General features: G+C 42.0%; 3 protein-coding genes and 1 non-coding gene across 6 annotated transcripts in view; all 4 read left to right on the top strand.

Moving 5' to 3' along the window:
- Positions 1-3668: 3668 nt before the first annotated feature.
- LOC143279650 (transportin-1-like) lies at positions 3669-27037 on the top strand. Of its 2 annotated transcripts, XM_076583672.1 has the most exons (22): positions 3669-3790; positions 5301-5376; positions 5669-5925; positions 6271-6404; positions 6943-7024; positions 7320-7442; positions 7705-7884; positions 8855-8962; positions 9199-9259; positions 9519-9844; positions 12916-13065; positions 13277-13351; positions 14019-14105; positions 14614-14721; positions 15511-15669; positions 16312-16399; positions 16888-16986; positions 18413-18508; positions 21036-21111; positions 22327-22501; positions 23199-23320; positions 23822-27037. In XM_076583672.1, exons 1-21 carry the CDS (start codon positions 3692-3694, stop codon positions 23304-23306), a joined length of 2667 nt encoding a protein of 888 aa, XP_076439787.1. In that variant the 5' UTR covers positions 3669-3691; the 3' UTR covers positions 23307-23320; positions 23822-27037. The 2 variants fall into 2 exon arrangements, 1 of the variants encoding a protein (XP_076439787.1); XR_013054919.1 differs by lacking the exons at positions 21036-21111; positions 23822-27037.
- LOC143280704 (small nucleolar RNA SNORD41) lies at positions 18145-18217 on the top strand. The gene has a single exon (XR_013055052.1). It is a non-coding gene; the product is annotated as a small nucleolar RNA SNORD41 (small nucleolar RNA).
- Positions 27038-32464: 5427 nt separating the features above from the next.
- Positions 32465-90588, top strand: LOC143280410 (patched domain-containing protein 3-like). Of its 2 annotated transcripts, XM_076585045.1 has the most exons (20): positions 32465-32933; positions 34428-34677; positions 35351-35421; positions 35981-36097; positions 38246-38363; positions 38731-38819; positions 40461-40581; positions 41424-41547; positions 43978-44150; positions 47271-47522; positions 48716-48893; positions 50805-50936; positions 52184-52305; positions 59726-59908; positions 61911-62036; positions 73252-73396; positions 75400-75521; positions 77239-77457; positions 81133-81159; positions 90087-90588. In XM_076585045.1, exons 1-19 carry the CDS (start codon positions 32842-32844, stop codon positions 81148-81150), a joined length of 2652 nt encoding a protein of 883 aa, XP_076441160.1. In that variant the 5' UTR covers positions 32465-32841; the 3' UTR covers positions 81151-81159; positions 90087-90588. The 2 variants fall into 2 exon arrangements, with proteins under 2 accessions (XP_076441160.1, XP_076441159.1); XM_076585044.1 differs by lacking the exons at positions 81133-81159; positions 90087-90588 and adding an exon at positions 79462-79817.
- A 29827-nt stretch (positions 90589-120415) lies between these two features.
- The window catches only part of LOC143279648 (putative peptidase C1-like protein F26E4.3), a 119905-nt gene continuing 116409 nt past the window's right edge, over positions 120416-123911 (top strand). The window contains exon 1 of the mRNA XM_076583671.1: positions 120416-120573. The gene's annotated coding sequence lies outside the window, so the exon portion shown is untranslated. The remainder of the gene's footprint in view (positions 120574-123911) is intronic.

The following is a 123911-nucleotide window of genomic DNA, read 5'->3' as shown; positions in this document are numbered from 1 at the left end:
GCTCCCTGACAATGGTATGCCTGTCTTTGTCTGCCCCAACTGTCAGCGAACATTTCGTGCGCAGATTGGACTATTCAGCCATCTGCGCATTCACAGATAGATTCATGAGCATCCTCCCCCCCACCCCACCACCACCCTCCCCCCATCCCCCAGCTGGATGACAACGATGGTCATCATCGATCTCGATGGACACACACCACGAATTCACTGTGGCGAGTCCGAGACCAGGCTGGACTTTGTTCATTGTTGTTGTTGTTGTTGTTTAATTGCCGAGTGGCGTACGTCTTCTTCTTCTTGGTTCGTGGGCTGTAACCCCCACAACGTTCATGAAGACAGACTGTGCGCCGCGTCTTCTTCTTCAGTCAAACATTCATCGTTCCAACGAACTGAAAAGAAACAAGGTGTGCTCGATTTGGTTCACTGACTGCCTTGTTTATTGTTCATTTTCGTTCACATTTTCTCCGCCTCCAGCGCGGCGTGGATGTGTTGAGAGTGACCCAGGCCCTCACAGCAACAAGCCGGGAAAATCATCGCTTTGCTGGCACTCGGTCCGGTTTCTGGACACAAAGAGATCACCTTCTCCGCAAACATGTGCACTTGGATGCTGGCACTAATCAAAGCGTTAACGCAGCCCCGTGGAAAGGAGAGGGAGAGGCCTTGCTGTACATTAGACACGAGGACTGGTCCCGGGCACACAACGATGGTTTCATCTTTGGTCGTGTTCACCTCAGTGCTGGCACAAATAGAAATGGTAATGAATACACCTGCACGGCAATATCCACATTTCCCCCCCTCCTCCACTCTTCTGTGTGACTGGCGAAGTGAACGTCGCGCTTTGTTGTGAACACTACTCATTCCGTCTTGAGGGGAAATTTGTTCCCCATATCCATAACTCTCTGATGGTATTTCAACATCATTCCACAAGTTTTTCAGCTGTTTGCAGTAACGTTTTCTGGAGACACAAACAGGCGCGTGGATGAATGAAGATATGATACCCGGTGCAGTTCAGCTCTGTTACTGATGTGCGGACATGGTGCCATTCTCTACACACAGAGAACAATGAAGATATGATACCCAGTGCAGTCAAGCTCTGTTGCTGATGTGCGGACATGGTGCCATTCTCTACACACAGAGAACAATGAAGATATGATACCCAGTGCAGTCAAGCTCTGTTGCTGATGTGCGGACATGGTGCCATTCTCTACACACAGAGAACAATGAAGATATGATACCCGGTGCAGTCAAGCTCTGTTGCTGATGTGCGGACATGGTGCCATTCTCTACACACAGAGAACAATGAAGATATGATACCCGGTGCAGTCAAGCTCTGTTGCTGATGTGCGGACATGGTGCCATTCTCTACACACAGAGAACAATGAAGATATGATACCCGGTGCAGTCAAGCTCTGTTGCTGATGTGCGGACATGGTGCCATTCTCTACACACAGAGAACACAATGATGAACTGAAAGAAAACCAACATCTGCCACATGAGACAGATTCCGACAAATGACAGAAAACGTCATCGTCTCCTACGACTGGTACAAATCACTGGCACTGCAAAATGGAAACGACGGAATGAAGGCAAAATGTGTAATCCATGTCAGCGTTCGGTGGGTTAGGGAAACAAGAACATCAGTATCCAGCATGCACACCCCCGCCCTAAAACGGAGTATGGCTGCCTAATGGCGGGGTGAAAACAGTCATACAGGTAAAAGCTCACTCGTGACCAGTGAAAACCGGCGATGGGAGTTGCAGCCCACGAACGGAGAAGAAGTTGTTAAACATGGAACACTCAATGGAATTCACTATTTACACTGTAAGCAAGCCATCCCAGTTAAGGTCGTGCTACACAGACGGATAATACAGTATGATTTAAAACCTTTGGCATGCAGTGTGAGTGAACATTGTTTTCTTTTGTTTGATTTTCGTCCGTTACTTCACGTTCCCCGAGGCTCAGTTCACTTAGCATGGCCCCGGCAGTTCAGTAAACTAATAATGTTCTTGTCTTGTTTTGTCTTCAGTGTCTTGCCTTCTCTCTCTCTCTCTCTCTCTCTCTCTCTCTCTCTCTCTCTCTCTCTCTCTGTGTGTGTGTGTGTGTGTGTGTGTGTGTGTGTGTGTGTGTGTGTGTGTGTCCCAGGGCGAGGTGGAAAAAAGCACATGTTTTGCTTATCTCATAGTTACCCTGGTAAAATAAAACTGATTTGTTTCGTTTCCTTCCTCTCTCTGTCTGTCTGTCTGTCTGTCTCTCTCCCTCACTGACACACACACACACACACACACACACACACACACACACACACACACACACACACACACACACACACACACACGGCACGGCACCGCGGGCTGAAACTGACACACACTACACGGGCGACCCGGACAGTGAGACACCGATCGAGGCAGAAACACTGGCACACTGACGCACACACACACACACCGTGACACCGGCACACAGTGACACACATACAGACACATACACACATTACTACCACCACCACCGAGACACACTGAGACACACAGACACACGCTGACACACACACTGCAGACGCACACCACACACACACACACACACACACACACACACACAGACACACGCCACGCGCGGCCGGCGGCGGCTAGTTAGTTAACAAGAGACTGAAAGAACAGAACAAACCATATTTTACAAGGACTGATTCCAAAATTTAGACCAAGGCGTAGTCTTCTTACAAGTCATTACTACTCTACACACGAAAAGCCGAGAAAGAGGACTCCGAGGGCGTCGGCGAAAACTGAAAGTAGGATATGTCTTCAGTTATAGAATATGTCTTTATTACCAAGTGTACCGGGGTTAATGAAAAGCCGAGAAAAGAGGAAGAATTAAGGTGAAAAAAAGAAGAAAAAAAAAGAAGAACGAAAACGAATAATGATCAGTATCAACAACACTGAACAACAATTCACGAAAAAAGAACTAGAAAAGTGCATTTGCAAAAACGACGGACTTACGAAATGATAATAAATGGTTTTGTTTGTTTGTTTTTGTTTGTTTTGTTGTTGTTGTTGTTGTTATATTCGTTGATACATAATAATCACTGGACCGAGCTGGCATTGTTTGGAGAGAAAAAAAGAACAGAAAAAAAAAGAAAAGCTGGAAAAAAAAGAGAACGCTGGCCATTAGGTGAACATAGGATCTTCTTCTTCTCCTCCATTAATTCTCCCAGATACCATCATACAAGTGACTGGGAAAGGTAAAAAGAGAGCGACTGAGGGCTGCAGTCTTCCAGTATCAATCATTTACAGAATCTTCTATTTTACTTTTTCAAAAATCTTCTGTTTCGTTGATGCTTATGGCCCCTTGTCCAGGTGGCGCGAACTACAGGCCCTTCAACTTAGACATTACGTAATATGACCTTGCTTTTGCACACGGTCCCAAGGAATGGGTTCCTGCGAGCAAGGGAAATAATGCATGAAAATGTATTCAATGGCCGAAGCACAACCTTGCCAAAGATAGTTCTGTACTGATGTCCCATATAGAAAGCACACACTGAATAGAAAATATAATCATTTTAATGTACCTGCGCTTATATCAAAACTCAAATATATCGAGAATTCTAACACAGCGCTATCAATTCGGTTACTTTTTCTGACTCATTCGCAATGACTTCATACCAGATATTACTGCGCAATTGGAGGAGAAACCATTTCAATCCAAGATGGCGTGGGCTCCAGAGGAGAGCGGGTTGCACCAAATTTTGCAATTACTCAAAGAATCTCAGTCACCTGACACAGCTACACAAAGAGCTGTTCAGCAGGTATGTTTGGTTGTCATAATTCGCCAAGTATTATACTTTGATCGGTGTTGGAATTTTGAAAAAGCGTGCGGAACAATAGTTGAAATTGTAACCGTAAAACGGCACACATTAACACGTGCCAAAACGATTTCAGTTGAATCTCGTATCTTCCGACATTATAATACATTCTGTTTGTGATAACTAACTTTGATAATTGATAAATACGTATGTTTTCAATTACTCACTACCAGTTTTCAGTCAGATTTAAAAGTAAATCCGTTGGTGATTGAAAGACTGTTGGTGTTACTGTTAACAATCTGACATGTCTGCCAGACGACCGGTTGCACGTTCTGAATTTAAACGAAGACCCAAGTTTTTGCGAATGCTGTTTCCGGATTTTTTGAAATAAGAATGTTGCAGTGGACATATTACATTTTATTTTTGAAGGGGCAAGAAAGTGAAATGCTTGACTGCTCAGATAATAAATTTTATGATTCATTGATCAACTTTATAATGATGCGGGCAATACCCACATTTCTTCCCCAGTGTTCTTGCATTTATTGATTTAGCTCAGTCAAAATTAAGTTACATTTTTAACAGGACCCACAAGAGATAATAGAACACAAGGGTGCATCCACACAGGGATAAGAATGTAATTTAGGTGATTGGTTGAAATGCGTCAAAATTACATAAAGAAGCAAAGCATTATGGCTGAAAGTAGATCTGCAGTATCACTGTTTCTTACAAGTTAGTGTAAGATAGATGCATGGGGCAAGCAGCTTTCACTGCTTTGTGGAAATCCAAATCTTTACATTTGCTGTAGCATTACTATCTTTGTCCCCTGTCAAAAAAAAATATACCTATGTGTGCCTTTATTGATTATCTTCATATGTTGAATACATGTATGTAATTTTTGAGGGCCAACTTCACGCTAAAGGTTTTGTTATTGTGTCAACCATTGTTATTGTTAGTTAGGTTGTGGAAACAAAATTAATGTACCTGAGATTGTGAGAAAATATTGTATGGCTGCCCTGAGAAAGTGGAAACCATTACGCACATACAGTGCACAAGTTTGCAATAACATCTTGTTCAGATGTTGATTTCAGTCACAAAGGCTACACTGTGGCAAAACTTTCACACTGTAATTGTGGAATTTGGCTGATAACGCTGAACAAGCCTCTCAGATTCAGGTTGTCAGAATGGTGGAAATTGCAGCAGTTTCAAAGTCATATGGTCGTCTTTGATATTAGGCAGCAGTTCTAGACATGTGGCCCATGATAATCATTTTCCTAAGTTAATCTTATTATATTTTTTTTGGTTCAGATTAAAAATGTTTGTTGAAACAAAATTGGCGGGAAAGTAAAAGTTTGAAGTAGTGCTGCATTCAGCTGCAATTCACATCACAATATAAAAAAAATATTGATTCACAGAATGATAAATTTCATTATTACAGTGCTTTTTGGCTTTTAAATATCCTTTGTACTTGTGTTTATTGTATTTTGAATATGACTTGCCCTGTTTTTTTTTCCAGCGTCTTGAAGAACTCAACAGATACCCAGACTTCAACAACTACCTGATCTTTGTGTTGACCAAGCTGAAAACTGAAGGTCAGATTTTACAGATTTTGAAAATTGAAATGTGTTCTCTATACTTTTATTTTTAAAGTATCGTTTTTGTTTCCTGTTTGCCTATCTTTTGTACAATATTATTAATAATGTAATTGTGTGCATGATATACTACATAAATTGCTCTAGGCATAGAAACACTTGGGCATAATTTATATTTGCCCATGAGCTCCTGTATTAATTCCTTGGGGGAAAAACTGTATATGAAATATGAAATAAAAAGTTAAGTGTCTGTGATGGGAATCTTTTATGTGGATTTGCCTTATTCTTACAGATGACCCAACCCGTTCACTGAGTGGGCTGATATTGAAGAACAATGTTCGAGCACACTTTGAGAAATTCCCACCAGAGGTAACCAACTTCATCAAACAAGAATGCCTGAACAGCATTGGAGATTCATCGCCCTTAATCCGAGCAACCATAGGAATCCTTGTCACCACAATTGTGGCCAAAGGAGAACTGAGAAATTGGCCAGAGTTGCTGCCACATCTGTGTCAGTGTTTGGATTCTGAGGACTACAATGTCTGTGAGGTGTGTACAGATCTTGGTTATGGTATTCCTTTGAATGTTTTGAAAAGATGTGAAGGAAACAAGTTACTGAATTAGCTAAGTATAACCCTACGGCTGAATCAGCTCCAATACAAATGTCAACAGAGACTGGAGTTGAAGTTTAGTTCTGAAAATGCTACTGGCTCACACATTGAACCTGAAAGTTATCACAGTATTGACAGGATAGTTTTGATAATTGATCTATTTTAAAGAATAAATGTTGTACAAGACCAACTCATTTTGTTTTGCCTCTGGCAGACCAGTGCTGGCATAAACTTTCTCATGGAGCAGTTAACAGGGAAAGATTTAAAATCTGTCCTTTAACAGGGAGCGTTTGGAGCACTGCAGAAGATCTGTGAAGACAATGCAGAGACCTTGGACAGTGATGCTGTCAACAGACCTCTCAACATCTTGATCCCCAAATTCTTACAGTTCTTCAGACATCAGAGCCCGAAAATCAGGTGAGCAGAAACTGAACGGATGCCTGTCAAAAGCTTTTTTTCTACTGGATATGCAAGCCAGCAAGGGTACAGGTCAGTTGTAAAACATAGATATACTTTAATGAAGAGAAAACCAGTCGCCTTCACAACAACAACAAAATGTCAGTGATGGAGAAATATCTTTGCAGTGTCTGTTTAACGGTCATTAATTAAACTGTAGGTGATTTTCCCAGTACATACACAAAATGGTTTCCTTTCTTTCTTTTTTCTTCTCCTGATTATACCAACTGTCAACATCAGTTCATTACATTCCTCATCAGTGTTAAGTGTATGAGAATACTGAAAATGCCCCAATTAGCTCTTTACCTCTGGAAGCATGGACCTTTTTGATTTCTTTGATTAATTTCTTGATCTCACATGAATGTAGGTGTTAACTTGTTTTGAAACGTAAAACAAACTGATGGTACTAACTGACCCTGTTCAGCTTTTTAGCATAGTTCATGACAACCAGCATTGTGTGAATGTCATGCATATGGTGATGTTCTCTTTTTGCGTTCAGGTCACATGCTATTGCCTGTGTGAACCAGTTCATCATCAGTCGCACACAGGCCTTGATGGTGCACATCGATACGTTTATCCAGGTAAAGCAAATTGTTTTCATGCTAATGATAAAGTGCAGTGTTTAGTATGTGGAGATAAAAGCAGAGGAATATACTTAAAAACAAGATAATTGATGTCCTTTGTTTCTTTCACAAATCACATATCCCTCCAGCAGCCCCTATTTTTAAAGAAAAAGGAGTAGGTGTTTGTGAAATTTTTACATGTAGGGCTTTATTGATAAAACAATTATATGAATAAGGCCATGTGTGTTTTGAGATGAAGAAATGTTTTTCAGCAGCTGAAGACAGGATTCTCATGATATATTTGGTGTTGCAGAACTTGTTTTTCCTTGCCAAAGACGAAGACACTGAAGTGCGGAAGAATGTGTGCCGTGCCCTGGTCATGCTGGTGGAAGTGCGCATGGACCGCCTGGTACCTCACATCAACCAGATCATTGAGGTGAGGCTCTTTTTTACTTTTTATGTCAAAATACAATGCAGTTTTTGTGTTGTTAGAATTTTGATGAAATACCCATATCAATAAGGTGAAACAGAGAATGTCTTTCATAGGATACATTGTTTTGAAGCATGGGCAGCTGTATTTGTTTTTGTTTTTTTTTCCTTTATGAAATTGAAGAATGCATCCTGATTTGATTTTATATTCTTTTCATCAGAAACCAGTTGGGCGATACAAGTAAATTGTAATGACTTTGTTTTTGCAGTACATGATGGAGCGCACACAGGACAGTGATGATGGTGTTGCCCTTGAGTCCTGCGAGTTCTGGCTGTCTGTGGCGGAGCAGCCTGTGTGCCGTGAGGTGTTGGCACCGTACATTGAGCGTCTCCTGCCCATCCTGGTCAAGGGCATGAAGTACTCGGAGATAGACATCATTCTGCTCAAGGTAGGCAAAACAATGCTCCAAGTTTATTTTATGTTGTTATGCACAAATGTAAAAAATAGATTTAACTACACATACTTAACCGTGACCCACTAGTGCAGACTCCGGCAGGGGTCTGATTCCTGTCCTGTTCAAACTACTACCCGCCTTTGCGGAGAAAACAAAAGTAGCTACGGCCGATAACCTCCCAAAATAGGTTACCTCACCTTTGCATCTCTGACTAGTGCCCTCTTTTTCTGGCAGCCATCTTGACTCCTGCTTCTGTGCTTTGCGTACGGCCAAGTTTGTATTTTCTGTCTATCGATTCTTTGGCGCTCTCATTTTGTGTCCGATGAGGAGTCACAACAGGTCACAAAACTACTTGGCCCGATTGGGCGATCAAGCTCATATTAAGGCGCGATCACAATCGACCGGCGGACACAGTGAATACTTATAAAAATCGTGTGGTTGCCGTCAAAAGAGGGCGCTAGCTAGCGGGATAAAGGGGAGGTTACCTACTTCCGTAAGGTTATCAGCCGTAGTTGCTTTCATTTTCTCCGCATAGGCGGATAGTAGTTTGCACAGAACAGGAATGTCCGACCCCTGCCAGAGTCTGCACTAGTTGGGTCATGGTAAGTATGTTACTTAAACGTAATTTTAGATAGAAAATTTCCTCTGACACTTACTTTCAAAAATTAAATACACTTCTCATTTCATTACTCTTTAGTAAGCCTTGCGCACTATTAGATTATAAAAATCTCTCTGTACAGTTATGGGGGCTCTCACTTTCCCCCATTTCATGCAGGCAAAAGGCCTTCAATGCAAATATAAAAGATTTCTTTGAAATTTAAGATTTTGTTAACTGTACATCAGTTTTGTTGTATGGAGCAGGTTTAGTTAGAAACTTTTGAAGTGTGCAGAGCTGTTATTGAAAGATAAAGTGAATTATCACAAATGTCAGACTGGCTGGAAATCGCAAAACTTGTGTCGCCAGGGTGATGTTGAAGAAGACGAGATGGTACCAGACAAGGATTCTGACATCAAGCCTCGTTTCCACAAGAGCCGCACACACAGTCAGAAGTACCAGGAAGGTGCTGAAGAGGTAAGCATTAAACCTGTATGTCTGTCCCATTTTTCTGATGTTGGAAGTGTAATGGAAATCAGTTGTATGAAATTGTCTGAAAAAATTTTGGTTCTATTTTTCTTCTTTCCTTGTTTTTTTATTTGTATTCTGTAACTATTATTATATTTGTACAAAAGAAATGGCTAACACAAGTAAATGATTATTTTGAACAATGTATAAACAGGAAGTGATATAGAGGTCATTGATGTTTTCAGGAAGGTGAAGGATCAGAGGATGGGTTTGATGATGACGACAGCCTTTCAGACTGGAATCTCAGTAAGTACTCTTCTCTTGTGAAATGTTGTATCAACCACAGTGCAGCATATAGCTCTTCAGTGCATTGTTCAGTGATCTAAATTTTCTTTTAACATTCATTTACTGATGAATGATTTACATATGCAGCATGAGTAGTTCTAAAAAAATGAATAGATAAAAACGAACAGGTGACAGAAATGGATTGCTTTGGCATGCAACAGCCTAATCTTTACTGCTGCACTTCAGTACTTGTTGTTCATTGCCTATGGTATGATTACAGGAAAGTGTTCTGCAGCTGCTCTGGATGTTCTGGCGAACGTGTTCCACGAAGATGTTCTTCCCATCTTGCTTCCCATCCTGAAAGAGACCCTGTTCCACGCGGAGTGGGAGATCAAGGAGTCTGGGATTCTGGTGCTGGGGGCTATTGCGGAGGGCTGCATGAACGGCATGGTGCCTCACTTGCCGGAGCTGGTCCCCTACCTGATCAGTTGCCTGTCTGACCGCAAGGCTCTGGTGCGCTCTATCACCTGCTGGACCCTGTCGCGCTACGCCCACTGGGTGGTGGGCCAGCCCCACGACCTCTACCTCAAGCCTCTCATGACTGAGGTGAGTGAGTGCCAGTGGCTTACAGCTCAGAAAAGATGGGGGGGAAATGAGGTTTGTTAATTTGTGTGTATGCTGACTAGAAATGTGACGGAAAAGTTGTGGCCAAAAATGAAAAGAAAGCGTAATTGTTTAAGGTGGACCACTGCGTCATTTTTAGCTAATTTTTGTTTCTCAGGAACTACTAAAGATATCTGCATGAAATTTGGTACACATACTCAGGATGTTAATATAGACATCTGTGCTAAGTTTGAAGATTATAAGTCAAACAGATATGAAGATATGATAATTTTATCATAAAAATACACACGGTTATTTGGCCCATTTGCAGCACTGAACACATGCATTACATAATGATTCTCATCATTTCCACAGTTTGTTTTGACATCATTTAGTGCAATGATCACAAAAGCAGATGCCCATTGTCCACAAGCATTGTTCTCTGTCTTGTCAAAAACGCATAAAATTATGCATTCACGTTTGTATGCTTTAGTCACTTGCTATGAAAAAAACTACTGAAGGTAGAGAGTTCTAACTATGTTCATTGCACTCAGCACACATTTTTACATCAGTGTGCCTAATTTTATGATAATATGTTCACTGTATCAATTGTTACACGTGGGCCACTGACGCACCTGCAGCAGAAATTCAACTTTTGAGAAAAACGCCTTCAAAGATTGTGTTGAGAACTCACAAACTGCAACCCATAGTTACACACTAAAAAAATAATACACAGGAAAATAGCACTTGGCCAATATCACTAAGTGGTGAGAGAGAGTTTTTTACAGTTACTTGATTGTTCAAAATGCTCCTGGGGCGTATACTTCTCCCTCATCTGCCCGTCGATGTTCACATTCCTGACGTCTCACAGTTTCAATTTTTTTTCCTCTTTTGTTTTGCTGCATCATCTGATGGCTGACCTAGACCCATCTCTGCATAGGCTTCCCGCACATGGTGAGCTGCATCCTGCAGGTGTGTGCTGGCTGCTCTGCTTGCACCCTCACTATATTTTTTTTGGTAGTGAAGCCATGTTTTTTGGTGCATGGGTCGTGGCATATTCACCATACCAAAAAAACGGCATAGCTGGGTGTAGCCAATCCCAGTTGCAGAAGCAGCAACAACAAGGCGACGGTTGATGTCAAAACCTGTGAAGACAGTCCCCGTCTTCAGCGATGTCATGGTCTGTGTCCCTGGAATCACAGCGCCACAGGAAACACACCTCACCTCCAGACTGCATGCTGACCCCATCCTCTTTGTCTCATCTTCAAATACAGAGACCTGAAAAAAAAATCAAATGTGTGAGAACTGAAGGTACAAGAGAAAGAATGAGAGAGAGAGAGAAAGAGAGAGAATAAAGAGACTCAGACTGACAGTTTTTTTTACACACACACACATACACACACACTGACAGTATGTCAGACTCAGTAAAAATCCACAGAAATATTACTTGGAAAAGTATTTCAATACTTGAGTAAAAAAAATAAAAACTGCCTCTGAAAACAAAAATCAAAGAACTTGAAAAAAAAATGAAAAAAAAGAAAAGAAGTAAATCAATGGACTCACAAAAAAAGAAGAAAGGTATTCAGATGGCTTTTTTTTTTTTTTTTTTTTTTTTTTTTTTTTTTTGCTATGAAACAAAACAAAAACTCATGAAATAAAATAGAATACTATATTATATTTATTAAATATTATATATCTGTAGACTATTATATTATTTTCCACAAACCTTTGATATGCATTTTCCACAATGAACTGACGACACCAAGCAGTCCAATGTTGACACATCAACGATGATGTTCTGTGAGGACTGTGGCTGTCCCGAGCGAAGTTGTACTTCGGGAACTGATGCACTTTTTTTTTGACGGTGGTTCTTCGTCTGAACTGGAGTCACTGTCCTTTTTTTTTTTTTTTTTTTTTTTTTTTTTTTTTTTTTTTACCCGGACTTTCTTGGGTCGACCATCGTTTTATTTATATAAAGAAAAAGAAAAGGAAAGGAACAAAATAACAGCAACAAAAAGGAGTAACTGTCACCCGTACACACATGTTTTCTGGTGAAAATGTCCAATTTTCTCTTCGAACTGAGAAGCGGCGTGCTTTCACTGACGCCGGTCGATGTCGAAGGCACCGCTAAGTCGGTCGCTGTTTCGGCAGACTTTTTTTCAGCTTGTGTTGTAATCTTTCGCTTTCTCTTCTTTTTGCCGAATGCAAAGACAGTCCTAAACTTCTTTCCAGCGTGTCTTGGCATTGTCCGTGACTTTTAGTAGAAAATTTCGATCAAAATCTTAGGCAACTGGTGTGTCGATTGAAACCGTGATGAAAACAGACGCCATCTTGGAAAAAGTCACATGACCGATTGGGCCAATGGGCTATTTTTTTTATCCGACAAGCCAATCAGAAACCTCGACTCAGCCACAACCCCTAAAAAATGCCTCTCGGGTTCCTTCGGATTTGCTCTTCGTGTGTTTCCGTGAGTGGAATTTTCCACAGGAAATTGCAATGAGAAGACAGACCGGTGAATGACCTTCACACTGATACCAAACAAGATGGGGTTTCCAAACCAGATCGCGAGCACCAGGCTGTCCAAATCGATGCAAACTTCGAGTTTTTTGTCACATTCGCTCAAACTTCACACACACCCAGGTCAGAAAATGATTTTATTTGCAATGAAATCGGTCAAATTGAGCAAAATGGTTGACAGAAATGCAAAGAAGAGACATTGTTTGACCAAATACAAGTATAATCCCAAAACACGTTTTTTAATGATTTTTGGTGAAAAACCTATGCCGTGGTCCACCTTAAACTTTGTTTTAAAAATTAGATATCTAAATTGTTTTGTTCCTCATCTGTTCTTGGGTTTTAGGTATTTCTTTTATATATATATTATTTACTCCGAAATAGTTTGTTGGGTTTTTTTATTTTATTTTATTTTTTTTATTATCTAAAAGTGCTTTACATTGGGAGTCCTGATAAATTTTCTGTGAGGGTTTTGTGCATGTTGTATGTATAAGACGTTATACTGTCCCTGTCATCAACACATAGCTTGGATTCTGATGTATTCTGCTACATTGTTTCAGTTACTGAAGCGTGTTTTGGACGGCAACAAACGTGTTCAGGAAGCTGCCTGCTCAGCGTTTGCTACCTTAGAGGAGGAAGCCTGCACAGAGCTGGTTCCTTACCTTGGATTCATCCTTGAGACGCTTGTGTTTGCTTTCTCTAAGTATCAGGTGAGGTTGCTTGGTTTTCTTACACATTTTGGGTATAATTTGGGTATCTGTGTTATGAGTAAGAATTAGGAATGAAAGCAAACGGTGCATGTGTGTGTATGTGTGTAATTTTGTAAAATGTGCGCGAGGTGTGTGTGTGATTTTGTAAGATGTGTGCATGAGCATTGTGTTGATTGATAGATGATAAAGTGGGTGTATGTTTCTTTTACAGCACAAGAACTTGTTGATCCTCTATGATGCCATTGGAACACTTGCCGATTCAGTTGGACATCACCTGAACAAGACAGTAAGTTAACTAGTTGTTTGGTTATGAAAATTCCTTTTTCACTTTTAAACTGCATTGATGTAATTGAATTGTAAATCTTGGCATTCCTTCATCTTCCTTCCCCACCCTACCCCACCCTAACCCCCCAAGTGTATAAATGCTGAGGATTTATGGAATGCAGGAATGGTACTGTTAATTTTCATTGTTTTGGATGTAACCTTTAGATTGATAATTATTGGTTAAAACTTGGTGAGTTAATACCAGTCGTGTGAGGGTACAAGTGATGTTATTAATTATAACCATATGTGCGTAGAGCTTCAAGAATATTTGCCATAGTAAGACACCTAATAGATAATATATATGCACAGTGATGATGAAAATCTGAACTCTCTCTTTCCAACATCCTTGAATGAGGACAGTATACTTTCTGATACTGTGCATTTTCCTAACGATTACAGTGAACATTGTGTCCAAGTTGCTGATTGCATAATTTTGACAGATTATTGATTCATTGATATTTTGAAGTTTGAAAAATGTTTTTTTCTCGGTGTTGCTCAAAGCTAGTAGATGGGAGAGTAGTGGGAGGCAAATGAATGAGAAATATTACCTGCAGGTTTTCTGTTGCAAGGGGAGGGATTGAGCAAGGAGTGTGTCCTTAGCAGTGAAAAACATTATTTCTGCTTTACAGGAGTACGTGAACCTGCTGATGCCACCATTGATACAGAAGTGGAATCAGCTGAAAGACGAAGACAAGGATCTCTTCCCTCTTCTTGAGGTAACCTGAACCAAAATATCAAACATTTGAATTAATCAGTGAATTTGCTTTTTAAAAATAATTGCATGTTTTCCAAGAGTTTCCAACTGTTGCTTTTTCATTGTAATTTATGCAGAGGTACAAACCTGCGTGGAACTCCCTGATCCAGTATTAGATTACTATGTTGGGTGTTGTTTTCATATATACATGTGTGATTAGACGCTTTACACTAAAGAAGGAAAGAAAATTATCTTCATTGAGGGGTGGGCGATGTACTGTATTACACTGAAGTGTGGTTGAGAGTTGATCTGTTTTCATGTGAAAAAGAGAATACTGGTTTAATTCTTCCCTGGGTCACAACTATCACTGAAGTGGAACACCTTTTATGCCTGCCCCAAAGACAGAGACTGACTTAGCTTTTCAGAAGTTGGCAGCAGTGTGCATCTTTATCTTGTTTGGATGGCTAAATGTCACATGCTGGAGCATGTGTTGTCAAATGGACTTAAATGTGTGTGTGTGTGTGTTGCAGTGTCTGTCCAGTGTTGCCACAGCTCTGCAGTCTGGCTTCTTGCCTTACTGTGAACCAGTCTACCGTCGCTGTGTACATCTTGTGGAACAGACTCTCAACCAGAACTATGTATGTTTTAAAAAAAGTTTTCCTTAATTTGCAGATATGTTTGATAGTTAAAAACAAAAAGCTGAGACAAATTGATATATTATTTTAACTACACATACTTTACCGTGACCCACCAGTGTAGACTCTGGCAGGGATGTGAATACTGTCCTGTGCAAAGCACTACCCGTCCATACGGAGAAAACGAAAGTAGCTACAGTTGATAACCTCCCAGAACTAGGTTACCTCCCCTCTATATCCCTGACTAGTTTCCTTTTTTTCTGGCAGCCATCTTGACTCCTGATCCTGTGCTCTTCATACGGCTAAGTTTTTTTCTCTCGTATTTTCTGTCTGTCTATCAATTCTTTGACACTAATGCTTTGTGTTTGACGAGGACTTCTAACAGGACACAAACTTACTTAGCTTGTTTGGGCAAACGAGCTGAAATTACGGTGCAATCGCAATCGTTTGGGCCCTCTACCTCGGGCTCTCTCAACAACAGGGATTATATATAGATTGTGTGTTTGAGTGTATATGAGGAAGCCAGGAGTGATGACACATTCTCCACCTTTACTCTCTGTGACAGTTGTGGTTGTATTCGTACTGTCTGACCTGGCTTGTAGAGAGTATACAAGTTTTGGATCTTTCTTTCTCTCTTTGTTTTTATTTGGGAATAGTGTTTCTTGTGACAGTTCAGCACTTGGCTGATAAAAAATGACATGACCTCATCTCCCTGCTTGAAAAGATAAAAGATGTATAAAGTTCATACATATGTATCCCTGTCACAAGATTGTTGAAATGCTGTGGGTGCAGGCCAACCTTTCACAGCCAGACCAGTACGACCCTCCAGACAAAGACTTCATGATTGTGGCTCTGGACCTGTTGAGTGGGTTGGCTGAAGGGCTGGAGCAGCACATTGACAGCCTGGTCAGCAACTCCACCATCCTCAAGCTCCTGTACCAGTGTATGCAGGTCAGTTCATTCGGGCCTTTTCTCTGCTTTTTTTCAACAGTTCACAGTGTTAATAATCAATTTAACTACACATACTTTACCGTGACCCACTAGTGCAGACTCCAGCAGGGAGTCCGATTCCTGTCCTGTGCAAACTACTATGCGTCTATGTAGAGAAAATGAAATTAGCTACGGCGGATAACCTCCTGGAAGTAGGTTACCTCCCCTCTGTATCCCTGACTAGCTTCCTTTTTCTGGCAGCCATCTTGACTCCTGATCCTGTGCTCTTCATAAGGCTAAGTTTTTTTCCGTATTTCTTTCTGTCTATTGATTCTTTGACACTCGCGTTTTGTGTCTGACAATCAATATTTAATCATGCATGTGGGTCTGCTTGATGGAATCACGCTTTTCTATTACAATAGCTCAAATAAAACTCTGGCAAATATTTGGGTCTTATGCACATACCCCACAAAGTGTGACTGCAGAAGGTTTTTTTGCAACTTGAGTATAAAGTGATTAACGCATTATTTAACAGCTGTGTAATTGAGGAGAGAAGCCTTTCTTTAAAGAGTTGGATGATGAAAGGCAGCTTACAGAACTGCATTTCATGTACTGCTGGATCTTTTCCATGTGATGGTTTCCTGATTTTTTCTTCATTTTCAGGATCCAATGCCAGAGGTGAGACAGAGTTCCTTTGCATTGCTGGGAGACCTTACCAAAGCCTGTTTCCAGCATGTTCGTCCCTGTATTGGTGAGAAAGACTACTTTCTATATCCATTGTATGTTGTTTGAATGTGATCATGTCAGCATGCATGAACTTTGATCATGATTAAACTTTTTATTGCACATAATTTACCTTGACCCACTGGCACACTCCAGCAGAGGTATTTTCATGATACGTAGAGTCCTTGGAAAAGTGAGATTTATAAGTAAAGTCTGGCATGGTTAACTGTATAAATTGATGTTGAAAAACTAAGAACACAAGCTGTTAAATTTTGTGTAATGAGGGCAAGGGAAAAAAGTGACGACTTGCTCTCCATCTTGACACCCTGTTGCAGTTGTGGCTGTGTTAATTTTTTTCTTTCACTTTTTCCCCCTCTTATATGTATGGTTTTTAGGAGAGAGAAAACAACAACAAAAAACAAAAACAAACATGGACAATAGAATGTTGGTTGATTTGTGTTTGATTGTGGAAAAGGTTGTTTGTGACAGTTGGTTCAAACAGATTTGTATGTGCAGGTGATTTCATGCCTATCTTGGCAGCCAATCTCAATCCAGAGTTCATCTCTGTGTGCAATAATGCCACCTGGGCCATAGGAGAAATCTCCATCAAAATGGGTATGTTTTTTAAAATTTTCAAAACTGGTCTATTTTGTAACTTGGCTTTGAGAGTTGAGCCCAGCATAGCATTTTTACCTAGGTTAAACAAACAGGCTGAAATGAAAGAGAATCACATCCAGTTACATTTACTGTAAAGTTCCATCTATTGAGTGCACTGGTACATAAGCCGCACTGACTAAAGTTTTAAGAAAATTGAACTTCATACACACATAAGCCGCACTGGCTTATATGCCGCGCTTATTACCGGTACTGGAACACATACTGATACTACGGAAAAGCTGTCAGTATTGTAGGTTATGAAATAAACACAAGCAGAAACAACACAAAGAAAAGCAAGTGAAAATACTGCTAGTGCCACACAAAAAAAATAAACAACGAAAATAAGATCCATAATTTAGGGATAGTCACATTTATTCAACGTTGCCCTGCTCACTGAATCCACTGAAATTTTCTGAGTCTGAGTTGAAGAGAACCAGCACAGCTTCTTCCGCCATCTTGTCACTGACTTCAGCCTGGCTTTCACTTGATGAACATGAATGTAAGGTGGAGGTTGATGCTGATTTGTCGCTTGCACTGTCGTCTGCTGCAGCACACAGTCCAGCCTTACGAAATCCATTGATAATAGTGGACTGCTTTACTTTTCTCCATGCTGTCAGGATCCAATGACAGACTTCAGCAAAGCTTGCTCTTGTCGTAAACAGCCAGTTTTGGTGAAGAGCTTTTCACCACTTGTCATCCAGGTTTCCCACTTGACATGTTAAAATGCTCAAATAAGCCGCATCATTGTATAAGCTGCAGGGGTTGAAGCTGGAAGAAAAAGTCGTGGCTTATGGACCAAACTTTACGGTATGCTTGGTGTATTTATAGAAGATGGATATATGGTTGTCTTTCCCTAACTAGTATATATGGTTGTCTTTCCCTAACTAGTAAGTAGACGCATTTCTCATACCCATGTTAGATTTCAGAATGGCAGTCTGGAACCTTCTTTCAGAGGGTTGATTAAACTGAGGTCCCAAGTTCAGCATGCACTGAACCCAGCACAAAGAGTTGGTGGTGGCATAAGTATGTGGAATAATTCACTTTGATAGACAGGTGCCAGAGCCCCTAAAATATGTCTGAAAAGAGAAGTTCGATCCGGGGTTGTGGAAGAAGGATCCAGGTATGATGACAAATTCTCCACCTTGATATTTAGTGATGGCTGTGGTTGTATTCGTACTGTCTGACCTGGCATCTTTTGGCTGTTCTTAAACAATACTTTGCACATGCTTAGGTTCCAAGGATTGTATGATGCAAAATATATGCAGGTGTCACTGACCCATGATTCAGGAAGCATTGAAGATGATATCTTTTTCTGATTGAATATTTGGTGGATGGCACTGAAGTGAAAGCGAGGATAGTGGATACATAAGATAAATGTTTTCAGGGGCTGACATGCAGTCCTCAGTGAGTATGGTGTTGGGGCCACTGGTGGAAATCATCAATCGCCAGAACACTCCCAAGACACTCCTGGAGAACACGGGTAAGTATAGTAGTGGCCACCCCAGCCCCATTTCTGGCCTCGCGTCTAGGAAGACTTCACATGGTCCGTGTCACCTTTCAGCAGGGGGTTAAACAGCAAAAAGTAAGCTTGACCTTGTTCAGTGGCTGAAATAAAAATCAAAGTTTTCACAAATTTGAAATCTCAAAAAATGGGTAGGACAAGGGAATGTTTAAAAAAACAACAACAAAAAAACAACCAAAAAACCCCAAGAAAAATAGGTTCCAGTTGTAATAAGTGTAATAGACCAACAACCAAGACCCAGGAAAATAAAATGTACATATAAGTAGATAGTAAATAAACCACCAGGGATAAGGTTGATGAAATCATTCGACAACAAACTCCGTTTGCACAAAAAATAAGGTTTAATTACATATGCTTTTCTGTGACGGTATGATGCAGACAGAAATGCAGGATTCGCAGCAGCATAACCCAAAAGACAGACACTGTAGATCTATTAATGAAGACAATTCAAAGGTTTGAAAGCGCTTTCCCTGGCTACATTTTGATCATATGTATTGTGTACAGATATTCAGATTTGTAAAAGTTGTGGTTCCTTACAGCTTTTGAAAAAAAAAGTAAAAAAAAAAAGTGTGTCATTCATTATATTTATTTGTTGATTTTTATCAAGTTGTCTCACCCTTATTCTGTGCCAAGAGCCATAATGTCACTTGTCATTTTGTTTGTTTTGTGACATGTTTAAAAAGTCCAAGTGTTAACAAACACACCACATCTTTTCTGTGTCAGACTTCAAGTGTGCTGTAATGCCTTGAATCACCCTTTCATTTACCTAGTGATTTGAACCTCTTTGGATTAGAAGGAAAGCTGTGTTCTGAAAATTAAGATGGAAATTGGGAAAGTAAATTCTAAGGGTGAATTTGTGCCTCAAAAAAGGGTGATGTACAAATAAAATTTAAAGAAGAAAACTTGAAAGTGGACTGTCAGATGTATGTGTGTATGTTGCACTTGGTGTTTGTATTATGGCATATTGCTGTTGGGTGGTATTGGGGGAGAGGGGATCGTGCAAGTTGAAGGAGAGATTTAGGTCATGTCATTTGGGATTTGTGGATGCACGACTATATCATTTGCTTTGAGGAATCTTTTATAGCCTTGTTGTATTGTTTTTTGTATGTAGTTGGGGAAAGTGCCGTGAAACATATGAGCCATATGAAGTCTTCAAAATTGTAATTGGGGGTTGGAGTTATTTGGATGTTGTGTATCCATGAATGCATCACTTGGTAGAACAGGATTACAGAGGATTACAGAAGGGTTACAGATATACAATCCATTTTGTGATATGTAAGCTAATAAGAATAGGTGAACTTGTTTTGCATGGCATAAAGTGCATACTGTTGGAATTTGGGTGGGGTTTTTTTTCCTTCTAAAATTGGTTGATTTTCATGGTTGTTGGTGGGATGAAACAAAGGTGAGTTCGAGAATTCAATTTCGTTAAATGGATTTTGTTTGAACTTACGATTGATTTTCACTATTAATTTAGGGAATAAAAAGAGGGCGGTGGAGGCAAAATTTGTGGGGAAAGGTCGAGAGTGAGGGGATGGGGCTTGCTTTAATTTCTTGATGTCAGTTTTCAGTTCATTCAGTCCATACACAGAATTTATTATTGTTTTCAGATAAGTCTTTGTTGGTCTTTATTCCACAAAAGATTTCTGGAGATAAGATGAATCGAAATCCTTCAACTCGCAGTTATTTTTAAAATAGTTCCTCCAACTGACAAAAGTGAAGACAACTTCAGATGAAGACGCCAGGATGTCAAGGACAATTACTTCAAGTCGCTTGAACTTCATTATCATTCTTCCATATTATTTATTTCTGCACAGAGATTACATTTTACACCTTTTATGACATGCATTATGTCTCTTACAGTTTTAAACTTGCAAGCTTGTTCTTTTTGGGAATTAGACATGATGGGGATTTTTCGTTGTTTAGAAATGAGATAGGGGTATGTAAATGAATCTAAGTGGGGAAGGGATGGGAGTTAATTAGAATATATTATTCTTTGTGATGCATTCATGAGACGGATTGATTGGAAGCGGTTTTCCTTGTTTTTTAATGCATTTCTGATGTTTTTATGTTATGATGTTACTGAATGGCCACTTTTAAGTTTGAACTTGAAGGGCTGCTCTGGGGGAAAAGATAGGATGTGAGAAGTTGCTTTGTAAGTAGTTCTTTTTGATGTTGTGTTTCGTGTTGTGATTGTTGTTTCTTTTTTGAGTCTGCTGCAGATGACAAAAGCCACCATGGAAAGGGGTGGGGTATGGGCTGAACACAGTAGACAAAAGAACACTTTTGTGTATAACAGCATCTTACAGAAGTTGTCTCTTGATTTTTTTTCTTTCCTTTTCTTTTCTTTTTAACCACCATTCACTTTTTTTATTCCAGAAATGTGATTGATTTTTATGTATGTTTTGTTGATTGGATGTCTTTCTCTGTTTCTTCCCTTTATATTTGCTCCCCGTCTACGTCTTGTCAACTCGTCGTCGTATCATAGCCATTACAATTGGTCGCCTCGGTTTAGTATGTCCACAAGATGTTGCTCCTCATTTACACCAGTTTATCAGGCAGTGGTGTGTAACTTTTTTCTTTTCATTATTATTATTATTATTATTATTAAATGTTGAATGTTTTATTGATATTTTTCTGTTAAATGTAAGGAAAAAAGATTTTAATAAGAAATGAATGTGAATTCTTGTGTTTGTTTTCATTTATTTTTAAAGACAGGTTTTTTTAAACAATTTGGTCACATTTAATTTACTGCTGTTAGATGCACGAATAGTGAGTTCTTTGTTTTTTTGCTTACATGCAGCATGTTAACTGTAAAATTATAATAGCTTAAAGATTTATTATTATCTGTCTCAAGGTGGAATGTATCAGAATTCCCTTGTCAGAGTAACAGCTTCAGATTTGAAAATCAGTTCATGGTGAAGAAATCTGTATAAAATGATGCTTGTATAAATGTTGTTTTACTGTTTGCCATCTCTTAAAGTATAGTTAATTTCAGTTTTGGTGGTCATTGTATTTTATGTTTAAAGACCTAAATGTTTACAGTGTATATATTGTGAGCTTCTATTGTACAAGCAGTACCCTTTCAGTTTAAAGTTACTGTGGATTTTCTGGAATGAATTCTGTCTGCGTTTGCTTTAATGTGTTACCTATGGTAGGGCTTTAGGTGGATGTGTTTCATTGATAAATGTCATGTTTTTAATGAAAGTGAATTTTTCCTTCTTTTTTAAGTTTCTGTATTGTCACAATGCACATGGTTAAAGATATTGTTTTTTCTATTATTGAAAAAAAGCAATGAACAGTATGGTTATTGTTTTAAGGTGAAAATATAATGAAGTTTAAAATTTAGAATAGTGCTCAGTATATCCAGCATAAAGTGTTGCAATTATGTTGATTTTTAATATATTGCTGCTTTTTTCTTTTTTTTTTTTTTTTTTTTTTGCAAGACTTTAAATGCTGTGCTGGTTTTTCTGCCCTTGAGGTAACCAAGCTTGAAAATAAAGGGTGTATTTTTTTTGTCCATTTTTTGTCTCCTTTTAAGAGAAATTCAAGGGGAGTGGGTGGGAAGGAGACCAAAACAGTTTGCATTTAATTATAATTCTGTTCAATATGAAGACTGGTGTGTTAGTCTTTTCAAGTGCATATTTAACAAAGCTCAATTCTCAGGGGTTTTTTTCTGTCAAATGCTGTATTTTTTCCTTTCATCCTGAAGAAACCAGCACGGCATTTATATTCAGTACATGTGTTACCATAAAACTCATCCCCATGCTCCCCTGCAGGTGCACATCATTGCGCAACATTCGTGACAACGAAGAGAAGGACTCCGCCTTTCGGGGTGTGTGTCTGATGATCGGGGTCAATCCTGGTGGAGTTGTCCAGGATTTCATCTTCTTCTGTGATGCAATTGCATCCTGGATGCACCCCAAACCAGACCTGAAGGAGATGTTCTACAAGGTGATTTATCTCTTGCTTTGGTTGTTGGTGGTAGTTGATCTTTGTGTTAATGTGAGAGATGGAGTGAGAGCATAGCTCGAGTGCTGGGGTTTTCATGACTTCAGGCACTGTTTTACAGAGTTCTCCCTTTTTTTTTAGTGAACTAGAATTTGTCAGTGTTTGGAAAGGAGCTTTAACATTTTTTAGGTTTTTATCATGCATTCAGTTACAATAACTACCTTTGGTGCCAGCTGAGCTGGAAACACAATTTGGATTTGTGCAAAATGAATCTCTCGGGCTTACTTTAACCAGATCAACTTTTGCAAATTGCATGAAATAAACATCTGCACTAGTGGGTCAGGATAAGTATGTTACAAAAATGTAATTTTAGGAAGAAAATTTCCTTTTCTTCTATGATCGTGGGCTGCAACTCCCATGTTCATTTGTATGAACACGAGGGGGCATTTACATGTATGACCCTTTTTTATCCAGCCATGTAGGCTGCCATACTTCATTTTCAGGGGTACCAGAAAAAAACAATTTGATGCTTTGGGCATGGTTTACAGACATAGCTTTATGCTTTATTCACAGGTGAAGTAATTCTTGAAGTTTTGTTGTTTTCCACTGATTTGATCATGCCTACTTTTTACTATTATTTTCCAAATATTCTCAGGTTGTTAAAGTGTGTACATAATAGATAATTGTGGTTCCTGTGCAGATCCTTCATGGTTTCAAGACCCAAGTGGGAGAAGAAAACTGGGCCAAGTTCTCAGATCAGTTTCCACTGCCACTTCGGGAAAGACTGACCGTGAATTACGGCGTGTGAGCTCATCGCTTCATGTAAGTTCCACTTCCCCAGATCTTCTTACCCACAAGTTTCAAACTATGACACTTGGTGTTTTTGGCAGGTGTATAGGTTATAGTTTTGTTTTTGAATCATGAATCTTAATATTACTGTATGTGATGTTGGTTTGGGGTGGGTTGCAGAAATGGATGCTATTTACCAAAACATCATCTGTTCCGTTCTGCTTGCCTTGCCAGGTTGTTCATACATAATAATGTAGATGTTCAGATCTGCATAAGCATTGATGCCAAAGAGCTATTGCTTGCCTGTACCTTAAAAGAAGACTTTTATGCATGCATTTTTTTTTTTACCCCCACAGCCCGTGATGAGGCTTATTGAACAACACAAGATACATTTCAAATGTATAGTCAGTTGGTTTTTTTTTGTTTTTGTTTTTTTAATTGTTAAAAATTAGAACACTGTTGGAACAGAAAATGGATGTTGGTTTTCTTTTCCTTTCAAATATATGACGGAGCAGTGCTGTGTTGTGTTGACAGGACGAGGAGTGATGGCACTGGTGTCTGTTGTTGCCTTGAGGACCATGGGCAGAGCAGGGCCAGCAACCAATCACGCTGGGGCCGGGAAAAAGGGAAATGGGCCGGGTTGGGCCACATTAGGCGGGTGGGCAATGCGGCAAGCACAGCTGAGAGACTGGCACTGCGGGCTGAAGGAACCCCAAGGTGTGGTGGTACCCACTGGAGGGGGGAATACCTTTGCTGTTTGTGACTGGCCGGCTGGAGCTATGCTGCTCAACTAAATACCACGAGGGGCAGAGGGGTCACTGTGGAAGGTGTGGTGGGCAGAAAAGCTCGGTGATTTAGTTCATGACTGTTCGTTTCATCATCAGACAGATGCTGGTTCAGATGTTGAGTTATTCACACTTGAGGAAGGGCAGGGGGTGTTCCAAATAACGTGACATATAGGCCTGCTCAGTTCACAGTGACTCTTCTGGTCCTCTACTCGGGTGGGACGTGTCTTGGGTTGGGATGGATTTGTCCATGTACCCTGTTTTTGTGTTTAGGTTTAAGGAATTGGGATACCCAAATAAAATATGTGCACAGGGGAGGGGTGTTTGAGGAGCAGTTTGAACCATCCTCGTAAAGTATCATCTTTCCCCCTCCCTGGTTGCCTGTCACTTGTTGTCACTGTAAGCAGTCATGGTTGGCTAGGATTGTTGACGTCACCTAGAAATCATTTTTGCCAGATCCATTCTGTATGATTTTAGTTGAAACATTGACATAAAAACACACACAGGCATTCACACACAACTAGCTTGTCTTTCCTGTTTTCTGCTCTGCTCCTCTTGCTATACCTTTCCTCCTTTTTCTGTTCACTGTTGTCTTATGTCTGTACAGATTTGTACAGATTTCTCTGATGGCACTTTTTAACAAATTCGGGCAGGTTTGGCCTCATGACATTCAGTACAAAATATTTTTGTTTCTGTGCATGAACGTAGCTTGATCTTGTGCCTGTTTTAAGTTTTATCTAGGAAGGCAAATCTTGGACAGTTTACTGGAGGGTAAACAAAGCTATGAGAAATATTTGGTCCTTTTTTTTTTTTTTTCATAAGGCACAAAAGTTCACAGCATTGTTTTGTGTCTTCTAAAGAAAGAAGGCTAAATTACAAAAATTTTTTCTCTCCTAGGATTGGTTTGAGGACAGATCTTTTAGATATGAAAATTGCATTTTAATATGATTTTTGCAAAAAAAGATCCAGTTAGTCAGTCGCAAATTCTTGCCTGCATTATGAAATTGTACATTGAAACTTAAACCTTTGAAGAAAAGATCAACTATTCACTTATTTTAGCACTACTTCAAAGTACATTTTGAATCACAAAGTTCAATTTTTTTTTGTCCCCGCTTGCAGGTATGTACCACTGAATCAATAGTTTTGCATGCACATAACATGAATGTATGTTGGTTTCCAGGGGGATCTTCCATAAATGACTTAATTTACCTCTAGGGATTGTCACCATGTGTATTAAGATTACCAAGACTAACATCCATGGGATTGCTGTATTAATCTTAACGATGCCAGCTTTGCCTCCCACCCATAAGACTGAGACCACTATGGTCAGTGTCATATTTTTACAGGAGCTATCTTGACAAATGAGACCAAGGAAGACACGGTAAAATGGATTTTCCCACCACGTCGGTCAGTGGTTTTTGCCTATTTTTTCACGGTTACCATTCACCACCACAGCGGTGACCTATGTTTTTAACTTATGAATGCTGCAGCCGCCAGAGTGTGTGTGATGCTATCAGGCAGGATCTGTCACCGGTGACAGATGCTCTCTCTGCTGTCCAGACAACAGAGGGTGCTCTCAGGCCCATCATGATACTCGCACGCCCTGGCAAGTAATGGGGCTCAGCTTGTATTTGTATATTTTATGTATTTGCTTTTTGTATCCACGATGAGTGTAACGGGTGCTTCGGCAGGTTGCCTTTGGGAGTCGTTGGCTGGCCAAAGGCTTCTCTTTGGCATGATACGAAGCATTCCAGTTTACATGTGTTCCATCAGTGCCCTTGGGGCAGCTCTAGCTCAGCTGGTTGAATGTGGCAGTGCAGTTGAGAGTGAATGGAACTGTGATGGATTCATATTGATTGTTGTTTATTTACCAGTGATAGTGGCAATGTTAGAAAAGACTGTGACTTCATGACTCGACTATCATCTGTTAATAAATTGAAACAAGTTACACAATCAGTTGACTGGTTGCTATTTATAGATTGAAACAATTAGTTTCTAAATCAGTTGACTTGTTACCATTATTTAAAAAAGAAAAGAAAAAAAAAGTGAAGATAATAATGAGCCACTTGTTAGAAATCCAAACATTTTGGTTTTCAGTGATATTCATCTTTTTGAAATTACATTGTATTTCTGCTTAAAAATTTTTTTTTTTATATACATTTTTCAAAAGTATGTCATCTTCAAAGATGATAATGTTCTGACTGGTCAGCATTACTTTATAAACATTGAAGTTTTCATTTGGAAATAAAGAAGCAGTTTTAAACTTGTCTTCAACAGATCAATCATAAATGGACCATCAGGCACTAAATTGTGTGATAGTTAAAGATCTGCTAGATTTGACAGTAGATGTTTAGCATGGCTGAAGTCTACAGTTGTTCAGTGAAGTCATGACTATTTTAATTGATAATGATAAATGAAGGATGGCAGCTAGTGGATGGTGAACCTGAAGTGAAAATGGCTATTGAATGCTGGTTGAGCTGGGCTAGACTACTGACCGTGGAATATTATTGATCCAGTATATTTTTATTTGTGGTTTAATATCATGGTCTCTGAAATGCTATTTATTTGTGATGATATTTAATACTGATTTTTAATATTTGCCTCTTTTTTTTTTTCACTCTTGAGGATTGGGTGTGATGGTGGCTGCTAGTGGGTCTCTAGGATCATGTCACTTAATTGCAATTCATTGTAAGTTAGGTTTTTTATGTTGAATGGGAAATGTTCCTTGTCTGTGTTTGAATTTGATGTTTGTGTGTTACTGGTGTGGGGTTAGAATGGAATATGAGTTCATGTTCGTAGGGAACTTCTGTCTCCTTTGTTGGTTATGTTGTAATGTGTGTTTGAATTTACATGAGTGTGTGACTGAAATCATCATCATCATTTTGTTATAGGGTCTGGAATTATCCTTGGTTGCATGCATTATATGCTTTTGTTTTGTCCTTCAATAAAGGGGTAAACACAGAAATCCACCATGTGTTCGGTTCTTTCTTTTTTGTCATTTATTTGTTCATGTGCTGCAGCCGTTGTTCATTTATGTGAGAGTGGGCCATATGGCAGCATTTGATTTTGCAAACATACCCAGCATACACAACCCCTTCTGAAAATGGATTATGTTTGCATTTATGGCAAGGTAATAAAGCCATTTATGTAAAAGCCCATTCCTACATGAATGGACTAAATTAACACATGGGCTGGTTTCCACTCCTTTATACATGAGGCACTGCTAACAAGATCACACACGGGACCCTTCACAACTTGCTCATTCACTGTCACATGCGTACACAACAAAGCTGTCAAGCAAAGACAAAATCAGGCTTTCTAAGAGCTCAGGGTGCTTTCCATGAAAGAAAACAACAAATTACTTGAACCAGAAATGACCGCTCTCTCCTCCCCCTTTTCCCCTCTCTCATTCCTCGTGCATGTGTGCAAAGTGAGTTGTAGGCATGAGGTGGTGTTGGAGAAGGAAACAAAGTGCTTACAGACAGGTTCTGAAAAGACAAGTTTTTAGTGAAAATAAGTTTTCAGTGATCATGAGGAGCGATAGTCGTAGTCAGATGAACGGGTATGTGGAAGGTGTTCCAGGCATGAGGGATAGCAGAGAGGAACGTTCACCATAGGTTCTTGTACTGTATGTTCTTACCTAAAGGTAACGGGGAAGAGCTTAAACATCTGGAGGGAGTGTGAGTACTGATGAGGTAAAAAGATCAAAGGTCCAGTGGAGCAGAAAGGAGACATGCAACTATGTATTTAATTCTCAACAGGAGCTAGTGCAGAGTACAGAGACAGGGAAAAATGTGGGGCTCTGATAGGAATCAGATGGGCTGCATTGTTCTGGTTTTGCTGCAAAAGATAACCGGCACAACCTGTGAGAAACGAATTACAGAAGTCAATCTGTCAAAGCACAGAGCCTGAAATAGAGTTCTGTAGTTTCAACGGAAGGGTACCGTTGAATAGAGTTTATGAAGCTTTGGTCAAGAATGACTGAGGTCCTTATTCTGATTTTGAAAACTGAACTGAGACGACACAACCACAAAAATTGGAAAGAGGCCGATGTGGACATTCTTAAAGAGGAAATGATCACAGCTTCAGTCTTGTCATCATTAAGCTTGAGTTTGTTGAATGTCATCTATGACTTAATATAAATGCAGTCAATTTTTTCGGTCATTTTGGTCACAAAAGCATGGTTGGGTACAGGATAAAGACGTTTGAAGTGATTGTGATCCAGAGTGGCATTCTTTAGCAGGAGTTGTTACGTATGGATCAGGGAAGACACCAGAGTCATGATTTATTTTATAGTGAAGGCAGAACAACATCTGAACACTCCAAACAAGAATGGTGTGGGAAGGGGTCAAGGTCACATGTTATGGAGCAGACTTTTTCAACACACAGTACATCTTTCTCTGACACAGGTGCGAAAGGAGCACCCCGAGATTCTTTTCACATAGGATTGACACAACTGATAGTTATATCTAGTTCTTTCCTAAGATTAACAATCTTTGAGCAGAAAAAAAGAAGACACCAGGCAATACTGAAGATGGAAAGACAGTAGGAAATGCAGATCTTCCTACCACAAAGCTTATAAAAATTTTAATTGAATAAAGTTCTGTCCTTCATTTAGCTTTTGAGATCTGTGTGTTGAAAAAAGTCTTTAAGTGTAACTGAGAAACCGTCTTGAGGAATTGCTGGAACAAGAATATACAATTTTGTCCACGAACCCCTTTTCGGAGATGGAGGATATGAAGTAACAAGAGAGGCAAGGCCTTCAAGACTCACTTGTGATACACTTAAAAAAAAATCTAATCGTTAAAATGTGTTCTGAAAGTAAAACACACAAGCTTTTTATGTATTGAGTATAATTTCAAAATGTAATGTTTAAGATGAGAAAGATCAGTTTAAAGCAAATTAAGTCCCCTAGCATTAATTAGAGTAATTTCCCTTCTTTACTATCTGCACCAAAACGTTTGCAAAATAAATAAAACTTCCATGCTTAGCAAAAGAAGTTCCTGTTTTAACAAAAAATGATAATAATGACTGCTCTTGTTGTTGTGTCAGAATATCAGATCAAAGTGCCAAGTTTTGAGAATACAAAAAAAAAAAAAAAAAAAAAAAAATTACAGTAAATGCAGTTTGCATATAATTAGGCTTCATTTTTTATTTTTTTGTGTCCATCCCAGAGGTGCAATATTGTTTTAAACAAGATGACTGGAAAGAACTGAATTTTTCCTATTTTTACGCCTAATTTGGTGTCAACTGACAAAGTATTTGCAGAGAAAATGTCAATGTTAAAGTTTACCACGGACACAAGACATACACACACACACACACACACACACACAGACAACCGAACACCGGGTTAAAACATAGACTCACTTTGTTTACACAAGTGAGTCAAAAATCATTGGTATTTTACATCAAAATTAAAACGGCTAATAAAACATGAAACAGGTCATAAAAAAATAAAACGTTCATTTTAACTACACATTTTATACTGTGACCCACTTGTGAAGACTTGCATGGCTCCGATTCCAACAGTGTGCAATACTGCCCCACATCTTGTAACCTTAACCATTCTGGTGGTTTCAGTTTCTCAATGACGCGTCACTGCATTTAGACAAATCTATACACCATACACTACACCACATCTGCTAGGCAGATGCCTGAAAGCAGCATTACCCAACATGCCAGTCAGGACATATGTTTGTGTACCTTTCAGAGTGGATTTTCACTTTAATTGTTTTGGGTTCTTTTTCAATGCACCAAGTGCATGCTGCACACAGGACCTCGTTTTATTGTCTCATGCAAATAACAAGACGCTCAGTTTGATCTTCCAGTCAAAACTGGGAGAAAGGGTGAGAGTGGGAACCGAACCCAGGTCCTCACGGACACTGTATTGTCAGATAAGTGTCCATTCTGCCACCTTCTACCTTACATATCAGTTTTGATAAAATTTCCCCACTTTCCCAGATTTCAATAATGTGGAAAAAATTGCATAATACCAGAACTTCATCAAGAGATGAAACTTCCATGCTGTCATTTGTGAAGAACTGTAGTACACACAGCAACAACAGCAGAAGAAATGTAAAACACAGCATTTGGACATTGCCTTTTGGTTTTGAACATGCCACACAGTACAGACTGGATGAGACAGAAATACATTGTACCTTTTGGTATGACAGAACTGACAAAGATAACAAAACCAGTACTTTTCAGTCTTTGTTGTGAGACAGAAGTGCACAACCACAAATCATTGCAGTTTCCCCATCAGTGTGTGTAAATAAGAAGCACAGAGAAATTAACCCATGACCTCCCTCATAAAAAGGAAACCCCATGTCAGTTCATTATACCTTTCACTTGATTTTTACACATACCAAGAACTTTTTATTTTCCCATACTTGTCATAGCACTTTGATGTTCAGTAACATTTTCTTCATCTCATAGGTCCCTCAAAGAGCAAAAAAGACCGGTTCAATATTTAGTTAACAAAGCACAGTGCCAAAAGGAAGTGATGCAGACCTATTTAAATGCAAAAAAAAATTAGCCCCGCCATACACGGCCACACCCAGCCTTGTTCAGTCGCAATTTGTAATGTACCACTTTTTATCACAACAGATTTCTTTGTGTGAAATGCAGGCTCTTCAAGCCAGGGAGGGCATGTGTAGTTGACACAGTGCAGTGTCACCTTTTTCTGAGGATCCTTTTTCTCTCTGCAAGTGTACATATTCATTTTACTATCAAAGTGTATTTTTCTACAGAATTTTGCAAGGGACAACTCTTGTTGCTGTGGGTTCTGTTGCATGCACTAAGTGCATGCAGCACACATGACCTTAGTTTATCATCTCATCTAAAAGACAAGAACCCAGTCCACAACAGGTAACCCAGTGGTTTGCAGGAGGGGAATATACCAATGTCAGGTTACAAAGCCAACAAAGAAAAACTTGTGCTCAGCATCTCTTCAGTGGTGATCCTGTGGAACATGGTACACAACCTTCTTTGACTTAGGCCACATGAGCCCCCCTTTGAGTCTTGGACCCAGACTAAATGAACTGCCATGGAATGGTAACACCATTATATGCCTTGACAGGGTTGATACAGGCTTTAAAAGTTTTAAAGAATTCCTATTAAAATTCTATAAAAATTGCATATATTTTTAAGTCATTAAAAGTCTATAAAATGTATTGTATCACTCTTTGGATTTTCGTACAGAGATCTGTTGTGACCAAAAAAAGTTATACAACACAATAAAAGCACAGTTACAATGCATGCATGTGTATGCTTTTCAGTTATTTCAATTTTCATATATACATATATCATGTTGGGCTATGTATTTCCATGGGGACCTTATGTCACATGCAGATTCTCATAGAACGAGTCTATGCTGCTCCAGTGCTTGCAACGACATCCCAATGAGGAAACAATCTAGCAGTGAATCACTTAGTCCAAAAATGGCCATGGCCTTGTGGTCAAAGCACTCATCCGATAAGCTAGAAGTTTCCTGTTTTCCTGTCCCTGTTTTCAAGTCATGGCTCAGGATTGCAGTTCCATTCTCATCAGACCATGTGTGGGTGTATGGGTGCCAGTCTTTCATTGGTTGAGGCCATAAACTGAGATCATCAGTGCAGGAAACCACTTCAAGGGCATGTTAAAGAAACACACTTAAATCTACACTCACTAAAAGGTAGAAGAGTAAGCGGAGATTTGATTGAAACTTTTATGATATTAAATAACATAAATAATGTAAATGCAAGACATATCTTTAGAATGTCGGATTATGATAGTACAAGGAACTGAGGAAAGAAAATTTGTTGAGAACACTGCAGCACCAACCTTAGAAAAAATTCATTGGCTAACCGAAATGCACAAACATGGAATGCACTACCAACCGAAGACGTGCACAAAATACTTACACGTTCAAAAACCTCCTTGACACCATCTTAAAAGAAAACAAAACAACAACAACAAAAAAAAAAAAAACGATTATGAAGAATGAAAACAAAGTTTTTTTTTGCAGAAGTGTACTTGCGTACCCCGCCCAACAACAACAAACAAAACAAGAAAATAAATAAATAAAATGGAAGAAGCGAAGACGAAGATTCGATGGGGACATAAAAAGGCCGAGATGTCTAGGCAAATGACTTGCCAGTCCCTGGATACTACTACAACTACTACTACAGCGGAAGTCTGACGGTGAAAGGCAAGAATCCTTGCACTCAAAGTTGTGGAGTGGGGTGACAGAGTAAAGCAAGCTAATATGTTTATCCGGAATTGCTAGAACGGTATAAGCTTTGTATTGCACAGTAAAGAATACTAGTATTCTGTGGTAAAGACAAAGTCTCAATTTGGCATTATTCCCAGTTGGTTTGCTCTTTACCTTTAGATTTTCATGAGCCGAAAGGGTAAGGGGTTAAGCTCAGTGTGTTGGAGGGACATTGATCAGCTGTAATCGACACATATAGCATACTTTAAAATTGTATGGGAAAAATCGATATAATGAATATATCGAACGCGTAGGCCAACGGCTGATTTCAAGATGAGATTAAAGATCAGAAGTAGAAAAACAGACTGGACACGCATTGGAAGAGCCTGCCTACACTGTACGACCCAGCCTGTCACCATTAATATGCCACGCATGCTGCATAACAAGTGAGAGATATTTCTGGATCGGTGAACAGGCCGGTTAGGCCTTCAACACCGCAATATACAAGTACAAGTAAGTAAGTACAAGTAAGTAGAAGAAGAATGTAGTTGCGGTCATGGTGGCAGCAGACGAAAATGGAGCAGACGACAAGAACCGAAAGCAAGCCGCACTGCCTCAGACGTATCAGCTATGCCATCTCCGAGGGACTGGAAGTTGCTTTCTTCTAGTGAGTGTCGTTTAGGAAATTGAATCAATTCTTCCCCTTCCCTCCTTTACCAGGCATACAATAATTCGAACTTTTCAGTCACATTATCTTGAAATTTAAGTACCAAACAAGGAATAAACTAAGGTTACTTTATAATTTTTTTAGGTCATTTTTACTGCTCAAAGTTCTTGCATTACCCACATCGCCCATCAAACAAGCATTCAGATAAATATGGGGTTCGGAGAAATAAACCCTGAGACTTTCCACAAAAGTAAGTTCAAAGTACATTCATCCCTTCATTTGACGTGTAGGCTAGTACACAGCAAGAATGGTGGAGAAAAAAAGGCTACACGCAGATAACATTTATTCATTCAAGAGTGGTTTGAGCGTCACATAGGCTACCACAAAGAATGATAAACGCACGAAAGAAATACATGTTGATTTGGTGGGGGGAAAAAGTCAGGACTTCTTGTTCTACCACTTCCGTTTGCTTATCGTTTTAAAACATTTTCAGCACATTGATTTGTTTCTTGTACAGATTGACAAATCAGTGAGAAAATTCTGCACAGGCTGTTGCAAAGATATTCAGTGCTGCTGAATTTATATTAAACAGTTATACAACGGCAGTTGCAAAGATAGTCAGTGCTGCTGAATTTATATTAAACAGTTATACAACACTACTACATGATTATGTGTAGCATTTTAAAATGTTTATACATTATACAAATCTTTTGTGGGGTACACACCTTACCACTTGTTTAGTTCTTGTTTTTTACTTTTCATTTGGTCTAATAGTAAGCTGTTCTGTTTAAATTTGTATGTGTAATTAATTATCTTCCACAACTTTGTTGCTCTTTATATATATCATTAACTTATGTTATTGTAACATGTTTTACCATACTTTGCTCATTTAATATGTCAATTACCCCTGAAATCAGAGTGTGGCTGATAAATAGTAGGGTAAAGACGGTCATACTCATACATAAAAGCCCACTCATACATACACAAGTGAACACAGATATTGCAGACCATGAATGCAGAAGAAGAAGAAGCTTTTATTGTAAATATAAGTTTTTAGCTTTCTAGTTGTCAGGGAAAAGCACAATGTAAATAAGATTCATGACGATTATAGTATATTCACTTGTTTAAGTCATAATGATGGTAACACCTCTTCCATCATTGATAAGTTTACAGAGTCACACACACACACACACACACACACACACACACACACACACACACACACACACAATATAACATAATATATACATATATGTATATATATATAAATTTTTTAATTTAATTTTTTTTCTTTTTCCAAATTTCCTCCCCCCTTCATTGCTTTTTTTCCCCCCCATTTACTTCCCAACTACTTTGGCCTTTACTTCCCTCTCATACTACACCTTTTCATGAACTTTCATTTCCCCTTTTAATCATGTTTCCTGTGTCACTTCCTTCCCTCTTTTTGCACTACCCCTTGTTCACACTCAGCATAATAATATCATTTGGTTACAGTGTGGGACATTTTGTGGGGGAGTATCCCATCCTGACCATTATTCTGAGCCTTGTCATCTGTGGACTGTGCGGCACTGGGCTGAAGACATTCAGCGAGACCACCAGTCAGGAGAAACTATGGGTGCCTCAGTCGTCACGACTCATCAACGAAAAGGCATGGGTGGACCAAGCCTTCCCGGACAACACACGCTTTGTGTCTGTGATTCTGGAGTCGGAGAGGAGTGTACTGACGCCCCCGTTTCTCAGTGCAGTGAGTTTTTATTTAAGAAATTTGTCAATTTCTTTCAATGATTTAATTTTACTTATTTTATTTTCACCCGTATTAATTTGATGTCATACAGTGTTTTTTTTGTTTGTTTTTGTGTGTGTGTGTGTGTGTGTGTGTGTGTGTGTGTGTGTGTGTGTGTGTGTGTGTGTATGTGCTTTAAAAAATTATGATTTCATTTTTGAAGATATATAGTTTCATTCATTTTATTTTCACACAACTTATGCCTGTTTAATTCTTTAAAAAAATCATTTTGAAAAGACTCTTGATCAAAATCTTAAATTGTTTTGGTTAGAGGATTTTGATTCATATCATCAGCATAAAAATGAAAATCAACAACAATTAAACAAACAAATTTTCATCAGTAGAACTGATGGTGATGATCACGCTTGCATTTGCAAATTTGAAATTAAACTTTCAGCTTTGTCTCAATAACTTCATCAGGCAAATGAGGGTGGTTCTTGTTCACATCCAGGAACATCACTAGATGAGGAAGCTTGTGATGTTTATTATTATCATCAGTAATTCATATGAAACATTTTTTTTCTTATTTTGATTGACAGAATTGGAAATAATATCTTGGTAAGAGATTTTTCCAAAAAGTTTTAACAGTTGTGGAACATTTTTGTAAAGCTTTTGAATTTGTATCACATGACAGATGATGGACTACTATTCTAGATCTGTGGGGATATCTGTGTCGGGCCTGAAATTCGGTGACTTTTGTTTCAAGTAAGTATTTGTGTGTGTGGGGCCACATAATGTAAAGATGCAGCATGATACTTTTTGTTTTGTTTTTTTGTATATGTATGGATTTGTGAGAAGATACTTGATCTATTGGTTTCTCATGGGCATGTGCTGTGATATGTCCAAACATATATACAATGAACACATGAATGCACACACAAGCTCACAAGCATTTGTGTTAAAGACAAGTTTCCTTGATTTTTTTTTTTTTTTTCATTTTTGCCTACATTTTCATTTAATGATTGAGAGGTCAATATGGGATAGAGGATGCTAGAAAGCTGTTGATTATTGGCAAGAGAGAGAGAGTGAAAAAGAACAGGTTTTTTGTTGTTGTTGATAGTTTTGGTAAGATGTGCTTGAGAAACGATTATCGTGATAATGTTATTGAAGATGGACTTGGATGATATTGACAAAGTTAATGGTGGTTACATGAATTAAATGACTATTCACTGATGGTTATAAGCATGAGGACAATAGCATTGAATTGTTGCACATTTTACTGTAGAATAATGAATGTTGATGTGCATGTTTGGTGTTTTATCAGGGTAGGATCACAGTGTCGAGTGAGCAGTTTACTGGAACTGTGGGATTATAATACCACTGCTATCCGTGGACTTTCTCGCTCGGAAATCATCAGCACCATGAACCATGTGTCTGTCAGGTAATTGTGCTTTGTCTTTGATGATTGCTTCCTATTTGTTGTGTTTGATATGTTATAGCTTTGTGTTTAGTGTGCATCTGTGTATACTGTGTGTGTGTGTGTGTGTGTGTGTGTGTGTGTGTGTGTGTGTATCTGTCTATATCTATCAGTCAATCTATCAGTCAATCTATCTGTCTATCTATTTATATAGATATATATATGTGTGTGTGTGTGTTTGCTTAATCTATCAGTCAATCTATCTATCTATCTATTTATATAGATATATATGTGTGTGTGTGTGTTTGCTTAATCTATCAGTCAATCTATCTATCTATCTATTTATATAGATATATATGTGTGTGTGTGTGTTTGCTTAATCTATCAGTCAATCTATCTATCTATCTATTTATATAGATATATGTGTGTGTGTGTTTGCTGATTTGTGCGAATAGGTAATTTGTGTATGTGTGTATTTTTGTGTTTTTATATTTGTGTGCAGTTGTTTGTGTATGCAAGTGTGTGTGTGTGTGTGTGTGTGTGTGTGTGTATGTGTGTGTGTGTGTGTGTGTGTGTGTGTGTGTGTGTGTGTGTGCTTATATTCATAGCCATTTAGTGTGTTACTGTGTACGTCTATTCTTGTTTGCATATATACACATGAATATGTTTGTTTTACTCAATGAGCAAATGTGTGTGTTTATAATAATATAAATTCAGATTCCAGTGTATTTTGATGTTTGATCTAGATTTCCTTTGAATCTTACAAACTTCTTTTCATGCATGCACACACAAGCTGTCTGAAAAATCCAGAAGATAAACCTAGCCTGTTTACTTCACACACACTGTTAACAGAGCAGCCATTATTACTCGTGAGTCATAGATGGCTGTACTAATCTGAAAGAGTGCACCAAGATTATCGGGTCTGACCTACCATCTCTGGATTAAGTGGCCACTCAGAAAAGCAGAATCATTTTGCAAGAATGAATCACATTCAGCTTTTAGGATCTTTGAGATGATCCCCTCGAGTCATTGGTACAGAAGCATTAGGACCAAAAGCAATCACATCACTGATAGTTTCTTTCCAAAGGCTGCATTCACACTAAGCCCAGCCAGTTGCTGACAGCAGCTGACAACTGGTCGTGAATTGTGTGCATGTCATTTTGTCCTTTCCCTCCATGGATGCAGAATGTAAGTGTTCACACTGGCCACCAGCCAGCAACAGCCAGCTTTTTGACTTGTCTTGTGTTCACAGATCAGATGGCTGGCTGATCCCAAGTCGTAAGTGATACCAGCAGTGTGAATCCCACAAATATTTGTTTCTTACGTCTGGAGAATGCTGTATTGTTTCTTGGTGACCTCAACTGGCTGTGTGTCTGACTGAAGTGTGTTGCTGTGTCAGGCTGACAGCAACTGACTGAAGCAACTCGCAGGGCTTTCTGTGAATGTAGCCTTAAGCTGTCAATGCCCAGTCTCTAGAACCAACCCAAAATTTATAAAAGAGATTTGTGCAATCAGCAACCATATATCTGTAGATCTAGTCATCAGCCCCGTCCCTATGTTATTTGTTATGTGCAGTATTATATTATGTTCAAGAGATCACACGTGTAGATATGCTTTGAGTGTGTGTGTATGTGTGTGTGTGTGTGTGTGTGTGTGTGTGTGTGTGTGTGTGTGTGTGTGTGTGTGTGTGTGTGTGTGTGTGCAGTCTGTGAGTGCACATGCACAAATTCTTGTATTTGTATTTCTCTTTTTTGTCACAACAGATTTCTCTGTGTGAAATTCAGGCTGCTTCCCCAGGGAGAGTGCGTTGCTACACTGAGAGCGCCACCCATTTTTTAAAATTTTTTCCTGTGTACAATTTTATTTGTTTTTCCTATCGAAGGGGATTTTTCTACAGAATTTTGCCAGGGAAAACCCTTTCTTTTGGTGGGTTCTTTAACGTGTGCTAAGTGCATGCTGCACACGGAACCTCGGTTTATTGTCTCATCTGAATGGCTAGCGTCTAGATCACCACTGACGGACAAGTGGAGGGGGAGAAAATACCGGCAATTGAGCTGTGTATCGAACCAGCATGCTCAGATTCTCTTGCTTCCTAGGCAGACACGTTACCTCTAGGCCATCACTCCACTATCACTTCTCATATCACTGTATGCATATGTTGCGTTCTCTCAGCCCCTCCTTCGGCTACGAGATCTCCACCCTGCTGGGAGGCAAAGGCAAAAGATCCACTGGTCGCATTATGTCGGCCTCCGCTACCCAGATGACTTGGGTCACCACAGGGCATGAAGCAGTAAGATATGCTTTTGTTCTGTCTCAGTCTCCTGTGTTTGTGTTCGTATGTATGTGCATGTATGTGTGTTTGTACTGCATGTGTGTTTGTACTGCATGTGTGTGTGTGTGTGTGTGTGTGTGTACTGCATGTGTGTTTATATACTGCATGTGTGTTTATATACATGTGTTTATTTATATATGTGTCATTTGTGTGTATGCACTGTGCTGTCACCATTTTTATTTTCTGCATACTCAGCTGACTGTAGGGCCTATCCTGATGACTGATGTAAGTTGTTAGATGATTTTATAATAGACAGAAGGTCAAGACTTTAAAGTATGTAGTCAGGATCAGATTTGTGTTAATTGTGTGAGTGACATGGCTGCAGGTGGTGAAGGAGTGGGAGAGGGAAATGATCAACATCGCCAGGACAGGGCACCCCCACATCACTGCAACCTTTGTGTACGCTTCACGCAGGTAAACAGAAGTGGAATGTGCCTCATTGCTTTTTCTTGAGGATTCTTTTTTTGTGTGTTTGTGTCTTCTTCGTTTGTGGACTGCGACTCCCATGTTAATGTGTATACATGATTTGGCTGTTTATGTGTATGACTGTTTTTTACCCCTGCCCTATATGCAGTCAGACTCCGTATTTGGAGGGATGCATGCCAGGTTCGTTCTTGTTTTCCATAAACTAATGAACGCTGACATGGATTATGGGATCTTTGTGTGTTTTTGTAAAATATACCTTAATGTAAACTTCAAGCAAGTCAACAGAGAAATGTACACCCTCTTTTTTTTCTACAGAGATTTTTCTTTTGTTGTCAAAAATATGTCTTTGAAATATGCACTATTTTAAGGATGATATGTGTGTGAGGATGGGTTGTTCTGCATGTGTATGCAAACTGTGGTGGGACAATGGGGGAAGAGGTGGCTTTGTGGGTTGTGTGTGACTGGTGCTGTATATATGTGTATGCATAATTTTAAATGTTCACCTTGAGTATTTTGTGAACATTGTTTTGAGCATGCATAGAATGTATGTGATAGAAAAAGGGCTCATTAGTTTGTTACACCTCTGCTTATAGGTATCATATCTCCCAAACTGTAAACTCACAAAACTTAAGTTGCTTCCTACCTTCTTAACATGTGGGCTGAAATGAAATTTGTATTTTTTATCTTTGAGAATAAACACAGAAAGCACTGACATTCTTTCAATCAGATATTCTTACAATTAAAGAATTGCACAGTTGTGATGTATATTGCCTTGGAAATGTTTGTCCTGATAACAAACATATCCAGTGTTATATGTATATATCACCTTAGAAAAATTGGTCCTGATAACATATATAGGTTCAGTGTTTTATGTATATTACCACTGAAGAATTAGTCCTGATAACAAACACATTCAGTGTAATGTGCATATCACCTTTGAAAAGTTAGTCCTTATAACATACACATTCAGTGTAATTTTTGTTTTTACCTTGTGGTTTGTTTATCATGAATGCCTTTGACTTTGAAGTTGGGGGAGGTGGTGGGGGTGGGATGGGGGAATGGTGAGAGAATGTATAACCCTGAAAGTGGTTTTTATGTGTGTTGATATTATCAAACTATTTGTTTCTTATTGTACACCATGTCAGTGAATGCACAAGGTACTTTTTAAGATTAAAAAAATTGTTAATCTTTTACTACACTCAGGTTTACAGTCTTGTGTATATGAGTAAGATGTATTTGCAATAAGGGTTCATCTCTCTATGATCAAATATATAATGTATATATTGTGTGTGCTTGTGTGGATAAGTGTGTGTGTACTTACATGCAATTGTGTGCACATGCATGGGTGCATGCATATCTCTAGATATCTGTATCTCTATATGCTTGCTTGTATCTGGCGTACACACACTTGCTTGTGTTTGGTCAAATTGGATTGATTTTGTGGTATATCATATTGTTTTAGGGCTTGCGTTTGTCTATGTTTTGGTTGAGTTTTGTGGTGTGGTATGTTAATTTAGGGTTTTGGCTATGTTTAATTGAGTTTGTGGTGTGTTATATTGATTAAGGATCTGTGAATGGCTAGCTTGTGACGTGTTTCAAATTGATTGATTTGTGGTGAATGTTGTCCAGTTTTGACGATGAAGGGTACGGTGCAGTGGACAGGGACATAACTCTGCTGACTGCTGGGTTTAGCATCGTTTTCGTCTTCGTCATGCTGTCCCTGGGAAAGTTCAACCTGCTTGAACAGAAGGTTATTATATATACATTTTTAATGTAATTTAATGAAAAATGTTTGTGTATATCTTTGTGTGTGTGTGTGTGTGTGTGTGTGTGTGTGTGTGCCTTGTGTGCGTGTGTGTATGTGTGTGTACATGTATGTGTGTGTGTTTGTGTGTGTGCATATTTGTGTCTGTGTCTGTGTGTGCACCTGTTTATGTCTTTATATTGTTCTGTTTATTTGTTTATTTTTCCTGTTTTTGCATGGGCATAAGTATGACTGTATTTATTGTTGTTGTCAGTGGGGGGCGGCGGGGGAGATTAATCTTGTTAAAAAGAAAAAAAGCAACAAAAAACTCATGTGTAATACTTGTGTATATGAGTGGGAACAAATATGAGTGGACAAAAGAATTAAAATCAAAACCAAAACGAATAAGTTTATATGAAATCACCAAAGGAGCCATCTGCACAGCCGAAGAAAGTGGAACAACATTCTGATGCTCTTTCAGAAGCATGTACACACAGGCAGACAGACATGGATATGAACACACACACACACACACACACACACACAAACACACACACACACACACACACACACACACACACACACACACACACACACATTCACAAGCACACACTTATTCTGTCACAAACAATTTTGGGAAAACAATCCCAATAACAAACATTCAAAAAACAAAGAAAGCAGCTTTACAGACTTCAGCATGTCCGATTTTTTAAAGTTGTATATTTTACCCTTCTTCATAACTAAAACCAGTGTGATTATGTACAGGCTGGAATATATCAAATTCCTTTGATTTCTTTTTTACCCTATTTCATGACTGAAACTATAATAGCAGTGTCATTATGTTTCAGATTTATGTGTCGCTGGCAGGGATGATGTGTGTGGGTCTGTCTCTGCTGTTTGCATACGGACTAGCTACAGCCATGGATCTCATTTACAGCCCCATCCAGTCCATTATGCCATTTTTGCTCCTAGGTACGTGGGCTTGGTCACTGCTGCACAATCCTCTAGGCTGATCCATAGTTCACCAATGATCAGACCATGTTTTAGTATGGTGTTTTGTCTGTGGGAAAAGCACTTTATTCCATTCCATTTTCCTCACTCCACCCAGGTGTGAATGGGTACCTGACTTCAGTCAGGGAAGTTCAAAACGGTGGAAGGATGGGCCCCACTTTCCTATGCTGAGCTGAGCCCTACACATGGTAGAGACGAATTCACAGACATTAAAGGCATAGGGACTCTTTTTCATTATGATGTGCATATGTGGGACCCTTTTCCATGTTGATTTACATATATATGTCTTTGAGGGAGAAGGTTTCAACAGTTCTGTAGTCTTCTGTTCTAAAAACAGATAAGAAAACTAATGACAGCATTTTAAAGTTAAGAGCTTGTGGTTTGCTGATAAAAACACTGTGACCGATGACTGCATCAGCAAGAGCAAAGCAGTTTTAATGAAGTTGTATTTCTACTTGGATGTTGTTATCATTACTTTTGAGATTACAAGGTGGTTTCACAATTGTCACAAGTATTCTATTTTTTCTTTTCTTCTTTTCTTATACATATATTTTTTTTGTAAGTGCTGACTTGCACCTGTATATGTGGAATTTAAAAAAGTTATTGAACAGTTTGGATCAGTTTGACCATGTATACTTTATAAGGTCAGATAAACAGTTGTAACAAACATAATAACCTCGTGTTCTGGTGCCACCTGTCCCTCCCTGGGAGTTAACAAAAGCAAATGTCAACATATGTGCTTCTGACACAACAAATATATAGTAGCAGCATCTGTCAGAATTCAATTAGAAGAAAATTTTGATTATCATTTAAAAGTTTACACTGATGGCTTAGTCCTGGATGATAGCAGTGCAGGATCTGCTTTTGTCATTCCTGACCTAAAAACAGAAAAATCATATTATTTAGGTAGGGGACATTCAGTTTTTACAGCTGAATTGGTGGCCATCCTTATGGCTTTAAATCATCTTGTTGATATACCAATCATAGTAAGTAATATCCTCTTTTGTGTTGATTCTCAATCTGTCTTAAAAGGTTTGCTCCTTTTTGAGAATAATCAAAGAGAAGATTTATTGCTTGAAATTAGGTATTTATTGCACTCCCTATTTGTGAAGGGTACAAATTTTGATTTTTGTTGGATACCATCCCACACTGGATTCTGTTATAACGACCAAGCAGACAGGGGAGCAAAAAATCATATAGATAGTGTAAAAGTATATTGCCCATTGTCATACAAGGAAATAAGCAATATACTAGAAAGAGACTTTTATAGGTGCTTGAATTCAAGTCTAAAACCTCGTCAGTTGACTCTCTCAGACTTTGGTCCGATTCACAGACCAATTCTGAGTTTAGCACTCAGACTATTATCAAACTCATTACGGACCAAGTATTGTTCTAATGTCAAGTGCATATGCTTTAGTAACCTGACAATTGAGCATATAATTTTTCACTGTAGCTTGATGAAGCCTTTTGTACACGAAAGTGTGTCTTCACAAGTGACTGAGAACGTTGATGTTTTTGACTTTTTGCATTCATTATCAGTTGTTTCGCTTGTCAGTTTAACGACTTCTCTTTTACGAAGTCCTTTAAGTAATTTCCTGTAACTGTATTTAGAGGGTGTTTTTTTTTTTCTTCCAAATTTCACCCACATTTTTACCCTCATTTGCCCAGTTTCCCCCAACCCTCCATTCATCCACATCTCCCTCCCCTTCTAACCGATAATAATCAGATGTATTCATAAATACTTTAACAAAATGTCTTCGATCTCCGATATGTGTGACGGGACATTAAACAAAAAAATTCCTCCTCCATAATTGTTTCCCTGATTTGACTGATGTGTGGATGAAACTTTACATACAGGTACACCGATAGAAATAAGCCAATATAATTCAAAGAATCTGTTATTTGATATTTAACTTTGTGAATGAATCAGTTCTGAGATTTGAATTATAAATAATCAGTAACATTCTTATGTGTGACCTTACCATGTAAACTTGTATTAAGGTCAAGTTTATTGGAATTAGAAAGGTATGAAGTGGAATATGACATGGGTCAAGCTTATTGGAATTAGAAAGGTATGAAATGGAATATGACATGGGTCAAGCTTATTGGAATTAGAAAGGCATGAAATGGAATATGACATGGGTCAAGCTTATTGGAATTAGAAAGGTATGAAATGGAATATGACATGGGTCAAGCTTATTGGAATTAGAAAGGTATGAAATGGAATATGACATGGGTCAAGCTTATTGGAATTAGAAAGGTATGAAATGGAATATGACATGGACTGGGGGAAAAAGCCATCCGCATTGTTTCACGTTGTTTTGTTTTCAGCTTATTTTTGTCTTTAGTCTTACAGTTTAATCTTTTCTTTTTCTTTTTATGACTTTTCAGGTATAGGTGTGGATGACATGTTTGTCGTGGTCGAGGCGTGGAAAAACCTCAGCCCAGAAGAGACAGAACTGTCGGTGCCGAAAAAGATTGCCACAGCTCTCAAGAAAGCTGGTGTCTCTATCACTGTCACGTCTATCACAGATGCTGTGGCGTTTGGTGTTGGAGCCTCAACTGTGAGTTAACCCCTTTGTATCTGGAAGGCATATTTACATGTATGTCTTTGAGGGAGAAGGTTTCAACAGTGCTGTAGTCTTCTGTTCTAAAAACAGATAAGAAAACAAATGACATGTTCAGTGGGGCTGCATGAACTGCAGGGTAAAAACCAGTCATACAGGCAAAAGCCAACTCTTGTAGGAACTTGTAGTTTAATAGTACCTACAGGGTTTGGTTTTTGCTTGTATGACTGTTGTTAATGCCTTTCTTTAATATTACTTGTCTATATTTTGTTGGTACTCTGTACCCTTTACTCTGATGTACTCAGCTTTAGCATCAGCACTTACCTCAGGTGACAAGGCCAGCGAGTTAAACTGTCTCAGATAGTGGGGTGGGAGGATAGGGACCATCTCATGCCACACTGACACCACCAGAATATCACCTTGAAGTGGGCAATGAGGAAGGAAGATTATATTTTGGGCACCTGGGATTTGAACTCACAATGTTTTTGTGCGAGCCCACTGAGCCCACTGAGTTATGCAGACTCATTTTTGGTTTTTATTTGGATTATGTGTGCCCTGCAACCGGCCTGTAAGCATCAAACATGTTCTGCTTGTTGCTGAGATCTGCATGATATCAGACAAAAAACATTTCATGAAGCTCTTGTTCCAGGATATCCCCCCAGACACACTTTTTAAGTTCACAGAGGTAATCATTGGTTTTATAATGATTTAGATTTTACATGGACTGAAACATACATTGGTGAAATGGTCTTCTTTTTACACTGGTTTTTGGTATTTCTAACTTGATTTTCATGTGGATTGAGTGAGACTTGAGAATGAATCAAGCTTGTGTTCTCTTCAACTAGTTTCAAGAACTGATGGGACCCTTTTGCGGCTGGCTTGGCTGAAAGCAGCATGATTAAAATTTGATATGATTTAATTGTATGTTGTGGTTGTCTGTCATCAGGTGATACCTGCCCTGAGTGTATGTTGTGGTTGTCTGTCATCAGGTGATACCTGCCATATGTTGTGGTTGTCTGTCATCAGGTGATACCTGCCATATGTTGTGGTTGTCTGTCATCAGGTGATACCTGCCATATGTTGTGGTTGTCTGTCATCAGGTGATACCTGCCATATGTTGTGGTTGTTTGTCATCAGGTGATACCTGCCCTGATTGTATGTTGTGGCTGTCTGTCATCAGGTGATACCTGCCCTGATTGTATGTTGTGGCTGTCTGTCATCAGGTGATACCTGCCATATGTTGTGGTTGTTTGTCATCAGGTGATACCTGCCCTGATTGTATGTTGTGGCTGTCTGTCATCAGGTGATACCTGCCATATGTTGTGGCTGTCTGTCATCAGGTGATACCTGCCCTGAGTGTATGTTGTGGTTGCTTGTCATCAGTTGATACCTGCCCTGATCGTATGTTGTGGTTGTTTGTCATCAGGTGATACCTGCCCTGATTGTATGTTGTGGTTGTTTGTCATCAGGTGATACCTGCCATATGTTGTGGCTGTCTGTCATCAGGTGATACCTGCCCTGATTGTATGTTGTGGTTGTCTGTCATCAGGTGATACCTGCCATATGTTGTGGTTGTTTGTCATCAGGTGATACCTGCCCTGAGTGTATGTTGTGGTTGTTTGTCATCAGGTGATACCTGCCATATGTTGTGGTTGTTTGTCATCAGGTGATACCTGCCCTGAGTGTATGTTGTGGTTGTTTGTCATCAGGTGATACCTGCCATATGTTGTGGTTGTTTGTCATCAGGTGATACCTGCCCTGAGTGTATGTTGTGGTTGTTTGTCATCAGGTGATACCTGCCATATGTTGTGGTTGTTTGTCATCAGGTGATACCTGCCCTGAGTGTATGTTGTGGTTGTTTGTCATCAGGTGATACCTGCCATATGTTGTGGCTGTCTGTCATCAGGTGATACGTGCCCTGAGTGTATGTTGTGGTTGCTTGTCATCAGGTGATACCTGCCCTGATTGTATGTAGTGGCTGTCTGTCATCAGGTGATACCTGCCCTGATTGTATGTAGTGGCTGTCTATCATCAGGTGATACCTGCCCTGATTGTATGTAGTGGCTGTCTGTCATCAGGTGATACCTGCCATATGTTGTGGTTGTCTGTCATCAGGTGATACCTGCCCTGATTGTATGTAGTGGCTGTCTGTCATCAGGTGATACCTGCCATATGTTGTGGTTGTCTGTCATCAGGTGATACCTGCCATATGTTGTGGTTGTCTGTCATCAGGTGATACCTGCCCTGAGTGTATGTTGTGGTTGTCTATCATCAGGTGATACCTGCCCTGATTGTATGTTGTGGTTGTTTGTCATCAGGTGATACCTGCCCTGATTGTATGTTGTGGTTGTCTGTCATCAGGTGATACCTGCCCTGATTGTATGTTGTGGTTGTTTGTCATCAGGTGATACCTGCCCTGATTGTATGTTGTGGCTGTCTGTCATCAGGTGATACCTGCCCTGAGTGTATGTTGTGGTTGTCTGTCATCAGGTGATACCTGCCCTGATTGTATGTTGTGGCTGTCTGTCATCAGGTGATACCTGCCCTGATTGTATGTTGTGGTTGTCTGTCATCAGGTGATACCTGCCCTGAGTGTATGTTGTGGTTGTCTATCATCAGGTGATACCTGCCCTGATTGTATGTTGTGGCTGTCTGTCATCAGGTGATACCTGCCATATGTTGTGGCTGTCTGTCATCAGGTGATACCTGACCTGATTGTATGTTGTGGTTGTTTGTCATCAGGTGATACCTGCCATATGTTGTGGCTGTCTGTCATCAGGTGATACCTGCCCTGATTGTATGTAGTGGCTGTCTGTCATCAGGTGATACCTGCCCTGATTGTATGTAGTGGCTGTCTGTCATCAGGTGATACCTGCCCTGATTGTATGTTGTGGTTGTCTGTCATCAGGTGATACCTGCCCTGATTGTATGTAGTGGCTGTCTGTCATCAGGTGATACCTGCCCTGATTGTATGTTGTGGTTGTCTGTCATCAGGTGATACCTGCCCTGAGTGTATGTTGTGGTTGTCTATCATCAGGTGATACCTGCCCTGATTGTATGTTGTGGTTGTTTGTCATCAGGTGATACCTGCCATATGTTGTGGCTGTCTGTCATCAGGTGATACCTGCCCTGAGTGCCTTCTGTGTCTACGCTGTGCTGGGCATCTTTGCTCTGTACGTTCTGGTGGCCACCTTTTTCTCTGCCTGCCTTTGTCTGGATGAGCGACGGCGAAGACGCAACCTGGATGCCTGTGTTTTGTGCTATCGTCACAAGGACTACACGCCCAGTGCATGCAGTAAAGGTTCCTCCCTGTTACAGGTGTTTTTCAGCAGGTTTTATGGACCCTTCTTGATGAAGTTACCTGTGAAGGTGAGTTGGTGTACACATTTTGATGTCATGTCTTTCAGTGCTTGAGTGTGTTTGTGTGTGTGTATGTGTTTGTTTGTACATGTGTGTGTGTCTTTTCGTGTTTGCTTATGAGTGTTTTTGGTTTGTGTGTGTGTGTGTGTGTGTGTGTGTGTGTGTGTGTGTGTGTGTGTGTAAATTAGAAAACTTTATCATAATAGCCACAGCTTGTGTGTGTGTGCATGTGTGTGTGTTTGTGTTTGTGTGTAAATTAGAAAACTTTATCATAATAGCCACAGCTTTTGTGTGTGTGTGTGTGTGTGTGTGTGTGTGTGTGTGTGTGTGTGTGTGTAAATTAGAAAACTTTATCATAATAGCCACAGCTTGTTTGTGTGTGTGTGTGTGTGTGTGTGTGTGCACAGAGATAGGTTTGTCTGTTCTTTGTTGTATTTGTCTTGTTTATTTTTTTTTTAAAAACAGATGTAACATTGAAAAGAATTAGAGAATAACACACCACTATTTCATTATCATTTTTAATTCAATTTGAAAACACAGAGAATTGCATGTCATCCAGAATAACTAAATATGCTTTCCATGGAAGAAAAATGACAACACAGATTTAATTTAATCACATCTCTTCTTTTATTTCTTGAGAGGTTGGACTTGTGCAGAAGTTTGTGAGTTGAGATTGCACTGAGAAATAGTGGGTCTTTTATTCATGTTTTCATTATAACATTTACTTTTTCACTGCACTGACAGGAAAATTCATATATGTAGTTTTAGGCTTAAGGTTCTGCAGTAAAGCGAGAAAATAAAACAAAACACGAGAAGGACAGACTGATTATTTGTATTTAATATTCAGAATCATTATCGCATTTCAGTCTTGCCCCAATTTAAACTGAAAAACTGCCAGTGCAAGCTTACTGTTCTGTAAGGTAATTTATATTGCTGTGGTTTAAAATCGATATATTGTTTTCAATTGTTACAGAAAAATCCAGCATATATTGCTCAAATTTAAAACAAATATCATTTCCTTTGCTGTAGAAAGAAAAATCAGCGTATATTGCTCTAATCAAAAACAAATACATTGTTCCTTTTACTATAGAAAAAAAATCAGCATATTTGGCTGACAACACAGTACAGCTGTGTACTGATCCATCAGGAATTTTGTGTTGATTTGGAAACAGGACCATGATAAAGATTGTTGTTTTTTGCAGGTTGGTGTCATTGTCATCACCATGGTGGTGTTTGCTGTCAACGTGTGGAGCTTTACCCTGCTGAAACAAGAGTTTAAGCTGGCTACCTACATTCCAAGTGACTCATATGCATATCAGTTTTTCAGTTCAAAGGAGAGACTCTTTGACACAGAAGGAGTGGATGTTTCCGTGTATTGTGGTGAGTTTACTGTGCGTTGACATTTGTTTCATGCTGTCTTAGGTGCTGAGAGGTGCTGACGTCAGGATTGTGTTGGATAAGTTTGTCACTGAAGATGAGTTTGACCAGATGAAAGGAAGATATTCTCCTTACTGTTTATGACCGCCCTTTATATGAATAATCTGTGTCAGGACTGACGGGATAGTTGTTTTCTGGTAAACAGCCAACCTTTGCTCTTGTTTTGTCCCATCAAATATCACATAATGTATAATGTATCACATAACATACTGAAAAATTCTTTTTGGCATATCAGTAGAGTGACACAATGGTGACTGTCTGTCTTTGTGGTTGGTTAACCTTTATTTTCCTTCAGTCTTTGAAAGTGTGAGTGCAAAGATCAAGAATTTGTATTTCATCTTTCAACCCTTGTGGGTCATTGGTGGTTTAATGTAAATCATTGATGGTTTAATGTAAATCATTGGTGGTTTAATGTAAATCATTGGTGGTTTAATGTAAATCATTGGTGGTTTAATGTAAATCATTGATGGTTCAATGTAAATCATTGATAGTTTAATGTAAATCATTGATTGGTATTTTGCACCAAATTTAGAAGAGCAATTAAAGGATATGAAACTGGTAATTAAAACAGATAAATAAACAATTAACCATCTTGTCACCTTTCCAGTTTTGATAAATTTACCCAAACACATTTACCTCCCTGCTTTCAACAAATTCCTCCCTGCTTTCAACAAATTCCTGCTTGCTTTCAACAAATACCTCCCTGCTTTCAATAAATCTAAAACAAACAAATGAAAAAAATAAACAAACCAAAAAACCAAAACAAAAACAGAACCTCTACCCCCCCCCCACCCCGCCCCACTCCACTACCCCACCCCGCCAAAAAAACCACCCAATTGAGTTTGATTCAGATTTTTCTTTGGAATGAACTGATTTCAAAGATGTGCATACTTAATTTTAAAAAAAGTTATTTATTCTGTAAATGTATCTTGTGTTTACACTGCTTGACATATATAACACTTTGTCAAAGTACAAGCATGAAACTAACAGAGTGTGTGAGGTAACTGCCGTGGAAGAGATCACTGTTGAACCTAGTTAACTGGGTGACATAAAACAAATGCATGCACACATTCATGCACACACAAAACCCCGGTACCTGTTTCCTCATTTTTCATTCTGCTTTAACACCTGAACACGTACACACACTTTCCTGTGCTTGGTTACTCACACAAACCCAGCCACACACAGCACACACCAGTAAACACAATGTTTATGAACCAGTGCTAATTTAAAACACACAAACACACACACACACACACACAGACCATTAACTTGTACAATGTATATGTGTTGGCTTACATGTGCCTGCATCACCTATGCATTCATATATATATTTGTATTTGTATTTCTTTTTATCACAACAGATTTCTCTGTGTGAAATTCGGGCTGCTCTCCCCAGGGAGAGCGCGTCGCTACACTACAGTGCCACCCATTTTTTTTGTATTTTTTCCTGCGTGCAGTTTTATTTGTTTTTCCTATCGAAGTGGATTTTTCTAGAAGAATTTTGCCTGGAACAACCCTTTTGTTGCCGTGGGTTCTTTTACGTGCGCTAAGTGCATGCTGCACACAGGACCTCGGTTTATCGTCTCATCCGAATGACTAGCGTCCAGACCACCACTCAAGGTCTAGTGGAGGGGGAGAAAATATCGGCGGCTGAGCCGTGATTCGAACCAGCGCGCTCAGATTCTCTCTCGCTTCCTAGGCGGACGCGTTACCTCAAGGCCATCACTCCATATATATATATATGTATGTATGTATGTATGTGTGTGTGTATATATATATATATATATATATATATATATATATATATATATATATATATATATATATAAACACATGTATTTTTCATTTCAGGAAATTTCAGCTATCTGTCATATCGATCTCAGCTGGAGGCCATGTACTTAGACATCTCCACAAACAAGTTTATTCAGAATGGAACCGTCACCGCTTGGTTCATGAACTACCATACCTGGTTGAACCTAACAGGTATTTACTGCTGTCATTTTATTGATTTTCAGTGTGTGTGTAATAAGATCCACTCTTTTATACGTGTGTGTCTCTTTGTTTTTGTGTGTGTGTGTGTGTGTGTGTGTGTGAGTGTGTGTGTGTGTGTGTGTGTGTGTGTGTGTGTGCGAGAGAGAGAGAGAGAGAGAGAGAGAGAGAGAGAGAGAGTTTGTCTGTTTGCATGTGTGAGCTTGTATGATGATCAGATCAAAATGTTGCCAATCGAACTTCTGAACACATTTATCATATACCAACATGCATAGAACCTATGTAGATAACAGTTTGTGCCAAAGGCATATTTGTTGCCATTGCTTGGTAAAGCTGTGTATAAGAGAGGCATTGTACACAACAATTTGAGTGAATTTTTTTGTTTAAATCCTCATAAAATGCATATACATGCAGGTACAGTTTCTGTGGCAGACTTTTTTTTCGGTTTGTTATTTTTAATAATACATATAAATTTATTTCATTTTTAAACACAGCATATTACTTTTGCATTGATGAGTATAAAGGTGTACATGAGGAGAAGAAAAAACAATACCCAGGCTCTACTTTACATGATAATGATTAGCGCTTGGGCATGGTCATGTTTATGTAATAGAGAAATGTTGTGTGTGTTATGTGGAATCCATGCATCAGATAATCTTGTATTCCATGGAGCAACATGTCAATGAGTTTTCATCAACAGTTCTTTTCAAACACTGTTAATTATATTTTGTAGGATTTAAAAGTGCTGGCCAGTTTTCATCAACAGTTCTTTTCAAACACTGTTAATTATATTTTGTAGGATTTAAAAGTGCTGGCCAGTTTTCATCAACAGTTCTTTTCAAACACTGTTAATTATATTTTGTAGGATTTAAAAGTGCTGGCCAGTTTTCATCAACAGTTCTTTTCAAACACTGTTAATTATATTTTGTAGGATTTAAAAGTGCTGGCCAGTTTCCTTCTGTAAGTGTCTCCAATAAGTTTGCTGGATTTAAGCAGTTAAAAATCGGCTGGATTCCAGAATTTCTTGAATATACATTTTAATTTGTTAGATGTAACACAGTGATGCATGCAAGTGGCAGTGTGCTAACTTAGTTAATCAGTCCTTTCAATCTGTTAAATTTCAGGTTGTTTGAATAAACATGGAAGAAAAATGAGTAATCACAAAAAACGACAAAAAGACAAAAGAAAACCCAGGCTGTAAAATGTTGGGGTCAATAATGGCAGGACTTGTGTGGCCACAGGTGTGAACGTGACGACAGAACAGCAGTATATCAACAACCTGCAGACGTTTCTGACCTCAGTGGGACCAAGCCTGGGCCACTTTGTCTCCTTTGATGATGAAGACAACCCCTCTGCTATCATTGTAAGTCACTGGTGTTTTTTGGATGTGTACAAAATGATGTTTTGTTTTAAGGGGACGTTCACTTAGCCTTGCTCTGTGACTGAGTGATTATTGTCATCAGGAGAAGTTTCAGTTTTCAGTGTCAGTTTCTCAAGAGGTGTCACTGTGTTAGGACAAACTGATAATCGCTACACCCCATCAGCTAGACAGGTCCCTGACAACAGCATAACCCAACGCACTAGTCATCAGCTAGACAGGTCCCTGACAACAGCATAACCCAACGCACTAGTCATCAGCTAGACAGGTCCCTGACAACAGCATAACCCAACGCACTAGTCATCAGCTAGACAGGTCCCTGACAACAGCATAACCCAACGCACTAGTCATCAGCTAGACAGGTGCCTGACAACAGCATAACCCAACGCACTAGTCATCAGCTAGACAGGTCCCTGACAACAGCATAACCCAACGCACTAGTCATCAGCTAGACAGGTCCCTGACAACAGCATAACCCAACGCACTAGTCATCAGCTAGACAGGTGCCTGACAACAGCATAACCCAACGCACTAGTCATCAGCTAGACAGGTCCCTGACAACAGCATAACCCAACGCACTAGTTGTCTGCTAGGCAGGTGCCTGACAACAGCATAACCCAACGCACTAGTCATCAGCTAGACAGGTCCCTGACAACAGCATAACCCAACGCACTAGTCATCAGCTAGACAGGTGCCTGACAACAGCATAACCCAACGCACTAGTCATCAGCTAGACAGGTCCCTGACAACAGCATAACCCAACGCACTAGTCATCAGCTAGACAGGTCCCTGACAACAGCATAACCCAACGCACTAGTCATCAGCTAGGCAGGTGCCTGACAACAGCATAACCCAACGCACTAGTTGTCTGCTAGGCAGGTGCCTGACAACAGCATAACCCAACGCACTAGTTGTCTGCTAGGCAGGTGCCTGACAACAGCATAACCCAACGCACTAGTCATCTGCTAGACAGGTGCCTGACAACAGCATAACCCAACGCACTAGTCATCAGCTAGGCAGGTGCCTGACAACAGCATAACCCAACGCACTAGTCATCAGCTAGGCAGGTGCCTGACAACAGCATAACCCAACGCACTAGTCATCAGCTAGACAGGCCCCTGACAACAGCATAACCCAACGCACTAGTCATCAGCTAGGCAGGTGCCTGACAACAGCATAACCCAACGCACTAGTTGTCTGCTAGGCAGGTGCCTGACAACAGTATAACCCAACGCACTAGTTGTCGGCTAGGCAGGTGCCTGACAACAGCATAACCCAACGCACTAGTTGTCTGCTAGGCAGGTGCCTGACAACAGCATAACCCAACGCACTAGTTGTCTGCTAGGCAGGTGCCTGACAACAGCATAACCCATCGCACTAGTCAGTCATATGTACATGTGTGCATGAGTGCACACTTATACATTTGTGTGCCTATCAGAGTGGATTTGGATTTCTTCTACAGAATTTTGCCAGAGGACAACACTTGGGTTGCCATGGGTTTTTTTCAGTGCGCCATGTGCATGCTGCACATGGGACCTCGGTTTATTGTCTCATCTGAATGATTAGATGCTCAGATTGATTTTCCAGTCAAAGTTGGGAGAAAGGATGAGAGATGAATCAAGCCCAGACCTTCACAGACAGTGTGTGGCAATCAGCAACTTGACCATTCTGCCACCTTTGTCTTGGGAGGAGACTCACTTCAAATGGTGTCCCGCACATGTTAAATTACGCCTCACCTCTCACGCTCTCGCCCTTTCTCCCAAGTTTGACCAGAAAATCAAACTGAGTCATTCGGATGAGACCAAAACTCAGGTCCTTTGTGCAGCACACATTTGGTGCAGTGAAAAAGAAGCCATGGCAAAATAGGTGTTGTCCTGTGGCCAACATTGTGTGAAAAGAAATCCACTCTGACAGGTACACAAACATACATGCATGCACTCCAGGCCTGACAAAGTGCGTTGGGTTATGCTGCTGGTTGGGCAACTGCCTAACAGTTGCGGTGTGGCGTGTATGGATTTGTCTGAATGCGGTGACACCTTTTTGAGAAACTGACACCTCTCCTATGTGTGTTGCCCTGCCTTGGACACCAGCCAGCATGCGCTGTCCAGCCATCCTGGTCCTGTGCCAGTCTGCAGCTGTCCCTTGTTGAATTACAACAGACACTACTGCACACCACCCTAGTGACTCAGCAGCTGTGCAAGGTCTCCTCTGGTGTGTAGCCTCCTGATGACCTGACATAGTTGCCTGTTGAATGCTAAAGCTGAGACTTGGGCAGGCAAACCTGAGTGTGGCTGTGTACGGGGGATTAGAATGAGTGGTGTGGGAGTAATGCCACTAAAACAGTGCTGGTGGTGTGGGAGTAATGCCACTAAAACAGTGCTGGTGGTGTGGGAGTAATGCCACTAAAACAGTGCTGGTGGTGTGGGAGTAATGCCACTAAAACAGTGCTGGTGGTGTGGGAAAAAAAAATTGTGTTTGCCAAAATGTATATTGAGTTCATTGATGTGACTTTCAGTGTTAAAATGTTAAAAAAACAAAATGATCATGCAAAGAAATGGTGGTGATTTTAGTTTTTAGTTGAAGATGCACATTGTTTACACTGCCTTTCCTGCGTAAGAACTTTTTTTCTTTTTCTTTTTTTTTTGAGAAATCAGTGGATGCGTAAAATTTCTGCAAATGAGCAGGATAGTCTCAGCATCCTTGGAAGGCTCTTTCCTGCTTTTTTTTTTTTTTGTTCTCTTGCTCTCTTTCTCTCTTTTTTTAGTTTTGTTTTTGTTTCTTTTTGTTCCTTCCATCATCATTTTTCTCCTTTCTGTTGTCTTTTCTTTCTCTTTCTTTTTTTTTTTCCTCTCTCATCTCTCTGTTCTGTTTTCTCTCTCTCTCTCTCTTTCTTCCCCCTGTAATCTGTCTTCTTACCATTGTCATGTTCAAACATTGTCAAGGCCATGCAACTTATAAAATTACATACAGGGTAGTTTCATGCACAATGTCTGAAAGAGGTGAGGTAGACACGATCTCATTCTCTCTCTTTCTCTCTCTCTTTCTCTCTCTCTCTGGAGGCATTAGTTTTACGGAACGTCTTTAAATGTACACATTTAAATTGACCACTTGAGTTTTTTTTATGGATCCGTATAAGTGCTCGGGTATCTTGGTAGACATAGATCACATCTTGCGTAATTTGAGCTCGGTTTCAAAGATAAGATATTGTCACGACCCCCCTAGGGAAGAGGTCGAGAACTATTTTAAAACCTAACACCCAACCCAGTTCACCTGACAACACAAACACAGAATACAGATATTTCTCTTCCACACAAAATTTATTCTCTTCCGCTCTGTCTATCCCACTCACGCAAATGTAATCAAAAGCAATTTTCCACACACACACTCAAGGAGAAGACAAATCACCCCAAAACCAGGACTGGTACACAGATGCTTTAGTCTTTGGCGGGTTCAGGAAGTTTTTCCACTTAAAAGAAAAAAAACACAACAAAAACAAAAAACTGACACACGGCCCAGACAAACTTTGGCGGGTTCAACCCAGGGCACAAGCCCCCACTCAAAAGGCCTAGGTGCCAGGACTCGGCATACAATGCCAAACAATGGACCAGGCTGCAAGTCAAAAGGCCTGGAACACAGGACAGCAGTCACAGGGCAGGAAGGGGCGAAGACCCAGGACAGCAGTCACAGGGCAGGAGGGGCGAAGACCCAGGACAGCAGTCACAGGGCAGGAAGGGGCGAAGACCCAGGACAGCAGTCACAGGGCAGGAGGGGCGAAGACCCAGGACAGCAGTCACAGGGCAGGAAGGAGTGAAGACCCAGGACAGCAGTCACAGGGCAGGAAGGGGCGAAGACCCAGGACAGCAGTCACAGGGCAGGAGGGGCGAAGACCCAGGACAGCAGTCACAGGGCAGGAAGGAGTGAAGACCCAGGACAGCAGTCACAGGGCAGGAAGGGGCGAAGACCCAGGACAGCAGTCACAGGGCAGGAGGGGCGAAGACCCAGGACAGCAGTCACAGGGCAGGAAGGGGCGAAGACCCAGGACAGCAGTCACAGGGCAGGAGGGGACGAACACCCAGGACAGCAGTCACAGGGCAGGAGGGGACGAACACCCAGGACAGCAGTCACAGGGCAGGAGGGGCGAAGACCCAGGACAGCAGTCACAGGGCAGGAAGGGGCGAAGACCCAGGACAGCAGTCACAGGGCAGGAAGGGGCGAAGACCCAGGACAGCAGTCACAGGGCAGGAGGGGCGAAGATCTGGGTCACCAGACGAAAGGCCCGGGACACACAGCACACAGCGAGAGCTGGAACATTACGGAATGTTCCCCCCTATACTGAGCAATATTAATTCTAACGATAATTAACAAAACCCATAAATGTACCGCACATTCAAAATACAAAGCTGGAATATAACTTTGACAAGATGAATTACAGAACTCATATACGGCACTCGCACTCTCTACACCTAACATACAGAGCCAACGACCAGCTTTACACAACAATGAACTAAGGTAAAATTGTATCATTATTTTAAAACTCAATAACAAAACTAGCGAAAATATTAACCGACACAAGAAAAAGTACATATTCACGCACTGGTAGCACAAAAGTGATTAACGAAATAAGATTATTGTGTCAAAACCTAACGTACGCCTTTCTTGTCGAACCTCTACCTCTTTACACACCTACATCCCTGACAGAAGTACAACTAAGCTAAGTAGACAAGCGGCTTCTTACCTGCCACAGGTGGCGTACACTAACGACCACCACAAAGACACGACGACGACGAAGACAGACGAAGAAACACAGAAGTGGCTCCCATGGAGGACAGCCGGTCCTCACTTCGTATGGTGCCTAGATGTCGGGGTAGCTACCCCACCAACAACAGGAACGACCCGTACACTACGGCAGTCGGGCTGCAAAAGCCCCATTTTTGCAAGCTGAATATTCGTTGGGTAAATGTTATGGATAAATTTGAAGTGGAGTATTCTCAGACGGGATTCATTTGTGCATTCATAAGCTAGGTTGAAATAGTCTTTGATATTGATATCTAGTTTGCGCTTCCAAAATTGTGTTGCACATATTTCATGGTTTTGTTTGAGGGCAAAGTGTTTTCGGATTTGTTTGTTAGATAACGTAGTGAGGTATCCCTCTGTTGTTGCAATGTCTTTGGGGGTATCCTCTTTGTGGGCATCGTTGGATAGATGCTGTTTCCATTGTTCTGGTATTGCGTTTATGATGGCATTGTATCCAGGTCTAGAGAAGATAATATTTCCATGAGAGCTTCATTTTCTCATGGTGAGTGTGGTTTGCCTGCGATGTTATCTAGATGGCTTATTGTTGTGTTGAAATCATCCAGTACCCACAAATGGTCGTAGTCTTGCTAATTTATCTACGGTTGAGTTTGGTGCATAGCAATTAGCGATGATGGTTATTTTGTTGTCATGCATGACTCGAATTAGTAGTATTCTCTCTGCTGCATGAATTAATTCTGCCTGCATCTGCTTAAGTTTGGAAATGAGGATAATGAGTCCATTGCTTCTGTTAGTTCCTGCACTATAGAATATGCTTCCCGACCATTGTCTATCGATTTCGTGCATCACATCATCTGTAACGTGTCTCCTGCAAACATGCTATGTCTAACTTTTGTTTTCTGAGGAAGTCAAATACAACTTTTCTTTTTAGCTTATTTCTCAGACCTCGCACATTTAAAGTACCAATACATATATCATGGTTCATAACTGGTATGGGGATAACATTTCTTCAGATTTCTGTAGCAGATAACCAAAATCATTAATCATAAATCACAAGTCCATAAAACGAAGCCAAAGGTCGTGAGGGAGAGGTCAGACCGGTGGGGAGAGAACACGTGCTAGGTGTCGGCCCCTTCCTGCATGCTGTCTGCTGTCTCTTCCTCTCCTCTTGCTTTGTCCGGGGCCACTACAGTCGGCCGTTTGCTGTCCGGCACTGGCGTTGTGGGAGATTCACTCCTCTCCCTTTTTTCCTTCCTTCCAGCAAGGCTCATTGTTACGGTGTGTGTGTGCGCCGGCTTCACGGGACTGGCTGCTTTCTGGCCCTGCATGTTACTCGCATCACCTCTTCCGCACACTGGCGCTTCTGGTTGACTGCTGCCCTGTGGCTTGCATGCTGCTGGTGTTTCTGCTTCTTCCCTAACTTCTTCTTCCTCGGCATTGAGGGGCACCGAAGAGGGGCAGTCCATTATTTTATGCCCCTGCTGCAGGCAACCTTTGCAGACCACCTCCCCTTCACAGTTAGCTGCCACATGTCCTTCCTGCAGGCATTTGTTACACTTTTTTGGTTTTTGTTTTTGTTCTTTGTGATAAATGTCTGCACTGAATACACTAATTTTCATGACTGGCCTCAGTGGTGTGTTTGGTACCGTGATGTAAACAAAACGGCGGCCAGTTTCAAACTGGGTCAGTCGCCTGTCGGGGTTCCTTGCCAGCTCATTTCTGAGAGATGACCGTAGCTCTACCCCTATCTTTTTCAGAGCTGCTTCAATTAGTTCGTTACTGATACTAAGCGGGATGTTATTCACCCACAGCTTTGTGGTGGGTTCTTCATCCCCCTGGTCCTTGTTAACAAAAGGATTCCTATCCAGGAGAGACACTCGTGCTCCCCTAAACAGTAACAACTGGTCTCTTCTTCATTATGCGGATATATCCGCCACAGACCGCGAATCCGCTGCGCCCCCTGAATTGTTCCTCGACCGCACGCAGCCTCCGCGGCAACACAAATGTCATACACTGTAGGCAGCGTCTTGTATGTAGGGAGTGCCCTGGCAGTAACGTATACTGGTTCCACAGCCGGCGGGGCTGGCGTGGCTGCTGCCATGGTGACTCCCACACTGGAAACTGCTTTCTCCTGGTCTTTTTCTCTTGTTCTGCACACAGGTGTTGGCGAAAGGAGCACAGTACAAACACACAGTATACTAACTCACTTCTCACTTACAAACCTGGAGCTAACTCCTTCAACATATCGAAGCCACTATATTTTTGCAAAAAAAAGCACAGAGCACAGAAGAACGTGGACTGCTGACATCGGAGGCCAAACCGGAAGCATTATCAGCGTTAGAACATTTATGTGGACACAAACTGAAGGGAGAAGGGCCAGATGTTTGACAGGGGGGCACAGTCTTAACTCATTGAGCCCTGCATGCTCTAGCGTCAGAATTTGTCTCATTAAAACAGTTTTCATATTCATACGTATACATAAACCACAAACAGAGGGAACTAACTTCTACAGTATTTCTGTATGTATCCACAAGTGATTAGGAGGAAAAACAGTGTATTTTCTGCATTTTTCCCGTATCAGTGTGGCATGGAAGTCTGCCGAGGATGTAAACTGCCCAGGGCTGAATGGGTTAAACCATACATTTTGTTGCAGGGCTCATACATCACTCTGCGTCACACGCGACAGCCCAACTCTGCCAGTGACATTGATGCAATGGAAAGTTTGAGGGCCATTGTGGATGGGTCAGGTCTGCCTTTGTACGGGGACAGAGAGGGTCTCCCTCAACACAAGTGTTTCGCTTACTCCCCAGAATATATGACTTATGAGACCAACAAGGTGGGAACACGGATCTGGAGAGATGTGTATGAAATTTTGTTTTGTTTCTTTTTACATGTTTGTTGTACTGTCCTCAGACATGTCATTATTTATTTGGAAATATACTTCACATGAACATTATTTCCTTTTGAAGTGTATATTCCCAGATCCTACCACCGAAAAACATATTTTTTTTAAGTGTGTATTTGCTTTTCATAGTTTTTCATTTTATTTTTAGATATCTTCCACAGATGTATATTTTATTTGAGTCATCCACATGCACATTGTTTCATTTTAAGAGGGCTTTCCCCACACTCTTTATGTCTATACATACACTTACACGCACATGCACACACACACGCTCACACTCACTCACACTCTCCCTAACTCACTCTTGGAAGACCTCATTTAAACAGAAAGATTTTTTCTTTTAAGTTGTGCAATCAGTATTTCATTCAACAAAAAGAAAAGACAACGTTAAAGAAAAGAAGGAAAAAAAAGAAGACAATGTTAAACAAAGAAGGGCATGGTGCATATTGTTTTGGAGATTTACAAGAATAGACCTGTAACTGTTCTGCATTTTATCTCAGAGACAGCAGAAAATCAAATATGTAAATATTGTGCATTTTATCTCTGAGACCTTAGAAAAATAAGCATGTAACAATTGTACAACTTGTATCAGAGACAGTAGAAAATATTATGAATATCGTAAATGTCATGCATTTTGTCTCAGAGAGTTGAAAATGAAACAAGTAACTGTAGTTTTTTCCCCATGTTTTATCAGTGGAGTTATCGGAAGAGACAAGATCCAAAGATAAAAATATCTCTAAAAGACAGATTATTCACAAAGTTTGCTGATAAAAAGGGAACACATAAAAGAGCACAAGCATTGCAGAGACCCAGGCTTTGACACACAGCTGAAAGACCTGGGGTAATCTGGTGAACAGTTCAGTGACGCCCCAATGACTCTTCACAGAGTAAAGAGAGAAGAAAGAGAGGAAAGAAGACGTGTCCACAGAACAAAGCCAAGTTTGACCATGTTTCATCACAAACACCGATTCAAAATTATTGCATGCTGAAAGACTGTTTAAACTGCAATTTATACTCAGTGATGTAGATTGTATCAAAACTAAATTAAAGATTTAACTCTCTCACCACCAAGTTTCTGTGTGAAAAAACTCCCCAGCACCAAATATTTTAGAAACAGTGCTGTCAGTCACAGGCTTCAGTTCATGTCACAACAACACAATAGACTTGTTCACTTCAAACTGGGTCAGGGGTCAAATGTTAGTCATTGTTCTGTTGGCAGGAAACTGGCTGCAGCTGTCCAGCTTTGTTACGATGTGAAAAATGGTCTGTCAGCATGACCCCTCCATGTGGACAAAACTTGCCTATGGCGGTGCACTGTCTGGTCAACTTAAGTTGCCTATGGTGGTGCACTGTCTAGTCAACTTCAGTTGCCTATGGTGGTGCACTGTCTAGTCAACTTAAGTTGCCTATGGTGGTGCACTGTCTAGTCAACTTCAGTTGCCTATGGTGGTGCACTGTCTAGTCAACTTAAGTTGCCCATGGTGGTGCACTGTCTAGTCAACTTCAGTTGCCTATGGCGGTGCACTGTCTGGTCAACTTAAGTTGCCTATGGTGGTGCACTGTCTAGTCAACTTCAGTTGCCTATGGTGGTGCACTGTCTAGTCAACTTCAGTTGCCTATGGTGGTGCACTGTCTAGTCAACTTCAGTTGCCCATGGTGGTGCACTGTCTAGTCAACTTCAGTTGCCTATGGCGGTGCACTGTCTAGTCAACTTAAGTTGCCAATGGCGGTGCACTGTCTAGTCAACTTAAGTTGCCAATGGCGGTGCACTGTCTAGTCAACTTAAGTTGCCAATGGCGGTGCACTGTCTAGTCAACTTAAGTTGCCAATGGCGGTGCACTGTCTAGTCAACTTAAGTTGCCAATGGTGGTGAAAGAGTCAAATGAATAAATGAAACAAAACCAGAACCTGAGTTGACGTCAACCTGTGACAGGTACTGCTGGAAGAGCTGTACCGTAACCTGGCCCTGGCCGGGGTCTCTGTCCTGCTGGTGACCTGTGTGCTCATCGCCAACCTGTGGACCAGCATCCTCGTCTTCCTCTGTGTCATCTTCACCGTGGTGAGAGGCTTTCACTCGCCTGTTCCTTGTAGTGTCAGTATGTTGGAAAGTTTTCCTCTGTGTCATTTTCACCGTGGTGAGAGGCTTGTTTCACTCACCTGTTCCTTGTAGTGTCAACATGTTGGAAAGTTTTCCTCTGTGTCATTTTCACCGTGGTGAGAGGCTTTCACTCGCCTGTTCCTTGTAGTGTCAGTATGGTGGAAAGTCTTCCTCTGTGTCATTTTCACCGTGGTGAGAGGCTTTCACTCGCCTGTTCCTTGTAGTGTCAACATGTTGGAAAGTTTTCCTCTGTGTCATTTTCACCGTGGTGAGAGGCTTGTAGTGTCAACATGTTGGAAAGTTTTCCTCTGTGTCATTTTCACCGTGGTGAGAGGCTTGTTTCACTCGCCTGTTCCTTGTAGTGTCAACATGTTGGAAAGTTTCAGTTTCAGTTTCAGTGTGTCAGAGTGTTCAGATTGATCCATGTACACTGCCCTTGAAAAGAAAGTTTATCAGTTATGTCATGTATATTGTCTTATGTATGTATGTGATGAACATTGCGATTTGTAGGGTTTGACTGTGTTAATGAATTGTGTACAGATATTTTGTTGCTACTCTGACCAGTTGTTGTGTGTTGTGTATTTACATATAAAATGAGCATGTTATCTATTAAATTGAATCAGAGGTCTTTTGCCCATGCACGCACCAACAGTCATCTTTCTTACACAGCTGTCATTTGACCATGTACATTAAACAGTCACATGATTCACACAGCTGTCATTTGACCATGTACATACCAACAGTCACATGATTCACACAGCTGTCATTTGCCCATGTACATACCAACAGTCACATGATTCACACAGCTGTCATTTGCCCATGTACATACCAACAGTCACACGATTCAACCAGCTGTCAGTTGACCATGTACATTAAACAGTCACATGATTCACACAGCTGTCATTTGACCATGTACATTAAACAGTCACATGATTCACACAGCTGTCATTTGACCATGTACATTAAACAGTCACATGATTCACACAGCTGTCATTTGACCATGTACATTAAACAGTCACATGATTCACACAGCTGTCATTTGACCATGTACATACCAACAGTCACATAATTCACACAGCTGTCAGTTGACCATGTACATTAAACAGTCACATGATTCACACAGCTGTCATTTGACCATGTACATTAAACAGTCACATGATTCACACAGCTGTCATTTGACCATGTACATTAAACAGTCACATGATTCACACAGCTGTCATTTGACCATGTACATACCAACAGTCACATAATTCACACAGCTGTCATTTGTACCATGTACATTAAACAGTGACATGATTCACACAGCTGTCATTTGACCATGTACATTAAACAGTTACGTGATTCACACAGCTGTCAGTTGACCATGTACATACCAACAGTCACATAATTCACACAGCTGTCATTTGACCATGTACATTAAACAGTCACACGATTCAACCAGCTGTCATTTGACCATGTACATACCAACAGTCACATAATTCACACAGCTGTCAGTTGACCATGTACATTAAACAGTCACGTGATTCACACAGCTGTCAGTTGACCATGTACATACCAACAGTCACCCACATCATAGACTGCACATAACTACTTTTAATTGTGATTTGATCACATTGGTTAGAAATGTGCCAGGACTATACACAAGCATACACACAGATGCATGTATACACACGTTTTTTGATGTATTCAACACACATACATACACACACACACACATGCTCTCTCTCTCTCTCTCTCACATACACACATTCACACACAGACACACACAAACACACACACACAGACACACACTCGCACGCATGCAAGCACACACGAACACACATGTTTTTAACATATTCAGTGTGTGTGACCAGGTGGACGTGGCGGCAGTGTCTGAACCCCCCCAGTATTTAACATATTCAGTGTGTTGTGTGACCATGTTTTAATTACACATACTTAACCGTGACCCACTAGTGCAGACTCCGGCAGGGGTCTGACATTCCTGTCCTATGCAAACTACTATCTGCCTATGTGGAGAAAACGAAAGTAGCTACAGCCGATAACCTCCCGGAAGTAGGTAACCTCCCCTTTGCCCCCCTGACTAGCACCCTCTCTTTCTGGCAGCCATCATGACTCCTGTTCCTGTGCTCTTCATACGGCTAAGTTTTTTTCCGTATTTTCTGTCTGTCTGTCGATTCTCTGGCGTTCTTGTTTTTTTGTCAAATTATGTCTAGAACCAGGTCACATAATTATATAGCTCAAGTGGACGATCGCGCTAAAATTAAGGCGCGATCGCAATCGATTTTCTGACACTCAGGGCCCTCTACTCCTGGCCCTCTCAACATCGCCAACCCGCCGCCTCCTCCACTTCCTCTGCTCCCTCTGGTCGACTCCAGACCTCAACCATCTTTTACACCTCCTCTGGTGACTTCCAGAGGTTTGTTGCCCCACACTCAGGTCAGTGCTGCCTTTAATGCCATTTTTATCGATCCGCGAACGCACTCGACGCGATCCGCGTTTTCTCGGCCCTGCCAGTCGGCAGTGCATGAGTCGACCTCCTCTATCTCTTTACCCATACACACAGTTGCACTAATGGAATGTGCCACAATCCCTTTAGGGAAACAACACATTATGCTTGCTTTGGATCCACACGCTAGACTGGGCCCTGTGTGTGATGCGTCCGTGGTGGCGCCCGTGACATCGGATCACGTGACCCCCCACGCGGCATGCCTCGACCATCTCGGATCCAATGGCGACCGAGGCGCGTAGGGATGCCCTTACCATACATAGGGAGGAAGGTGGACCACTAGGGGACACACTCGCCCATATGTGTGCACCTTCCCCCTTGTCCGGAGTGCCTGATCCAAGGGAGGCAACCTCTGCTTTGGCACCCTTGCCGGTGACCGCCGCAGTTATTTCCCTTGCACCGGCACTGCCCCTCACCTACAGTGCGGGTTCATGCACGGTCCCACCAAGCTATGCGATGATGACCCCATCTGCCACACCGCCGGTTGCTGCTGTTTCCCATCCACTAATGGCGTCTCAGCAAGCCGCTCAACCAACCAGCAACTCATCACTAACTTGCTGCAGCAGTTATGCACCACTCTGCTTCCCGGTGCCACACCTTGTGCCTGCACCACCCCTCGCCCACAGAGCATGTATGTGCACACCCCATTTGAACTTCGGCAGTGCTGGTTTCTTCTGCCCTATCGCCTAACTCTGCTGTTACCCAGGCTAATATCGGCACTTCCACGTTGGACTGCCTCTTGATAACTTGATCCTGCCACTCAGCAGTGCTCGGGCCGATCTTGACTATCCCTTTATCCGTCAACACACAACAACTGAACGCCAGTCCTCTCGCAGGAGCTATTTGCGAGGTTGGACCGCCGTTCAGCTACAGGGGGATGCACATCCCACGGCAAGCCGACGGACTTGCCACCCCCTTGTCCACAATGCCCATAACACTGGATTACGGCGCCATCATGCCACATGCCCCGACCGTCTCACATCCAATGGCGACTGATTCGGGTAGGGATGCCCACGGCACTAAGGAACATTATATTTATTCCTCTTGTGGCCGTATTCACCTGTGTCGGTTACGGTGGCATTGAACCACGCACTCTCACACGCAGTATGACACTCCTCCCTCTACAGCGAGGAAACGTCACACCAGGGGATATGTGCTCTAAAGACACCATCCTTTTCACCGATTATCAGCGCCAAGGGAGGCCACTCTGCATTTGTAACCTAGGCAGTTGACGCTGCAGTTACTTCCCTTCCGCTTACACAGCACGTCACTCCCGCCCCCAGTGCTGTCCAGCAACGATGTTTTTCGGTTTCTCATTGGGTCCTGCTGCCCATTAATGGACTTTACACAACTTTACACAGCAGCTGCACCTTTCTTGCTGTTTCTTGTTATACACAATAACAGGAAATAAAATCACAATATTTCCTTTCTATTCTTTTTGATTTATTATCAAAATCAACAACAACGACGCCCCCCCCCCCCCCCCCAAAAAAAAAAAAAAAAAAATCTTGCTACATTTCTACACATTTCTATTCACACTTATAGATGTATACTTACCCCTCGGTATACACATGTGTGTGCGCTTACGGGATAGTTTCATACAATTTTCAGTTTCATATTAACATGTACAATTATATTTCTATCTCTATTCATTGACATCTATTCATTGAGATTCCCTACATAGCAATATATGCACGCATTTGCGTCATTCTGTTCACAATGCCCAGAACTCTCTGTGTCTACATACTGGCACATTATTCATATGTGTATGTACATCTCTTATATATAGGTGCATACTCAGATTCCTTTCCATTACTGATTATGCACACTTCCCCATTTACTTGGGTATATCTGTGCACGCTACACATATGCTTATACAGCCGCTTATTTCTTGTGACTCGATCTCTTGTCATTGGCATATTCCTGACATCAGCACTTGAGCTGATGGAAGTTTATAATCCCTTTGCACATATATGTATTCATTTTCATAAATTCATCCCTACCTTTTTTTTTTCCCCCTGACTTTCTTGGGTCGACCACCGTTTTATTTTGTACATGAATTCATTATAACAATTCAGAGTAGATGGAAAAGAAAGGGGAAAAAACAAAGAAAGAAAAAAAAAAAGAATACAGTGTCCATTAACAATAACATCGTCATCATAAGTCATTATATTTATAATATATTGTTCTATCAGTTTGGTCAAGGTGGACACGTTTTCATCATGTGTAATAGTGCAGTTTTATAACATATAATAGCATCAGCATAGAGTTATGGACACTTTGCTTAGCTAACGTAATGTGAAAAGAACACAACCCACACATAGGATATCTTATGTATGAACACATTTCCTCTAGTTTTCTATACGTGACTATATAAAACACCCATTACACAGTCATGTTAAACATTATTACTGCAGACACATAAGTGCACATGAATACACACATGCATATATTATTTACATACTCGCATACTTACACATTCACGTACATCTGTTCAAGTTTTTAAAAATATATATATATATCATTGAGCCTTCATTATTATTGTGCATTTTGATCTTTCATAATATTTTGTTATGGGTTACTGTTTTCAAGAAGTTTTATTTTTGGACACCATTTTCTCATAAATACAACGCTTAACATTTCCGTTGAATGCATATATCTTTCTACTTTATAACTATTTCTTAAATCATTCAAAAAGTGCTCTATACATGGTTTAATCTTATTTATTCTGCATTTATAAACAAAATATTTTGCAACAAGAATAATATAGTTGAAAGTTGCATCTATTTTTGTAATTTCATCATTTCCAAATAGAACTAATTCTATGTTTAACTTGACGTTTGAGCAAGTATCACATCTTTCTTTCAAGACGTTCTCTAATTCCTTCCAAAACAATTGAGAGAACTTGCAAAACCATAGATAATGTTGTACTGAATCTATTTCATTTTTACAGAAATTGCACTTGTCACTGTTTGTAATACCCATTTTCTTCAGAATTTTGTTTGTAACTAAAATGTTGTGACAAATTCTAATTTGAAACCACTTTAATTTTATCTCTTTTACTTTTTTTATTTGCTTCATGGTGGTTACCCAATTAACGATGATATCTAATTTTTGCTCCCACTTAACAAAAGAACTTATATTGTAAATAAAGAGTGGTTCAAGAAGTATATCATAATATATTTGCGAGCCTTTCATAGTAGAGGATATTAAGTGTAGTGCTTTCGATTGTTCATTACAGGTTTTATCACTTAGATAAATATTATGTGTAATTAACTTTTTATCGAATGTATCAGTCCCATATACACTAAATAATTTACATTAATATTATATTTTTCTGTAAAGCATGTGTAACTAAGGAAGCACCCATTCTCATCAACAACATCTCTAACCAGATATATATTCTTATTTGTCCAACATTTGTAGTGGATTGTGTTGTTACCAACTCTAAATTTGTCGTTATAAAAGAGGGGCTCTGCAAGTACCTCGTGTGCCTCTTTTAATTCTATTTGTTTCGTAAAATTCGTGTATGCCTGAAAAACATCTTTCCAAAATTGGTTACATTCGATAGTCAGAAACCTTTTTGAACCATAAAGATGTAGTGAGTTAATTTCTTGGCATTTTATAAGTAAGATTCTCTTCCACTTTGGTGTTCCTGTGTATAATTTCCTTATCCATGTTATCTTAAGAGCATGTATAAACTTTTTTATGTCTGGTATACCTATTCCTCCATTTGCAACATTATGTATCGAGTATTTTCTTTTAATTTTATCTGGCTTTTTATCCCATACGAATTCATAGCATAGTCTCTGTAATTCTTTTATTTCTTTGTCTGGAGGGTTTGGAAGAAGAATCCATAAGTATATTAGCTTTGAAAGTATGAGAGATTTGAGAATAGCAATTCTACCGAGGGGTGTGCATATACGTTTTGACCAAATCTTGAATAATTTTTTTGCTTCTATTAATTTATCCCTTGTGTTCACTTCAGTTATTTTTGATAGATCGTTTAAAAACCATATACCTAAAATCTTGAATTTGGGGGGGTTCCATTTCATATTCTTTTCTGGGAGATATTTCCTTTTCGAATTTCTCATACACCCTAACCAAACATTTAGCGTTTTGTCATAATTTAACTTCAGACCTGAAAATTCTTCAAATCTATTAAGTGTTTCGAATAATTTCTCATACGATTCTTTATCTCCCTCTAACGTAAATGTTGTGTCATCAGCAAACTGACTAATTTTAAATTCAGTGTTCAATATGCTAATGCCTTTAATACCCTCATCTTCCCTTATCTTGCATGCCAGAATTTCAGAGCACAATACAAAGAGGTATGGCGAAATCGGGTCTCCCTGGCGGCACCCCCTTTGTACTCTGAAACTCTGGGATACCTTACCATTTACTATGACATATGACTTTATATTTCTATAAAAAGTGCTTACCCATTTACATATATCTTCTCCAAATCCAAAAGCGTTTAAGACCTTGTTCATATATACCCAGTTTACCGAATCAAATGCCTTTTCAAAGTCTATTGAAACTAGTAAGCCTGAAATGTCTTCTTTTTCTAAGTAATGCATGATGTCATATTGTATTCTTAAGTTATCACCAATGTATCTACCTGGAATGAAACCTGTCTGATCTTCATTTATTAACTTAGGCTGGACTGACTTAATTCTACTAGCTATGCATGCTGATCCTATCTTATAAATAACGTTTAACAAGGATATAGGCCTCCAGTTTTTTAAGTATTCCCTTGGTTTATCCCCTTTTGGTAGGCATGTAATTAATCCTTCTTTCTGTGTTGTTGACATTTCTCCACTTATAAATCCTTCATTCAGTAATCTCACAACAAAGTCACTAATGTCCTTCCAAAAAAATTAGAAAAAAATTACAGTCATTCCAACTGTACCTGGACTCTTGTCATTTTGCATTCGTCTGATAGCATCTGTGGCTTCTTGTAATTAATCCTTCTAGTTGTTTTGATTCTGTCTCATCAAGTCTGGGTAAGTTGTTTACATAATCACTAATATCTAAATCTTTTACATTGGTTCTTTGTATAGATCTTCATAATAATGTCTTGTTGCCTTTAGTATTTCATCTGTTTCTGCCAGTATATTACTTTGATCTGTGAATAACTTTAACATGTGTTTGCTGATAAAGTGACGTTTTTCAAGATTACAAAAATATTTACTTACTTTTTCACCCTGAGATGCCCATCTTGCTTTAGATCTTAAAGCTATCCCTTCCATTTTCAATTTCCTTAATTGTATGAGCTCTTCCGTCTTCTCCTGCAATTCTCTAATTATATTATACGACTGAACTTCCTTTTCGAGTCGTTGTATTTCCTTTTCTAACATTTCCTCTTTTTCTATTTGTTGCTTTTTCTTTCTTATTCCAAAAGTTATAGTTTTTGCTCTTATCTCCATTATCAACACATCTAAAAAGAGCTGGCTGCTTATAGTAAACTAATTTCATCATTCGGGATATTACATATATTTTCTCGTGTGTAAGGTAATACTGCATACTGTTCCTTTATTTTCTCTATTGTTTCTTTCAATAACTTAACATAATCACTGTCTCTAAGTAAAGATGAGTTAAATTTCCAAAAAGGTTTTCTTTTGGGTTCTGTATTAAATACTAAGTCAACTTTGACTAAAGAGTGGTCACTTCTATAACCGTACAAAATATCAGCGTCTTTAACATCAGTAACCAGGTTATCTGAGATCAAGAAGAAGTCAAGACGGCTTTGTTGTATGGGAGTTGTTCTCCTCCAAGTGTATCTTAAGACTTCAGTATTGAGTACCCTCCATATCCCTACCTTGCTTTCGGAGGACGACTGCACTCACAGACAAAACTGCCTCATTCACACCTGATTGTATGTTCCTTCACATATCAGTAGTGGCTGGTCCTTAGGGACCCACACACACTCCCTTCCCACCCACAGGGCTAAGGATGCCCTCTCTTGGTGCAAGGAGGGACAAGGCAATCCAACTCATTTGCCTACAACAATCACCCACAGGGCTAGAGATGCCCTAACCTGGTACAAGGAGGGATGAGGCAGTCCAGCTTAGAGGTGCCACTCCGGACACACATGCCCTTCATTCCTTCCAAGTTTGTAAGGCATCCCTTCTTCCCCCCCTTGCCTACAACAACCCTTGGTTTGCACCACTGTGGTTGTGACAACAGCTCCACACGGGCCCTGCATCCTAGCCAGCCTTCCCATGAAGGGGTGTCTATCTTTGCCTTCCAAGTTTTAGCGGGCCCAAAAACTGCCCACTGGGCAGGAGACAATCACCCTAAGTCCATCTCTTCCACTCCTCACTAGTAGCAGAAGGCCTGGGTAATAATTGTTTTCCTCTATACTTCAGAGAAAGGCATATTGACGAGGACGGATGCGTCTCACAAAGCACAACGAACCGTTCATTAGCCACAGGGGCGTACCTTTCTGCCCACTCATACCGACATGGCAGATGCCGCATTCAAGCACATTAGTTTGCCCCATCACCTTGCTTGAACAGAGATCCAGCATCGATGTCTCAAACAATTGGCGTTTGAAAGCACTTTCTGCACTTGGTCCTTTCTGCCTCAACACACGACCACTGTGGTTGCAGATGGGCATTCCTTCTCAAGCACTGTCTTTCCAGTGAGACACTTCCAGGGGTTTCTAGCCTAGGCAGGCTATCCCATCATGGAGCCCCAGCCTTCAGTCAAGGGCCTGTCAGAGGATGACTTTGTTGTCACTTCGGAAGCAAGCACCATGTCTTTTAGACACACTGTTGCACCACAAGACCCCGTCAACTCCTTCCGGCTTCCTTACATTTCAACATAACCTGCATGGTGGACACCTTCATCCCTCAAGCACACAGCAGCTGTTTCCTGATTTACCTATGCTGATTGGTGTCCTCCTAGGACCAGTATATGATAATCAGTCGTGTACGACAATGACCATCAGATCAGCAGAGCAGGCAACTGCTGTCCCAACTATTCGGGCTGGAATTCGATTATACAATTTATAGTAGAGAGTGTTTTGCCCAAGTTGCATCCCCGGTCCCTTGATCAAGAGGGCCTTTGGACTCACCATTGGGACGGATCCCAAAGGCTAGTTAGGCCCAAGGCTACAGCACTAAGTCCCAGTGCAATTTGACTTCTAGTCTGAGAGACATAGTCCTCCATGAAAGACTAAGCTGCAAATGATTTCCCTTTGCAATTAAGAAACCACTGAGAATACAGCTCTCACTTTGCTGTTGGCCATACTGAAATTGTATGTCAGAATAGTGATTTGATGTAAATGGCTAGTACAACACATCTAGAGCCACTTTTCTCCCTGCCTCCGCCCTGCTCCATCCCAGACATAGTGCGCACCACACACAGCCAGAGGCCTGTCATGGATCCGGTCCCCTGCGGACCTCAGTCTTATTTGCCCGCACCAATATCCTTAGGTGACACAGTACACTCTATCTTCATTGAATTCTACTTGAAGGATGTCTGTCGCTTAGGGATAATGGCTCAAGAGGCGTTGCCTCTGTGGCGGTCACACAACAGGCCATTGCAGTGCACTGGTGATAGAACAGATGAGTCCTCCACCTTGTCGTGCCATTCTGCACTAGTGGGTCATGGTTAAGTATGTGTAATTAAAAGGAAATTTTCTATCTAAAATTACGTTTAAGTAACATACTTACCGTGACCCACATTTAAGACCCTCCTGTTCCTCCCCGCTTTCTGTTCTCCCTGCACGCTGTGCTGGCTGCGGTGATTTGCCGTGAAAAGAGGGCGTTAGTCGGGAGGGCAAAGGGGAGTTACCTACTTCCGGGAGGTTATCGGCCTTGGCTACTTTCGTTTTCTCCGCATAGGCGGATAGTAGTTTGCACAGGGCAGGAACGTCAGACTCTTGCCGGAGTCTGCACTAGTGGGTCACGGTAAGTATGTTATTTAAACATAATTTTAGGTAGAAAATTTCCTATTACATATTCAGTGTGTTGTGTGACCAGGTGGACATGGCGGCAGTATCTACAAAACCCCAGTATTTAACATATTCAGTGTGTTGTGTGACCAGGTGGACGTGGCGGCAGTATCTACAAACCCCAGTATTTAACATATTCAGTGTGTTGTGTGACCAGGTGGACATGGCGGCAGTGTCTACAAACCCCAGTATTTAACATATTCAGTGTGTTGTGTGACCAGGTGGACGTGGCGGCAGTGTCTACAAACCCCAGTATTTAACATATTCAGTGTGTTGTGACCAGGTGGACGTGGCGGCAGTGTCTACAAACCCCAGTATTTAACATATTCAGTGTGTTGTGTGACCAGGTGGACGTGGTGGCAGTATCTACAAACCCCAGTATTTAACATATTCAGTGTGTTGTGTGACCAGGTGGACGTGGCGGCAGTGTCTACAAACCCCAGTATTTAACAAGAACAAAACTTTAATCTCCAGGCCTCCGGCCCCTAGAAAGAGGTCAAAAGTACACAATATGGTGATCACTCAACGACAACAAAATGTAAAATACGTACTAACTTAACCTGTAAAACAAAAGTGCTTCTCGTGCATAGTAAATTAATTCTAACTTTCATCATTGTTGTCACAGAATTCCTGTCGTATCTTCAGGGCATTAAATATATAAATGCAACAAACCCCAGTATTTAACATATTCAGTGTGTTGTGACCAGGTGGACGTGGCGGGGGTGCTGCAGTTCAGTGGCACCAGTGTGGACACAGCCAGCAGCATTCTGTTGACGCTGACCGTGGGGCTGGCTGTGGACTACTCCGCTCACATTGGACACACCTTCATGACCATCTCAGGACCCAGGACAGGTCAGATGCTACCTGTATGGATTGGGCACAGTAGGGGAGTGGTTAAAGTGTTTACTATCAATCAGAGGGTCCCTGGTTTGAATCTTGGTAGTGGCGCCTGGTGGGTAAAGGGTGGAGATTTTTCTGATCTCCAATGTCGATGTATGTGCAGACATGCTAGTGTCTGAACCCCTTCCGTGTGCATATGGGTACAGAATACCAAATATGTAAATATCCTGTAATTCATGCCAGTGTTCAGTTGGTTATGGAAACAAGAACATACCCAGCATGCATACCCCTGAAAATGGAGTATGGCTGCCTCCATCATGGGATAGATAAACAAAAATAGTCATGTAAAATGTTACATGTCTGTATGAGTGTGTTTGTGTGCCTTTCGTTGTGTACCAAAGAAACGGTAGCCACCCTGTTGATACTCATCCTGCAGTGTTGAAAGGAGTCATCAGTTAATACAAGCTGTAAACTACCTTGTAAATACCCCCCAGGCCCCTCCCCACTTTGCACAACTTGTACCCAGAAGTTAGAGGCGGGCATTTACTGGGTACTTTACGCTTTGTGGGAGCCCATTCCCTGACTTGGTTCCACTGAACAGCACTGGCTGGGCTGGCAGTGAGAACAAAGCACTGGCTACTGAAACAAGACATCGTGTGATGCACTAACATCTTGCTTTCACTTGATTTTTCAGTGACACACAATCTCATGCAGGCATTCTAATTTGTATCTCTGGATCTAAATCTGCACTGCTTTATAAAGCAACACAGTTACAAATAACAAATTGAATCATCGTTAGTTTATTATAATTTTCTTCTTTTTTTGTTGTTGTGTCTATAAGACATTTTACCCTATGCACAGTTTTTAACACAAAATTAGGGGCAGGGGGTGCTTACAAGATACCAGGTATTTACAAGGAGTGTACAGTACTCATCATCATTTACGAGGAGTTTATAGTACTCATCATCATTTACAGGGAGTTTACAGTGCTCATCATCATTTACAAGGAGTTTACAGTACTCATCATCATTTACAGGGAGTTTATAGTACTCATCATCATTTACAGGAAGTTTACAGTGCTCATCATCATCATTCACGAGGAGTTTACAGTACTCATCATCATCATTCACAGGAAGTTTACAGTACTCATCATCATCATTTACAGGGTGTTTACAGTGCTCATCATCATTTACAGGGAGTTTACAGTACTCATCATCTTTTACAAGGAGTTTACAGTACTAATCATCATTCAAAAGGAGTTTACAGTACTCATCATTATTCAAAAGGAGTTTACAGTACTAATCATCATTCAAAAGGAGTTTACAGTACTCATCATCATTTACAGGGAGTTTACAGTACTCATCATCATTTACATGGAGTTTACAGTACTCATCATCATTCACAAGGAGTTTACAGTATACAGTACTAATCATCATTCAAAAGGAGTTTACAGTACTCATCATTATTCAAAAGGAGTTTACAGTACTCATCATCATTCACAAGGAGTTTACAGTATGCAGTACTCATCATCATTTACAAGGAGTTTACAGTGCTCATCATCATTTACAAGGATTTTACAGTACTCATCATCATCATTTACAGGGAGTTTACAGTACTCATCATCATCATTTACAAGGAGTTTACAGTACTCATCATCATCATTTACAGGGAGTTTACAGTGGTCATCATCATTTACAGGGAGTTTACAGTACTCATCATCATCATTTACAAGGAGTTTACAGTGCTGATCATCATTTACAGGGAGTTTACAGTGCTCATCATCATTTACAGGGAGTTTACAGTACTCATCATTTACAAGGAGTTTACAGTACTCATCATCATCATTTACAAGGAGTTTACAGTGCTCATCATCATTTACAAGGAGTTTACAGTACTCATCATCATTTACAAGTTTACAGTACTCATCATCATCATTTACAGGGAGTTTACAGTGCTCATCATCATCATTTACAGGGAGTTTACAGTGCTCATCATCATTTTACTTGTGTGTGCAGAAAGAACAGTGGCCACACTGCGTAACATGGGCCCTGCAGTGTTCAATGGAGGCTTCAGCACCTTTCTGGCCTTTGTTCTGCTGGCCAAGAGTGCCAGTTATGGATTTGTCGTCTTCTTCAGGGTACGTTGACACTGTTCAGTCATGCTTCTGCCGGTCTGTCCTGTTTGCTGCACCTCATTTCAAAGTGTGAACAACAGTGAGTCTGCTTTGTTAGTTTCAAAGGACAAGAGAAGTGTTTGTGCTGAGAAACAGAAGCATGTTGGCTTTGAGTGCAAAATTTGCTTGCTCAAAGCAGGTCATTGTGTTATCTCTATATTGGTATTATTTGGGTTCCATTGCATGTGAATTTGATGCTGAAACAGCAGCACTTCCAGAATTTTCATAATTTTGTGCTCACCACACTTGTGCTCACATTCATATGCACTTACCTGCAGCAAACATGCAGATATCGGACTCACATTTTGCTTACATGGTTAATTCAGTATGCATTTTCATTTCCAGGGGAATGATCCAAAAGAAGAGAGTGGACTGAAGGGAGGTGTGTTGTGTTGTCAGGTGTTGTGACTGACAGTGATCCAAAAGAAGAGAGTGGACTGAAGGGAGGTGTGTTGTCAGGTGTTGTGACTGACAGTGATCCAAAAGAAGAGAGTGAATTGAAGGGAGGTGTGTTGTCAGGTGTTGTGACTGACAGTGATCCAAAAGAAGAGAGTGAATTGAAGGGAGGTGTGTTGTCAGGTGTTGTGACTGACAGTGATCCAAAAGAAGAGAGTGGACTGAAGGGAGGTGTGTTGTCAGGTGTTGTGACTGACAGTGATCCAAAAGAAGAGAGTGAATTGAAGGGAGGTGTGTTGTCAGGTGTTGTGACTGACAGTGATCCAAAAGAAGAGGGTGGACTGAAGGGAGGTGTGTTGTGTTGTCAGGTGTTGTGACTGACAGTGATCCAAAAGAAGAGAGTGGACTGAAGGGAGGTGTGTTGTGTTGTCAGGTGTTGTGACTGACAGTGATCCAAAAGAAGAGAGTGGACTGAAGGGAGGTGTGTTGTGTTGTCAGGTGTTGTGACTGACAGTGATCCAAAAGAAGAGAGTGGACTGAAGCCAGGTGCATTGTGCAGAAATGCTAACTGTTTCACTGTATTTTGTTATGCTCGATCACATTTTGTTCCAACGTTACACCAGCGTCAAAATTGTTCCCAGGAGTTAATTTTTGACTACTTAGCATGGTCACCTGCTTTCCTGTGGCAACATTACCCAGACGCTCTGGACCTATCAATCACCAGGCCATGGCAGTCACTACCAACGTTGGTCTCCCATGATGATGCTCAGCTAATTGTGTGTGTGTGTTTACATTGTTTGTATGCCTTGTAGATAAAATGTACATTTGCTGATGTGGCTCAGAGTCCGAGTGTTCCCAAATTTGCTGATTGTCCCTACAAACAGTTGACAGGTGTTGGCATCTGTGATAGTGTCGGCAGGTGTTTTCCTTTGTTCCTACAAACAGTTGACAGGTGTTGGCATCTGTGATGGTGTCGGCAGGTGTTTTCCTTTGTTCCTTCAAACAGTTGACAGGTGTTGGCATCTGTGATGGTGTCGGCAGGTGTTTTCCTTTGTTCCTTCAAACAGTTGACAGGTGTTGGCATCTGTGATTGTGTCGGCAGGTGTTTTCCTTTGTTCCTTCAAACAGTTGACAGGTGTTGGCATCTGTGATGGTGTCGGCAGGTGTTTTCCTTTGTTCCTTCAAACAGTTGACAGGTGTTGGCATCTGTGATTGTGTCGGCAGGTGTTTTCCTTTGTTCCTTCAAACAGTTGACAGGCGTTGGCATCTGTGATGGTGTCGGCAGGTGTTTTCCACGGTGGTGCTGTTCGGCCTGTTCCACGGCCTGGCCTTGTTGCCTGTGCTGCTCAGCGTGGTGGGACCTCCAGCCTACCTGCACGCAGACCTCCTGGCCAAGTCCCACCAGCTGTCTGTCCGGGAAAACACCAAGAGGGACAACTCCACGTCCATTGAAGTCACTGCTGTTGATGGGACGCCCGGCAGTGACCGGGCATGCAATGCAGAGGTTGGTGTATGTTTGTAAGAACTGATTCCCAACGCCGACTGTCCTAAAACCCTCTTGGCCGAGAGAGTGGAGATGTAACTTGGGCAAGACACTCTCCACTATAATCAAACTCTAGCCCAGATAGTCGGAACAGCAGTTGCCTCCTCTGCTGTTCTGCTGGTCATAGTCGGACACGACTGACTATCATATATATGTAAGAACTGATGCATGTTTGTGTGCACGTGTATGTGTTCGCTTGAATGCACATGAGAGAGACCATGGGAGAAAAGTCACCTAGATGATTTGAATATCAGTTCCATGGTCACTTTGTGTGTGTGTGTGTGTGTGTGTGTGTGTGTGTGTGTGTGTGTGTGTGTGTGTGTGTGCTCCAAAGTCCTCTCCTGAGAGGTATAATCATGCATCTTAAGTTCAGTAATGTGAACTGTAAAGTGAGTCAACTGGACACTTTGTTTTGGCTGTCTGCTTTGCATGTTGCTTTGTATAGTTGGGCAAGTTTGTGGGTGGGTGCTGTCATACATTTTTATTCTTTATGAGAATTTGAAAACCTAGAGACATTATAGAGTACTTCAGGTTGTTAGTTTTATAGACCGAAACCAAACTGAAAATGTGATTTAAGCTAGATGTTAAGATCAAGGTGCCTCTTTTAGATATACTCAGTAATTTGATGCCTGATTATATGTCCAGTGCAGAAATATTACAATTGCTTTGATTTTTACACTGAACACAACTTTGAATTGAATTACATGTTTGTTAAAACAAAACTTACAGTGTTGTGCCAGATCTCCAAGGTTTGTGATCTAATGCTGTTTGGTCACAGTAAAACATTATAAAGATAGAACTTGAGTCTGCACAAAATCAGAGGAGAACGACCAGTCTTGTGTGCATCTTGAACAACTGTCTGTAACAAAACTCTAGATATGGTTATTTGGCATGGCTTGAACAAATTATTCTTTATCTTGGGTGAAGTGCTGAATGACTTCACACATTCACACAACTACCACCCTTAACTCATTGGAGATGTGCTGGTGCTTGGCGCCAGCGCTCTGTCCGCTCAGAATGACGTGCCGTAATGTAGCGTTCGGCAGATCGCAGAATTTTTTTTCATACACTCAGCAGTGTTCAATTAAAGGGAAACTAATCAGGCTGTCTTGAGGGATCAGTCTAGGAAAAACCGAGTTATTTCCCCTTGACTGTTAACCGCCAGAAAGGATTTTTTTCTAGACTTTTCTAGACTGGGTGAAAGGTCAATCTTTTCATAACCAATATGGCAGCCGAGACGAATGTACTCCCTGCGTGAGGCTGTCAAAATTGTGACAGAATAAGGATCAGACATTGAACGTGACCTCCTTGACACTGGTGACGAATTCTGATGATTTTTCTGATGATGATGATGACATTCAGTTAGTACCAGATGATGATTTTGAAAGTGACGACGAAACTTTGCTGACTGACCCCTACGACGCTGAGACAGAAATCGACAGTGACACAAGTCACAGCCATACTGCAAGACAAGATGACTTGATGACTGTAGATATTGACGATGAGGAACAAGAGTAAAAGACCTGACAAACTTCCCACTGGCTGCACCTTTCACTGGGACCCCAGGACTCTCACTGACTTTCCAGACACGCCCACTCCTGTGGTGAGTGTGTTTACAATTTGATACTTTGCTCATTTATTTCTTGTGTAAATAATGTTGATTTTTACCATTTTTAATGAATAATTTGTATATATTAATGTAAAATTATCATTTTGTGTGTGTGCACTTATTAAATTGTGTGGGTGTGTGTCTGTGCAATGGGTGTGTCAGTGTATTATGTATGGGCGTGTCTGTGCATGTGTGTTATTTATACTGTCACTCCTGAATCATGCATGTGTATATGCTGTGTAATATTATTGATGTTTATTTTGCATTTGGTTTTTTCTTTTCTTTTTTGCCCTTTTTTTGCAATACATGCAAAAGCTTTTCTTCTTTTTTTCTTATGACAGGACTGTCTGTTACAGAAATTCAAAACACTTTACACGCATGAGGAGGAGATCTGCCAGACACAGGAGCAGACATGGGGAGACTGAGGCCAGGCAGTCACTGGCCTGCTAACATTCCACCCACCAAGAAGCAGCAGACCAGGAAAACAGAGAGGGTGCAAGGTGTGTTACGCCAAACACAAAGCACAAGGAGCGTCACGTCAAGACGTGAACAACAACAACAAAAAAAAAAGCTGCCACAATCGTGTGCAAACAGTGTAAAGTGCCCCTCTGTGCTGCTCCATGCTTTGAGGTGTTCCACACAGTCAAGGACTACCACAAATAATAATCTAGCTGCAGCAGAAATGTGTAAATAGGGCTTCCCCCCCCACCCCACCCCTTTTTTTTTCAAGTGATGGATTCACATGGTTTTTCTCTTTCTCTCTTTCCAGTGTTGTGATCTTTTATTTTTTTAACAGTTTGTTGTGCAACATTTGACTTCAAACTGATTCATAAGAATCAGGGAACCTTACTGTGTGAGAAAATCATCATATGCTGCCTTGTGGATTAGCTGATGGATATGACATGCCTGGTGAGTACTTAGTGACATAACTTAAAACATTAAAAAAAAAAAAAAATTTAGCAGCATTTAATGAGAAAACTGTTTGAAAATGTTAAAAGAAGAGATGGTAAACTTTCTAGTGATATATAATTTGTGTGTCTTTGTCTCTGTGTGAAAGTGTGTTGAATTTTTCAAATATGCCCATATTTGCCCATCACAGTAAAACTACATGCAATATTTAACTACGTCTCAATAGAGTTAAAAAGCACACACAGAAAGAAAAGTGCACATTAAGATAAAGCAATCAGTTATTTGAATAGAATTACTATGAAATATCTAGACCAAATAAAGTCACATTTATTCCCTTTTGAGAGAACTTCACATGGGACAAAAATGGCATCCAAATCATATTATAGTGTAATCTTCAGGGTGACAGGAATTTCTTCTTGGCTGGTGAATTGTTTGTGTGCATGCATGTGAGTGATGTGTTTGACTGCCAGTTGAACTGAAGTGCTGTTCTTTTCACTGAGTATTGTTTTACTGCCAGTTGAACTGAAGTGCTTTTCTTTTCACTGAGTATTGTTTTACTGCCGGTTAAACTGAATTGCTGTTCTTTTCACTGAGTATTGTTTTACTGCCGGTTAAACTGAAGTGCTGTTCTTTTCACTGAGTATTGTTTTACTGCCAGTTAAACTGAAGTGCTGTTCTTTTCACTGAGTATTGTTTTACTGCCAGTTAAACTGAAGTGCCGTTCTTTTCACTGAGTATTGTTTTACTGCCAGTTAAACTGAAGTGCCGTTCTTTTCACTGAGTATTGTTTTACTGCCAGTTAAACTGAAGTGCTGTTCTTTTCACTGAGTATTGTTTTCAGTTAAACTGAAGTGCCGTCTTTCACTGAGTTTCCAGTTAAACTGAAGTGCTGTTCTTTTCACTGAGTATTGTTTTACTGCCGGTTAAACTGAAGTGCTGTTCTTTTCACTGAGTATTGTTTTACTGCCGGTTAAACTGAAGTGTTCTTTTCACTGAGTATTGTTTTACTGCCAGTTAAACTGAAGTGCTGTTCTTTTCACTGAGTATTGTTTTACTGCCAGTTGAAATGAAGTGCTGTTCAGTGTGTGATTTGTTCTTTCGCCTGCTTTTCTTCCTAGCCTCTCATTCAGGAGTGAAAATCACAGGTAACTGATGTGTGTTACAGTCATTGTATTGTCTCAGGTTGTCCTTTTCCTTTACTGCATTTGCTTCTCAGCGGCAGGGGTGGTAATGGCTTTTCGGCTGAGACAGATGTTATGCTTGATATGTTTTTCATGTTTGTACTGCATTATCTACATGCTTTGTGCTTCATTGGATGTTGTACTCATTGTCTGTCCCGATTGAATTTGGATTTTCCAGTTGGTGTGAGGGCTGTCAGCAATGTTGAGTATTGTATAGATAAAGAGTGTCTATAACCAGTATTGTATAGATAAAGAGCGTCTATAACCAGTATTGTATAGATAAAGAGCGTCTATAACTAATGGCATTAGTGTGATGTTTTTCTTATTTATTCAGACTACATTTGGTGTCAGATACTATAACATATGTCAAACTGGTCCAAGTTACAGCTAGTGTGTTTGCCCTGGCCAAAGTTTAGAGCCAAAACACTGGCTCAGCTATCATCTTTCTTTCCCAGGGGCACTGTTATATCTACCTTGGCCATGGAGTCAACAGTGGGTGGACTTGACACAGTGTAGATGTTTTTGTTTTGTTCTGCCTTTAGCTTGTTAGGTGTGATGCTTTTCATTTTGTCTTTTAGTCACTTGCAAGGCTAGCTTTCCCCGCTTCACAAAAGCAGTACATATTAAAGTCCTTTAAATTCACAAGTAGATTGTCTTCCCTTCTTTTTTTGATTTATTAAAAAAAAAGCAAAAAAAAGCAACTGACTTGCAAACCTGACCCTTGCCAGTTTTATGTGTGTTTAGTTCTTGTTGAGTGTTGATGACTCAGCTTTGGCCATTTTATATCTTCAACAACAGGGAACAAACACTGTGGCCATGGCTTGGGCCTGTTTGACATGATAAAGAAAAGTAAACATGGAGAATGGGATAGCTTCCCTTTTCTGTGCGCTGTGCATGTGGCCATTTAGTTTGATTTGGTACCCTCTTATTTATGGGTGCCCCCCCCCCCCCCTTACCCTCTTATTTATGGGTGCCCCCCCCCCCCTTACCCTCTTATTTATGGGTGCCCCCCCCCCCCTTACCCTCTTATTTATGGGTGCCCCCCACCCCCCACACACCCTTGCCCTCCAATGCATTCTTTCATTTTTGTCTTTCTTTTATCCAGTGTGTGAAATTTAATTCTTGGAAAAACTGCAGCTCAGCTGAAATTAATTGGTTACTGATTTTCGTTGCAGTCGTGTGTTGTATATGTGATATATGCATGCAAGTTTGTTTAATTCTGCTTTTAGTTTTATTATCATGCACATGCTGTGGATTACTATTGATTGTACTATTATGCTTATGCTAAATGGAGGTCTCAGTGCCTTTTACAGCCATCACTACATTGAATTCATATCACTGTGCATATTAAGATTAACTTGTCATAATTTCGCAGTAGAAAAAGGGTAGATATTTTAACATCCATCCCCCCCCACCCAAACCCCACCCCTAAAAGAGACTGTGCCTGCAGTGTCAAACAGTTGAAGATTAATATTATTTCTTAGATCATTGCAAAATATACACAGAATTTATGGAAGAATTATATCACAGAATTCCAGAAAATACCTTCCAACTGCTGTTAAAACAGTCAGCTGATTCTGGAAGACAAACTGTTGGAAAATTTATTGTTGCTGCCAGAAACATCATCCCATAGAGAATTAATTCAATTTCTTGCTCTGTTTTGTTTTATTTATTGTTTATTCTGTGTGTGTGGTATGTGTTACTGCATAAGTGTTTTATAAATCTTGTTAAAGTTTAATTGACATTTGAATTTGATTCTGATTGTGATTTTATTGACTGTTTTGAGGGCTGGGCCTGGGAAGGCTGGGAAATGCTTCTGCTTGGTGTTACTAATTAAACAGAGTTAAGATTTGGATTATTTTTATAGTAAATATGTTGCATTTCTTTCCTTTGACACGAAATTAAGTAAAGAAGATATGGACAGAAACATTGCATTGAAATGATATGATAGAAGAAATGTGCTGGGTTCAGACTTGTACTGGTCAGTATGCCTCATACCCCACCCAGCAATGGCCACTGGTCACTATGCCTCATACCCCACCCAGACCCCACCCAGCAATGGCCACTGGTCACTATGCCTCATACCCCACCCAGCAATGGCCACTGGTCACTATGCCTCATACCCCACCCAGCAATGGCCACTGGTCACTATGCCTCATACCCCACCCAGCAATGGCCACTGGTCACTATGCCTCATACCCCACCCAGCAATGGCCACTGGTCATTATGCCTCATACCCCACCCAGCAATGGCCACTGGTCATTATGCCTCATACCCCACCCAGCAATGGCCACTGGTCATTATGCCTCATACCCCACCCAGCAATGGCCACTGGTCATTATGCCTCATACCCCACCCAGCAATGGCCAGAGTCAGGAGGCTTGGCTGGTCCCACCTCGTGATTGTGACCCAGGACTGGAGTTTCCAGGTTCTCCTGTATACAGCTGGAGCAATGTGTCTCTTGAGATGCATCGTGGGGGGAAGGCTGAACCTAGAAAATGAGTCAGGAAGGGGAGGGAGGGGAAGCAGTCTCATGCCCCTCCCCCTCTCATGTTTTGTTCTTCTTCCTTCTCTCCCCTCTCTCCCCTCTCCCCCAGTTTGTTGTTCCCTGTTCCCTGTGTGGCCACACCCACCTCACCTTGCTCCTTCTCTCCCCCTCTCCCCTCTCCCCCCAGTTTGTTGTTCACGTTTCCCTGTGTGGCCACACCCACCTCACCTTGTTCCTTCTCTCCCCTCTCCCCCAGTTTCGTTGTTCCCTGTGTGGCCACACCCCACTCACCTTGTTCCTCTCTCCCCTCTCCCCCCAGTTTGTTGTTCCCTGTGTGGCCAATCACCCACCTCACCGTGTTCCTTCCTCTCCCCTCTCTCCCCTCCCCCCAGTTTGCTGTTCACTGTTCCCTGTGTGGCCACACCCACCTCACCTTGTGCCTTATCTCCCCACTCCTCCTCTCTCCTCCCCAGTTGTTGTTCACCTGTTCCCTGTGTGCCACACCCACCGTCCACCTAGTTCCTTATTCCCCCTCTCTCCTCTCTCCCCCTGTTTGTTGTTCACTGTTCCCTGTGTGGCCACACCCACCTCACCTTGTTCCTTATCTCCCCTCTCTCCTCTCTCCCCCAGTTTGTTGTTCACTGTTCCCTGTGTGGCCACACCCACCTCACCTTGTTCCTTCTCTCCCCTCTCCCCCCTCCCCCAGTTTGTTGTTCACTGTTCCCTGTGTGGCCACACCCACCTCACCTTGTTCCTTCTCTCCCCTCTCTCCTCTCTCCCCCAGTTTGCTATTCACTGTTCCCTGTGTGGCCACACCCACCTCACCTTGTTCCTTCTCTCCCCTCTCTCCTCTCTCCCCCAGTTTGCTGTTCACTGTTCCCTGTGTGGCCACACCCACCTCACCTTGTTCCTTATCTCCCTCTCTCCCCTCTCCCCCAGTTTGTTGTTCACTGTTCCCTGTGTGGCCACACCCACCTCACCTTGCTCCTTCTCTCCCCCTCTCCTCCTCTCTCCCCCAGTTTGTTGTTCACTGTTCCCTGTGTGGCCACACCCACCTCACCTTGCTCCTTCTCTCCCCTCTCCCCCAGTTTGTTGTTCACTGTTCCCTGTGTGGCCACACCCACCTCACCTTGCTCCTTCTCTCCCCTCTCCCCCAGTTTGCTGTTCACTGTTCCCTGTGTGGCCACACCCACCTCACCTTGCTCCTTCTCTCCCCTCTCTCCCTCTCTCCCCCAGTTTGCTTGTTCACTGTTCCCTGTGTGGCCACACCCACCTCACCTTGTTCCTTCTCTCCCCTCTCTCCCCTCTCCCCCAGTTTGTTGTTCACTGTTCCCTGTGTGGCCACACCCACCTCACCTTGTTCCTTCTCTCCCCTCTCTCCCCTCTCCCCCAGTTTGTTGTTCACTGTTCCCTGTGTGCCCACACCCACCTCACCTTGCTCCTTCTCTCCCCTCTCTCCCCTCTCCCCCAGTTTGCTGTTCACTGTTCCCTGTGTGGCCACACCCACCTCACCTTGTTCCTTCTCTCCCCTCTCTCCCCTCTCCCCCAGTTTGCTGTTCACTGTTCCCTGTGTGGCCACACCCACCTCACCTTGCTCCTTCTCTCCCCTCTCTCCTCTCTCCCCCAGTTTGTTGTTCACTGTTCCCTGTGTGGCCACACCCACCTCACCTTGCTCCTTCTCTCCCCTCTCTCCCCCAGTTTGTTGTTCACTGTTCCCTGTGTGGCCACACCCACCTCACCTTGCTCCTCTCCCCTCTCCCCCAGTTTGTTGTTCCCTGTTCCCTGTGTGGCCACACCCACCTCACCTTGCTCCTTCTCTCCCCTCTCTCCCCTCTCCCCCAGTTTGTTGTTCACTGTTCCCTGTGTGGCCACACCCACCTCACCTTGTTCCTTCTCTCCCCTCTCTCCTCTCTCCCCCAGTTCGTTGTTCACTGTTCCCTGTGTGGCCACACCCACCTCACCTTGCTCCTCTCCCCTCTCTCCTCTCTCCCCCAGTTCGTTGTTCACTGTTCCCTGTGTGGCCACACCCACCTCACCTTGCTCCTTCTCTCCCCCCTCCCCCCTCCCCCAGTTTGTTGTTCACTGTTCCCTGTGTGGCCACACCCACCTCACCTTGTTCCTTCTCTCCCCTCTCCCCGAGTTTGTTGTTCACTGTTCCCTGTGTGGCCACACCCACCTCACCTTGTTCCTTATCTCCCCTCTCCCCCAGTTTGTTGTTCCCTGTTCCCCCAGTTTGTTGTTCACTGTTCCCTGTGTGGCCACACCCACCTCACCTTGTTCCTTATCTCCCCTCTCCCCCAGTTTGTTGTTCCCTGTTCCCTGTGTGGCCACACCCACCTCACCTTGCTCCTTTACTCTCCCCTCTCCCCCAGTTTGTTGTTCCTGTTCCCTGTGTGGCCACACCCACCTCACCTTGTCTTCTCTCCCTCTCCCAGTTGTTGTTCACTGTTCCCTGTGTGCCCACCCACTCACCTGCTCCTTCCCTCTCTCCCCTTCCCAGTTTGTTGTTACTGTTCCTGTGGCCCCCCACACCTGCTTGCTCTCCTCTCCAAAAGTTTGTTGTTCACTGTTACCTGTGTGGCCACACCCACCTCACCTTGCTCCTTCTCTCCCCTGTCTCCTCTCTCCCCCAGTTTGTTGTTCACTGTTCCCTGTGTGGCCACACCCACCTCACCTTGTTCCCTTCTGTCCGGTTCACCTGTTTCTACCTGCTCATCTTTACCTTCCACTGACTGCCCCAACTGCTTGCTCAGTTTGAAAAAGGATGTATGTTTATTACATGAGATGGGTGACAGGAAATATCCTCCATGATAATGTTGGACTTTCTCTCCCCTGTTGTTCATACTGTGCTTGAACATTGTCATTTTCATGCTGGTTATTTCATCATGCTTCCGTAATGTTATTCTTTGTCATTTTCATGCTGATTATTTCATCATGCTGCCGTAATGTTATTCTTACTTTGTCATTTTCATGCTGATTATTTCATCATGCTGCCGTAATGTTATTCTTACTTTGTCATTTTCATGCTGATTATTTCATCATGCTGCCGTAATGTTATTCTTACTTTGTCATTTTCATGCTGATTATTTCATCATGCCATAATGTTATTCTTACTTTGTCATTTTCATGCTGATTATTTCATCATGCCATAATGTTATTCTTACTTTGTCATTTTCTTGCATCTGAACATTTCATCGTGCTGCTGTAATGTTATTCTTACTTTGCTTTTTTTTTTTCTCTCTCCACATGCTTTTACTTTGATTGGCTTGTGCATGAATTCCAGCTGTGTCAAATTGTATTCTGCTTCCTTTGCAAGTTCAGAACAGTACAAAATAGGCATTTTTTGTAACCTTTTGTACGCACAGAAAAAAAAGATGAAGGAAATTAAGTAGCATGAGGAAACTGTCTGTCTGTCTGTTTGTCTATCTATCTGTCTGTCTATCTATCTATCTATTAATCTGTCTATCCATGTATTTATCTATCTGTCTGTCTTTCTGCCTATCAATCCATATGACAATAATACAGAATCCAAATCACATCAAACATAACTAGTGTATCAGGTATGAAGCTGACAGCAACAAAACTCTGAACTGGATGTTTTGACATAATTCTACATGAAGTATTCAAAATGAAGGGAAAAGGCAAAGAAAGAACAGAGAGACAAAGACATAGAAAGACGTCCAGAATGGATATCAAACAGAATACTGTTCATGTAAATGGGAAATAATTTGTTCAGCCCAGAAACTCGGCGTGGAGTTGTCTTTTGTTCTTGTTTTTGCTGTTACAAAGAAGTTTTGACTGATGGTGAACAGAACAAGGCAGGTAGTGGTTGACAGCTACAGGCATGTGCACACTGGCACCTGCACCCATCATGCTTACGTCTGTGTATATGCTGTGTATTTTTATGTCAAGTCAGGAGTTAGTGAAAGGGGAAGGGGAAGCACATTGAGGGACACGCCAGCTTAAAGAAACATTTCCCACTGTTTCTCATGTATACACTAAATCAGTTTTATACCAAGATTTATCATGTGTCATTTTATTTCCTTTTCTATGTTCACTAAATCAGTTTTATACCAAGATTATCATGTATCATTTTATTTCCTTTTCTAATATGTTCACTAAATCAGTTTTATATTGAGATTGGTCATACATCATTTTATAACCCACATTTCTATTGTGTTCACTAAATCAATTTTGTATCAAGATTTATCATACAGCATTTTATCCCTTCCATTCCCAATGTGTATTGTAAATCAGTTTTATAGCAAGATTGATCTTAGAGCATTTTATTCCTTCAATTCCTAATGTGTATTGTAAATCAGTTTTATAGCAAGATTGATCTTAGAGCATTTTATTCCTTCAATTCCCAATGTGTATTGTAAATCAGTTTTATAGCAAGATTGATCTTAGAGCATTTTATTCCTTCCATTCCCAAAGTGTATTGTAAATCAGTTTTATAGCAAGATTGATCTTAGAGCATTTTATTCCTTCCATTCCCAAAGTGTATTGTAAATCAGTTTTATAGCAAGATTGATCTTAGAGCATTTTATTCCTTCCATTCCAAATGTGTATTGTAAATCAGTTTTATACCAAGATTGATCTTAGAGCATTTTATTCCTTCATTCCTAATGTGTATTGTAAATCAGTTTTATACCAAGATTTATCATACAGCATTTTATTCCTTCCATTCCCAATGTGTATTGTAAATCAGTTTTATAGCAAGATTGATCTTAGAGCATTTTATTCCTTCAATTCCTAATGTGTATTGTAAATCAGTTTTATACCAAGATTGATCTTAGAGCATTTTATTCCTTCCATTCCCAATGTGTATTGTAAATCAGTTTTATAGCAAGATTGATCTTAGAGCATTTTATTCCTTCCATTCCCAATGTGTATTGTAAATCAGTTTTATAGCAAGATTGATCTTAGAGCATTTTATTCCTTCAATTCCCAATGTGTATTGTAAATCAGTTTTATACCAAGATTGATCTTAGAGCATTTTATTCCTTCCATTCCCAATGTGTATTGTAAATCAGTTTTATAGCAAGATTGATCTTAGAGCATTTTATTCCTTCCATTCCCAATGTGTATTGTAAATCAGTTTTATACCAAGATTGATCTTAGAGCATTTTATTCCTTCCATTCCCAATGTGTATTGTAAATCAGTTTTATACCAAGATTGATCTTAGAGCATTTTATCCCTTCCATTCCAATGTGTATTGTAAATCAGTTTTATAGCAAGATTGATCTTGGAGCATTTTATTCCTTCAATTCCCAATGTGTATTGTAAATCAGTTTTATAGCAAGATTGATCTTAGAGCATTTTATTCCTTCCATTCCCAATGTGTATTGTAAATCAGTTTTATAGCAAGATTGATCTTAGAGCATTTTATTCCTTCAATTCCTAATGTGTATTGTAAATCAGTTTTATAGCAAGATTGATCTTAGAGCATTTTATTCCTTCATTCCCAAAGTGTATTGTAAATCAGTTTTATACCAAGATTGATCTTAGAGCATTATATGAACAACAGCTCTTTGGTCAAGCTGTTTGCCCCCATGGAGTGCCAGGGGTCCTTCAGGATAAAAACAATCCCCGCCTTCTGGAAATTCTTCCTAGAAATTTCCTCTTTTCTATTGCTGTCTTTATTTCTGCCTTTTTCCTTCCTTCACTGCTGTCTTCATTTTCTGCTGTCTTTATTTCTGCCTCTTTCCTTGCTTCATTGCTGTCTTCATTTTCTGCCTTTTTTCCTTCCTTCACTGCTGTCTTCATTTTCTGCCTTTTTTCCTTCCTTCACTGCTGTCTTCATTTTCTGCCTTTTTCCTTCCTTCATTGCTGTCTTCATTTTCTGCCTTTCTCCTTCCTTCACTGTTGTTCCAGTGCATTCCCCGTTCTTTTTTTGAGCAAGCCTTGACACTTTTTTCTCCTTTCCGCTGTCTGTAATGTTCATCTGTGCTGTTTTGCTCTGGTGAATAGGTACTGAAAATGTAAATACTGGGATGGGCACTAGCTGTCAATTCTGCAGTGTTATTTGCCTAAATGGCCTTTTAATGTATTTTTTGTTTGGCTCTGAAGTATTGTTTTTTCCTATTTTACTATCTTTTAAATCCTATGTAATCGGGTGATAATATAAGTGAAAGGGCTGATGTCCTCAGCACGGCCTGGTCTTATTTGTACTTAGGAGCTAAATGGTTAGGATAATGTGTCATATACAGATTTTTGTGGGTTTTTTTTGGTGATTTTTGCTGTTTTTTTTATTTTTAATTTTAATTTAATTTTTTTTAGATGTAACAGTTTTATGTTGACATGGTTGAGCATTTGTATGGTTTGACAGTCCTGATATGGCCCAGTGCGGTTGGTTGGAGTATAAACAAAAGCTGATATTGTTTCGTTTTAATGTTGCAGACAGAAGATGTGGGCGAAGGAGGTGGGGGTTATGATGCTCCATTCACCGTGTCTGACAGTGTGGGCAACGGGATCCTGTTCACCCCGCGTGGAGGAGCTGTCTACATTCCTGCTCCTGACTATCAGGCCTCTGACTGTGTGACCGCTGTCCGGCTGTAGATAGAACCAGCTGTGTGACGTGTCAGGCTGTAGATAGAACCAGCTGTGTGACGTGTCAGGCTGTAGATAGAACCAGCTGTGTGACATGTCAGGCTGTAGATAGAACCAGCTGTGTGACATGTCAGGCTGTAGATGGAACCAGCTGTGTGACAGCTGTCAGGTTGTAGATGGAACCAGCTGTGTGACAGCTGTCAGGTTGTAGATGGAACCAGCTGTGTGACATGTCAGGCTGTAGATAGAACCAGCTGTGTGACATGTCAGGCTGTAGATGGAACCAGCTGTGTGACGTGTCAGGCTGTAGATAGAACCAGCTGTGTGACGTGTCAGGCTGTAGATGGAACCAGCTGTGTGACGTGTCAGGCTGTAGACAGAACCAGCTGTGTGACGTGTCAGGCTGTAGATAGAACCAGCTGTGTGACGTGTCAGGCTGTAGATGGAACCAGCTGTGTGACGTGTCAGGCTGTAGATAGAACCAGCTGTGTGACGTGTCAGGCTGTAGATGGAACCAGCTGTGTGACGTGTCAGGCTGTAGACAGAACCAGCTGTGTGACGTGTCAGGCTGTAGATAGAACCAGCTGTGTGACGTGTCAGGCTGTAGATGGAACCAGCTGTGTGACGTGTCAGGCTGTAGATAGAACCAGCTGTGTGACGTGTCAGGCTGTAGATGGAACCAGCTGTGTGACGTGTCAGGCTGTAGATAGAACCAGCTGTGTGACGTGTCAGGCTGTAGATAGAACCAGCTGTGTGACATGTCAGGCTGTAGATGGAACCAGCTGTGTGACAGCTGTCAGGTTGTAGATGGAACCAGCTGTGTGACGGCTGTCAGGCTGTAGATGGAACCAGCTGTGTGACAGCTGTCAGGTTGTAGATAGAACCAGCTGTGTGACGGCTGTCAGGCTGTAGATGGAACCAGCTGTGTGGTTCTGCTCTTTTGTTGTGTGTCGGTTTGTCCCTGAGATCGATGTCTTGTGATACAGGTGTGGAACTTTGGGTGGATATTATCATAAGGATGGGTATTATTGGTGGATATTATCATAAGGATGGGTATTATTTTATACAGTATATAACTCTTTTTTTATTTGGTTCTAATGTTTTTCTGGTGGATGTTTGTGTATTTTTGCACGTTGCACCAAGGTTACCATTGAAAAAAAGTTTTATTTTTAAAAACATTTGCCCATCATTAGAACAGTTTGGATTTTTGTGCTTGATTTTTAAAAACAACAACTAAGGTTTGCCATTATTTTCCAACTTGACTCAAGATTTTGTGTACATTTGCATAGAAAAGCGTTTTGTGTGTGTGTGAAGAGTGGTGATTTTGTTCATTTTATTCCATTGGTTTGATCTCAGTATTTTCAATATTCCATGTTATTGATATTAATGGAATGCTGTGCAGTTACATACAAATTTACTGGAATATAAGCACGTCAGCCTCAAGAGCGTTTCTTTTAACTACAGTTTTTCAGTCCTGTTCTTTGTTCAGTCCTATGTAGTGTCCTCTACTGTGCTGTTTTCATGATAAACTATATAGATGCTTGCCAGGAACAAACCCAGACATATGCACACACAATTTGAAATACTAAAATGGCAAAAAAAGTGTCCACCTATAGAGAACACAGACAGACAGAAGTGTGAAAGGGCCGTGAGAGAGCAGCAGGGGAAGAAATACCCCGCTTCAAAAGGAAGTGCACTCATTCCCCCAGTCCCTCTTCACAATCATCACCACCATGCACACATCCACACTGGCCGTGTATGTATGTGGTGTTTTTTCTGCCATTGTTGAAAAAAAAGAAGAAGAAAAAAGATGCTTGCCCGGCTGTCAGCCTGAACTGATAGCTCCTCACTGACCAGTGAATGTAGTCGGCTTAAAGCTCCTCACTGACCAGTGAATGCAGTCAGCTTAAAGCTTCTCACTGACCAGTGAATGCAGTCAGCTTAAAGCTCCTCACTGACCAGTGAATGCAGTCAGCTTAAAGCTCCTCACTGACCAGTGAATGCAGTCAGCTTATTCATCATTGACCAATGAATGCAGTCAGCTTAAAGCTCCTCACTGACCAGTGAATGCAGTCAGCTAAAAGCTCCTTACTGACCAGTGAATGCAGTCAGCTTAAAACTCACCACTGACCAGTGAATGCAGTCAGCTTAAAGCTCCTCACTGACCAGTGAATGCAGTCAGCTTAAAGCTCCTCACTGACCAGTGAATGCAGTCAGCTTAAAGCTCACCACTGACCAGTGAATGCAGTCAGCTTAAAGCTCCTCACTGACCAGTGAATGCAGTCAGCTTGAAAGATTTGATGGATGGAGATCTTTATCTCGGGTCACACGTGACAAGTCTTCTGGTTTGGGAAGGTCATCATGGACCACAAGAAGAGAAACAGTGGACCACAAGAGTGAAAGCTTATAGGTGATAAAACTCTGCATAAAAGGAAATTTTGATTTTTTTTTTTTTTGTTCTTTTTCCATTTGTGGTTTACATCTTGCACACGTTGGATTGGAGTGGAATTTTGTTTAACGTCACGTCACACATAGTGGTTATTGTAGTCATTTTGTTAAGTATTCATTTTCACATTTGAATGTTATCATGTAAAAGGTAGGAGAGGAGGTGGTGGATAAATGGTGAGTTGGAGGAAACCAGGTAGAAGGAGGGTTGTAGAGATTTAAGTACAATTAAAGAAAATTACTTGATGGACTTGGTTAAACTTAAAGTGAAGTCTATTTCGTACATATGTGATCTGTTTATGTGTAGACACAGAGTGGATTGAGGCACCAGGAGAGCTTGGTCAACTTTGAAAGTACGGGTAGTAACAATCTCCACCCTTATCCTCTGAACACGTCCCCACTTTGGTTTACTGGGACTATTTACCTTATAGAGGTATGTCAGTGTGTGTGTAATTGGGGGTGTGTGTGTGTGTATAATATGTGCGTTTGTGCATATGTGTGTGTGTGTGTGTGCGCGTGTGTGAGTGTGCACACTTATTCTATTTTATGCCATGGTTTATCAGGCAGTATTTTATTAACAACTTTTACTCAGCTAGTGTGAGCTTTCCATGTATTCATTGATTAATTGATTGTGTGTGTGTACTCTGTAGATAGGTTGCATTGTGCTTGCCACTTGACACTGAGGCAGTCTGCTGGTGTGTCTGTGCCATTGTGGCTGTATTTATTTCATTGCAAGCAGTGGTCTTCTGATATTCACATCAGCACCTGGATTGCAGTTGAAAACAAACAATTTTTCATTTTGTGTGTGTGTGCGTGTGTGTGTTTTTGGAGGTGATGGGGGTTTGAAAGGAGAGTGGAGGGGGTGTGGGGAGGGGGGGGGGGATTTGGATGTATTGGCATGTGTGTGCAATAAATTATTTTGCTTTTCAATATCATCCAAAGCACGAGTGTTTGCATAGTTTTCTTTTTTTGTGTGTGCATTTCTGCTTTCAGTGATATTAGATATGTGTGTGCGTGGATAAAGAAAAATCGTCAGTATACAAAATCAGGTTGATGACTAGGCTGTGTGTTATTTGCATGTTATCATTTTGTCTGCAGAAGTTGCCTCATGGAAGATTACCAGTGATCAGAATTTTCTGGATATATGTTTTCTCTTCAAGTATTAGCTTCATGAAAGATAACAATTGACACATATGTAAGTTTCAAGCTTCTTAAAGATGACTGTAGAGATATGTTAGTTTCAAGCTTCATAAAAAAAGATGCGACTGTAGAGATATATGACTGTAGAGATATATAGTTTCAAGCTCCATAAAAATGACTGTATAGACATGCTAGTTTCAAGCATAATGAAAATGACTTTTGAGACATATGTTTGTTTCAAGCTTCAAATATATGTCTGTATAGACATTTCTTTTGTCTGTGCAAATGTTAGCATAATAATAAAACTACAGCATAATAATAATAACTACAGAGATATGGTTTTAAGCTTAATAAAAGGTGACTTTTAGAGACAAGTAATAGCTTCAAGCTTCATAGAATATGTCTGCATTGAGAAATAGTTATCACAAGAGATGATTATAAAGCCATATATTTGCTTGAAGCAGGATTGTCTAGAAGTTGTTGGTTTGTTTTTTCTTCTCTACAAATTCTGGCCTCATGAAAGAAATATTTGATTGAAGTTGTGGATGATTTTTATTACCTTTGTATAATTTGATGCATTTTTGTTGCGATTGAATCATGAAAGTTTTTATTCAGATGTGATAGTCACCACTGTGTAAAGCACATTCTTACTGTTTTTGTTTTGTTTTGTTTTTTTCAAGTGTAATTGTGACTGTCTTATTCTTTGTAATTTTGTCCTTTATTCTGTATCTTCCAGGAACCTCAGGTTGGTTTTAATAACAGGGATATGTTTATATTGTATTCCTGCCCCATAGTTATTGTCTTGTTCTTTTGGTGTTGATTGGTATTGTACACATTCTCTTTCACTCAAACAAGAAGAGACATTATCAAATGGGTCAAATACCAGTGACAGAAATCTTACAAATTAAAGCTGATAATCAAATTTTTTAACACTTACAGGTTCACTTTCACTCATTCTCTGGGGTTTTGTTCCCCAGCATTAATGGACTTTTAAAAAGTGCAGCCATGATACACAACACATATTCCTGTCAAGATGACAACAAAGTCTGGCACAGCAAGAGAATTGTCTGTCTTTAGACTTCATCACCTGTTAGGGACAGGTAATGTTCTCTGTCTTCAGGTTCTTCACCCGTCACCTGTTAGGGACAGGTAATGTTCTCTGTCTTCAGGTTCTTCACCCATCACCTGTTAGGGACAGGTAATGTTCTCTGTCTTCAGGTTCTTCACCCATCACCTGTTAGGGACAGGTAATGTTCTCTGTCTTCAGGTTCTTCACCCATCACCTGTTAGGGACAGGTAATGTTCTCTGTCTTCAGGTTCTTCACCCATCACCTGTTAGGGACAGGTAATGTTCTCTGTCTTCAGGTTCTTCACCCATCACCTGTTAGGGACAGGTAATGTTCTCTGTCTTCAGGTTCTTCACCCATCACCTGTTAGGGACAGGTAATGTTCTCTGTCTTCAGGTTCTTCACCCATCACCTGTTAGGGACAGGTAATGTTCTCTGTCTTCAGGTTCTTCACCCATCACCTGTTAGGGACAGGTAATGTTCTCTGTCTTCAGGTTCTTCACCCATCACCTGTTACGGACAGGTAATATTCTCTGTCTTCAGGTTCTTCACCCGTCACCTGTTAGGGACAGGTAATGTTCTCTGTCTTCAGGTTCTTCACCCGTCACCTGTTACGGACAGGTAATATTCTCTGTCTTCAGGTTCTTCACCCATCACCTGTTACGGACAGGTAATATTCTCTGTCTTCAGGTTCTTCACCCGTCACCTGTTAGGGACAGGTAATGTTCTCTGTCTAAAGGTTCTTCACTTGTTGATTCCCATCACCTGTTAGGGACAGGTAATATTCTCTGTCTAAAGGTTCTTCACCCATCACCTGTTAGGGACAGGTAATATTCTCTGTCTAAAGGTTCTTCACCTGTTGATTACCTTCACCTGTTAGGGACAGGTAATATTCTCTGTCTAAAGGTTCTTCACCTGTTGATTACCTTCACCTGTTAGGGACAGGTAATATTCTCCATCTTCAGGTTCTTCACCTGTTGATTCCCATCACCTGTTAGGGACAGGTAATATTCTCTGTCTTCAGGTTCTTGACCTGTTGATTCCCATCATGTTAGGGACAGGTAATGTTCTCTTTCTTCCAGGTTCTTCACCCATCACCTGTTAGGGACAGGTAATATTCTCTGTCTTCCAGGTTCTTCACCCATCACCTGTTAGGGACAGGTAATGTTCTCTGTCTTCAGGTTCTTCACCCATCACCTGTTAGGGACAGGTAATATTCTCTGTCTTCCAGGTTCTTCACCCATCACCTGTTAGGGACAGGTAATGTTCTCTGTCTTCCAGGTTCTTCACCCATCACCTGTTAGGGACAGGTAATGTTCTCTTTCTTCCAGGTTCTTCACCCATCACCTGTTAGGGACAGGTAATGTTCTCTTTCTTCCAGGTTCTTCACCTGCAGATTTAACTGTCTTTATTCCGTCCTCCTTTCATGGGATACCTTGACTCGTGCCTGTGGACAGTGGTTTCTTGCAAACCTTTTCGGCTATGTATTTGTCTGGCTGTCAGACACAAGTGCCATACAGGCATGCACACACACACACACACACACACACACACACACACACACACACACACACACAAGATAGTGTTTCTTACTGGCCTAGAATGATAGAGTGATCGTGGCCTTCTGTCTAAAAATCTGGGGGAGATTTTGACAATTTCAGTGGACCAAGTTTGGAAATAAAAAAAAAGACAATCTTAACATATTCATAGAGTTTGTCTTGTAATGTGTGTGTGTGTGTGTGTGTGTGTGTGTGTGTGTGTGTGAAGATATGCAAAAACAGTAATGAAGTCAGCGGCTGCTGTCTCCTTGGCTGTGGTCTGTCTGGAAAGAAATGAGGATGCATGACAGGGTTTGTCATCAGTCACCTGGCAACTTTCAGGTGGTTTGGGAGCGTCAGACTTGTGGTAGAACCTGATTTTGATCCTGATTGAAATCTTGTGATTTTCCCAGCCGCATGCACTCACATACACACACATGCACGCACACACACACTTCCATTTGAATATACAGACACCCACATACATAATGTACAACAGGGTTATTTACTGCAGCGATAAAGGGATTCACCAAAGACACCGGATGGAAGCCGCCTCCACGGTCGGACAGATAAAGACTGAGGATACCACCATACAACAGAAACACTGATACTCTCAAAGAAATAGGAAAATATGTCTGGAGTTCTGTTCATTGTTCCGTAACAAAAAACAACTAAAAAACAACAACAAACCTCTTAAAATGTTTTTCCTTTTAATTAAGCATTGCAACATATATCTTCGAGGAAAAAAGTATTCAGTAACATACCTGCTAATATTTGAAAAGAAATTCTTCCTTTGCTAAGTTTGGGCAATATCCATAGTCCTTCCTCTCTCCACTTCGCAGTGAACGTCCACGCCTTGTGAACACTACTCATTCCGTATTGTGGGTATTGCCGCTCTGATATGCACAGACTACTGCTATGTGAAAAAATTCAGTTTGATTAAGTTACCTGTTCGGAAGATCAGGGAGATCGCACGCTCTCACCAGTTTACACGACGGGAACTAACTCCCCCTAACATTCCGACCGATAAGATCCTCGTTGTTACGTCCATGACACAGGAACCAGACAGTCCTATGACACAGGGACCAGACAGTCCTACGACACAGGAACCAGACAGTTCTATGACACAGGGACCAGACAGTTCTATGACACAGGAACCAGACAGTCCTATGACACAGGGACCAGACCTATGACACAGGAACCAGACAGTTCCATGACACAGGAACCAGACAGTCCTATGACACAGGGACCAGACAGTCCTATGACACAGGAACCAGACAGTCCTATGACACAGGGACCAGACAGTTCTATGACACAGGAACCAGACAGTCCTATGACACAGGGACCAGACAGTCTTATGACACAGGGACCAGACAGTCCTATGACACAGGGACCAGACAGTTCTATGACACAGGGACCAGACAGTCCTATGACACAGGAACCAGACAGTTCTATGACACAGGGACCAGACAGTCCTATGACACAGGGACCAGACAGTTCTATGACACAGGGACCAGACAGTCCTATGACACAGGGACCAGACAGTTCTATGACACAGGGACCAGACAGTTCTATGACACAGGAACCAGACTTCTATGACACAGGGACCAGACAGTCCTATGACACAGGGACCAGACAGTTCTATGACACAGGGACCAGACAGTCCTATGACACAGGGACCAGACAGTTCTATGACACAGGAACCAGACAGTTCTATGACACAGGGACCAGACAGTTCTATGACACAGGGACCAGACAGTTCTATGACACAGGGACCAGACAGTTCTATGACACAGGAACCAGACAGTTCTATGACACAGGAACCAGACAGTTCTATGACACAGGGACCAGACAGTCCTATGACACAGGGACCAGACCTATGACACAGGAACCAGACAGTTCTATGACACAGGGACCAGACAGTCCTATGACACAGGAACCAGACAGTCCTATGACACAGGAACCAGACAGTCCTATGACACGGGGACCAGACAGTTCTATGACACAGGAACCAGACTTCTATGACACAGGGACCAGACAGTTCTATGACACAGGGACCAGTCCTATGACACAGGGACCAGTCCTGTGACACAGGGACCAGTCCTATGACACAGGGACCAGACAGTTCTATGACACGGGGACCAGACAGATCTATGACACGGGGACCAGACAGTCCTATGACACAGGGACCAGTCCTATGACACAGGGACCAGACAGTCCTATGACACGGGGACCAGACAGTCCTATGACACGGGGACCAGACAGTTCTATGACATGGGGACCAGACAGTTCTATGACACAGGGACCAGACAGTTCTATGACACGGGGACCAGACAGTCCTATGACACAGGGACCAGACAGTTCTATGACACAGGGACCAGACAGTTCTATGACACAGGGACCAGTCCTATTACACAGGGACCAGACAGTCCTATGACACGGGGACCAGACAGTTCTATGACACAGGGACCAGACAGTCCTATGACACAGGGACCAGTCCTATTACACAGGGACCAGACAGTCCTATGACACAGGGACCAGTCCTATTACACAGGGACCAGACAGTTCTATGACACGGGGACCAGTCCTATGACACAGGGACCAGACAGTCCTATGACACAGGGACCAGTCCTATTACACAGGGACCAGACAGTCCTATGACACAGTGAGCAGACAGTTCTATGACACGGACCAGACAGTTCTATGACACGGGGACCAGACAGTTCTATGTCACAGGGACCAGACAGTTCTGTGACACAGGGACCAGACAGTTCTATGACATAGGGACCAGACAGTTCTATGACACAGGGACCAGACAGTTCTATGACACAGGGATCAGTCCTATGACACAGGGACCAGACAGTCCTATGACATGATCTGAACGTGAATGGCGGTGGGGAGCACGTCAGATCGACGTACTGAAAATCCATGGAAGTATGCTTCCAGCTTTCTGAGGGCGGAAGGCTGGGGAGAAACAAAAATAACACACACACACACACACACACACACACACACAGTCAGCGAGACACACACACACACACACAGTCAGCGAGAGACACACACACACACACACACACACACACAGTCAGCGAGACAGACACACACACACACACACACACACACACACTGAAAGATTTTCAGGCCCAAAATTAAACTTTATAAAAACTATAGGACAGGGAGGTAATTAGGAGAAAAAAAATCTTCCAATTAGAACAAGTTGATAAATATTGTATGAATATATTTATAAACTGACGAAATGGCAAAATACATCAAAGGTAAATGGAAAGAATAGTCAACATGATGACTGTGGACGTCAAATGGATGATGATGATGAAGATGATGATGACAGACTTCAAATACAGAGCCAAACAAACGAATGGAGTAAGAGTTCAACACACACGGAAAAATATATTAGAAGTTTTCTTACTTAGATGACCTTTGTAATACAATCAGTTGATATCTCAAACCGTATGAGCCAGAATACTATGCTCTACAAATACAATTAGTTGATATCTCAAACCGTATGAGCCAGAATACTATGCTCTACAAATACAACCAGTTGATATCTCAAACCGTATGAGCCAGAATACTATGCTCTACAAATTCGTTTGGAAAAGGAAGCACAGCTACATAAAGGGTTTCGAAAACGTAAAAGCTGATAATGGAGAAGGTGGATTAAACATGATAAACATTAAAGTACAGAAACATTTCCACCCGCAAAGGGTTGGGAAACTATTACTTGCAACAAATGAGAACTGGAGGAGGATTCCTAAATGCCATACCAGCAAAATAGCAAGTTGCAAATGCAATTTCTCATCTGCAGACCAAAAGACCTTCAACAAATAAACCAAGTAGGACATGATTCATGGAAAGATGTCTTTACCGCCTACTTTATAAGAACTTTATAAGCGAAGGAGATGAACAGTAAAAATAAAAGTGGAGGAGAAGAAATGTACATTACATGTTACAATGGAACCAATTTATAACTTTTTCCCTCTCTGAAACTAAAGTACAGGGGTAGAAAAGTGGATACAGCCCACCCACACATTACGAGGCCATTTGTGTTTCTTCTCCTTCTTCCTATTAGGTGTCCATGGTCATCTCATTGACCATTCTGACACCATAATGAGGAGTGCAGCAGCGTGGAGAAACACCTTCCTAGGGCCTAAAAAGGGGGTAGAAAGATGGCGGGCCCAGGTGGGGGGGAGGGGGGGGGAGCCATCATGTTTCAGGCATCAGGACCAGGCCTTTCCGGCCACCGAAGCGGCCCCCGGGGTCAAACCCCGACCGGCAGAGCCCTAGTCCCTCGCTTGCCTTACTTTGGCTGATGGCTGTCAAGAATAGAAATGATGGAACACACACACACACACACGAGGCACACTTGTACAATCAAACAAACGCGATTTACATCCACCGAACCCTCGCTCTGCATGAAATGATAATTTTCGAAGTTTTTTGTTTTTGTTTTTTGGGTTTTTGCACGTGAAATGTTGGCCGAGCATCAGTCAAGACTTAAAGGTGTGGGAAGGTGGGTTGGAAGTGGAGTGGGGGTGGGGGCAGGGAGGGGGGGGGAGGACGAGGGGAAAAGAAACACCTCACCTGACGTCCGTGGACAAAGATTCTGTGCAAACTGGAAGCACCTCAGCACGTACATCCTGTATGATGCTTCTCAAAAGGTCCTCTTCATCAACGGAAGTGATTTCCAACACAGTTCTTGGACTTGTTGTGTGTGCATTCTTTCCACATTAGGGGCTAAGAACTGTGTGTGGTAAAACAAGCGCCAGGAGTTGGTTCTTGCACCTTAGTTCCGCCACGTTTCAGAAATACATGTTGTTCAGACTGAATACTACACAACTCATTCACTGCGAAATTTCCACCCCATGTTCACAAAATGAAGACTCCCCTCTGTCAGTGTCCAGGCTGATGAACACTTAGTTCAGAGCTTTCCTTTTTTTTTTTTTTTTTTTTGCTTCTTAATTGAAAATGTTGAGAATTGAAGAGTTGAAACATGCAGTTGTTTCCACAGTCGTCTGAATTACGTATATATACACACTTTGCACGACAACCATTCCATTCCAGGTTGAAGTCCTCCTTGAACGTGTAGCTCCGTTCCTTTCAAACTGCTCTCTAAAGCTGTGTGAGTTTGAGTTCTCAAACCTGAAGTTTTCACGGCGTGTTGCACGGGTCATCTCGTGGAAAAATGCACGATGTTTTCGATGTGCCAGCCAAGACCTCGGATTGGACAACGCTGAGACCCCAGCACCGAACAACTTGACACTGAGGGGTTTGCCATTGATGGTTAAAAATCAGCTCGACCAGTGTGTCAGCTGGAATATCTCTGAGAGAGAGAGACGGATATGGATGGTTTATTCATCAGGCCATAGCCCCTATGAAGGGGTAAACAAACAACATTTGTTGCGTCGCATTTGTTTGAATATACACGTGAAAATCAAAATCACATGAAACACAGAAGCAAAACATACTACGAGTCTGGATTCAACTCTGTGTGTGTGTGTGTGTGTGTGTGTGTGTGTGTGTGAGAGAGAGAGAGAGAGAGAGAGAGACTGTGTGTGTGTGTGTGTGTGTGTGTGCGTGTGTGTCTGTGTCTGTGTCTGTGTGTGCACGCGCGTGCATCCTGCATACACTCGAGTAGCCAGGGCATATTACAACACCATACTATAATTTCTCAAGTTATTACGGCTCTGAATCCTCTGTCTGTCTCTCTGTTGTCGGTCTCTGTCTGTCTGCCTCTCTGTTGTCGGTCTCTGTCTGTCTGTCTCTCTGTTGTCGGTCTCTGTCTGTCTGTCTCTCTGTTGTCGGTCTCTGTCTGTCTGTCTCTCTGTTGTCGGTCTCTGTCTGTCTGTCTCTCTGTTGTCGGTCTCTGTCTGTCTGCCTCTCTGTTGTCGGTCTCTGTCTGTCTGTCTCTCTGTTGTCGGTCTCTGTCTGTCTGTCTCTCTGTTGTCGGTCTCTGTCTGTCTGCCTCTCTGTTGTCGGTCTCTGTCTGTCTGCCTCTCTGTTGTCGGTCTCTGTCTGTCTGTCTCTCTGTTGTCGGTCTCTGTCTGTCTGTCTCTCTGTTGTCGGTCTCTGTCTGTCTGCCTCTCTGTTGTCGGTCTCTGTCTGTCTGTCTCTCTGTTGTCGGTCTCTGTCTGTCTGCCTCTCTGTTGTCGGTCTCTGTCTGTCTGCCTCTCTCTTTGTGCAAGTGACTTGACTGCATGTGACTGCTCTGACCTCTGATTTGTGACAAAATAAACCACGTGAGACTTCGGAGTACGGAATACAGGGGGCACTACAAGGTTTATGTGCGCACGCTCACGTGCACACACAGGCATACGGATGCACAGACGCACGCACGACCACACCACGCCACACGCATACACACGTTGTAGTCTAGATAGGATAAAGACATAAAGTAGTATTATTTGTGTGCACTGCAGTCGTAAAATACACACACACGCGCGCGCGCGTGCGTAGTTGAGATAAAAAAAATTAAAAAAAAGATTGTCGAAATCTCTAACAACTGTAATTGCTCAATCCTGTGCTTCATAATCATAACACCTCATTAATATTCTCCCTTCCACCACTCTGTATATAATCATATGCATGTCAATTCAATCAGTTTTTAAACTGAATTTGACATAAGACGAGGATGCGTCACTTCTTGACGGACTTGAATCCCATTGTTCAAGCAGCAAGACATTCCAAATCTCCAGTGACCAATGGAGAAACATTTCAATGACCAGACCATAGTTTTATTTCATCTTTCCGCGTGTTCTTGTTTCTCTTTGCGTTGGTCATGTGTGAATGTGTTTACTGGTGTATATGGTATCGAAATGAATGTCCAGATTTTTTATGTGTTGTGTGCAGACTGTAGTATACACTATACCACTAGAATGATAATATTAATGCAGTACTCTTCTGTAACGCTGTTCCCTCACAGAGAAGCTCACGGCGCTTCACAAATTAACAATCACAATATAGTCACACACAATAATCATATAAAGTAACTGGCTGAGTTGGTCTGTGCATGTCAGAGTGTGGGTTTCAATTATGTATGAACTGTCAGTTGATCTGAAATGTCTGTCAGCTGAATACAAATACTTTTCCTTGCACAGACACTGATCTTGCAGGAACTTATGTCCGAGGGTTAATGTTGGGACAAAAATTGCTATACTGCCAGTTTTTCCCCATCCAGTGAATAGCTTTCTCACAGTGATCCACCTCCGCCTCACCAGATTAAGTAATGATTATAATAATAATGATAATAATGATAATGATAACAGCAGCAACAACAACAATACTAATACTAATACAAATACTACTACTACTAATGATAATAATAACAACAATAATAATAATAATGATAATAATATGATGATCATAATAATGATAATAATACTAAAAATGGTAATACTAATACTAATGAAAATGATAATATTAATAACGACTACAATACTGAATGGTATTTATTTATCGTATTTCTCTTAGTAAATTTTGACTCAATGTTCGCACTGGCAATCTTCCACACACACAGTGAAAATGACAAACCACACTCAACCACACACACAGTGAAAATGACAAACCACACTCAACCACACACAGTGAAAATGACAAACCACACTCAACCACACACAGTGAAAATGACAAACCACACTCAACCACACACACAGTGAAAATGACAAACAACACTCAACCACACACAGTGAAAATGACAAACCACACTCAACCACACACACAGTGAAAATGACATACCACACTCAACCACACACACAGTGAAAATGACAAACCACACTCAACCACACACAGTGAAAATGACAAACCACACTCAACCACACACACAGTGAAAATGACAAACCACACTCAACCACACACAGTGAAAATGACAAACCACACTCAACCTCAAACACAGTGAAAATGACAAACCACACTCAACCTCATGGCCTGGCTTCGCTAACGAAGATCTAGGAAGGGCGTTGTCCACGTCTGATGCAGGCACGCTCATGGCTGACAAGGCCAATGCGGGAAAAGCAGAGTCGGCCGCAGCGGTTGCAAGGGAAAGTCTGGTCTGGGTTCGCGGCTGCAGCGTCGTGGTTCTTCCTCCTTCTGCGTTTGTCCTCAAGGCTGGCCCTGCGGTTGTTTTCGAAGGAGGAGACAGCTTGGTGGATGGTGCGTCGCCAGGTCTCTCGATCAGCGGCTACTGCGGACCACTGGCGATGGTCAATGTGACAGGCACCGAGAGCTTTCTTCAAGGAGTCTTTGTATCTCTTCTTGGGTGCTCCTCTGTCACGGTGGCCAGTGGACAGTTCGCCATACAGCGCGATCTTGGGCAGGCGGTGGTCCTCCATCCTGGACACGTGCCCTGCCCAACGTAGCTGGGTCTTTAGCAGCACTGCCTCGATGCTGATAGTCTTTGCCTGCTCCAGGACCTCGACATTTGTGATGTAGTCACTCCAGTGGATGCTGAGGATGGTGCGAAGGCAGCGCTGGTGGAAGCGATCAAACAGTCGTATGTGGTGCCGGTAGGTGACCCAGGTTTCGGAGCCATACAACAGGGTGGGCAGTACAACAGCTCTGTACACGCTGATCTTTGTGTCTTTCTTCAGGTGTTTGTTGTTCCACACTCTCTTGTACAGCCTGCCGAATGCGCTGTTTGCCTTTGCAAGTCTGTTGTCGATCTCCTTGTCGATCTTGGCGTCAGACGAGATGGTGCAGCCTAGGTAGCTGAACTGGTGGACCGACTTCAGCTCTGTCTCACCGATGTTGATGTGAGGAGCGTGGAATTCTTCCTGTGGGGCAGGCTGGTGGAGAACTTCCGTCTTTTTCAGACTGACTTCTAGGCCGAAGAGCTGCGCAGCCTCTGCGAAGCAGGACGTTATACGCTGCAGGGCCGCTTCTGTATGGGCGACGAGGGCAGCATCGTCGGCAAACAGAAGCTCTCTGATGAGTTGCTCCAGTGTCTTGGTGTGGGCCTGTAGCCGCCTCAGGTTGAATAGGCTGCCATCAGTGCGGTATCTGATGAAGATACCGTCGTCGTCGCCAAGATCTTCAGTGGCCTGTTGGAGCATCATGCTGAAGAAGATCGTGAAGAGGGTCGGCGCGAGGACACAACCTTGTTTCACTCCATTTCCAATTGGGAAGGGCTCCGAAAGGTCGTTGCTGTGTCTGACCTGTCCACGCTGTTCCTCATGTAGTTGGATGACCATGCTGAGGAATTTTGGGGGGCATCCTAGACGTTTCATGATCTCCCACAGACCTTTTCTGCTCACGGTGTCGAAAGCTTTCGTGAGATCGACGAATGTCGCATACAGTCCTTTGTTCTGTTCCCGACATTTTTCTTGTAGCTGTCTGAGAACGAAGACCATGTCAGTGGTGCCTCTGTTGGCTCTAAAGCCACACTGACTCTCTGGGAGATGTTCTTCGGCGATAGTAGGCACCAGCCGATTTAGGAGGACTCTGGCGAGGATCTTGCTTGCGATGGAGAGCAGAGTTATCCCCCTGTAGTTGGAGCAGTCCGACTTTTCTCCCTTGTTTTTATACAGGGTGATGATGACTGCGTCACGGAGGTCCTGTGGTAGTTTGCCTTGCTCCCAGCAGCAGACAAAGAGGTTGTGGAGTTTGGAGTGTAGTGCTGGGCCTCCATTCTTCCACGCCTCCGGCGGAATTCCGTCAACCCCTGCTGCCTTGCCACATTTCAGCTGTTCAATGGCCTTGACAGTCTCTTCTAGGGTTGGTAGCTCGTCCAGTTGTAATTTCACTGGCTGTTGTGGGATGCGGAGAATTGCCGAGTCTTGAACCGTGCGGTTGGCGCTGAAGAGGGCCTGGAAATGTTCCGACCACCTGTTCAGGATCGACGTCTTGTCTGTGAAGAGCGCCTGGCCGTCTGCGCTGCGCAAAGGACTCTGGACCTGGTATGAGGGACCGTACACCGCCTTCAAGGCTTCGTATAAGCCCCGGTAGTCACCAGTGTCTGCACAAAGCTGAGCCCTCTCTGCCAGGTTGGTCCACCACCCATTTTGAATCTCACGAAGCTTGCGCTGGAGGTTGCTGCATATGAGCCGGAAGGTTGCTTTCTTCACCGGACAAGACGGTTGTGCAAGGTGAGCCTGGTGGGCTGATCTCTTCTTCGCCAGCAATTCTTGGATCTCCTGGTTGTTTTCGTCAAACCAGTCCTTGTTCTTTTTCGACGAGAACCCTAGGACTTCTTCAGAGGACTGCAGGATGGCTGATTTCAGCTGTGCCCATAGTGCTTCTGGAGAGGGGTCTGTGGGGCAACTGGGGTCTTCAAGTTTGTCCTGAAGCTTCGCCTGGAATTCAGCTTTCACTTCAGCTGACTGAAAGTTGCCGACCTGGAATTTCTTCCTAGGAGCTCCTCCTTTCTTTGGTTTGGGCTTGAAGTGGAGCCTGAGCTTGCTGCGGACGAGGCGGTGGTCAGTATGACACTCCGCGCTGGGCATCACTCGGGTGTGTAGGACGTCTCGTACGTCTCTCTGGCGCATCAGGATGTAATCAATGAGGTGCCAATGTTTGGACCGAGGATGCATCCACGTTGTCTTCAGGCTGTCCTTCTGCTGGAAAATGGTGTTGGTGATGGTAAACTGCTGCTCTGCACAGAACTCGAGAAGAAGGCGCCCATTGTCGTTGCAATTACCAACGCCATGCTTGCCAAGGACTCCTTTCCAGGCTTCTGAATCTTGGCCAACTCTGGCATTGAAGTCGCCAAGGATGATGACCTTGTCGTCAGCAGGGGTGTTCTGAACGAGGTTGCGCAGATCAGTGTAAAACTTGACCTTTTCTGTGGGGTCCGCTTGGAGGGTTGGAGCGTACACGCTGAACAGAGTGGCATGCTGTTTGTTCCGTAGTGGGAGGCGCATGGACATAATTCGGTCTGAGTGTCCTGTTGGCAGGTTTTCAAGCTTGGAGGCAATGGTGCTCCTGACCATAAAGCCTACGCCATAGAGGCGTCTCTCGGTCTCTGGCTTGCCTGACCAGTAGAGGGTGTACCCAGCGCCGTGTTCCTGGAGGCTGCCTTTCCCTGCAAAGCGGACTTCGCTGACGGCAGCAATGTCAATGTTCAGTCTCTGAAGTTCGTGTGCGACTAGAGCGGAACGCCTTTCTGGGTGGTTGCTGTCTGCAGAGTCACGCATGGTTCGGATGTTCCAGCATGCTACCTTTAGTCCTTTTGCACCTAATTGTGAGGCAGGTGCCGGCCTTTTCTTCTCTATTGTTGTTCGACCGCGTTTGGAGATGCCCGTTGACCGCGGCTAGCCAACTGGGGGGTATGGAGATGAGCATTTGTTTGGACCACCTTTTCTAGGCCCCTCTCCGTGTGGAGCAAGCAGTGCTGTCCCTAGAAAAGGCTGCTTGGTCGTTCAGGGTGCTGCCGAGTGATGCTGTCACCTCCGGGTCAACAATCAGGCGACCAATATCCTGAACCGCCTGCATGCAGGATTGGAACTGCGGCTTCCAGTGACATCTTCCACCTGCCGTTTTCGCCCCTTTCCCATCGCTACAGGGCTTGGAATAGTTGGTGGCGCGGACGTGGACGTGTCCTTCAAGCCTGCGCAATGGAATTTTTAGGTGGAGTGCAGTGTGCGCAGTACTGGCCCCACCCTTTACACCCGTGGTTCATCTGCCATAGCCTAGCAAGCTGGGACGGTGACAGTGAGGTCCTCAGGTCGTAGGTTTTATATCAGACTGTCCTTGTCCTAGCCTCTGGCTCAAAAACCTTCCTCGGAGGCACGGGGGCGCGGCTACTGAAAGTCGGGACATGGCCATGGACCCAGGGTCAATGCATGTCGAGACTGTCCTGCATTCCTTAGCACTTCATGGGTTTTACTTCAGACTTTTCCTTGTCTTAGATGGACTGCCTTCCCGGGCTGTCGAGCTCCATCTGCCCGCATGTGACAGGTAGCACAGGGTTACATGGTACCTGTGGCAGGTAGAGACCTGACCTGACAACCACACACAGTAAAAATGACAAACCACACTCAACCACACACACAGTGAAAATGACAAACCACACTCAACCACACACAGTGAAAATGACAAACCACACTCAACCACACACAGTGAAAATGACAAACCACACTCAACCACACTCACAGTGAAAATGACAAACCACACTCAACCACACACAGTGAAAATGACAAACCACACTCAACCACACACACAGTGAAAATGACAAACCACACTCAACCACACACAGTGAAAATAACAAACAACACTCAACCACACACAGTGAAAATGACAAACCACAATCAACCACACACACAGTGAAAATGACAAACCACACTCAACCACACTCACAGTGAAAATGACAAACCACACTCAACCACACACAGTGAAAATGACAAACCACACTCAACCACACACAGTGAAAATGACAAACCACACTCAACCACACACACAGTGAAAATGACAAACCACACTCAACCACACGCAGTGAAAATGACAAACCACACTCAACCACACACAGTGAAAATAACAAACCACACTCAACCACACACACAGTGAAAATGACAAACCACACTCAACCACACACAGTGAAAATGACAAACCACACTCAACCACACACAGTGAAAATGACAAACTTCACACACAGTGAAAATGACAAACCACACTCAACCACACATACACGCACCCACGAGCAGAAAAAGAACAGCTCAAATTAATAGTAAAGAAAAAATCACAACAACGACTCCCAGAACAGAGTTTTTTGAAGCTGGGAATTCAACAGAGGGAGTGTTGGTTGGTGCCGAAGACTAACAGGCAGCGAATTCCAGCACAACCCCCACCCCCTCCGAAGAAAAAACAACAACAGTAAAGCATCAACTAAAACTGCAGTAGCCGAACACTTTAAGTTAATTTTGACTACATTTAAGAGTCTTTCCCCTGAGTACCGGAAGGAAGGCAACGGCCTGATGTGCGGAGTGCTTCAGACGGGTAAGGCGGAAGTGCCCCATCCAAATGGCGGAAGGCAAGGACCGCCACTTTGTACTGACTGCCGAACTTAACTGGTAACCAGTGCACCTGTTTCACAAGTGGTGTGACCTAATCGTGCTCATGTTTTTGTCAGTCTGAGCCGCACATCAACTGGATGTACCCGCGAAAAGTCTTCCGCAAGGAGGCCGAAGAAAAGAGAATTGCAAAAATTCAGGACGAAAAGTGATTGAAGTTTCGCCACACATACTGGTGATTGTAGACATTTTGTTAAAAATATAGATTTTTTCATTTGAGTGTTATCGTCTATGAGAGGTGGGAGATGGGGAGGAATGGTCAGTTTGAGGAAACCAGGTAGATGGATGGTTGGATTTGAAATAAATATTTAAGTACAGTTACAGAAAATTACTTTATGGACTTGGTAAAAGAGAAGTCGTTAATGTAACATGCGAAACAAATGATAATGAATGCATTAAGTAAAAAACAAGTCCCCAGTCACTTGTGATGAGACGCTTCCGTGCAGGTATGGCTTCAGCAAAGCACAGTAAAAGTATATGCTGAAGCACATGCACTTGACTTTAGGGCAATATTTAGTCCGTGATGAAATGCGATACGTTTGAGTTCGAGGAAACAATCATGTCTGCCCAAGCATTGTTTACCGAGTATGACGCATGGATTGAGGACAGGAACACTGCAATCCAACACACCACCTCACCCCCGTTTCTGTGCCTGGCCAAGCTGCTCGTGAATCATAATGTGTTCTGATTTGGGTTAGCACATGATTACCATTACCTGTGCACACTCACACATACACACCCACACACTAAGCAAGAACATACCTGAGTCACATATACAATATTGTACGCTCTCTCTCTCTCTCTCTCTCTCTGTGTTCCCCCCTTTTGTGCCCTATACCATTGACATTTTTGGCAGACTATTCCCTTTTGCCTTGTAATTTCTGCATGGCGAATCTGCCAGACAAAAGCACACGTGGCATTAAACGCCTGCTGGCAGTTGGGGGAGGCGGGACGGGGAGGGGGGCAGGAAATTTTCCTTCAGGACATTTCCTGGCGGGGGTGAAGCAGCTAGATGCTCCCCAGATGCACAGTGCCTGCACACATACACTCCCCTTTCTCAGTCTTCCTCTCGCAACACTAAAGATCAGCATTGGTCGTTGTTGCTACTTGGAACCCCCCCCCCCCCACCCCCACACACACACACAAAACAACAAAAAAACAAAAACAACAACAACACACACACACACACAACAACAACACACACACACACACACACACACACACACACACACACACACACACACACACACACACTGCGCCTCTTTGTAAAAGGGGAAACAAATGGGTTTGGGAACGGTTGTGGGTGTGTGAAGAACCTGGTGCGTCGTGTGAAATGCTACAAAGACGACTCTCTTCCTTCATTTCCTTCATGTTTCCTTTTCCCCAACAGGTACAGTGGGGGTCCAGTTTAACACAAGAATGGAAAACAGAAACCTGATTTCCGTAAGGAATGTTCGTAATCCAGACCAAAGCTCTTCTCTATTTCCTCTTGTTTCTTGACACAGACACTCACGATCACCGTTTTCCTCGTCCACTGCATCTTGTGTTGACCAGAATCCACTGAATGTGTGCGTTGGTTTTCAAAACAGAGGAACCCCCGAAAGCTGAGTATAGCTGCCTACATGGAGGGGTAAAAACGGTCCTACACGTAAAAGCCCACTCGTGTACAAACGAGTGAACGTGGGAGTTGCAGCCCACGAACTAAGAAGAAGAAGAAAACTGATGAAATCTCTGTTTTAGGTTTTCCAAACACAGGAAATTGCTGACTTACTTATGCACGTGAGCTATTTTAATGACGATTCTTCAGTCACTTGATTAAACAGGTTACTCAGGAAAAGCAAGTATCCATCGTCATTATATCTTTTTGAGAAAGAGAAGTTTGACATCGGTCAACAATCCAATGAAGCGGGGTACGTGCAGTCTGATACAGATCAGCACTGTCCCTCATACAGTATTATCCACACTAAAGTGAAAGACGTATTGAAAAAGATCCCAAAACGACGCATGTGAATACATCTACCAACGCTACCACAAAAAAGTCAAACAGCAGGATTCAACAGATGCTTAACCCAAAGACCTATTCCAAATCATTCATTTAAAAGAAACTGTTCATGGTTTCATGTACAAGATCACATTTCTGTGCACTTTTTCTCGTGTGTGCGCGCTCGTTCGTCTTTTTCTTTGATCAAATCTTTCCTGTCTGTCTTTCCTTTTTTTAATGAAAAAAAATGTTGTTGTTTGTTTCCCTGTGACGATGTGTTGATATTTCTGTTAATTCCCTTTTCCAGTCAAAAAAGGTGTACATGTTATGTAATACAATAAACGTTTACATATTTAAAAAATAATGAAAACAACAACAAACAAACAAACGAACAAAAACCCACCACCACCACCAAAAAACGCTGTTCAAAACCAGACGCCACAAGCGATCTCAGCCCATCATTGAAGCCAGTCTGGGAACAGGTTTAGCATTGGACACAATCCATCTTCTGCGCCTGTTGTGCACATGTTGACGGCTGGAGTTTTGTGAAAAGACTCAAAAAGTCAGTGAACACTCTGCAGCACATTTCAATGTTTTGCGCGTTCTTCTTTGCAAAGGACAAAACATCCCTCAGGTCTGGGCGTTGCTTTTCCAAAACGGCTTTGAAGCGCCTGTATCAGCCCTTCAGTTCGTACATTGTGGGCCCACTGGACTGTGTCTCACGATGGATGTGTGCAAAGCTCAAGAACAAAGCTTGGGGCTTTATGGCCAACGTCACGTCCTTACACACAGCGCTATAGATGTCCTTTTATTTATTGACTCACTTGTTTTAACTTGGAGTTTGTCTCTCTCTCTCTCTCTCTCTCTGTGTGTGTGTGTGTGTGTGTGTGTGTGTCCATGGTAAACGTTAACATTGCCATTTTCTCTGGAAATACTTTGTCTGACAATACCAAATGTGGCTTAAACATTGTATAAAAAAAATCTTTACAGTTATACCAATAACAGGTTGTAAGCCTCCCGAAACTAAGCCGTGTTTCCGAATCATGAACGGTTTATTTCGTTGATATACGTTCCGAAATCCGAAAATTCTAAAAACTGCTTCCCACTTCCTATTAGAAGGTAGACCTCGTTTTTCTTGTTCACAATTAAAAGGAAAGAAATACAAATTCTGGACAGAACACATACAGTGATACTAACTACGCCATCGACGTGTCAAACGCATATAAATATTCTAAACTGGACACTAAATTAACTGGAATGAACATAAACGAAAAATTGAATCGATCGTTTCTTTCTGCCCATTGCAGATTGGTTCGTCAGTGCAGATCTAGAGATCTACCATGTGCTGCGGTGGGCTTGAAGCGATGGCAACGTCTCATTTACTGCCAAAATAAAAGATTAATCGAGATATAATGGGACACACAAAAAACATGATTTAAACGGCGCTATTTCGTCCACTATAATCACAACTATTTGTCACACGAAGAAGAAAACGTCAATTTTGCTTTGACTTTTAAATTGAGTAAAATGACGTCAGATACACTGCAGCAGTGGGGATTAGTCTGCTTGCTGCGGAACTGATCATGGATGGTTCGATCCCGCTCGCATGCGTTTGTGGTGGGTGGGTGGGTGGGTGAATTTTTTTTTCTTCCAAGCTTATTTTATACATCATATTTAATGCAGAGCACTTTTCAACGATTCTTCAAATCTCTTTTTTTCTGTCCTCATGATTCCTTGACTGGATAAAGCGCGAAGCACAAGTGAGCCATGAAGCTTTGCCCCTTGTTTATCTATGTATTGATTTTTTCCTATTTAATTTTTTATATCATTGTTTAATAGTTTTTATTCTTTCATTTTACATGATGATACAAAATCTATCATCATCAAAAACAAATGAATAAAAATAAACAATGATATTTAAAAAAACAACAAAAAACAAACAAACGAAAAACAAAAACAAATGACATACTAGTGATTGCAGACATTTTGTTAGAGTATCGGTTTTACATTTGAGTGTTATCACTAGGGACAGGAGGGGGAGGGGGATGAATGGGGACAAATATATCCAAATTTCATATTCTTTGATTGAATGGTTCATCGATGTCAACGATGTGAATGCTTAAAAAAATGCTAGGTTTAGAATAAGTATGTCTTCGTGAAGCACAGATGAGTGCAGTAAGACCTGAGATAGATAACATTATAGCTTTCTACGTGACATATACCTGCCTCTATCTATCGCTCACACACACACACACACACACACACACACACACACACACACACACACACACACACACACACATACATACAGCTGGAGAGTTGGGCAGGTAGAAAGTCTGCGACTTGTAACGATAATCTGCTCCCCCTCCCCACTCACCCCCCTCACCCCCTCATTTATCGGAAGTTTGAAACTTCAAAATGATTGTGTACCAAGTAACAAACGTTTTCCATCTGTAGGCCTGCTCATGTACATAGGTACAAGTCAAGAGTTGTTTTATTTTGCTGACAGACTGATCAGAAAATCAGTCCGTTGACAAAACAACGGGTACAAGCAATTAACTCTCTACCAGGGTCAGAGGCGTCTCCAAACAAGCTTAGCCCGCTCCTCGCTTCCTCCCAAGTTAAACGGCAGGAAGAGATTAACACGTTGATGATGACGTTCAGGTAGGATTTTGTATGGTAGACCACTGGCATTAAGATGGAGGGAAAAAAACGTGGTGTCATCGAAAAGTTTGATTTTAAAATTCCACCTAATTGTCTCACCACGCGCGCGCGTGTGTGGGTGTGTCGTTTGTTTTAGTCTGTCTTCAATTTCCGTTCAGTTCTTATTTGACTTGGTTTAATGTCTTTTACAGTGCGCATGTTCATTTACGAGCCAGTGATTGCACACATTAATTTCCATGTGAATTAAAAAGGTGTTATTGAATTTGAATTTGAGGTGTGGTGTGTTTTGCTTCATGGAAAATGTCAGCGCCTAACAGCAGTGTTTTTGTAACCACTGGCACGTTTCAACTGGCCGCTTGCTGTGAGATCTTTTTTCTTCCTTTGAAAGTCGTTTTTCTGTTGATTTTCGTTCTTCTCTTGCATAAGACGTGAACAGAACTCAAGGTAGAGCGGTGGCCCAGTGGTAATGCAGCCAACGAGGAGGCGGGTGTCCAAGGGTTTCACTTCCACACGGACCAAGATCTTTACTCCCCCGTCCTTGAGTGGTGGTCTGAATGCCAGTCTTTCGGATGAAACGACAAACTGAGGTCTCGTGTGCAGCAGGTGGCGCTCGTAAAAGACCTCACGGCAACAAGAGGGTTGTCTCTGGTAAAATTCTAACAGACAGGCAGAGAAAGAGAGACTTGGACTGGGTTCATATTTAGGCCTCCTGAAGAGGTCAGTGAACATATGGGATAAAAGGAATAATAAATATATCCATAAAACCTCAGAGAGAGAGAGAGAGAGAGAGAGAGAGAGAGAATATGTGTGTGTGTGTGTGTGTGTGTGTGTGTGTGCGTGCGTACGCGCGCGTGTGCGTGCGTGAATGCAGGAGTGCGTCACGAACACTGTGGGGGTCAGCTTTTGTTTGCCGGTGGGTTTTCCCCAGGAGCCCTCCTTGACAAGTCAGTTCTCAACTTATGACACCAAAAGTTCACCATACTTCACAACCACCACACCACAGGTCTTTTTTTTATTTTTTATTTTTATTTTTTAAGTGACCGACATTGTTTTGTTTGGCTGCTTGCGACCGTGTCGTTTGGCTTCTGTCCCGGCCACGGTCCACTGAACACGCCGCTTTGGCGATCAACAGCTTGTCTCCGGCAATTAGGCCATGAACTACGGCGACTCTTTTGAACTCGGCAAGTGGCTTCAACATTTTTGGAACAAACACGAACAGGTTTTGACCCCCCGCCCCCGCACCTTCCTACCCCCCTCTTTCCTTCCTTTCCCTTCACTTCCTGAAGATCTTTCCGTTAAACGGATTAAGGAGGGAGGGACAGAAGGCACAGTTATCCTAACAAATTTTTGTGATACTTTCTCTTTCCCACACGTTTCCTACCAACACTGTGATACTTTCTCTTTCCCACACGTCCCCTACCAACATAGTGATTCTTTCTCTTTCCCACACGTCTCCTACCAACATAGTGATTCTTTCTCTTTCCCACACGTCTCCTACCAACATAGTGATTCTTTCTCTTTCCCACACGTCTCCTACCAACATAGTGATTCTTTCTCTTTCCCACACGTCTCCTACCAACATAGTGATATTTTCTCTTTCCCACACGTCTCCTACCAACACTGTGATACTTTCCCACACGTCTCCTACCAACATTGTGATACTTTCCAACACGTCTCCTACCAACATTGTGATACTTTCTCTTTCCCAAACGTCTTCTACCAACATTGTGATACTTTCCAACACGTCTCCTACCAACATCGTGATACTTTCTCTTTCCCACACGTCTCCTACCAACATCGTGATTCTTTCTCTTTCCCACACGTCTCCTACCAGCATCGTGATACTTTCTCTTTCCCACACGTCTCCTACCAACATAGTGATTCTTTCTCTTTCCCAAACGTCTTCTACCAACATTGTGATACTTTCTCTTTCCCACACGTCTTCTACCAACATTGTGATACTTTCTCTTTCCCACACGTCTTCTACCAACATTGTGATTCTTTCCCACACGTCTCCTACCAACACTGTGATACTTTCCAACACGTCTCCTACCAACATCGTGATACTTTCTCTTTCCCACACGTCTCCTACCAACATCGTGATACTTTCTCTTTCCCACACGTTTCCTACCAACATAGTGATTCTTTCTCTTTCCCAAACGTCTTCTACCAACATTGTGATACTTTCTCTTTCCCACACGTCTTCTACCAACACTGTGATACTTTCCAACAGGTCTCCTACCAACACTGTGATACTTTCCAACTCGTCTCCTACCAACATAGTAATTCTTTCCCACACGTCTTCTACCAACATTGTGATTCTTTCCCACACGTCTCCTACCAACATTGTGATTCTTTCCAACACGTCTCCTACCAACATAGTGATTCTTTCCAACACGTCTCCTACCAACATCGTGATACTTTCTCTTTCCCACACGTCTCCTACCAACATTGTGATACTTACTTTCTCTTTCCCACACGTCTCCTACCAACAGAGTGATATTTTCTCTTTCCCAAACGTCTTCTACCAACATTGTGATACTTGCTCTTTCCCACACGTCTTCTACCAACATTGTGATACTTGCTCTTTCCCACACGTCTCCTGCCAACATTGTGATACTTTCCAACACGTCTCCTACCAACATCGTGATACTTTCTCTTTCCCACACGTCTCCTACCAACATTGTGGTACTTTTCAACACGTCTCCTACCAACATTGTGATACTTTCCCACACGTCTCCTACCAACATTGTGCTACTTCTCTTTCCCAAACGTCTTCTACCAACATTGTGCTACTTTCTCTATCCACACGTCTCCTACCAACATTGTGATACTTTCCCACACGTCTCTTACCAACATAGTGATACTTTCTGTTTCCCACACGTCTCCTGCCAATAGAGTGATACTTTCTCTTTCCCACACGTATCCAAGCAACATTGTTATTCTTTTTTCCCCCACACGTCTCCTACCAACATTGTGATACTTTCCAACACGTCTCCTACCAACATAGTGATTCTTTCTCTTTCCCACACGTCTCCTACCAACAGAGTGATATTTTCTCTTTCCCACATGTCTCCTGCCAACAGAATGATATTTTCTCTTTCCCACACGTCTCCTGCCAACAGAGTGATGTTTTCTCTTTCCCACACGTCTCCTGCCAATATTGTGATACTTTCTTTTTCCCACACATCTCCTACCAACATTGTGATACTTTCCCTTTCCCACACGTCTCCTACCAACAGAGTGATGCTTTCTCTTTCCCACACGTCTCCTACCAACAGAGTGATATTTTCTCTTTCCCACACGTCTCCTACCAACATTGTGATACTTTCCAACACCTCTCCTACCAACATAGTGATACCTTCTCTTTCCCACACGTCTCCTGCCAACAGAATGATATTTTCTCTTTCCCACACGTCTCCTGCCAATATTGTGATACTTTCTCTTTCCCACACGCCTCCTACCAACATTGTGATACTTTCTCTTTCCCACACGTCTCCTACCAACATTGTGATATTTTCTCTTTCCCACACATCTCCTACCAACATTGTGATACTTTCTCTTTCCCACACGTCTCCTACCAACAGAGTGATATTTTCTCTTTCCCACACGTCTCCTGCCAACAGAGTGATATTTTCTCTTTCTCACATGTCTCCTGCCAATATTGTGATACTTTCTCTTTCCCACACGTCTCCTACCAACATTGTGATACTTTCTCTTTCCCACACGTCTCCTGCCAACAGAGTGATATTTTCTCTTTCCCACACGTCTCCTGCCAATATTGTGATACTTTCTCTTTCCCACACGTCTCCTACCAACATTGTGATACTTTCTCTTTCCCACACGTCTCCTACCAACAGAGTGATACTTTCTCTTTCCCACACATCTCCTACCAACATTGTGATACTTTCCCTTTCCCACACGTCTCCTACCAACAGAGTGATATTTTCTCTTTCCCACACGTCTCCTGCCAACAGAGTGATACTTTCTCTTTCCCACACGTCTCATACCAACAGTGATTCTTTCCCACATGTCTCATACAAACATTGTGATACTTTCTCTTTCCCACACGTCTCCTACCAACATAGTGATACTTTCCCACAGTCTCCTACCAACATTGTGATACTTTCGCACACGTCTCTTGCCTACCAACACAGTGATACTTTCAATTTACTACACGTCTCCTACCAACAACATCCTCAATCATTACAACGATTGATGGAAACTAAGAAGAAGGGAACGCAGTAAAGGGAAGGAGAACCGAATGAAAACACCTGAGTCAGATTCTCTTCAAACTGCTGGACTTTAACTATACCAGCACACACAATCGCATGAAGCGTTGATAGGTCACTTCAAGTTTTTTTGTTTGTTTTGTTTTCCTTCCTGGAAGGAAGAAAACACGGGATATATACCTAAAAAGGAAGGGAAATAGCTGGAATATTTCTAGTGACCATCTACAGACCGAAATTCTCTCTCTCTCTCTCTCTCTCTCTGGCTAAAGGGAAGTTAAAGAAATAATAAATCTTTGTTACGACAGGTCAAGAGATCTTAAGACACACTTTTAACCCCTTCACTGCTACTGTCCAGTATGCCGCCTGTCAGTGAACGGCTGTCTGCTGTCCAGTATGCCGCCTGTCAGTGAACGGCTGTCTGCTGTCCAGTATGCCGCCTGTCAGTGAACGGCTGTCTGCTGTCCAGTATGCCGCCTGTCAGTGAACGGCTGTCTGCTGTCCAGTATGCCGCCTGTCAGTGAACGGCTGTCTGCTGTCCAGTATGCCGCCTGTCAGTGAACGGCTGTCTGCTGTCCAGTATGCCACCTGTCAGTGAACGGCTGTCTGCTGTCCAGTATGCCGCCTGTCAGTGAACGGCTGTCTGCTGTCCAGTATGCCGCCTGTCAGTGAACGGCTGTCTGCTGTCCAGTATGCCGCCTGTCAGTGAACGGCTGTCTGCTGTCCAGTATGCCGCCTGTCAGTGAACGGCTGTCTGCTGTCCAGTATGCCGCCTGTCAGTGAACGGCTGTCTGCTGTCCAGTATGCCGCCTGTCAGTGAACGGCTGTCTGCTGTCCAGTATGCCGCCTGTCAGTGAACGGCTGTCTGCTGTCCAGTATGCCGCCTGTCAGTGAACGGCTGTCTGCTGTCCAGTATGCCGCCTGTCAGTGAACGGCTGTCACCTTGCTGAGTGTCTGTTTATCAGGGAGGCGTCACTGCGTTCAGACAAATCCATCAATGTGCTACAGCACACCTGCTTGGCAGATGCCTGACCAGCAGCATAATCCGACACGCTAGTCTGACCTTGAGCGCTGCACACACACACACACACACACACACACACACACACACACACACACACACACACACACACACACACACACACACAGACACACGCGCATATATATATATATATATATATATATATATATATATATATATATAATGAGAGAGAGAGAGAGAGAGAGAGAGAGAGAGAGAGAGATGTATATTATATATATATATATGTGTGTGTGTGTGTGTGTGTGTGTGTGTGTGTTTCTATTAGAGTGGATTTTTTCTACGGAAATTTGCCAACATTCTCGTTGCCATGGGTTCTTTTTCAGTGCGTCAAGTGCGTGCTGCACACGAGACCTCGGTTTATCGTCTCATCCAAAAGACCAGACGTTCAGTTTGATTTTCCAGTCAAACTTGTGAGAAAGGACGAGAGCGGGATTCGAACCCACACCCTCACGGACTCCCTGTACTGACAGAAGAGCGTCTTATCCATTCTGTCACCTTCCTCCTTACAGACAGAGATCAAGAACTGAGAAGGCAGAATAAAGAAACTGAATAAGAAAACAGACCAACCAACAAAGTCCTCTCTGACCCCCTGCCCCAAGGCAGACCCTTCACGCACACACACCTCGCCCCCCTGCACGAGACATTAAACACTGGAAACTCGTCACACCAACCGTAACAGGCTGCTGTCGTGTCGGTGTTACCCAGGAGATGAACTCGAAACACCCCCCCACCCCCACCCCCATCAGCACCGAGAATTTGGACCCCCCACCTCATCTCTTACACCCTCTCTTACCTTTTCTTGCCTTGATTTTCCCCAGCTTCCTTTCTTCATCCGTTCTTCTCTACCACCCCCTCCCACTCCCCACCCCGCCCCCTCATCCCTCTTTCCGTTTGTGTTTGGTCCACGTACATATATAGAAGTACATAAGTTTCGTGGTTTGTTCAGGACCAGACTTCACTTGGCGGAGTGAGCTCATTCTTGACGCCATAGTTTCCTTCCCCCTCCCCCTCCCCCACGCCCCGCCCTCTTTCGCGGCGCGGAGTGAGCGCAGTGCGTTGTGTGGTCCCCGCGCGCTGTGATCTCGTGGTGGTGGTGGTGGTGGCGGAGCAGACGGTAATAATCTGAATCGTGTGCTGAAGGTGGGTGGTGACTGTCGTCTCTGGAAGACGAAACCGTGGCAGCAGGAGCATCAAGGATTACGTGACGTCACGCTCTATGTAAGTGCATTTTGATGGCTTGTACCGGCGTGGTTTTTAATCAAGACTGAACGTTCAAGAAGCGCTAAGGATTGTTTCTTGATCAGGCTATTTTGGTGTGTTTTGGTATTTTGGTGTGTTAACTTGTTTTAACTGACTCGGATTTCTTCTGCTAGAAAAAAAAGAAGGTAAGCAGTTCTTTCATGAAGAAACAAAAGACATTAATTCCTAAGCGAAACGAAACGAAATGATATGTGTGACAAAAAAACAAACAAAACAAAACTGACAAAGGAAATTAAGAAATAAAGATATCGTACTGCCTTCTCCTATTTTATATTCTTCCTTTCTCTTTTCTTCCTGTGCCCTTTCTTTCTTTCTTTCTTCTCACACACACACACACACACACACACACACACACACACACACACACACACACACACAAAATCAGTCTTCTTTTCTGTTCTCATTGCTTATGCTAGATATCCGACTACAGCATTTTCTACGTGCTGATTTAATTTCAGCCTGTTGGAAAGATTTTATCGTTCATTAATAGTCCAAGTGAAGGACAGTCATTCCACGTGAAGGTAAAGTTGTGCTGCTCAAAGGAGGGTTTCTTCACCACGGTAAAATAGCAATTGTCACCATCATCAACATTTTTATTGATCAAATGTGACATCAATAGTTTGACTAAAGCATACCTTATTGATCAAATGTGCCATCAATAGTTTGACTAAAGCATACCTTCATACGGGTATTTCAGTGGAGTCAATTGGGTTAAAAAAAACAAACCCATACAACATTTTTATTCAATTCCTTGCATTGACCAACATTCATTTGACAGAATAGAGGAGTCAGTGCGAGTCGTTACATTAAAAAAAAAAGTACATTTATATTAATACATACTTTTTGATTTTTTTTTTAACATTTCTTGCTTTCTTTCTTTCTTTTCTTTATTTCTTTCACACCCATCTTTCCATCAAATTCTAATGGTAATTGGAAAGAAAAGCTCAGGTAAAGGAGTCCTTTAAAAATCCCTGTTGAAAAGCTCTTTTCTGCAAATGCAGCGAAGCCCCTGTTGGCATGGTCTTTGACAGGAACACCCATCACAGGATTTGTTACAGTATTCAGTTGAAAATACAACCCCCTGTTAAACAGAACCGGGGAAAACTGATAAAGTGACCATTAACAGCAGCGCAGGGTCTTCTCTAAAGGATGGTCCTATGGTGACTGTCTTTGATAAAGAATCCTGTGATCTGCCGGTGTTGAAGACTTCGGCAGGACGAACCGGGGGTGTGGGAGTGGGTGTGGGTGTGGGTGTGGGTGGGGGTGGCTGTGCACATGTGGACGGAATGAGCGGGGTGACAGTAGTGTTGTTTTGTGTTGTGTTGTATTGTAGTGTGTTGTATTGTATTGTATTGTATTAAAGTGTGTTGTATTGTATTATAGTGTGTTGTATTATAGTGTGTTGTATTGTATTGTAGTGTGTTGTATTGTATTGTGTTGTGTTGTATTGTATTGTATTATTGTGGGTTGTATTATAGTGTGTTGTACTGTATTGTAGAGTGTTGTATTGTATTATTGTGTGTTGTATTGTATTATAGTGTGTTGTATTGTATTATTGTGTGTTGTATTGTATTATTGTGTGTTGTATTATAGTGTGTTGTATTGTATTGTAGTGTGTTGTATTATATCATAGTGTGTTGTATTGTATTATAGTGTGTTGTATTGTATTGTATTGTAGTGTGTTGTATTGTATTGTATTGTATTGTGTTGTGTTGTACTATATTATAGTGTGTTGTATTGTAGTGTGTTGTATTATAGTTATAGTATGTTGTATTGTATTGCATCGTATTGTAGTGTAGCATTGTACTGAATATAGTGTTGTATGGTGTTGTGTGGTATAGTGTTGTTCTGCACTGCATTGAATTGCATTGCATTGTATGACATTGTATTGCATTGTATAACGTTTATCTGGTCACATGCACAGCATATTTCTGTGTGTGAAATTCTGGCTGCACTCACCAGGGAAAGCGCGTCGCTACAGTGCAGCGCCACCCACTTTTTTCATTTCAATTCTGCCTTCAAGTGTACTTGTTTACAATCAAAGTGAATTTTTCGACACGATTTTGCTCGGGAAATAACACTTTTGTTGCCGTGTGTTGTTTTAAGTGCGCCAAGTGCATGCTGCAGAACCTACGTTTTTCGTCCTCTCCAAATGATGAGCACCAGCACAAGTCAAGGTGTAGTAGGGGGAGGGGGGTGTGAGTCAAAATCCCGGTCTGTGTGAGGGATTCGACCTCTTGGAGACTCGCTTCCTTGTCAGACGTATTACCACTAGGCCACCGCTCCACATGAAACAGCACGACGAGATGAGGCGGAGAGAGGTAGGGGATGAGGAGGGAGGCAGGAAGAGAGGGGGAGGGGGAGAGAGAGAGGGGCGAGGGAGGGAGAGAGAGGGGGGGAGAGGGAGAGAGAGAGGGGCGAGGGAGGGAGAGAGAGAGGGGGGGAGAGGGAGAGAGAGAGGGGGAGAGAGAGGTGGAGAGAGATGGAGGAGGAGAGAGAGAGGGAGAGAGAGAGAAAGGGGGGAGAGGGAGAGAGAGGGGAGAGAGATGGAGGAGGAGAGAGAGAGGGAGAGAGAGAGAGAGGGGGGAGAGAGAGAGGGGGGAGAGAGGGGAGAGAGAGAGGGGGAGAGAGATGGGGGAGGAGAGAGAGAGGGAGAGAGAGAGAGGGGGGAGAGGGAGACAGAGATGGGGGAGGAGAGAGAGAGTGGGAGAGAGAGAGGGGGGGAGAGAGATTAAAGAGAGAGAGGAGAGAGAGAGAAAAAAGATGGAGAGAGAGGGGAGAAAGAGAGTGGAAAGAGAGAGGAGAGAGAGACAGAGAGGGAGAGAGAGAGAAAAAAGACAGTGAGAGAGAGAGAGTGAGGGGATGGGGGAGAGAGAGAGAGAGAGAGAGAAAGAGATAGAGGGAGAAAGAGATAGAAGGAGAGAGAGAGAAAAAGAGGAGAGAGAGAACAAAGAGAGAGAGAGGGAGAGAGAAAGATGGGGGGAGGGAGAGAGGGAGAGAGAGAGCAGAGAGAGAGGGGGGAGGGAGAGAGGGAGAGAGAGCAGAGAGAGAGGTGGGGAGGGAGAGAGAGAAAAGAGAGAGAGAAAAAAAAAGGACAGAGAGAGGGAGAGAGAGGAGAGAAAGAGAGAGAGGGAGAGAGAGAGGAGGGAGAGAGAGAGGGAGAGAGAGAAAAAAAGAGGAGAGAGAGAGAGAGGGAGAGAGAGAGAGGGAGAGAGAGAGAGAGAGAGAGAAAAGACAGAGAGAGAGAGAGAGAGAGAGAGAGAGAGAGAGAGAGAGAGAGAGAGTATGCAGTCCTC

Source organism: Babylonia areolata, chromosome 3 (assembly GCF_041734735.1).
Source record: "Babylonia areolata isolate BAREFJ2019XMU chromosome 3, ASM4173473v1, whole genome shotgun sequence".
NCBI classification, from domain to species: Eukaryota; Metazoa; Mollusca; class Gastropoda; order Neogastropoda; family Buccinidae; genus Babylonia; species Babylonia areolata.
The sequence above is the reverse complement of the archived record's forward strand: the minus strand, read 5'-3'. Positions and strand labels throughout refer to the sequence as shown.

What these genes read in the sequence shown, in the direction of transcription:
- LOC143280410 (XM_076585044.1), top strand. Translation starts at nt 32,842, where the DNA reads ATGGAGCAGACGACAAGAACCGAAAGCAAGCCGCACTGCCTCAGACGT. An exon ending in TGATGAAGTTACCTGTGAAG is followed by an intron (nt 47,523 to 48,715) that starts GTGAGTTGGTGT and finishes TGTTTTTTGCAG; the next exon opens with GTTGGTGTCATTGTCATCAC. An exon ending in CATCTCAGGACCCAGGACAG is followed by an intron (nt 73,397 to 75,399) that starts GTCAGATGCTAC and finishes TTGTGTGTGCAG; the next exon opens with AAAGAACAGTGGCCACACTG.
- LOC143279650 (XM_076583672.1), top strand. Translation starts at nt 3,692, where the DNA reads ATGGCGTGGGCTCCAGAGGAGAGCGGGTTGCACCAAATTTTGCAATTA. An exon ending in AGGACTACAATGTCTGTGAG is followed by an intron (nt 5,926 to 6,270) that starts GTGTGTACAGAT and finishes GTCCTTTAACAG; the next exon opens with GGAGCGTTTGGAGCACTGCA. An exon ending in GACATCACCTGAACAAGACA is followed by an intron (nt 13,352 to 14,018) that starts GTAAGTTAACTA and finishes TCTGCTTTACAG; the next exon opens with GAGTACGTGAACCTGCTGAT.